This window comes from Rhincodon typus, chromosome 7 (genome assembly GCF_021869965.1).
Source record: "Rhincodon typus isolate 14 chromosome 7, sRhiTyp1.1, whole genome shotgun sequence".
NCBI lineage: Eukaryota > Metazoa > Chordata > Chondrichthyes > Orectolobiformes > Rhincodontidae > Rhincodon > Rhincodon typus.
This window is the reverse complement of record NC_063338.1, coordinates 79,829,311-79,954,508: the sequence shown is the minus strand read 5'-3', so window position 1 is coordinate 79,954,508 and position 125,198 is coordinate 79,829,311. Positions and strand designations below refer to the sequence as shown.

Sequence of the window (125,198 nt, the reverse complement as noted above, 5' to 3'; positions counted from 1 at the left end):
GTAACAAAGTACTGTAGAATAAAAACACCTCGGAAACACAGTTTTAGATAAAAATCAAGTCAAAGAAGGAGGTATTAAGAGGAGGGAAACAAAGCTTGGTCAAATATTGTGTGTGTAGTTGGAAACTCTCTTGAACGAGAAGATATTAAATAGAAAGCAATTCCAAACTATGGGGCCAAACTGACGATGCACAGCTGCCAATGGTGAGGTGATGAGTGAGAAGTATGTAAAACAGGCCAAGCTACAGTACAGAAAGCTTTTTGGCTGGTGGACCTTTCAGACAATATCTTGAAGAAAAAGAAACTTACAATTTTTGCCACTTCTCACAACCTCAATAATATATATGAGTTTCAACGAATAGCAATGAAATCTGTATTAGTGGTGATTATTGAGGTATAACTGTTAACAAAGGCATTGAAAAAAAACCTCTCCTACTCTTTTTCAAAGACTGCACTGGAATTTGTTTGGCCATCTAAAAGAGCAGAAGGTGAAGCCCAAATTCAGCTTGGAGTTCACCCAGAGTCTGAAGGCTATGTTTTCACATCTTTATGATGGGAGGGGGCCATGATTTAAAAATACACACAAAACATTATTCTGGGATTCCTGCTTACAATATTTGCATGTGGTTTTCTCTAACAGCCATGAGAGAAGGATGTGTGTAGGAGTTAGCATTCAGAAATCCTGCCATTCCACTGCTTTAGCCTTTTCAGATGCCCCACTATTGTTTTGGAGTCAGGTTTCTTTTGGTCAGAAATATATTTCATGGTATCTGTCATGAACCTGGGGAAATGCTAGATTCAAGTGGGGAAACCATGTAAAAATAATATGCTCCTGGAGTAATTTCACTGGCAGACTTTGAAATACAAAAGAGAATGTTTTTTTCAGTTCCAATAGTTAGATGCTATATTGTAAGATAATTAAGGTTTTATTGCAGTGGTTGATTAAAGAACTTTTTTTCCTTTAAAGATAAGTTGACTATCACATTTCTTATCATTGTGTTTGTACTGAAATGCATTATAGTACTTTTCCCATTGGGGAAATATGCGCTTATATTTCTAAAACTGAAGATTACACTGTTGGAATCTTTATTATCTGGAGTAATTTCAAACCCAGGAATTTTTTTGAAATGAAAAATTAAACCTTAAGTAGGTTTAATGTAGTGAGTAAAAAAAAACGTGTTCACTTGCCCTTCGATTGTTTGAATTGACACGATCTGATGCAACTATAAATAAAAACATAGCCATATGTTTTAGCAATTTCAATAAGCTCCAATGGCCTATGAGCTGGAATGGTTTATGAGAGCTATCTCCATTCTGAATGGTTGGTTGAGATTCAAAGAATTCAGACACTATTTATTCCAGCAAAAGTGTGCACTGACATTTTGAGTTTGGGCATTTTTGGGCAGTTGTTAAAGAATTATCTATTTTTGATGTTGTTAGTGAAATAGTTGTTTTTGTTTTTGCTTTTTTTGTGGAACATATAGACCAAGCGAGAGAATTCATTTCAAAAATAAATGTTTGTAATGCCCATTTTCATTTATTCAGTTATAGGATGACGCTGTCACTGGTTAGGGTAACATTTATTGCCCATCCCTAATTGCCCAGATGTGAATTAAGAGTCAATCACATTGCTGTGGGTCCTGAGTCACATGTAGGCCAGACCAGGTAAGGATGGAAGTTTCCTTCCCTGAAGGACATTAGTGAACCAGATGCAATTTTCCAAAAATCGACAATGGTTTCATAGGCATCATTAGACTCTTAATTCTAGATATTATTGAATTAAACTTCGATTTTTCATGGCAGAATTTGAATCTAGGTCCCCAGAATAGTACTTGAGTCTCTGGATTAACAGTCCAGCAATAATACCACTAGGCTATCAGTTCTCCATCATTTCAAAGACACCCTAAGGTCATAGTGGATACTTATAGAGTTTCAAAGGAGGATTGCTGGTTAATACTGAGACAGTCTGGAGGAATGTGAGGCTTGGGGTCATGAGTTGGTATAGTGATACGAGGTGCATAGATGTGGCATTGGGTGAGGGGCTAGAGTTTGAGGGGCTTGGTATTCATCATTAAACAGAGGCAGATGTTCTCACAGGTCAAGACAACTAGCCACCTTCATTGTTTCCCAAGGTGATCAGCCCAGCTGTATCCCACGTTTGCCGCCCTGGGGTGGAAACATGATGGGTACGTCAATTTTAAAAGAAACAGATCTAACCGGGCAGGAAGTTTGTTGATTCAAACTTCCCATCTACACAATGAAATTCCGACATTTTCCTTTGTTGCCTGAATCCAAAGCTCAAAGGTTACAAAAATTGATGCAGAAGTGAAAACCTTTGTCGTGTGATTTCACACTTGTATCGATTAAAGAGCTAATGCTTTAACCTCCAGGTGGAAAGATTGTGGCCCATGTTTTGCAACAGGAATGATAGAAAAATTATCATTTTTTGTCACCATTGTTCTGTAAATTTGGCAGCAATTTTTGGCATCAAATCTGCCATTAGTATGAAAATCTAATTCTTGCTGTCATTGACTGTCTGTTCCACAGAGTATGCTACTAACGTTCTTGCAAATGGCATTCTTAGACATCATTTGAATTGATGTGAACTTTCAATTTTTATTCTATTAGCCTCATTGTAAAAACCTTTGAAACGTTTATGCATTGGTGCAACAGAAAATGAGACTTTAACGGTGTAATAAGCTATAATTAATGGTGAACAACCTCTCTGGACCTGGAAAGTTTTTTATATCTGTGAAATATCAAGTTTTTCCATCATGATAAATGCCAATGGTTCTTTGAAATTGTGCATATATATATTAAGGTTTGTTAAACTTATACCTCAACCCCACATATAACCTGCAGCCTTCATTTCTCTCTTGGGTGATTAATTATCGAGAAGTATTCAATGATTTTACTTCTTAAGCTGTGGCCTGTGAGAATCTTCCAATGGAATAGGCTGCTTAACCTCCTTAATTGAATAATTATTGGTCATGTTTTGAAGTAACAGTGGAAGAAGGTGAAATCATTAGATTTTTGTGAGTGACTTCCTTTGAGGCCAAATATGACTGCTGTTAGTTTACCACTGACTGCAAAATGCAGGCCAATAAAATATCAAGGAATCTCAATCTAAAATATTAAGTTCTGAAATTGAATGATCACTATATGAAAGGGCGGTTAATATTTCAGCTTCGTTCATCCAAGCCATCAGTTTATCTAAGCCCCGAAATGCAATATTAAAAAGTTAAAATTGAAAAATGTGGAACTGCAAAGGAGATTAATCAACATCTCAAAAAATAAATGTTTTTGGACATAATAGTTCATCAGAGCTCTCAGGCTACAGATGAGGATCTAATGAATACTCTGTAATGGACAGAGCTAAATTGGACTTAGAAGTAATTATTCTCAAGGGTTGTTGGAATTCTTAATGAAGGCAGTTTGCAGGAAATGATTCATATGACACCATTTTATTTCTTTTACACTTTACTGGTTGTTCCCTTATTAACATTATTAATTATTAGATTTCTTTTTACATAAAATATATTTCCTCTCATTTTATCCATGGTTTTACAATTGTATATATTTGCAATATATATGTAACCTTATCTAGAGAAGACAGTGGCATGGTGCTAATTTCATAGAACTGTTAACCCATATGAAATAACTCCATGAAGGTCAGCATGCTGTCTCAAAGTCACCCTTTATTTACGCATGCGTGGTATGTGAGACTGACTCAGTTAGCACAAAGCTGGATTCTAGAGTGAGCAGAACCCCTGACTCAGTTTATATCTGTCAACCTGGAATCCCTGATTGGACCAGGGTAACAGACCCAGTCAGGGAACTCATATTCTATGAGGCCCACCTGGCTGACTTCATTCCAATCAGTACACAACAGACCAAATTAAATGTCCTAGCGACATGGCTTTAAATCTCACTTGGCAGCTGGCGGAATTTAAGTTCAATTTAAGGAGTTTAAGGCAAAAGGAATAGGTACATTGACGGCAAGCACATGAGGGAGAAAGTAGCAGAAGATTATCCTGATACAATTATGTGAAGAGAGTGGGAAGAGGTTTCTGTGGAACATGATTGAGAAATGACCAGTTGGGCTGAATGACGTATTTCTGAGTTGAGTTTTCTCGCTTTGAGGCTGTGTTTCTTTTTAAAGGAGATCCATGGTACCTAGCCAGCCACGCCCCATTGAAACATTTCTTATGTAATCTTCCACTCTTCATCTAATTAATTGTGCATTATGCCTCTACTGTACCCTTCATTTTTTATTATATGGGAGGAGAGGCACAAGCACTCACCACTGCTGGGACTTTGCGATGTTCATGCCTCTGGCTTTTTGATTAAACCCCAGCTCAATAGCACTTCAGACACTGCAAACTGTGAACCCACACTGTTATCCCCAACGAAATGGCTGAAAGAGACAAGCTAGCTCCCCATTTTGCCGATAGAGACCTGGAGATGCTGGTGGATGGAATGGTGGGAAGGACGGCAATGCCGAATCCTGCTGACAAATGCTACTACACTCAGCTGGCCTGGACCAACAGAGTGGCTCAGTCCCTCCTTTGTCTCATTGCAGAAAAAGAAGGACAATTCCCAGGATAGTTGTCTTCATAACAATGTCTTAACAATCCTGCTGCAGTTCTATAAGACATAGAAACAGGTCCACTACAATTTTGGAGTGGTGGAATGTTTGGCCCTGATATCTTGTAGTCTTTGGTGATAGTCTTTGGCAGGAAACATCTTTGATCTTCCTCTCAAAGGAATATACTTTTGCTGTGCCTGAAATATCTTTTCTTTGATGCCAGTCCATAGTTCAGCTACTATTTTTCCCGCTAACATTTAATTCCAATTTATTCAGCTCAGATCCATTCTTATTGTATTGAAGCTGACTTTCCTTATGAAACAATGATCACTGTCCCCTAAGTTTTCTCTGACTGACACTTGTTTAATTTAGCCCACTTCATTTTCAAGAACCAGTCAAGCAGTGCCTACTTTTTCATCAGACTAGAAGCATATTCATGTATAAAGCTCTCGTGGACATTCTCCAGAAACCCTTGCCCCTCACTGCCCAGTACATTGCCATTATCCTATTCCATATTCAACTGATTAAAGCACCACATTATAACCACCTTATAATTTTTGTATCTTTGTAATTTCCTTGCAAATTTGTTCTTCCTTCTCACTAGCTAGTGGCCTATAATCAACATCAATGAATGCAATTGTACCTTATTTTATTTCTTGTCTCTAACTAAGTAGATTCGATCATTCTTACATTTTTCTCCAGTGCTGGAATGTTCTCCTTGATCGATAGCACCAACCCTCCACTTTTCCCCCTTTCCAATTTTTGCTAAGTGTTGTATTATTGCCTAGATCTTAGAAAGGTGTTGTGCCTTTAAGACAGCTGGATGACTTCATGACATGTGATGCTGTAGTGTATAAGGTCTCCATGTTACTTTCTGCATAGCTAGCAGCTCATCAGTTAATGTTATGGATAGTTGATCAGGTAACAGATAGTCAGTTAGACAGCCAGTCAATTATGTACATAATCCAACAATAATATAAGTAAGCATTGAACTCAGACTATATATACATGAGGTGTCATAAAAGTTACATAGTTAGTTGTAAGCTACCTGTCTCAATAAGAGCTTGAATCTCTGTAGTATATTGTCTGGGCTAACATCTTGAAAACCACATCACATCACAAACACTTTGGTTTCAGGAATATCTAGCATTCATTTCTGCCCTTCATCAATCCAGATATCTATTACTGCCACAGCATTGTACTTCCACATAACAATCTATGGTTATAACTTGCCAATCTTATTTACTTACAATCCGTGTATTCCATAGATGACAGAAACCCTAATCAGACTTTATTACCTTCTCCCATAAGCATACTCCATTAAAGCAAATTTCAGAAAGTAAAACTTATTATTTCTCATTTTGGTGTAATCTGTTTCTCCTGGTATAAGTATCTCTTGGAAAATAAATGTAGAAAGCAGGTTTGGGTTAACTTTAAGAAATTTTCAGTAAGTTCATTTTAGGCAAAACAGCTGCTAGGTTATTGGGTAAGAAGCTGAAAAGCAAATCAATTAACATTCTGAGCTGCAATTGTTGGCTTATCAGATACTATAGGATGAAGAACCAACATAAAATAATGGTTTTCTCATGCCCTACCTCTTGTACATGAGTGCTGAGAACCTAGAATGCAGTCAAATACTCCAGAGCTATTTTGGAGCCATTGCCTAATTCGCATCAAATTTTGGTCAGCATTGAGTCTGTCGCATACTAATGCACAGACTCTCAGCGCCCAGAGGTACTTCAGTGTTGTATATTTCAAAGGCCATAAACTGAGTGCTTGAAAAGCCTTATAGCATGGGCAGTGGTATCCAATGTGCAGCTTTACAAAAGTATCAAAGATTACATTGTCAGATTTAACCTTAGCTTTGGAAATGTGGATTGTAAACCAGCCCTGCCTCTTTGCAGACTTGTGAGATTAGTTTTCTCATTTCTGTTCCGCGTAGGCACAAATCCAAGGCACAAACTGTTTTGCATTGGTTTTATAAGACAGTTTGATTAAGTTGGCAATCTCATCCTGGGAAACAAAAATGGAAATAGCTCTCACTGTTGTATAAGAGAATAATCTTCAGAGTCCATGGGCCAAAAAAGGTGGTTTGCAGTCAACATCTGGCAAGGAATGCTTGACACAGCATTGACTCCCAAACTGGAAAAGCCTTTCTTTCTCCACATCTAACATTAATGAGCACAAATGTACAAGATGATAAATTGAATTTAAAAGCTTGCATTTGGATGACATCTGGATTTGATTGGAATAATAGATTATTCAGTAATTCCAAAAACATAATTATTTTGTAATTGAAATTTAACTGAGGGGTTTTCATTTTGCTAACAACAAGACAATATAAATTAGCATTCAGAAAATGATATAGGCATAGGATGCCAGTCGAAAAAAAACAAACATTTACAGATCAATATACTTACATAACAAATAGCAGCAATGGGGTCCATTGACAGAAGATGACTAGGTGAAATAGGGTCATCAAGATCATAATGGAATCAAAGCCTAAGTACTGTTAACTTTATTTTCAAATGAGATAAATTCCCAAACAGGTTTTTAAATTTTGAAGCACTCACTTTTAATATTGTAAAATGATAGCACTCACCCCAATGAAATAGCTATAAACATAAAAAATGTGCTTTGTTACTGCTGTGAATATTTTCATGACAATATATTTTTATCGAATTTCTAGAACAAGCAGCCAGTAAATAATTGGCCAATTTTTTTTGCGTATGTGTGTGAGCTATGAGTAATAACTCTGAATAGTACATATTGAAAAGGAAATTTTACTTTTCTTTCCAATGCAACTCAACTTTCCAGGTCGTTTTTTTTTACTGGCTATGATTAGGTGTCATCATGACTTCTTTAGCTTCCCGATAGTTATACATGTGTAATTAAAATGTTCTTCATATATGATCACCATACTGAAAGAGCAGGCATACCCTTTTCTTTAAAAAACGAACCAGAAGCTGTGATTATACTACGCATGCAACCATTGTAAGGTGAACATAATTACATAACCTGTATTTTTTAAAAAATGGCCTTGGATGATGAGGGTGTTCGATGATGAGTGTGCCTTAGATTAATATATGTGTTTGACTCTATGCATCCTACTCAAGCAATTTCTAACTCAGACATTTGCTACCCGTACCCAAAACGTAACCCTAAAACAAATGGGGAGACTCAATATAATTAAGACAATGGTCTCTTTTATTTTGTGATGTTGGTTCAGGTCCAGCAGTTTCCTGACCTGTTGATCTGCCAGAACATTTGCAATTAGTGTTCATTGTTCTTGAAAATCTCAAATTAAACTCTTAAATTCCCTGCACTGTTTCCAATTGACACTGCACGCTGAGTATAATGTTTATTTTGACAAGGCACCCAAGCCATTGAAAACAATGTGATGACTTTTTTGCATAAACTGACAACCATGACTCTATGATTCCCCACTGTGCTGTCCTCCATCTCAACCCTGGCTGACCCAGCCCATTTCTTCTCCCCTGGAAGGCTAAAATAAAAGAAAAATTAAATATAAATTTACAAATGCAAATTTGTAGTGAACAGCCGTACAGATACTTCAAAACATTATTTTTTACTTTAATTTTGTCAAGTTTGTGGAAACATAGCCAAAGAGCAAATAGAGAGAGAGAACATTAGCTGTAAAACTCACTTCAAGTAAAACAATTGTTTTTTGCCAGGATGAGAAGGGCCAACTCTTCTGGAAGTTCCGAGTCCATTCCTTGATTAGAACTGGATCTGCTTCTTAGAATGAGTAAATCTGCTTGAACGTTTAATATCCCTTGTCATTATCCTCTAGGAAAGAGAAAAATTGGTTGCTCCAGGATCTGCAGAACTGTGGAAAGGGCTTGATTGTAAGGAAAGGATGATGTTAGCATGGAAAACCTCAATTGTATAAAGTAAGATGATGCCATACACTGCTGAGGAGATAGTCACATATTGGAATTGTGCACTGTGCAATAAGCCAGTGTTCTACATCAAAGAGAAAAGAGCAAAAATCACACTTAGGTCAGCTCCATTCCTTGAAATGTTACATTCACTTGATTCTGTTGCTTATTGAAATTTAATCTCTGTTAGCAATCCACAACACAGCACCCACATCCCCCACTACCACTATTCCAGCATGAAGCTACACTAGTCAGAAGCTGTTTTGCACAACATCATTCTTAAAAGCCATTGACAAGTTTCCATCATGCATGAATTTCCAATTATTGCGGCACCTTCACTGAGAGACATGAGTAATTGGTGCAGGTGGGATTGTAGAACATTGCACTGAGTGATGACAAACATTGAAAATATCTATAATAAATTCAAATCCCATCAATCTTTTAAGATTATCAATCCCACTGTCCAAATACATCTCGATTCAAAATACAGAAACCATCCAAAGTTAAAAGGCTTCATATAAAAGTTCTTTGCAATTGCTCTTCTCCAGAGGTTTGCTTCAAATCATGACCAAGTTCATTATGCCGATTTACGCCTGGTTCATGAAAATGCAACTTTGAAGAATGACATGAAAAACTTAGATTCTTTTCATGAAGAAGTCAATGCTGATTATCAGACGGTAAAATGATGAAAAGATGGGATAGAGAAGACACTGGTTTTAGTTGAGTTTTCTGGAATGAGAGGTGGGTTACAAGGATAACAGCAACAAATTGTAAGTTTATAGTGCACTTAATATTAGATTATCGTTGATATTTCTGACAGCTAACTTTTAAAAGGATTGTGAAAATTCAACTTCTTTTAACAAAGGAAAGTTTTGATATTTTTAAGAAGACATTTGCTGGAAATAATATATCTTAACTAATTTGCTGGAAGGGTGTGTGTATGTATGTGTGTGCATGTGCGTGTGTGCGTGTATGTGTGTGCGCGCGCGTGTGTGTAGATATGCTATCATTTTTCAAACTATGAAATTAAGATTTGCATATTTATCAAATAATCTTGTTTTATAGTAGATAAATACCTTTTGTTGTTTATAAAGAAAGCCCGGTTGGCAAATTTGTATTCTGAAACAGGTAGAATATACTGTAGCTGGCCATATCAACAATTGGTTGAAAAAGATAACTACTGGAGTAGTGGGTCTATAGGCAAACAGATAATACACATCTCCAACCTAAGTGGTAACATAATAAGACATCTTAAGACCCTGAACAGGATTGGTGTAAAGCAAAGCTTGGCACTGAACCACATGATGCAATATTAAGGCAGAGAGCCAAAATTTTGATCAAAGAGATATGGTTAGGGGAATGTCTTAAAGCAAGGCAGGGAGAGAGAGATGGAAAGATGTTGGGAGGGAATTACACAGCATAGGACCCAGTCAGCTAAATGTACGCCTCCGACAGCAGAATGATTAAAATTAGAGATGCATAAGAAGCCAGATTTAGGAGAGATTGGATCGGTCAACTCCATGAAGGGATTTCGAAACTATCTAAGGATTTTAAAACTGGCTTGATTGTAATGAGGTCAGCCAGGTGGACCTCATAGAATATGAGTTCCCTGATTGGAGCTGTAGGCCTGGTTCAATCAGGGAGCCATGGCTGGCAGATATAAACAGGATTGTCAGACATCCTGTTCACTCTGAGAGTTGACTCTGAGAAAACTGTGCCAGTGTCAAGTACTACATACGTTTAAATAAAGGTGACTTGGCGATGGGATATTGACCTCTATGTAGTTATTGCAAAAACCAAGATCCTTTTTAACTGAGAATCATCGTAAATAAAGCAAACTCAAGGGTGATGGGTGAATGGAATTAGGTGTGAATATGGACAAGGTGGCAGAGTTTTGAATTACCTCAAGTTTGTGGAGGGTAGCATTTGGAAGTCCTGTCTGAAGTGCATTGAAGCAGTTAAATCTAGAGGTAACAAAAGTATTTAAATCTTAGCTACAAATAAACTGAGGTGATGTGGACGGGAGGAATCACATTGTGTTATGGAGATGGAATAGAATCTCTACAGTGTGGAAGTAGGCCATTCGGCCCAGTGAGTCTATATTGATCCTCTGAAGAGCATCTCACCCAGACTCAACCGCCTACCCTATCCCTGTAACCCAGCATTTCCCATGGCTAACCCACCAAGCTTGCACATCCCTGGACACTATGGGTAATTTAGCATGGCCAATCCACCTAACCTGCACATCTTTGACTTGGGAGGAAACTGGAGCACCCGATGGAAATCCACACAGACACAGGGGGAGAATGTGCAAACTCCACAATTGCCTGAGGATGGAATAGATCATCTGAGTGATAATAGGGAAGTTGATGGGAGATCATCTAAGTATCAAATATAAATCAAGTTTGTGAGTAGTCTGGTTTAACCACCAACAGGGAGAGGCTGGAGTTGATGGGTGTAAAAACAGAAACTGAGATGGGGACAAGTAACATGTATCTGGAGGAATTTTAGCTCATCCTATATTGAATATCAGATGAGCAACAATCTGATAATTTAACAAAAGTGAAGAATATTAAGTGAGGTAAAGCTGTTGTCATCAGCATGCATGTGAAAACCACTGCTATACTTTCAAAACTCAAAGGGCTGGATTTAGTGCTTCTTTGCAACAAGTACAGAAGTCAGAATCCTTAAGAGCAAGTATCCCCACATTGACCAGTAAAAGAATCCATTTAATCAAGGTTTTTTTTGTCTCCATAGCTCCAGAGGACCATGCAACTGCTCTCTCATTAGAGTTTAACCTGTGCGTCACCACATCTCGGGCAATATGTAGCACCCAGGACTGTGCACAATAGTCCAGGTGAGGTCTATCAAGTTTCTCGTACAATTTCAACATCACCATGTGTTTGAACTGGACCTGATATACAAACCATTGAGAAACAGAACTGGAAGTGATGCCAACCACCCCAGCAAACCGAGACATATAAATAACAAGCGGACAGAACACCAACGTTTCACTGGAGGCGCACTGACAATCTTACCCAGCAATCAAATACACTGGCTCAGCGAGCAAGTCTACAACATCATCCAAGCATTACTTTATACCTTGGTTCAATTAGTACATCTGATGCAGATGGTGATTTACAGGATGGTGCTGAGAACTGGAGTCCCAAAACAATAAATACTGGAGCTTTTCCCATCTGGTGGATACTTTGCATTAACAATGATAATTGAAAGATTTCATGAAAGATTAACCTCATATAAATACAGAAATGTGATGTTTCAATTGGGAATTCTTTTAAAATTAACCTTGTTGGAACCAACCAAGCAGATGTGTGAATGAAGAAGGTGGGTCAGTTCACCTGTGACCTTGAGGTATCCCAACTGGAACTGTAATGAATTTGGGAATATTGCCCCCTTTCAGGTCATAACACCATTGACCAGAAACTGAACTGGACCAGTCATATAAATACTGAGGGTAGAAAAGCTGGTCAGAGGCTAGGAATTTTGTGATGACATCTCACCTCCTGCCTCACCAATATTTACTCACCTTCTACAAAGCACAATTTAGAAGTGTGCTAGAATGCTCTCTACTTGCCTGGATGAATGCAGCTCCAGTCATACTCCAGAAGTTTGATGACATCCAGGCCAAAGCAGCCCACCTGACTGACCTCCATCCAGCACCTTGTACATTCACTTGCCTCACAACCAACACACATTGACAACAGTCTGTACCATCTACAAGAAGCACTGCTGTAACTCCCAAAGCTCCTTTGACAGCACCTTCCAACTTCATGACTTCTCCTACCTGAAAGGACATGGGCAGCATATGAATGGGAACATCATACCACACGCTGTCCTGATTTGGAAGCGTATTGTCATTACTTCACTGTTGCTGGGTCGAAACCCTGGAACTTCCTTCCAACTCTGCACCCTAAAAACTGCAGCAGTTTTATTAGGCAACTCACCACCACATTATCTAGGGCAGTTACGAATGGACAATGAATGCTGGACTCATTTAAAGTTTATGGCCAGAGATACATGTCGGTCAAAAATGTGCAGCTCAAACACCCCAGTATTGGTGCCAGCCTGTGTTCTCCAGTAACTTCTGTCAAAGATTGTTGGTCCAGAGGGAATTCAAATTTATAAAATACGATGGGTGGGTGCTCATTCATTTAAAGAGTTCCCACCTGCATAAAGATCCTGCAAAAGGCAGCAACTTTGGAGGTTGACAGATTTTTTTCCAAAAGCATTTTTATCTTTGTGGCACCATTTGCTCCACTTTTAAAAACCCTGCGAAGTTTAACGGTTAACAAGTTGCTGAAATCTTTGGACGTTCAGGTTGTATCTGAGGTTTGGCCACAGGGGGTGAACACCTTTGCCAACCAATTTGAGCTGATACGCTTGACCTTATTCAGCAAACAAGCACACTACTCTTCTGCCAGGCTGTGAACAGCAACAGTCCTAAAAAAAGTGCAGGAAGGATCAGTCTTCAGGTGATGAGGCAGCATTAGTTCATATTTGAGACACTGCACCGGGAGGCCTAGGTTCAAGTACCACCTGCTCCAGAGCAGTGCAATAACAGCTCAATAACATCTTTGAACAGGTTAATTAGAAAATATCTTAAGCCTTACTGCTGTATTTTCCAGGCACTTTATTCACAATCTTGTCTGATTGTTGTTAGAAAGCTTCTTCTCTGTGTCCCACTGCATATGACAGGTATCACAAATTAAAATGCTCAGGGAAGTGAAAGTAAAATGAAAGGTACATGCTATTTAGATATGGGATGGTAATTCAAACCCCTATTTACATATACATTTTCCTATATCACATTTGCATATTCTGCAAATAGAAACGACCTGATTGACATTACTCCAGAGATTCATTCTGTTATTATATCTGACTGACAATACACTTTAATGGTGATTGTTATCTTGGGCTGTTAAAAATCTTTGAAGCTTGACACATCTCTCAAGCTTTTGTCAGAACCTAATCAGTGATCACTCCTCTCATCCGCGGCTTTGATGCATGTTATACACAAACTGGACATTGGCAAACCTCAAAAGCCTTAATGTGTGAAAATAAAAAAAGCAACAATGTCTTTGATGTCTCTAGCCACTACCAGCAGCATCAGAAATCCTGGCCCAATGTTAGTCTCTCCTTTTGTTTGGGAGCATACAATACGACTGTAGGGTTCAAAATCTGAAGGAGCGTATTGTGAAAATAAACTGGAAAAACATTACGGCTTGTGATCAAACACATACCATATGGTTCCAGTACAGTTACAATACTGACATCTCCCCGACAATGTGGAAAATTGCCCAGATTTGTCCTGTACACAAAAAGCAGGACAATCCAGCCTGGCCAGTTACCACTTCCTCAGTCTAATCTTGGTCTTCAGGAAAGTGATAGCAAGTGCCATCAACAGTGCTATCAAATAGCACCTGCTCAGCGATAACCTGCTGCGTGACACCCAGTTTGGGTTCTGCCAGGGCCATCCACCGCCTGACCTCAAAGATAGACAAAGGAAGATGAATGCCAGAGGTGAGGTGAGGGCGATACTCTGGACATCAAGCCTGCATTCTACCAAGTGTGGCATCAACAAGCCCTAGCAAAACTGGAATCAATGGGAATCAGGAGGCAAACTCTCTGCTGGTTGGAGTCATACCTGATACATAGGATGGTGATTGTGGTTGCTGCAGAGCAGTTATCCCAGCTCCAGGACTCAACCATCTTTAGTCACTTTATCAATGACCTTCCATCCATCATAACGTTAGAAGTGGGGATGTTTGCTGATGAATGCACAATGTTCAACACCTTTTGTGAATCCTCAGATGCTGAAGTTGTCCATTTTCAAATGCAGCAAGATCTGGACAATATCCAGGCTTGGGCTGACAAGTGGCAATAACATTTTTGCCTCTTAAATGCCAGAAAATGGGTTTGGATTAACCCTAACCCATCTCCAATAAGACACAATCTAACAACTGCCCCATGCCATTCAATTGCATTACCTTCACTGAATCCGCCACTAACAACATCCTGGGGATTACCACTAAATAGAACCTCTACTGGACTCACAATATAAATACAGCAGCTACAAACCAAGTCAGAAGCTAGGGATACTACAGCAAGTAACTCAACTCCTGATTCCCCAAAGTCTGTCCATCATCTACAAGGCACGAGTCAGGAGTGTGATGGAATACTCTCCACTTGCCTGGATGAGTGCAGCTCCAACAACACTCAAGAAGCTTGATACCATCCAGGAAAAGCAGCCCACTTGATTAGCACCACATCTACAAACATCCAACTCCTCCACCACCAATACTCAATAGCAGCAGTGTGTATTATCTACAAGATGCACTGCATACATTCACTAAAGATCCGTAGATAACACCTTCTAAATCCACAAGCACTTCTATCTGGAAAGACAATGATAGCAAATACATGGGAATATCACCACCTTCAAGTCCCCCTCCAAGCCACTCGCCATCCTGACTTAGAAATACATCATTGTTCCTTCACTGTCATGGGGTCAAAATCCTAGAATTCCCTCCCTAAGACATTTTGGGTCAACTAGCAACAGGCAATAAGTGCTGGCCATTCAGCAAAGCCCACATCCCACAAGTGACTAAAACACAATGTGGTTTAGGCACACTCACAGTGCTGTTTGGAGGTAAGTTCCAGCTTTTGACCAAGTGACAATGAAGGAATGGCAATGTAGTTTCAAGTCAGGATGTTGTGTGGCTTGGGGTGCTTATGCAGATGGTGGTGTTCCTATGTATCTAATGCTCTTGTGGTAGGTGGTAGAGTTTGTAGGTTGAGAAGATGCTGAGAAAGGTATTGCTAGTATCCATTTAATTCAATAAGCTATACTCTGCTAGCAGATCTATGATATTGAATTTTATCAACTGCCTTTTAAAAATCCATATTCACAACATCAACCATACTATCTTCATCTATAATTTCTGTTACTTCATCAAAGAAGTCAAGTTAGTGAGCCAAATATAATTTGGCTTTAACAAATGTCTGCTTGCTTTCACATATGAAGCTTAGTTTTTTCAACTGTTAAATTTGCTTTGGATTATTACTTCTAAATAAGTTCCCATGGTGTAATTCTCCATCAACATCCTGGGAGTTACTTTTAAGCAAACATTTATCTGGACCAGCTATAGAAAAATTTTGGCTATAAGAGCAGGCCAGCGATTGGGAATTCTGTGGGGAATAACTCATCACCTGACTTCAGAAAAACTTTCACCGTCGACATGACAAAAGTCATGAGTCTGATAGATTACTCCCACTTGTCTGGTTGACTGCAGCTCTGAGAGTGCTCAAGAGCTCAACGCTACCTGGGAGAAAGAAACCCGCGTGAATGACATCCCACCAGCAACTTTAAGCATTCATCCCTTCTACAAAGTATGTGCCATCCATGACATGAGAGTGTACCATCTACAGGATGGAGTATACCAATTCTTAAACCTTTCTTCAGCAATATCTTCCAAAGTTGCGATATCTAACACCAAGCAACAGATATGTGGGTACCCTACTTGCCCCTAAGTTCCCATTCAAGTCACATACCATCCAGACATAGAACCATACCACCATTTCTTCACTACTGTTGGGTCAAAATGCTGGAATTCACTCCATAAATGCACTGTAGGCGTACCTACTCTACATGGAGTGCAGCACTTCAACAAGGAAGCTTGTCACCACCTTCTCAAGCATGTTTAGGCGTTGGCAATAAATGCTTATTGTCAGCCACATCCACGTCCCATGAAGAAATAATTTTAAAAATCTGCACAGACCACTCCATATCTAAAGAGGTTTGGAAGATTAAACTGGAGTATCCACAATTTCCACCTTTATCTCCCTAGCGTTTTAGGGTATCTTCCTTCTCTTCTACTTCTATGCTTTGGCCACTACCGACCTTTTCAGTGCCAGCTCTACTTATTTTTATCTTAACAATATTGCTACCCCCTCCATACTTGTATTGGCATTGTCAGCATCCTTGATTTGTGAAGGCAGATGTAAGTTCCTTGTTCAGTATGTCCGTCGTACACTTTGCTTCCACAAGGAAATCTCCTTTTTTGCAAACAGAACCTATTTTAAGTGACTGTTGTGCAGTGCAAATATGCATAGATTAATGAATACACTTACATGTACACAGAACTTGGCACAATGATTGTCAGTGATACCTAAAACAGTTGGTATATCTTTCGAGCAGTTTAATAAAAACTGAAATCATAGAATCCCTAAGATGTAAGCCATTGGGACCATTCAGCCCATACTAACCCTCTGTAGAGCATCTTACCCAGATTCACCCCATCCCTGTATTTCCCATGGCTAATTCACCTAGCTTGCACATCTGTAGACACTATGGGCTTTTTAATATGATTAATCCACCAAACCTGCACATCTTTGCACTGTGGGAGGAAACTGGAGCACCCAATTGGAAACCCACACAGACACAGGGAGAATATGCAAACTCCACACAGACAGTCGCCTGAGGCTAGAATTGAACCTGGATCCCTGGTACTGGGAGGCAGCAGCACTAACCACAGAGCCACTGTGCTGCCTGAAATGCCAAAAATAATTCTGGAAAATATAGATGACAATATCCTTATGTAATCAATGAAGTCATGGCGAGGTTGTAGATGTCTAATTTACCAGTGAAGGTTTTCAGAAGTCCTGTCAAGCTTGTAGCTTCATCTTCCAGCTAGCAGTTGGCCTGAGCAAAGATGAGGGAGAATACTGAAAGCCGGAGGCTGCGACCAGGGACTATTTGCGATAGTCCCTAAACAAGAAGCTGGGAAGGAATTGAGGGAGACCTACATTGGTAAGGAAGTGAGCAGCAGGAGGGAGGGAAGGTTTACAATGGGGAAGACTTGGAGTGAGGGGCAGGATGGGGAATGTGGAGAGGTTAAGGACTGAACTGTGGAAAGCTCAAGTTTTCCTTGAGGGATCCAGTAGAACACTCCTGATGCACACTAACCACAAGCAGTGTCAAGAGTCCCTATGGGAGACAGCAGCTCCTATCTCCATTTCTCTGCTACGTTTCCTAAGCACTAGGAAACCCATAGAGCATTAGTTAATTAAATGCTGGAATACATTTGCTGGTCTAGACACAGAAACATGTATGGCACGTTCAATTCTACCAATTTCAATTTGTAATATCCTTTTCCACCTACCCTGGGATAGAGATGGTTAATGCTAAGGCCACAGAACAGCAGAGTCGCAGAAAGTGCACATTGAACTGTCCAAGGCTTTTTAGAGAAAATATTGAGCTAAACAACCTTTAGCTGTTCGCCTCCAGACCAGAAGTTCAGAAGCAGTGGCAATTATGTTTCCAGTCATCAATTTAGCCTTCATTCACCCCTGGAGAGAGAATCTGTGCTAGGAATGGAGTCTCTAAAAGTTTGGCTGTGTTGCAACTGACTCTTCCAGGAACTCAAGTTTCCTGAAAAACATCCCAGTACAATGAGATTCCCTGTTCAAACATTCTTTGCAAACTACATTCAGTCAGTGTTCTCCAGGAAAGATTTCATAAATTTATTCTTGCTCTTCCACTGCTGACAGGTTTCTTCCTGCAGTGGGGAGACAAGAACAAGCCACTTCTGCACTTTGCATGTTACTCTTTTATAATAAGCTGTATCTTCTGTTATGTTGCGGATCTGTGGCACTTAGCTGGAGGCAGAGCAGCCAGTGTTCCCATAAACCTGCTTCACTGAGGAATTCACCACCACCTACACATGCATATGGCTGGGGCATTTTGACAAGCGCACAGGCACAAAATATAGTTTTATGGCATTGTGTTCAAGTGTCAATGAGAAGAAAAATAGCTTTGTGTGTAGCTGCATCGTGATATCAAAACATCACTAATAAAACATCCAGCTGGTGCCAAATATTGCCCATCCCAGTTCCAGCAAGACTGAGCACCAAGGAAAATGGATCCTTTAACAACTTTGGCAAGCATATTCCTGGTTGCTGCTGGATGCACAAGACTAGTGCTTCAAATGCCAGCTCATTACTGTTGAACATAAGGGTTTTGTTGGCTTGATGGCTGGTTTGTGCTGTAGAGTGATGCCAGCTGCATGAGCTCCATTCCTGTACTGGCTGATGTCACCAGCAAAGTCACACCAAGATGGTGGCAGAGTAGGACGCTCCAGTCAGAGCTCCTCAGAGCTTCTCTGCTCGTCAGTCCCTTTACTTTTCTCTCCTCTTGTGGTTTTTCCCTCCTACCCCCAGCCCCACCCCCAACACCCCTGGAGTTGCAGAGTGAGCGAGCAGAGTCCCATGACGGCTGGAAGAGAGCATGGGCCGAGTTCCATGTGGAACCAGCACGGGCAGCATGGCTTTGTGCTCTAGGGCCCGCAGGCCCACCCCATGAGACCCAGAACACCGTGAGCAGTGAGCCCTGGAGCAGCACGTGGGCTGCATGCCCAGAGCAGCGTGGGGAAGAAGCCCCATAGCAGTGCGCAGGCAGCGAGTCCTGGGCGGAGACTGGGGTGAGGGGACAATTCTTACCTGACAACTTACTTTGGAACGAAAACAAAGTTGCTGGAAAAGCTCAGCAGGTCTGGCAGCATCTTTGAAGATAAAAACAGAGTTAACGTTTCAGGTCCGGTGACCCTTCCTCAGAACTGAGAACTGGGTTCTGAGGACAGGTCACCGGACCCGAAACGTTAACTCTGCTTTTTCCCTCACAGATGCTGCCAGACCTGCTGAGCTTTCCGAGCAATTTTGTTTTCGTTCCTGATTTACAGCATCCGCAATTCGTTCAGTTTTTGTTTAGAACTTACCTTGGAACACTGTCATGTTAACCCCTTAATATTTTCCTGTTTTTAACTTACTTTCAACTCTGTAATTAAGCAACTACTTCTATTCCTCTGCTGTATCCAAGAACTGTACCTAGATACTTGTATCTAAGATGTCACCATAAGAAGGCAGACAGTGTAAAAGTGACAATAAAAAAGTTATTGTATGAAAAGGATATTGTATATTGTATTGTACCTTGTCAACCTGACCTCTCACTGAGGTGCAGTGGCCCTCAGGTTAATCCCCACCGTTGTCACTCTCTAATGAAGAAAGCAGTCCTATATAGATAACACAGTGTGGAGCTGGAGGAACACAGCATACCAGGCAGCAATAGAGGAGCAGGAAAGTTGATGTTTCCTGAAGAAGAGTCCCGAACTGAAACATCAACTTTCCTGCTCCCCTGATGCTGTGTTCCTCCAGCTCCACGCTGTGTTATCTCTGACTCCAGCATCTGTAGTTCTTACTATCTCTGAAAGCAGTCCTGTGGTCTGATGGGACTATGGTAACTTTAACTTTATTGACCTGCACAGCTGAATGAACAAATGCCAGGTGGGATTTGAGCTCTTGTTGTACTGTTTAGACTTTTGACATCTTGCCAAACTATCATCAAAAGGATGTAACACTCCCTGCTTCCATTCATGATTTTCTTCCCAATTTCAAATACCTTAGACATTACCATGATGATGGAGTAGGTAGTGAAGTAAGAAGGGGATGAAAAGCTCCCCTTCAGACTTTAAACATTGATTGTGGGCTGGGATTTAAATCTGGAGATGCTAAGGGATTGAGATCGGTAGAGTCTCTGCTGACAATGTTCCTGATTGATTCGCTATTATTGGCTGTGTTTGTTGACCATCGATTTCCAGTAAAGGAACAAGAATATCAAGTTAACCCTATGAGCACACAAAGAGGAAAGACAAATGGAACTTAGTTCTAGAAACCACCACTAATTGGTAATAGGATATAATGCGGTGTTAATCTGTGCTCAATACTTCCACTTCATAAAGTATGTCAACATTGCGTTGCCTACTCAGTGAAATGATTATGGAGTGTCGTACTAATCTTGCTGGTGAGTGATGGAGCCCACAGTCATCAGAGGCTGGCATTGGTTAAAGCTATCCTGCACATTTTTAAGGGAAAGTATATTGTGGCTGGAACAGGTGGTGGAAGATAATATGGGGTTCACTTGAAAATGGAAATAAATAATAAAAATGGCTCAGTTTGAGAGGGAATGGCATACAAGATATCCTTACAAAGTGCTAGGGACATGGATTGTTGAAGAGTTGGGGAGGAGAGATATGTTTCATTCACAGGGGGTCCAGGATGTCTTCCTGAGAATATTAGAAGGCAGAAAGAGCAAAAGCTAGGGCAGTCAAGACAGGAATCGAGCCATAACGACCTGGATATAGTGCTGCAGAAAAATTCAATGACCTCCTATGAAGGTCAGCAACTGTATCTTCAAGTCATCCCATCAGCTGTACCACTAGGCTGATATATTGCTCAATGTAATTCAGAGCGCGAGCTAGGGGGCAGCCGGGAAGGTTAGGTTTTGGTATAAAAAACATGTCTCGTGAGTAGGCGGAGCAAAGGCTGAGCAGGAGCTAACGCAGAAAAAGGGGACTGCTGGGTAAGTGAACTGATATATTCGGGCAGTGGCTAAACTCAAAACACTACACGTGTTTTTTTTCTGAAGAAGGATCTAGGCCCGAAACGTCAGCTTTCCTGCTCCTCTGATGCTGCTTGGCCTGCTGTGTTCCTCCAGCTGTACACCTTCTCACACTACACGTGTTGTGTCTCCCACCCATCCTCCTCCTCTAACTGAAAAAAAGACTCTGTGTGGAGGGTCGGTAAGGTGAGCTTCTTTTTTCTTTCTCTTTATCTCTTTTGGCAGTCTAGAGTAGAGGGAATGGAAGCTAGGGTAGTTGCATGCTCCTCCTGTAGGATGTGGGAGGTAAGGGTCACCACTAATGTCCCTTCTGACTTCATCTGCAAGAAGTACACCCACCTCCAGCTCCTCACAGACAGCATTAGGGAACTGGAGCTGGAGCTGGGTGAACTCCGGATCATTCGGGAGGCTGAGGGAGTGATAGATAGGAGTTATAGGGAGGTTGTTACACCCAAGGTACAGGACAAAGGTAGCTGGATGACTGTCATGATGGGGAAAGGGAATAGGTGGACAGCTCAAGGATCCCCTGTGGCCGTTCCCCTCAATAATAAGTATACCGCTTTGGATACTGTTGGGGGACAACCTACCAGGGGAAAGCCATAGCGGCCAGGTCTCTGGCTCTGTGCCTCAGAAGGGAAGGGGGAAGAATAGGAGAGTGATAGTGATAGGAGATTCAATGGTTAGGAGAACAGACAGGAGATTCTGTGGTCGCGAATGAGACTCCCGGATGGTAGGTGCCTCCCGGGTGCGAGAGTCAGGGATGTCTCAGATCAAGTCTACAGAATTCTTAAGGGGGAGGGTGAGCAGCTAGAAGTCGTGATACGACATAACAATGACATAACTAGGAAAAGGGATGAGGACCTGAAAAGTGAATATAGGGAGTTAGGTTGCAAGCTAAAAGGCAGAACGAGCAGAGTAGTAATCTCAGGATCACTACCGGTGCCACGGGCTAGTAAAGCTAGGAATGGAGAGCAAGTGCCGCTGAACACGTGGCTACAGAGCTGGTATGGGACGGAGGGCTTCAGATATGTGGATCATTGGGATACCTTCTGGGGAAGGTGGGACCTGTACAGGAAGGATGGGTTGCACCTGAACTGGACGTACACCAATATCCTGGACAGGAGGTTTGCTACTGCTCTTTGGGAGGGTTTAAACTAGTTTGACAGGGGGATGGGAACAAGAGCCACGGATCAGAGGATGAGGTAGCCGGTGTACAGCCAGATACAGTGCGCAGAGAGTCTGTGAGGAAGGATAGACAGTTGATAGGTCAAAGTTGCAGTCAGTGAGACGGGTTGAAATGTGTCTATTTTAGTGCAAGAAGTGTCAGAAATAAGGTTGACAAACTTAGAGCATGGATCAGTACTTGGAGCTATGATGTTGTGGCCATTACGGAGACTTGGATATCACAGGGGCAGGAATGGTTGTTGCATGTTCCGGGGTTTAGATGTTTCAAAAGAAATAGTGAGGGAGGTAAAAGAGGTGGGGAGTGGCATTGCTAATCAGGGATGGTATCACTGCTGCAGAAAGGGAGGTCATCAAGGAGGGTTTGTCTACTGAGTCAGTGTGGGTGGAAGTCAGTGTGGGTGGAAGTCAGTGTGGGTGGAAGTCAGAAACAGGGAAGGAGCAGTCACTTTATTGGGAGTTTTCTATAGACGCCCCAATAGCAACAGAGACACTGAGGAACAGATTGGGAAGCAAATTTTGGAACGGTGCAGAAGTAATAGCGTTGCTGTCATGGGTGACTTCAACTTCCCTAATATCGACTGGAACCTCCTAAGCGCAAATAGTTTGGATGGAGCAGATTTTGTCAAGTGTGTCCAGGAAGGATTTCTGACTCAATAAGTAGATAGGCTGACGAGAGGGGAGGCCATATTAGATTTGATGCTTGGCAACGAACCAGGCCAGGTGTCAGATCTATCAGTGGGAGAGCATTTCGATGATAGTGATCACAACTCCCTAACCTTTACTATAGTCATGGAGAGGGATAGGAGCAGACAGTATGGAAAGTATTTAATTGGGGGAGTGGGAATTGCAATGCTATTAGGCAGGAACTGCAGAGCATAAATTGGGAACAGATGTTCTCAGGTAAATGTATGACAGAAATGTAGAGATTGGAGCACTTGCTATGAGTACTGGATCGGTTTGTCCCACTGAGGCAAGGAAGGGATGGTAAGGTGAAGGAACGTTGGATGACAAGACATGTGGAACATCGAGTCAAGAAGAAGAAGGAAGCTTACTGAAGGTTGAGGAAGCAAGGATCGGACAGGGCTCCAGAGGGTTACATGGTAGCCAAGAAGGAACTGAAGAATGGACTTAGGAGAGCGAGAAGGGGGTCATGAAAAAGCCTTGGCAGGTAGGATTAAGGTAGGATTTAGGTAGGATTTAGGTAGGATTAAAACCCCAAGGCATTCTATACTTATATGAGGAGCAAGAGGATGGCCAGAGTAAGGATAGGGCTGATGAGGGAATTTGTAACTGGAGTCAGATGAGGTAGGGGAGGTCCTTAATGAATACTTTGCTTCAGTATTCACCAGTGAGTAGGACCTTGTAGTTTGTGAGGACAGTGTGAAACAGGCTGATATGCTCGAACAGGGTGATGTTAGGAAGGAGGATGTGCTAGAAATTTTGAAAAACATGAGAACAGAGAACATAGAACATAGAACATCACAGCGCAGTACAGGCCCTTTGGCCCTCGATGTTGCGCCGACCTGTGAAACCAATCTGAAGCCCATCTAACCTAAACTATTCCATTATCATCCATATGTTTATCCAATGACCATTTAAATGCCCTGAAAGTTGGCGAGTCTACTATTTTTGCAGGCAGGGCATTCCACGCCCTTACTACTCTCTGAGTAAAGAACCTACCTCTGACATCTGTTCTATATCTATCACCCCTCAATTTAAAGCTATGCCCCCTTGTGCCAGCCATCACCATCCGAGGAAAAGGGCTCCCACTGTCCACCCTATCTAATCCTCTGATCATCTTGTATGTCTCTATCAAGTCACCTCTTAACCTTCTTCTCTCTAATGAAAACAGCCTCAAGTCCCTCAGCCTTTCCTCATAAGACCTTCCCTCCATACCAGGCAACATCCTGGTAAATCTCCTCTGCACCCTTTCCAATGCTTCCACATCCTTCCTATAATGCGGTGACCAGAACTGTACGTAATACTCCAAGTGCGGCCGTACCAGAGTTTTGTACAGCTGCAACATGACCTCATGGCTCCGAAACTCAATCCCTCGACCAATAAAACCTAACATACCGTATGTCTTCTTAACAACGCTATCAACCTGGGTGGCAACTTTCAGTGATCTATGCACATGGACACCGAGATCTCTCTGCTCATCCACACTACCAAGAATCTGACCATTAGCCCAGTACTCTGTATTCCTGTTACTCCTTCCAAAGTGAATCACCTCACACTTTTCCGCATTAAACTCCATTTGCCACCTCTCAGCCCAGCTCTGCAGCTTATCTATGTCCCTCTGTAACTGCAACATCCTTCCGCACTATCCACAACTCCACCAACTTTGGTGTCATCCGCAAATTTACTAACCCATCCTTCTATGCTCTCATCCAGGTCATTTATAAAAATGACAAACAGCAGTGGCCCCAAAACAGATCCTTGAGGTACACCACTAGTAACTGAACTCCAGGATGAACATTTCCCATCAACCACCACCCTCTGTCTTCTTACAGCTAACCAATTTCTGATCCAAACCGCTAAATCACCCTCAATCCCATGCCTCCGTATTTTCTGCAATAGCCTACCATGGGGAACCTTATCAAACGCTTTACTGAAATCCATATACACCACGTCAACCGCTTTACCCTCATCCACCTGTTTGGTCATCTTCTCAAAGAACTCAATAAGGTTTGTGAGGCACGACCTACCCTTCACAAAACCGTGTTGACTATCCCTAATCAAATTATTCCTTTCTAGATGATTATAAATCCTATCTCTTATAATCCTTTCCAACACTTTACCCACAACCGAAGTAAGGCTCACTGGTCTATAATTACCAGGGTTGTCTCTACTCCCCTTCTTGAACAAAGGGACAACATTTGCTAGTCTCCAGTCTTCTGGCACTATTCCTGAAGACAATGACGACATAAAGATCAAAGCCAAAGGCTCTGCAATCTCCTCTCTAGCTTCCCAGAGAATCCTCGGATAAATCCCATCCGGCCCAGGGGACTTATCTATTTTCATACCTTCCAGAATTGCTAACACCTCCTCCTTATGAACCTCAATCCTGTCTAGTCTAATAGACTGTATCTCAGTATTCTCCTCGACTACATTGTCTTTTTCCTGTGTGAATACTGACGAAAAATATTCATTTAGCGCCTCTCCTATCTCTTCGGACTCCACGCACAACTTCCCACTACTGTCCTTGACCAGCCCCAACCTTACTCTAGTCATTCTTTTATTCCTGACATACCTATAGAAAGCTTTAGGGTTTTCCTTGATCCTACCTGCTAAAGACTTCTCGTGTCCCCTCTTGGCTCTTCTTAGCTCTCTCTTTAGGTCCTTCCTGGCTAACTTGTAACTCTCAAGTGCCCTAACTGAGCCTTCACGCCTCATCTCTACATAAGCCTGCTTCTTCCTCTTGACAAGAGATTCAACTTCTTTAGTAAACCACGGTTCCCTCGCTCGACCACTTCCTCCCTGCCTGACAGGTACATACTTCTCAAGGACACGCAGTAGCTGTTCCTTGAACAAGCTCCACATTTCAATTGTGCCCAGCCCCTGCAGTTTCCTTCTCCATCCTATGCATCCTAAATCTTGCCTCATCGCCTCATAATTGCCTTTCCCCCAGTTATAACTCTTGCCCTGCGGTATATACCTATCCCTTTCCATCGCTAAAGTAAACATAACTGAATTGTGGTCACTATCACCAAAGTGCTCACCTACCTCCAAATCTTACACCTGGCCTGGTTCATTACCCAGTACCAAATCCAATGTGGCCTCGCCTCTTGTTGGCCTATCTACATACTGTGTCAGGAAACCCTCCTGCACACATTGGACAAAAACTGACCCATCTGAAGTACTCCAAATATAGCGTTTCCAGTCAATATTTGGACAGTTAATGTCCCCCATAACAACTACCCTGTTACTTTCGCTCCTATCCAGAATCATCTTTGCAATCCTTTCCTCTACATCTCTGGAACTTTTCGGAGGCCTATAGAAAACTCCCAACAGGGTGACCTCTCCTTTCCTGGTTCTAACCTCAGCCCATACTACCTCAGTAGACGAGTTGTCATCAAACGTCCTTTCTGCCACAGTAATACTGTCCTTGACTAACAATGCCACACCTCCCCCTCTTTTACCACCTTCCCTGATCTTACTGAAACATCTAAACCCTGGAACCTGCAACAACCATTCCTGTTCCTGCTCTATCCATGTCTCCGAAATGGCCACAACATCGAAGTCCCAGGTACCAACCCATGCTGCAAGTTCACCCACTTTATTCCGGATGCTCCTGGCATTGAAGTAGACACACTTCAAACCACCTTCCTGCCTGCCGGTACACTCCTGCAACCTTGAAACCTTATTTATGACCTCACTACTCTCAACCTCCTGTACACTGGAGCTACAATTCAGGTTCCCATCCCCCTGTTGAATTAGTTTAAACCCTCCCGAAGAGCATTAGCAAATTTCCCCCCCAGGATATTGGTACCCCTCTGGTTCAGGTGTAGACCATCCTGTTTGTAGAGGTCCCACCTACCCCAGAATGAGCCCCAATTATCCAGGTATCTGAATCCCTCCCTCCTGCACCATCCCTGTAGCCACGTGTTCAACTGCTCTCTCTCCCTATTCCTCGCCTCGCTAGCATGTGGCACGGGTAACAAACCAGAGATAACAACTCTGTTTGTTCTAGCTCTAAGCTTCCACCCTCGCTCCTTGAGTTTCTGCCTTACGTCCCCATCCCTTTTCCTACCTATGTCATTGGTGCCTATGTGGACCACGACTTGGGGCTGCTCCCCCTCCCGCTTAAGGATCCCGAAAACACGATCTGAGACATCACGGACCCTGGCACCTGGGAGGCAACACACCAACCGCGAGTCTCTCTCGTTCCCACAGAAACTCCTATCTGTCCCCCTAACTATGGAGTCCCCAATGACTAATGCTCTCCTCCTCTCCCCCCTTCCCTTCTGAGCAACAGGGACAGACTCTGTGCCAGAGACCTGTACCCCATGGCTTACCCCTGGTAAGTACGCCCCCCCCAACAGTATCCAAAACGGTATACTTGTTTTTGAGGGGAATGGCCACAGGGGTTCCCTGCACTGCCTGTTCCCTTTCCGTCCCCTGACTGTAACCCATCTACTTTTTTCCTGTACCTGAGGTGTGACTACCTCCCCGTAACTCCTCTCAATTACTCCCTCAGCCTCCCGAATGATCCGAAGTTCATCCAGCTCCAGCTCTGGTTCCCTAACACAGTTTCTGAGGAGCTGGAGTTGGGTGCACTTCCCGCAGATGAAGTCAGTGGGGACACTAGTTGTGACCCTTACCTCCCACATTCTACAGGAGGAGCATACAACTGCCCTAACATCCACTCCCACTGTTCTGAATTCCCAAACAGGCAAATAAAAAAAAACTAGTAGCCTTACCAAATCAGTGCTCAGAACCTTTTTTTGTTGGTTAGAGGAGGAGGATGGGTGGGAGACACTACCTAGGTAGTGTTTCGGGTAAAGCAACCGCCCAAATATATTACCTCACTCACTCCAAAAATGGAGTCAAGCGAGGTAAGACTTTTATAATTGAAAAGCTTACCTTCCCAGGCTGCCCTCGCGCTTCCTCCCGGACTCCCGCCGCTGAAACAACTGAAAGGCCGCAGTCACGCGAGGTAAGACTTTTATAATCGAAAAGCTTACCTTCCCAGGCTGCCCTCGCGCTTCCTCCCGGACTCCCGCCGCTGAAACAGCTGAAAACAACTGAGGATAGATAAGTCCCCTGGGCCAGATGGGATATAACCAAGGTTACTGCAGGAAGCGAGGGAAGAGATTGCTGCCCCTTTGGCGATGATCTTTGCATCCTCACTGTCCACTGGAGTAGTACCAGATGACTGGAGGGTGGCAAATGTTATTCCCTTGTTCAAGAAAGGGAATAGGGATAATCCTGGGAATTACAGACCAGACAGTCTTACTTCTGTGGTGGGCAAATTATTGGAGAGGATTCTGAGATAGTATTTATGATTATTTGGAAAAGCACAGTTTGATTAGAAATAGTCAGCATGGCTTTGTGAGGGGCACATGATGCCTCACAAGCCTTACTGAATTCTTTGAGGATGTGACAAAACACATTGATGAAGACAGAGCAATGGATGTGGTTTATATGGATTTTAGCAAGGCATTTTGATCAGGTTCCCCATGGTAGGCTCATTCAGAAAGAAAGGGGGCATGTGATTCAGGGAAATTTGGCTGGCTGGATACAGAATTGGCTGCCCAATAGAAGACAGAGGGTGGTAGTAGATGGAAAGTATTAAGCCTGGATCTTGATGACCAGTGGTGTTCTGTAGAGATCTGTTCTGGGACTTCTGCTCTTTGTGATCTTTATAAGTGACTTGGATAAGGAAATGGAAGGGTGGGTTAGTAAGTTTGCCAATGACATGAAGGTTGGTGGAGTTGTGGATAGTGTGGAGGGCTGTTGTAGGTTGCAACAGGACATTGTTGGGATGCAGAGCTCGGCAAAGAAGTGGCAGATGGAATTTAACCCAGAAAAGTGTGAAGTGATTCATTTTGGAAGATTGAATTTGAATGCAGAATACAGGGTTAATGGCAGGATTCTTGGCAGTGTGGAGGAACAGAGGGGTCTTGGGGTCCACGTCCATAGATCCCTCAAAGTTGCCACCCAAGTTGATAGGGCTATTAAGAAGGCATATGGTGTGTTGGCTTTCATTGGTGGGGGGATTGAGTTTAAGAGCCGTGAGCTTATGCTGCAGCTCTATAAAACCCTGGTTAAACACACTTGGAATATTGTGTTCGGTTCTGGTTGCCTCATTATAGGAAGGATGTGGAAGGTTTAGGCAGGGTGCACAGGAGATTTACCAGGATGCTGCCTGAACTGGAGGGCAGGTCTTATGAGGAAAGATTGAGGGAGCTGGGGTTTTTTTCCACTGGAGCAAAGAAGGATGAGAGGTGACTTGATAGAGATGTACAAGATGATGAAAGGCATAGATACATTGGATAGCCAGAGACTTTTTCCCAGGATAGAAATGACTATCATGAGGGGGTGTAATTTTAAGCTGTTTGGAGAAAGGTATGGAGGAGATGTCAGAGGTAGGTTCTGTGTGTGGAATGCACTGCCAGCAGTGGTAGTTGAGTGAGATACATTAGGTACACTTAAGTGACTCTTGGATAGGCACATGAATGATAGTAAAGTGAAGGGTATGCAGTTTAGCATGATCTTAGAGTAGAATAATAGGTTGGCACAACATTTTAGCCAAAGGGCCTGTACTGTGCTGTACTGTTCTACCACTCCCCCCATCACTCCATTATGAACAATTTCTCATTCATCACCCATACCTAACATTCATACTGCCCAACACCCTCACACATTCTCTAATGCTCACTAATGCTGCAAGACTCACATGCATTTTTATAGAATCCCTACAGTGTGGAAATAGGCTATTCAGCCCAACAAGTCCACAATGACTCATCTCTAGCTTACATACCGTCAGTTATTCAAACAAGACTTGACCCAAATATTGCATTTCCCAAACAGATTCCACTGCATACAGTCATACAGCATGGAAACAGACCTTTTGGTCCGACTCATCTGCACTTACCAGACATCCCTATCTGACCTAGTCCCATATGTCAGCATTTGGCCCATATCCCATTTATCCATTCCTGTTTATTTACCCATCCGGATGCTTTTTAAATGTTGTAATTGCACTCGCCTCCACCACTTCCTCTGGTAGCTCATTCTATACATGCACCACCCTCTGTGTGAAAAAGCTACCCCTCAGGTCATTTTTAAATCTTTCCATTCTCACCTTAAAGCTATGCCCTCTAGTCTTGGAGTTCTCCACCATAGGAAAAAAAATCCTTGTCTATTCACCCTATCCATGCCCTTCATACCTGAAACATTAACTCTGATTTCTCCCCGCAGATGCTGCCAGACCTGTTGAGCTTTTCCAGCAATTTCTGTTTCTGTTCCGGATTTACAGCATCTGCAGTTCTTTCAGATTTTATTCAGTGATCATTAGAATCTGGTCAGAGCAAGTACCTGATTCAACGTGATCAACTCCTGTACTGAGACCAGACAAGCACCTTGATTGATTGTGACCCTAGCCTCTGATTGACTGTAGTCCCCTTCAATCCCATTGAGGACTGGTCCCTTTGACTTTTAAATGTGCCCATTTGATTGAAGTACATGCAGTGTGTTTCCTGCTGGCATTTGTTGATGGTATGACATTGCCATAGAGCAACATGTCCATCTCCGTGATTGCCCTGGGCTCTGAACAGTGAAAAGCTGCCTAGCTCTCTCTCTGTGCTAGGATGTAGTGGAAGCCAAAGAGGCTGGCAACCTTGAAGTGAGCCTGAGTTGAATGAGTGCTAAAAACGAAGCTAACAGCCATAAAGATCATATAAAGATGCACAAGATGCACGTATGTTACTGCATGCGATGTGACCCGGAATCAGCGTGCAATTCATAAATATCCCTGCGCTCCCTTGTGAAACCCAGAAAGGCTGAAATCAAGGGAGAGTTGGTCAGAAAGTAACCATGATGTTACAGTGAGGTTGGTGGTTTGGCAATACCCAAATGATGAAGGGTGGAATTCCATGCACCACGTCCGGAAGTGGTGTCAATGGTGGATTTGGATCAACATCCAGAGATGCGAGCAGCAAATTGTGCTGCCAAGTAACTGCTTGGCAGTTCATGACAGGAATTAGCATGATCTAGTTTCTTGGTGAGGTGGGGAGATTGGGAGCTGCATGGAAATGAGGCAAAATGAGCTAACAATGAGATGCAAATATATGGAAATTGGGTAGTCACTACTTATTAGTATGATGTAGGAATCATCATTTAAACTTTTAGGGGACGATCGGAGAGTATTTTCTTGACATCAGGAATTTTATATTTTTATTCCCGCCATATTTCCCTGACGCTTCCGCTATTGCCCATGCCACTCACGACAGTGAATGGAAAATTCTATTCACTCTTTTATTTGTTAGCACAAATCCCCCAGATGTGGTCCCCAATTTGTTGCAGTTCCATAAAGAAGAGGGCAGCACAGTGATTCAGTGGCTCAGTGATTAGCATTGCTGCCTCACAGCGCCAGGGACCCAGGTTCAATTCTACCCTCAGGTGATTGTCTGCGTGGAGTTTGCACATTCTCTCTGTGTCTGTATGGGTTTCCTCCCATCATCCAGAGATGTGCAGGCTAGGTGGATTAGCCATGCTAAATTGCCCATAGTGTTCAGGGATGTGTAGATTAGGTGGGTTATAGGGGGATGGGTCTGGGTGGGGTGCTCTGAGGGTCAGTGTGGACTTGTTGGGCTGAAGGGCCTGTTCCCACACTGTAGGGATTCTATGAATAAAAAGATACCCCAGGTGAAGAGGAATGAATGGTTTCACCTTCTTTATTAACCCAGTCTATTGGTTGGTCACAACAATGTGTATGAAAAGGGTCTTCTTCCTTGAGGATACCTCTCTGCCAGTCCAAATGAACTTTTTTTTTAAGAGAGCCAATTTAACCAGGCTTTCTCCAATTAGATGCGACACACTTCACACACATAGCAATGACAAATCAGTCACGGTAGGATAAAAGATACATGGGTGTGAAATTCTCATGGAGAGTGTAAGGCAGAACATTACTTTGGATGAGAACAGCAGCATTGACTTTAGGCACTAAGGCAGTTGATTTTAACGTTCTAAGCTTTGTGGGTTAACTGAAATTTTTCTGTCCTGTTTTCCTCCCAGTGATGACTGCCTTCCAGCACTCAGACCGAGAAAGTATTATTTATTTCTACTTGTACTGCAGGGATGACTCATAGCTAGCCTCAGGCTGTGACCTTCATAGCACCCTCATCTATACTAGCATATCAGTCCCTGAAATGAACAAACCAGGGACTGAAATTGATTTTTAGCCTTTTTTTTTCCATTTTTTTCTGGAATGGTGAAAGATAAACATGTAATTTGACTCATACACACTTTCTGGAATATAACTCACATGGAGACGACTTTCTGCTGAGAGGAGACATTTAGGTTTTCTGGCACCTCTGTACATTGAAGTTTGTCTTTGAAGATTTATTTTTATTATTCTCACATGGAATGTGGGTGTCACTGAAAAGACCGGCTTGTGTTCCTCATCCATTATTTGCTCTTGTGGTGATTGCCTCTCTCCATGACAGAAGGCAAGTAGGAAGCAACAACATTTTTGTGGGTTTGGAGATACATGTAGGTGAGGCAACAATGACAGATTGCTTTCCCTACAGACCATTAGTAAAATGGACGTGTTTTTAATAATAACTTTTCGATGCTTACTTGGTCACCATCAGACTAACTGCTCTTTTCGCACACCAACTCCAAATTTTCTTTGACTGAATTCATATTTTGCCATCTATCATGGTGGGATTTAAACCCTTCTCTCCCAAGCCTGTAGCTCTATAATGGGAGGTGATGGCTGGTGGTATTATCACTGGGCAGTTCATCCACAGACCCAGCTAATGTCCTGGGGACCCAAGTTTGAAGATGGTGAAATTAGAATTCAATTTTTTTTAAAATCTGCAACTAAGAGTCTAATGATGACCATGAATACAATGTTAATTGCCAGGAAAAACCCACCTGATTCACTAATGTCCTTTAGGGAAGGAAACTGCCTGGTCTGGCCTACACATGATGCCAGATCCACAACAATGTGGTTGACTCTTAACTGCCCTCTAGCTAATTAGGGATGGCCAATAAATGCTGCCTGGCCAGCTGATGCCTTCATCCTGTGAATAAATAAAGAAAAACTGGTCTAGTAACAACACCACTGTGCCATCATCACCCTCACCTACAAGGTGCAATACTTCAAGGGTTCATACAGGGAGTTTTTTGACAGTCAGTAATTCCATCCTCAGAAGTTACATTCTCAGTCAGCCTTGACTTGCAATCTTTGATCGTCCAAAAGTTCCATATGTCCATAAGCACTTCAGAACTCAGATCCAACATTACGATAATTTCCATCTGTATTTATTTTCTTTAGTCATCCATGGGAAGTGAGCATTTTCTGGCCTTGAAATGACTTGCTCGTGGGGTATTTCAGAGGGCAATAAATCGTCAAACACATTACTGTGCATCTAGAGTCAGATGTAGGTAAGCAAATAGAGTACTTCCTTCATAGTTAACCCTGCTTTAGTAATATCAAGTACAACTCTCTGGTGTAGAACCTAAGACATTTGTCTTCATGTTTCTCCAGTCTTGTCTCAATTTCTCTTAAAGATGTTAGAGTCACGTTATCAGTTACACAATCACCATTTGTATATCCTATTATTGTACACTTTGTAGATTATTGCAGAGATCCTCCAGAATGGTTCAGACTGTGGAAGTATTGTTCCACACCGCAATATCTTCTCATTTCATCTGTTAATATGGAGTTCATTGTATATAAACTGGATAGACAGGTGGTGTGCTTGCTGTGCTGACCCACATTATCAATGCATACTCCTTGTTGTCCAGTAGACATTCTTTGGTTTGACACAATGGTTCTGATGCAGATGACACAGAACACTTCTGTGGAATGAAGGCATCATGGGTGCTTCCAGGACATTGGATTTGGCTGGCATGACTCTTTTTACATTACAATGCGATCTTCCATATATCTCCAGCTTCTTCCGGGAAGAGACCCAACACATAAATGTTAATAATTATGCTCACTTCCACCATCACTGACAGTGTAGTGTTCAGTTTGCTCTGATGTTGCAGTTTAATCTATAGCAGATGGCGGATTTCAGTGAGGAAATCCACACTGAACCATAAATGTCTCACACATTTCATCGTTCAAATTCAGGTGAGAGATTCGTCCCTGAACTCTCTGAGCAAGAGTATGCAGGCTGGTTGGATTGGCCATGGGAAATGAAGGCTTATAGGAATAGGGTTGGGCGTTGGTCTGGGTGGGATAAACTTCAGAGGGTTAGTGTGGACTCGATGGGCTAAAGGGCTGTAGGAATTCTATTCAATAGCCTCAGGCTAACAGCCCTTTCGCCCTTTCCTCCTTCTCCTCTTCCTCCCAATTTGTGAAGTTTGCCCTGCTCTGTGACACCTCTGCACATTCTTCCAGTCATGCTGTATTCCAAGTAGACTGTTTACTATTACTATCTGTGAGCAACTGAGTCTGTGCAGAATTCTTAAAGTCAGGCCCAAGTCTTTTGACTTCTTGCAGACTTTTAGTAACATCTAAGAACTCTAGTGAGCATCAAACACCTGCAGAGATGAAGCAAGAGCCAAAAGAAATCCGCCAGTAACTTCTAAATAGTTAATGAAAAAACTCATCAGGGCTGGCAGCATCTGTGGAGAGAAAGCAGAATTAACATTTCAGGTCCAATGACCCTCCAGTGACCCAAAATGTTAACTGTGCTTTCTCTCTACAGATGCTGCCAGACCTGCTGATTTTTTTCGGTTTTTGTTTCTGATTTCCAGCATCCATAGTTCTTTGTTATTTTTTTAAGTAGTCAATGATTCCTTTAAATAGCACAGTAGGACAGTCCTTTCTGCTGCTGAGCTCACTCTTGTGAGGTTAAGAGAGGACATTGCTGGATTGCTCGGTTTCAAAAAGGCATCAATTCATTACTCTCTAGCTGACTTCATGCTCTACCTGTGCTGCTCACTGCATACCGATAACAACTACACAATTGGTATCCAATATGACCCACACCAGAAGTGTGTGCATGCACCACAGACACCAGTTTAACCTTCTAAAGCCACTTGTGGCATCAAAAAATAATTTTACTTTCCCAAATTTGCACTAAAGATGCTTGCAAATCTGATTTCAGTAAGATGCAAAGCAGATGTCCTCTCCCTATTTAAAGATAATCCAGGAGGAATTTTAAAAACTAACACACATATTTGAGCACTTGGGGCTTGGCAATAAGCCTGAAAAGCATATTCTTTTGATTGTCTTTCACTTCACACAAAGCTGCTGGAAAGGATTTCTTTTTTTAAACTTTTCTCTACTCCCAGCACCTGTGCCAATTCTGACAGTAAAACTGACAGACCACTGGCTCCTGGGGGCCCATGCCGCTGCATAATTATTATGTTTTGTACATTCTCTGAAACAGAAATATAAACAGCTACAAAGGAACAGGGAACTGCCCTCAGCCCCTGACCTAGATCACTGGGTGTGTGTCTCAGTGGTCAGTCAACTCAAACTAACACGAATAGTTCTATTCCAAAATAGTTTGGTGACAGCATAAAAGCATTTATAGTAAACAACAACTATTTAATCCAAATCACTCATGGTTTGGAGAAATGTAGCAGAATTGCATTGTACTGAAAATGAGCAACAATTAAGGATATTTAAACGTTCATAGAAAATTGAGTTATTGTGAAAACATATAAACAGTGTTTTAAATAGTAAACTAGTCACATTTCCCCACCTGTTTTTTTCAAAATATTGGCCTCTCTGCGACAAGAAAGGTCACCATGAATATATAGGCATTGTCATGCATTTTTTTCCCTTTTAGCATTATAAAGAGTACTAAAATGTGCAGTAGAGAAAATGTAATTACTTAACTGAAATGCCATAAGAATGGGAAAAAAAAACTTGCCTAGTATTCATTAATGACTATTATAAGTCATTTTTGATGCTCATGGTGAACTACTTTAATGTGGAAATTTCTTTACATCAATGCTGAATTCATAGATTGAACATGCTGAACAGAAGCAATTATGCCATTCCAGAGTAATCATCTCAGCCATTTCACTGCTGCATTATTCGCAGCACATGGCAACAAGAGTTGAATTTAGTTTTGAAGTGGGTTAGTGTTAGGGAAGTGCCAACAATCTTTTCTGACAGTTTTGAATTTTATCCTGGCTCCATGGAAATACATTCCAATTGGTGAATTAAAAAATAACTTTGTTAGAAATTACACTTGCCGACCATTAATCTTTGTTTAAAGGATCGTCCTGCACAATTCAATCATTCCATATTGATGTACACTTTACTTTTCTCCAGTCAAATTTCTTTTCTTTCCTTTGGGAAGCTAGTGCATAGATGGATTCTGGGTCCCAATCCAACACCTCATTGTTATGGCTTATGGATGCAACTTTTTCATTGTAATTTTTTAAAGTTGTCCCAGAGGTGAACTCAATGCCAAATTAGTGGCATCAATTGGTGATGGGATGGTGATACCAAAGGTGGTGGCAGATGGCAGCCATGATGGGAACTGCTTGATCAATAGAGTTGGCAGTTCCTCTGAGGGACAGCAGCACTAACACGGAGGAAGGTAATCATGCAGGAAAAATAGATGTACAAACTTTGGTCCAGCTCAAGGTAAACCATGAAACATTAGTTTTCAAGAATTTTTGTTTAAATTACAGATGTCCCTGCAGTGAATCCAACAGCTGGGCACAAAAGTTCCCTTGAAAATCCTGTCCTCACCCTCCCCTGCCGATAATAAATTCCTAAAGGAGCTTATTGATACAAAAGCAATATACTCCAATCATTGGAGATCTAAAATGAAAACAGAAAGTCCTGGAGAAACTCAGCAGGTTTCCAGCATCTTTGGAGAAAGAAACAGATTTTATTTTAATTTACTAATTAGATGGGCCACCATTTATTGCCTGTCCCTAGTTGCCTTTGGGAAGTTGATGGTGAGCTGCCTTCTTTGACCATTGCAGTCCACTTGCTGTAGGTTGGCCCACAATGCCATCTGGAAGGCAGCTCCATGATTTTGACCCGGCGACACTGAAGGAATGGTAATATATTTTCAAGTCAGGGTGGTGAGTGGGGCTTGGAAGTGAACTTGCAGATTGTGCTGTTCCCAACAATCTGCTGCCTTTGTTCTTCAAGATGTCAGTCATCATGGATTTGGAGGATGCTGTCTAAGGAGCCTTGGCGAGTTTTTGTAAGGCATCATGTAGATGCTGCTGCTACTGAACATCAATGATGGTTGGAGTGATTGCGGTGCCAATGAAGTGGGCTGTTTTGCCCTGGATGATGTCAGGTTTCTTAGGTGTTGGAGCTGCATCTATCCAGGTAAGTCAGGATTACTTCATCCACTCCTGACCTGTGGCTTGTAGATGGTGGACAGGCTTCGGGAAATCAGTTTGCTGTAGGATTCCTAGCTTTTGACATGCTCTTGTCACCACAATACTTAGATGGTTTAACCAGGTCAGTCTCTGGTCAATGGTTAATGTTTTGAGCCCAAGCATTTCTGGGAAGAGGCGTATTGGACTCAAAATATTAGCTCTTTTTCTGTCTCCACAGATGCTGCTAGCCTGCTGTATTTTTCCTACAATTTAAATTTATTAATCCTAAGGGAGCTTGAATGAGTTGTCAATTGGAGGTGTGCTGGTATCTGTTGTTCCCAACCCTGCCAGCATTTTGAAAATTCAGGACTATTCCAGAAGTAATCCAATGAGAATCATTAATGACCTCCAAGACAGTGATTTTCATCGATTTTCACCCCGTCGACATTTGAAAATCAGACCCTGAGTGATTGCTTCTTACATGTCTCTGGCACTTCAGCAGAAGGTAAGAAATATTCTCAAAATGAAAGAAAGTGATGGTAGCCCAGACAGGTGGAAGAGAGGGTTGAAGCTTCCTGGTTGGGTTTAAGGAAGTGGAGCAAACCTTTGAGAACACAGAAGCCACGGTGGGAGCCAAAGAGGATGGAAACTGTTAATAATTCATTCAGCTCTACGTTCCATTGGACACTGGTAAAAATGAAATTGAAGTCTGGTGGTAAAGCTGAGTAAAATCAGCATGTGCCAGCTAACTACATGCTAACTTTGGCTTTGTTGAGAGAAAACATGTAGATAAATGTGGGGAAGAAGAATAGAGATGTGGGGCACACATGAGAGGCTTTTAAAGTCATGAGAGAAGCATGTTTTGGAGTTGGTGGTGTGACTTTGGGACTGAATCCAAGAAAAGCTAACGTCATGGAGATGGATTGCAGAAAAAGTCATATTAAAAACATACCACAGTAAGAGGCAGGAATAGAGCAGTTGGTCAATCAAGACAGCTCTGTAAAATGATCATTGAATCATCAGGGCAAATACTTGATTCCCTCTTCACCTTCCCCTACCACTTTCTCACCAACTTACCTACCAACCATATAATGCTCTAGCAGAGGAAAAAGCAAAGGGCTAATGAGGGAAATAATACTCTGAAAAACCAATGCCTTCAGACCATCAAATCCATTCCAAGAAATCATTTGGGCCATGTGCTTTCCAAAAAGACTGTACTTCTGTACAAAGGGATCTTAGCTTAAGAACAGGTCTAACACATAGAGTCATGGAGGTCTACAGCATTCGGCACAATACGCCTGTACCACCTTATTTTCACAAATTAAACTAGTCCAATTTGTCTGCATTTGGTCCATATCGCTCCATAACTATCCCATCTGTGTTTCTTAAATGACAAAATTGTATTCTCTTCCACCACTACATTTGACAGCCCATTCCGGACACTCACCACCCTCTGTGTGAATAAATTGTCCTTCTGGACTCTTTTGTATCTGTCCTTTCTTGAAAATATACAGGGAGCTACTTTATATGGAATATGTGGAATAATTAATGCTGTTGAAGGTAGTAGAAAGATCATGATGTCTATAGTGAAACCAATAGCTACTGGTATAGTCATAAAAGATGCCATTTGTTGATTTCACCAAGGCTGTCATACTGCTATAAGCAAGGCAAAAGCTAATTTGGAAGCTCTCATGAAATTATGAGGCATTGGCAAATTCCAGGATTTTAGAAACAAAGGGAATTGGAAAATGAAGATACTTGGGTGCCTGTTTTAATGAAAGTGATGATAACACTGGTTTTGAACAGGACGAGGGCATTACCAGAGATGGGTACAAGTCAATGGCATAGCACAAGACAGCACTGAGGTGGATCATTTATCTTATGATTCTCCAGGAGAACCTTCTTTTATATTGTTTATTATTTTGAAGCAAACCTGTTTAAATGTGATTGTACTGAACATAGGGAAAGAATTACATGTTGACCCCTCATTGGAGTTCCCTTCAATATGATTTCCCAAAACGGGAATTTTATCATCCTAAGCCTGCACATTTCAATGCTGATATTTGTACATGATAAGTAATTAAAAAGGCGAATTGGCCCAGTGCCCATCTTAAACCAGGGACTGATTTATAGCAATTCTGCGCATATAAATATTCTTGGAAAAAATTAATATGTTGCCATTAATAATTCTCTAACATATACAGAATGTGCTGCAGTAAAGGTGCTCTCTAGTGCCAAAGTTCCTGTGCAGTAGAATTCACGTGGCAGTCCAGTAAATAAAGTTCTAGCACATTTTGAACCTACCTTCTCAGTCTTTAAGGAAAAAAACAATCTTCTTAAAGACATGTTGCTCTCTTTTGGAGAGTTTTTGTTTGTCTTTTGGTACTAAAGTTGCTGCAAAGGCATTCTAAACAAAATCCAGATACAATAGAGTCATAGAGATGTACAGCATGGAAACCGACCCTCCGGTCCAATTTGTTCAAGCTAACCAGATATTCTAAATTAATCTAGTGCCATTTGCCAGCATTTGGCTCATATCCCTGTAAACCCTTCCTATTCATATACCTATCCAGATGCCTTTTAAATATTGTAATTATACCAGCCTCCACCATCTCTTCTGGCAGCTCATTTCATACATACACTATCCTCTGCAGAATTCATTTTTGGTTCTTTCATTTTCTTTTCTGTTTAGTTGATTTTTTTTAACTATTTGTGATCAGTAGGGTGGGATCCTTTGTGGAAGATGAGGAGGAATTCCAAAAGACCTTTCCATGCTATCTGAGTCACACTGATATCCAAGCAGGTGAAACAAAAGACATGCCATAGGAATTTGGGAAAGGTTTGAGGAGATTGTTGTGTAACAGAGCAACATTCTCAGAAATGTGCTGCCTGATCTGCAACCTTTATCTAAGGCCAGGATGGGACTTTCTGTGCCTGAGCATTTCCTGTTAAGTTGCCTCCATTAATCAGCATTGCTCAATCAGTTGCTGGCCTTGCTAAAGTGAATTATCTTACCAATAAACGATTCAGGAGGAGATTGGGTTCCCAGCAATATAGGGTCTTATTAATGCAATTCTTATAGATTCATTTTAGCTATGGTATAACCCTTGTAAAACAAAGGGTGAAATGCAACATCAGCATCACATCACATCACAAGACGCTGCCAAGTACTGTTAGTAATACCACATTGCATTTTTACAAAACCAACTGGTGACGATTTCCACCTTTAACATTCCACATCTTAAACAGCTGTCAGTCACTATCTGCCTCCATGTTATATGATATATCAGTCCCAAGATTTGTTGGTCAACCTGAAGAAATATAACATATATTAAATTTATCTCCCAGTGAACGCTATCTGTATATAGTTTCATCTTCAAATAAAGTATCAGCATTATTGTTTTGCCAATCATTTTGTGATTGGTCCATCATGTCAAATAGTGGCACCAATACTTCATGGACTATTGAAATAGATAAGTACATTCTGGGCAGCCGGAATAAGTCTCTTGACCTATGCTCATGATGTCAGTCAAAAATCCCATGACTAACAGTTGAACAATATGAAATTAAGCATGTATCTCTACAAGGATACGATGATTTAAAGTGAAGTCTTCTGGAATGAGATTGCCTAGCTTTGGCATGTCTGTGGATGTCTTATCAGACAGTTCTGCAAAGGTATCCAAGGTGACGTGCTGCTGCACAGTTTTCCTTTAGGCTTTATTTGACAAGTCAAAGTTAAATATCAGGGAGAATCTCCAGAGGCTGATGACAATAAGGGCAAGACTGGAAAGCTGCCTGTTGCATTGTAGCTGTAGCAAGGAGGACAAAGGGCGATACTTAAAAGACAACAACTTAAATTAAATGTTGACTATTTCCGAATCTCCATTCCCACTGAACTTGCTCACATGCTACACCATTTAACAAAATGAAAATAAGTACTGGATATGAGAGAGATAGTAGGAACTGCAGATGCTGGAGAATCTGAGATAACAAGGTGTAGAGCTGGATGAACACAGCAGGCCAAACAGCATCAGAGGAGCAGGAAGGCTGACGTTTTGGGCCTAGACCCTTCTTCAGAAAGTACAGGATATAGTACTAGATATATCCAGTACTGGATATGTTTACTTTGGCAAACTGACTGCTTCTTGTCAAAGACCTACTCAGATCCTTGACTTTCTCAGTGCTGTTGCCCCAGAAACACCATGTCTGCAGCCTTCTAAGGAGGAGGAAACATAATACTCCATTTCTCTGCACATATACATTGCAAGGGGGAGTTGCCTCTGTCTAATGGGAGCAAATGTCTCTCTATCCCCAATCCATCCCTGTTATATCACATACCTTAAACAGTATCCATGGAATAAAAATATTTAATTCAGTGAATCTCATGAAATATCTTAAATTTTACAATATTTGTCATGTAGGCAATCTGCTGCAGATGTCAATGCAACAGAAACACAAGCTTATGAATCAAGTATTTCTATCACAGAAGTAATGTTATCATAGTATTACATATCAGATTGGTGCAGGACTAGAATGAGCCTGCTCAATTCATTATGTTTGTTCAAGCTGTTTGAAAGGATCATCAAATTATTTCCATTTACTGCCATCGTCCTTACTCATTTGTTCTGCAAGTTTCTCACTTCAAAAATATAAACAGTTCTATTTTGAAAATTACTATTGAATCTACTTGTGTCATCACTTCTAGATATAACATCTCTCTGCATAAAGAAAGTTCCACTTATGTTGACTTCCATTATTTTGCCAACTACATTAAATCTGTACTGTTCTGTAGAGTAGGAACTGTAAAAACAGTGTTGGTGTACTGTTAGAGTAGGAACTGTGTAAACCATATCTTTATATTTTTCTCTGTTTTTGATTGTGGACTAAAATGGGAAAAGAACTGTTTTCATAACAAGGGATTGTTGAAAGATTGTTGCACTCTTTAAAAGCAAGTAACTTGACATCCATTGTAAGCTTTGTTTACACTGCTGCTTGTTCAAACAAGAGTGCAAGACTAGTTCCAGATGAACTGGAGTCAGGGACATGTGAGTAAATATAAATTTGGCCAGCACCAAGTAGCTGATTAGTCTGTGGACTAGTGACCAGTTAATTGATGACAAAGGTTTCCTGGCTGCCAACAATGAAGTGATTTTCCCCCATATCTGCACATCTTGGAGGTGTGGAAGTTTGGACAGAAGCAATTAGATCTCTGGAAACAAAAGAGCTGTGTTTCTGCTCTGCAGTAAAAAAATCATCTCAAGTCTGAGGATTTTTTAAAAATTCATTCATGGGATAAAGGCACCATTGGCTAGGTCAGCATTTATTGCTCATCCCTAATTGCTCAGAGGGCGGTTAGGAGTCAACCACATTGCTGTGGGTCTGGCATCACATGTAGGCCAGACCAGGTAAGGATGGCAGTTTCCTTCCCTAAAGGATATTTGTGAACTAGATGGGTTTTATTTAGCCATTGACAATGGTTTCATGGTGATCATTAGACACTTAATTCCAGATTATTTATTGAATTAAAATTCTATTATCTGCCATGGCAGAATTTGAATCCAGGACTCCAGAACATTAGGTGAGTTTCAGTATTAATAGTCTAGCGATAATATTACTAGGGCATTGCCTCCCCCCGATAACCAGCTTATTTCTCTTCATTAATTTCTGTAAGCTGTGACTGGAGGCTTATAATTCAGAGATCTTTACTATTGTGAATCAGTCACTCTGCGCCTCCTGCAAATAAGTGAAAGTATCTGGAAAAGGAAGATTGAGAAGAAGTATTTTAATCAGCTCAAGGATCATCTCAACAACACCTGTAGACAGGGGCTACTGCACTGCCTTCCCAGTCTCTCCTTGAGTCCATGACACTCTCTTTTTATGTCAGTTGGTATGTGTGTGTAAAGAGGGAATTCATAATGGGGTTAGAGTTTTAATTAGCAGTGCTTTAGGCTGATCATAAATTGTTTATCTGTAACTGGAGTCTATCTATTTGTAATTGGTGTTAAGTACAGAAACCTAGCCTAAGCTTTCTGTCAACCTCAGTCTGAAATTTGTGTAAGTCAGGGAATTTTGCATACTTTAAAAAAAATCTTTAACTTTTGTGAAGACTCCAGGAATAGCAGGGCTCGATTTCCAATGCAATACCCAGCAAAGCATAACAGAACATGGGAAGTAGGAGCAAGAGTAACCTTACCTAGCCACTGAGCCTGCTCCACCATTCAACTAGATAATGGTGGATTTTTTACCTGAATGCGATGTTCCCACATTATCTCCATATCCTTTGATATCTTTAATATCTAAAATATGGTTGGTTAGTTTATTGGTTTCCACCAGATGTTTTCTTCTTTATCTCCAAGTTTATTTTCTCCTATAATTGCATCAGATATTACTCAGTTAATAGCACTCTTGCTTCTGAAGCAGAAGATTATCGAGATCAAGCCCCATTGCAGGGCTTAACGCACCAATAAGACTGATACTGAAATACATCCTCAGGGAGTGCTGCACTATCAGGAGTGACACCTTTCAGATGGATCATTAAATCAAGATCCAGTTGGTCACCTCAGAAAGATGTGAAAGATCTTGTATGATCACACCATGGACTTCAGGGGACATGACATGCCAATGTGAATAATGATCCTGCAAACATGGTATCACACTGTTGCTGACCAGACAAGAATACTGTAAGCCAGTAATCCTTGGAATATAACACATTTGTGATTTGATACATTGTCCTACTGAAAATATGAGTTGCAGCAATTACCCTACACATTATTGCCTATATTAGATGGCAACCAAGTGCTGATTCTAATCTTAAAAAGTAGAGGTACAGCTTCTTCCTAAGGTTTACATCCATGCATGTGAATATACAACTTAGGAATGTGAATAAGCTATTTGGCACCTTATGCCTGTTTTGCCATTCAATAAGAGCTGATCTGATTGGTCTACGTTCCCACATACCGCTGATAGCATTTCACCCCTTGCATATCAAGAATCAACATAACTTTTCATTGAAAATATTCAAAGTCTGCACTTCCAACATTTGTTTTAATAAGAATTCCAAAAGCTCATGATGCTCTGTGAGAAAAAAAAATCCTCATCTTTGTTTTAAATGGGTGATGCCTTATTTTTAAACAGTGCTCTCTAGTTCTTGATTGTTCCGCAAGAAGAAAGATCTTGTGTCAGCCCACAGCTCTAGTAACTTGTTCAGTACCACATCACTACTGATTGTAATTTTCTTGAGTTCTTCTCTTCCTTTCATTTTACGACTTATAGCTCTTCCTGACGCGTTACTTCCATCCTCTTTAGTCAAAACCCATGCAAAATTCTTCATAATTTCATCTGCTATGAACTAATTTTCCATTCTTAATTCACCTGACTCACTTTCTCGAGGACTACACTCTTCACTAATTCTTCTTTCTCGAATATCTGTAGAAACCAATATTCACTCTGATGAGAAGTCACTGTCCTCAATGCAGCCCTTGCTTTCTCTCCACAGATACTGCCAGGCCTCCTGTGTTTCTCCAGCAATTTTTGTTTTTGTCTCATTCCCTCTAACTTTTTTCCTCTGCCTCCTCCATGACAGTGGCTTCCCTAAACAGAAGCATGTGTTGCCATGTCGATTCACATGCTTGGACTTTCCCAATGGCAGTGTGACTGCATAGCTTCAACCATTTTGGTAGAAACTCCTCCTATCTGTTTTTATATTTCTACCCACCTTTCTCTTCTACCCTAACCTTTTTCTCCCTATTAATCTGATGTATTCATTCCCTTGTGTTTTTTTAAATATTCTGTCCCATTTTCTGACTTACAACCCACCTTTTTGTGATTATACGGTTTTCCTGTGTGTTGATACTATCTTTAACATTTTTTGTTTAACTATAGATAGTGGGTCCTCTCTTTGGAATTTTTCTTTCTTATTACAATCTATTTATTCCATGCATCTGGATTATCTCTTTAAATGTCTGCATTTCCATTGCCCTATCCCCTAACATCTTCTGCCAGCTCTGTTTACGCACGCTCATATTGCCCTTTTCTAAGTTCAAAATTCTGGCCTTGAAATCTTTAAAATGCCAAATATTATCAAAGAGTGAGGAGATGTTGCAACATTGCGATAAACATGATCTAGTCCCTTGCAAGATCCAGATTTTTAAGGCTAAGATGCTAATAGGCATCCTAAGGTGCCTGTTCATTTTGTCACTTTAGAAGGATTTGAATCAATTAACTGCTGGCTTTGCATTTGCTCTCAACTAATTGAGCTACTTAGCCTGTGCTTGTGAAGTAACTGTTACAATAGTATGTTACATAATTAGTTTTGATCTTTACAAGCATTGAAATATTGTGACCATGAATTTTCCGTAATTATTCTATAATGGAGGTGTGGTTCAGCTCACAGAAGTAGTACACTTGTGTTTAGTAGGTGGCGTTCAAGCCCCATTCAACAATATGAACCTTTAAGAACATGAACCCTTAATCCTTACCTAGGATGGGATAAAGTCACAGAACCACGGGGTGGTATAACGTTGCAGCACACTATTTAGTTCATTGAATGTCTACTCATTCCTTTGAATGGGACAATTAGTCCCATTTCTTCACTCTTCCCTCTTATAACTGCAATATTTTCCTCATTAACATATTCAACTAATCTCTTTTCAAGATTACTATTGAATCTGTATCCAGCATTCCGATATGGAGTGCATTCCAAATCCCAAGCATGTATCACACAAAAAGATTTTTCCTCTTGTCACCTCCAGTTTTTCAACTCAATAATGTCAGTCAATGCCTCCTGATTTTTAGCCATTGGAACAGTTTGCCATTATATAAAACCTTCCTGGTTAGACAGAGAACAACCTCAATATCTCCAGTTATGCACATATCTAACATCCCTCATCCCTAGAAACTTTATACCAAATCTTTCCATACTGTCTCCAAATATGCACATGTTTCCTAAAGCATGGTGCCCAAAATTGAGTACAATTTTTCTGGCCAGGATCATTCATCTGTTTTATGCAGGCTAAGCATTTCCTCCTTTCATTTATATTCTATGCCTCTATTCATAACACCCAAATACTTTATCAATTGCATTATCATGCCAGCAACTTCCATAAATTTTTGCCCAAACACTCTTAGGTCACTTTGCCCATTTTGTACCATGTCATTATTCTCCCTTCATTCGTTATGTCCTTACCCATTCCGTCAATCTGTCCGTGTCCACTTGAAGTCTATCAATGCATTCCTCACTGTCCTTTGTATAAAAAATTAAGTCGGTTCCTGTCGGTCAGTGCAGGTGAATGTTCAAAATTGTTTGGAGAGGAGCAGTGAGTTCTCCTATTGCTCTTGTTAGTTTCCTTCATCTCTTGCTCTGCAGAAAATCAGCAGTGCATTTGCCTTTATAGCCAAGAATGCTTTTGAAAATAATTCATATTCAGAGCAGTGCTTTGGGATGGCTGAAAGGTGTAATATCAATATCAATGCTTTGATTCTATATCTATCTACAGCGGGCTCTTGAAAGATAGATGTGCACATAAAGGATGCCCTAACTAGCTGAGAAACTAAAGGTTTAAAGTGTGGAATCTTTGATAAATGAAAAAACTTTATACTTAACATAATTCATGTTGAGTGCTTCTGATGATGTAAGACACAAGAGGGAAGCATGAATGTCTCATGACAAAAGTTGAATTTACAGATTGAACTACTGATACAAACTCAATGACAGATATTTGTTATTCTTTGTGAAATAAAACCTAATTTCAATAATAACATAAAATATTTAGATTTCTTACTGTTAAGAGTGAGATTGTATGTCAAAGGCAGTAACAGTGAAAGGATAGCTCAGGTGATAATTACATCAGACTTACAGTAAAATACTTTCATCGATAAGAGTATTTTACCATAATGAAACATCACAGAGCACTTAACACAATAAATTACTTATAAAATAGTAACTATTATTATGCAGGGCAAAGAAAACAAATCACTCATCTAGAGATACCAGCATCTCTGACAGACCAGTTGCACTTAGAATAGAATATCCTTTAGAATAGAATGTCTTTTATTGTCATGTACTCCATTGTAGAAGTACAATGAAAAGCTTTTATAATGTCAGCCTCTTACGGCCCCATCTTAGGATACAAGTACCTAGGTACAAATCTTGGATACAGAAGAAGAATAAAAATAGTTGCATTACTTTACAGACATTAAAAGTAAGTTAGAAATAAGACATTGTTAAAGGATTGACATTACAGTTAGATTAAAAAAAATCAAAATAAACATTACATTGTAGCAGCTCAGTGCAGGGTCTCTGTGGTTTGATCACCAGTGTCAGACCCCAGTCCAACAGCTGTCTGCACTCTTCTCCAAGACTCCAGTCTGCTCCATGCCAGCACTCAGCTGCTCCAAGGTAAGTTCCAGGACTGCCTCACCTGGCACCGGTGTCCACCCAGGAGTCGCTGTCTGCATGCTGCTCTGGGACTCATTCCCCTTGCACTGCTCTGGCATTCGTTGCCTGCACGCTACTCCAGGACTCGCGTGAGCTACCTTCTTATTGATGCAGCCTGAATGAAGATGATATCCCAATAGTGCTGTTAGATGAGAAAGAATTTGCCCCAGTGCCAATGAAAGAACAGTGGTATATGTCCAAGTTGTGTGATTTTGAAAGAAATCTTGAGGTTGTACATTTGGAAAGTTCTGTGAAAGAAGCTTTCGTGTGAAATTATTCTTCACCAGAAGTACCCCACATTCAGCTGTGAGATAGTGCTGGCCATTCTGTTGTTCACTTTAAAATACTGGCTGTAGGAGAATGTGTGGAACAACTCACTGCCCAGTATTATTGTTTACACATCCTCGGTATAAAATATAATTTTCTATAGGTAAGCCCTACAAATAAAACTGAACTTATGCATGAAGTAACTGGTTTGACACGTTACCAAACAATTGATGAGCTCTTTAATGCATTGGAATTGGTCAAAAATTCCACCATGTAGTCCTGGGCTCAGACTTTTTGCCCTCAGCTCAACCTGCTCCATATGTACAATTTCCACCTATCTGGGGTAGAGATTACAGATTGTGAGGTGCTGGATTGAATACAGCTCTGCTGCAGCTGATGACAATGGTCAATAGATTCATGGAGGAGGATCTGAGCTGCTGAACGTGTTCTGAATTTATCATTTCCAGTGGTGATGCTATTCACCATACTCGAGGATACTCCCAGTGTGAAGGCTGGATCTTGCCTTCATGATGACTGTGCAAAGCTGGTCACTCTTACCTCAAATGTATCAGACAGATGGATTTGCAACAGGTTTATGAGAACAAGATCTGATAGGATTTCCCTCTTCTTGGTTGCCTGACCCCTGCTGCCTGCCTGGTCTGACAGGAATATCCTTAAGACTCAGCCAGCTGATGACTAGTGGCGCTACCAAGCACTCTTGGCAATACACATAAAGGAGTATATTCTGTCATTGCCATCCTCAGTGCTTCCTCACTGAATGCGGTAGCTGCTTCATTCAGCTGGCTATATAGTCAGAATGGTATTCATGGCACGGATTCAACTCTCATACCTGCTGCACTAGTTCCTGAAGACCTGCCTCTTTACCTTGCTCCATACTAGTGATGTATTCCCCTCAAGCTAACAACAACCAATTGAGTCGCCCAGATGGAGAGACATACAAAGAATAGAATAGAATAGAATCATAGAATACCTATGGTCTTTTCTTATCTCACAAAAAGTTTATGTTCCAGTGAGTCAAACATTGCAGCTGCCAGCATAATCTCATTTCTACTGTCCTAAACACTAGATGATATTTGATGAACAGCAATCATTTTGAAATCAAGGGTTGCCAATATTCATCGTTTTATTGCCTAGAAAAAAGAAGCAAGTGGTTTCCAGAGAAAAGAATTGAACTGCTGCAGCTGGTGTGAATTCAATCATTATTAGTGAAGGAAGGAAGCAATCAACAATGAATTTGGGTTGCAACGATTATAAAACCATCAGAGGTCCCTCATTCATTTCCCCTCGACCATGTTTGAGACTGAATAAACACGGTTAATGGCACTTCATTTTTTAAATCACTCTAACAAGAAACTCTTGACATTCCCTGAATGACAAATTACTAGGCGGAGAATGCAAAAACTCAGCACAGCCCTCATTCGTCCCCTTTGAAATGTTTGCTTGTAAGCAATTAGCAAATATATTACCTCTTTAGAAGCTCGGCTAATTCTCCATGCAACTGCTGCAATAAGACAATTCAACCATAAATCTTTGTAACTTGATTCATACGTAAAGTAAAACACCGCAACTTCTTTCAATCCTGTAGTATATCTTCGTTGCAAGCAAAAGGCAAAAAACAATAAAGAATATATTAATTGCTAATCAAGTTGAACTGGCAAATGTACAGTGTGTTTTCATGAAGTATTCGCAAACTTAAGGAGTCCATCGTACTACAGTGTCAGACCTATAATTATCTAGATGTAAATATGTTTAAAAATAAAGTACACCCAGAGAGACTCCACTACTCATTTTCATTGATTTTTCTTCCTTTCTTTCCACTAACTTGTGGAATATTATGCCAATGCTGTTGCCATAGGAATGAAAGTCTGTCCTGCTCATACCAGAAGAGTCACAGCATATTTTTATGTAAGAGTCAGCTGTTTTGACGAGCATTGAAATACTTTTAGGAAAGAGTATCTATGACCACATTCTGTAACTTTGTGTAATTCTGCACCCTTATTCTAGAAGAACCGCAAAGAAAAACCTGGGGACTACAGACCAGTAGACGTAACCTCTGTGGTAGATAAGTTACTTGGGAAGATTTTGAGGGATAAGATATACATGCATTTGGAAAGACAAGGTTTGATTAGGAGTAGTCAGCATGGCTTTGTGTGGGAGATCATGCAAAAAACAAATTTAGTCTGAATAAAATTCTAACAAATTTGTTAGAGTTCTTTAATGAAGTAACCAGGAATGTTGATGAGGGCAGGGCGGTAGACGTAGTCTATATGGATTTCCGTAAGGCCTTTGATAAGGTTCCACATGGTAGGCTGCTCTGCAAGGTTAGATTGCATGGAATCCAGGGAGAGCTGGCAAATTGGATACACAATTGGCTTGATGGTAGGAAGCAGAGGATAATAGTGGAAAGATGCTTGTCGGACTAGAGGCCTACGACTAGTGGTGTGCCTCAGGAGTCAGTGCTGGACCCATTGCTGCCTGTTATCTATATTAATTAGTTGGATGAGAATGTACAAGGCAGGATTAGTAAGTTTGCAGATGACATTAAAATAGGTGGTATCATGGACTGTAAGGAAGATTATCAGAAATTGCAGCAGGATCTTGATCAGCTGGGGATGTGGGCCGAGAAGTGGCAATTGGAGTTTAATATAGGTAAGTGTGGGGTGTCGCATTTTGCAAAGTCAAGTCAAGGTAGGAGTTTCATGGTGAATGGTAGGGCCTTAAGGAGTGTAGTTGATAGAGGGACCTTGGACTTCAGGTGCACGATTCTCTGAAAGTGGAGTCACAGTTAGACAGGGCAGTGAAGAAGGCTTTTGGTACACTGGCCTTCATCAGTCAAGGCATTGAGTATAGAAGTTGGAAAGGCACGTTGCAGTTATACAGGATGTTGGTGAGGCCGCACTTGGAGTATTGTGTTTGGTTTTAGTCACCTTGCTATAGGTAGGGTGCTATTAAACTGGAAAGAGTGCAGAAGAAATTTATACTGATGTTGCCAGGACTCAAGGGACTGAGTTATAGGGAGAGTTTGGACAAGCTAGGACATTTTTCTTTAGAGGATTGGAGACTGAGGGGAATCATATAGAACCGTATAAGATCATGAGAGGCATAGATAGGGTGAATGCATTCAGTCTTTTTCCCAGGGTTGGGGAATCGAGGACTAGAGGGCATCAGTTTAAGGTAAGAGGGGAAAGAATAAATGGGAACCTGAGGGGCAACTTTTTTACACAGAGTGTGGTATGTGTATGGAATAAGCTGCCAGTAGAAGTGGTTGAGGCGGGTACGTTAACAACATTTAAAAGGCATTTGGACAAATACATGGATAGGAAAGATTAGAAGAATATGGACCAAGTACAGAGAAATGGGGTTAGCGTGGTTGGGCATTTTGGTCAGCATGGACCAGTTTGGGCTGAGGGGCCTGTCTCCGTGCTGTAGGACGCTATGACTTTATGACTATATGAATTCAATGAATAGCCTCCATGGTTTATCATTGCACTGCAGGGACTTGGGGCTGAGGTAAGCAGCCAACCTTTTTATGCCTTTGCATGTAAACAGTACTTCATCAAATTGGCAACCAATTCATCTGCAAGCACCTTATGCTTAGGATATGTTCAGCATAAATTAAAAGTTGGCACCATGAAAGGCACCATTATTGTTGCTCTCTATAATTGACGAATCATCAGAAGTGCTTTTCACAAAACTAACCTAGTACATTGTGGGGTGAAATTAGTACTTTCTGGTTCAAAAGGATGAAGATGTTAATGGTCATAAACATAGTTTGCAATACCTTTATTCTTATATTTGATGGACAAATCTGCCTCCAAAGACAGTGCAGAGTGTGAATAAATGTGACTGGTGCTGGTTGATCATTTAATTCCCGTGATTCCACTGCTTAGTTATACTACCCAGCTGTGAGCTTCACAGAGGACAGTGTTCATGATTAAATATTTCCAAAACACTCGCATTACAACAATTCGGATAACGGGATACTTTGGATATTCAAAATGGTTCTTTACTGCATTCATAAAACCATATGTTGGTACACGTTAATCAGTATATTGGTGTCTGATCTGATCCAGTATAAGTAACATTATATTTTAATGAACCCAATCACAGTTTGAACATGAGGTTAAACATTATGGCAAGTACCAATGTGGTCACAGAGATTTGAAGCTAATAGTAGGTTTTGTTACTTTCAATACATAACCTAACACAGACAGTTACGCCAATTGCAGTGAAAAATTGTGGACATTTCAGATGTGTGAACTTTATAACAGAGAAAGTCTTAGATTGTTGACTGACATCTTTTTGCTTTCTATTTCAGCAGATTCTGTATGCTAGGGTAAAATCTCTAGTATCATATACAGGGCGCTATTTTTCTTGTGTGATTTTAGCCAGGAAAGATTGGCAGTCTGTTCTATTTCGATGGGTTTATCCAAACCTCATACGATATCTGCATGTGCACATTATCGGGCAAAGAATTTTTAATAGCTACTGCTACTTGTATCTATAGTGTGCCCGTAATGTAGTAAGATATCCCAAGATGATTTGCAGGAATCTGATTAAATAAAATCAACACCGAGCCACATAAGGGGATATTAGTGCAGATGGCTAAAAGCATGAGGAAACAGATAGGTTGTAAGGAGCATCTTAAAGGGGGAAAACGAGGGAGAGATATTTAAGGAGAGAATTTTAGAACAAGTAATCTTGGTAAATAGAGATACAGCTGCCAACTGGTGATGGTCAAGAGACCAGCATTGGAGGGTTGCAAATATCCTGGAGGATTATAGGGTTGGAAGATATTACAAACACAAGGATGGAGAAAACTATGGATGATTCCTGAAAAACAGGAATCAGCATTTAAAATTGAGACATTGCTACATTTTGATCTGTTTATTTATGTTTAATTAAAGTGCAATAGCTGCATGCTAAAGTATATTAAAAATTGTTAGAACTATTGGTATGTTATAAGATAGTTATGTTTTGGAGTGTCTCTTTAAATTTAAGGTAAAATTGAATGACCTAGAAAATGGGATGGTGGAAAATTGTGTTAGACTTTGACTGCCAACAGGAACTGATGGTTACTATTGGAACTGGTCAAGGCTTATTAAAACACAAATGCCATGGTATACACCTGAAACCAAAGAGAAAGGAAGGTTATTTTGCTTCATGCAGTCTTGGAGACTCTAAGGTAGTCTAATTTTAAACAAAACCATGGGCAATGAATGACAGACTGTCAATGAGAGAGTGACTATTGTCACCATGTGTGCAGGGGGCTATAGGCTGCCCTCCTTTTAACCCTGTCTCAGTTGCAACAGATTTTTTTTTTGCATCCAACTATCGCACTTCAATTAAAACATGATTAATGAGTGCAGAATGAAGGAGCAAAATTATAAGATTTTACAAGCAAATTTAAGCCTGTCTATGTCCTTTTTAAAAGTCTTAGTGCATTACAGTCTTTAGTATTAAAAATCAAAGGTGGAAATTGAATATTGATAATCTGTGTTTACCATGATCATAACAGTTAATAGCTGCTGTGAGCAATAGAAGGAGAAAGACTGTTTCTCTGTAAACTACCGGGCAGAATGTAAGTGGGAGGATGTCCACTGGTTGGAAAGCTAGAACCAATGGAAACTAAAGGACACTGGAAGATTTTCCTAGGGCAAAGTTGGGGCAAGGAATCTCCGGACTGAAACCAACTGGAAGTTGGTTTGGGAACTTTTCGAATGCCAAGGGAAACAGTTATACACATATACTCAGTGTTATGTGTCAGCAAAATGAAAAGAAGTATGTATGTTGGAAGTTGAGCTTATCATTCAACCATTCCCTATAATTACTGCAAAGTTGTGAAAAGTGTGCTGGAATGTGCATGTGTGGTGTGGAGTTAACAGAAATGTTAAGGCACAATAAGGGATAACATTTCTGTAATTTATTTTTTTATGAAGTAATCCCTGCTGGAAAATTTTGACGTAATTCTGCGCTCAGCAGTATTCATTTGCACTCATTGCGATGACCTGCACTCTGAAGTGCTCATTTAGTTGCCTCTTGAAATCCGATAGCAATAAATTGAAATCATTGACATGAAATGAAATTACACAATGCTTGAACGACATCAGTTGTGAATATTAATTGTCTGCAAAGTTGTTTGAAATGTTGAACCGACATGGAATTGGCATGAAGGAAACTGAAAAAGAATCCATCATATCAAAGCATTCAGCAGAAGCCTACTATGACTTTGAAAACAATCTCAGAGCTTGTGAGCTTATTGTAGAAAATAATTAAGCCAGAGATCACAAAGTTTTAGAGTTTTTTTTTAATAAGTCCCAGTTTCAGGGGAGGGCAGGGCAATTCTCCCCTCTATAAGCCATGCTGTTATATATGTGATTTCATCCTCCATCTTCCCCACTGTTGTTCCCCAAATGTTGTTGTTTCCTCAATTCCAGTTACCTCTTGCAGTTTTTCCACTCCCATAGATTTTCCTCCCCCCGACAGAACCCACCACTTTCCCAGTTTCAGCTCCTGTCATCCCGTACTTCTTCCTCCAGTTTCTCCACTGTTGTATTATGCCTTATAGTCAGTGTACCTTTAAAATACATGATCATGATATCATCACTGCATGTGCTGTGAGGATATATAGATATTATACTCACTCTCTCTTACCTCAGATCACTCTGTTGTACAATAGATCATAGTCACCAAACATTTATGTGATTGCAGTGTGTAATGTTTGTATACCATAGTTAGTTGTTAGAACTGTTTGTTGGATACTTCAATGCCATAATTTCAATGCCTCATTTTCTTATATTATAGGAAATAATATTAGAATTGCTGCAACAGATAAAACACCGTGTTTGAGACAAACTCACAACATGATAGTAGCAGGGCCATTCTAGAAAAGACTCCAATATCCTGGTGGTAGATATTTGGGAAATTAATTGAAGGCCAACTGGATAATACATTTGGACAACAAAGAATTCTTATACAGCCTTGGTTTCAATGAGTACAAACAAGATGTACAGATCTGTGCATTAATCACCTAGTTACCAGGACCAATTTCTTTTGATTAGAATGCAAGTTTTTTTTTCAAATTTCTAAGATTGCATTGATTAGTTTTTAAAATATAAAAAGTTGTCGTCCACTTTTGAGCTGGGACACAAAATCAATGCAATGCACTACAGAGAGTTAGTATACTCTGTTCCTGACAGTTGATATATGAGTAGCAAATACTCAGAGTAACAAATGCGTGTTTTCTTTTAAAACAACCAACAAATCAGCCATATCTCAATTTAAATTAACAAATTACACAAGGGCGGGAAGGTAAGGGAAAGAGGGATTCTAGGAAAGGATAAGCCAATCATAGTTAACCAAGAAAGATAAAGATAGCATCAATTTGAAAGAAAAAAAGCATGCAATGTGGAAAAAGCCAGTGGATTGGGACAGTTTTAAAAACCAAAAAGAGATAGTCAAAATAAAAAGAGGGATAAGTTAAAGTTTGAAGATAAACTTGCAAGTGATATCAAAACAGATAGCAAGAGCTTCTTTAAATATCTGAAAAAGTAGAGAGAGGCTAAAGTTAAGCTAGAGAGTAAAAGTTATCAACGTAGGTATGAATGTGGACTTGAGGTTACAATCAGATCAGCCATGAACTTGATGAGTGGTGGAGCAGGTTCAAGGGGCTGAGTGGCCTACCTCTGCTTTTGTTTATACGAATGTAAAGCATTTTGTGTATTCAGAAGTTATGACAGGCTCTATAGGAATGCAAGACTCTCTCTGTTTGTTAGGTGATGATATTGAGAGTTCAACCAGGTGAAGTGGCTGTGAAACAAGGTAAGAAAGAAAAGTGGGACTGTGATCAGGTTAACTCTACCCACAGATATTGTCCATTCAGAGTACACAAACAACGGCATCAACTGTAGCAGTGATGTTTCAGTTTTAGTTAATGCTAGTGACTAGCAATGCGTGCTGGTTTAAGAGATATCGATGTTACAATGATCAATAAATGATTGCTGTTTTCTGGTACGGTTTGGGTAATAGTATGTTATTTATTTGGATACCAAATCATGTGATTAACTTTTTCAAAATATTTGTTCATGGGATATGGGTGTCACCTTTGACTGATAATAACGATAAATTATTAAGCCACACTGTTTGAAACACATGTACAAAACACAGCGAGAGCTGCAGTTTCAAGTCCTGTCAAAATGTATTGATGGAGAACACTGCAACATAAGGACGATGAATCCTAATCAGGTTGACTGCTGCTCTAGCCAGCCAAGACAAGTAGATAATCACTGCATTTATATTATTCTGGGACATTGTACAATAATACTGGTTAAAGCAATGTGGTCTGATGTGATTGTTATAGAAACAAAGCAGCCCACTTTGTTTCATGTCTCATGGCCACATACCCTGATATGAATAAAAGACATCCTCAAGTTGCAGTTAGAAGGGAAAAAAAATGTTGCTCGGTTTAAAGAAAGGGAAAAACATAAGGCTGGAACAGAACAGCGGATGTCCTTCCTGTCATAACTCTATCCAGCTCTGACAGCCTCCTCAAAGAGGAAATCCTTATGGTTGCAGAAGTCAATAGGGAGTTGACTCCCTCAAGTGAGGTTGGAGAAATCAGGAAAACTTATAAAGTCCAGATGTTAGCTGTTTCCAATGCAATGTCAAATTAACAACATCATATCACTGGAGGAAGCAAATAGGGGACTTTCACTGCAATGGAATTTGTAAGCAATTCCCCGACTTAAATGTGGCTGAGCAGGTTATAAGCATCACTGATTATAATGAGTGGTATAAGAAGATTCACTTGACAGTTTACTACTGAGAGGGTATCTGAGAAAATTCAACTTGACATACATTGGTTTCAAGAAAGTGTCTTACAATTAGGATATTTCTGTAAAAATTAATATGTACCATCAAATTCAATTAACATTATTTTATTTCCCACTCCTTATTCTCCAGAAGACGTAACTCTACCAGAGTTACACATACTCCAGCAGCAATTCAGTCCCAGTTTCAAGTATTCCTTCTGCTTAAGTTTAGGCAGCAAGTATTCCCCGGCTTTTCAGCTGTGAACCGAGAGACAGAAGCATCATAATTGATGTTTAAACAAATTACCCCATACTGAATGCACACAAAGAAAAGTCCCTCAAGAAACAATGAGTTAAGTGAAACCTGAGAGACTTCCACTTCTGGTGGATGGACAAATGTTGGTCAGGGATTCGGGAGAATCCTGTTGCTTTTCATATACCACCATGGAGTCTTTTAGATTTACCTGAGAAAGCACAAAGGCTCTTTACTTTAATGTCTTATATGAAAGACTGATCCTTCAGCAGCACAATATTCCCTCAATACATTATTACTATCAGCTTAGAGGATAAGTTCAACACTGAACACTAGGGCTTGAATCCTTAACCTTCTGATTTAATCCGTGAAAATGTTACCAAATTAAAATGTCACATCTTTGAAGATGAATCAGACTGCTGTGTAGATTGTAAGGATGTAAGGGAAGGATAGCAACTGTCCCAGGAGGGTTCAGTTCTGTTTAGAAAATTCATTCTATATTGTCCCTCACCTTAGCAGCTGTGACCTTAAGAAATTAGCATGACAATGGCTAGACCCTACTTTGAATGATCCACGCTGATTTAGATATTCATCCATGTTTGTGTGCAAAGACTAATACTCGTGGATTGGACATCAATTAAGAGCAACCTAATATCCATTGGTCTTGAAGGCATGTCAGCACCGTATTTTAGAGTAGAAGTGTGTTGAGGCACAGAATGCACCCTAGTCAGCCATTTAAACTATCTCCAGCTCTCTAAACTGACTGTGCCATTGCACAAAGATAGGTCAGCTTGAGATTGTGAGACTGACAACATGCAATCCGTCCTCACTATAATCCAATTCCGCACAAATCATATTCATCATCTTTCTAGTGATCACTTGGAAAAGGTCAATGTATTTTGTTAATAAGTCAATGGGAATTAAGAGGCCACATGTATACTTTGTCACTTGTCGTGCTTGCACTTATCTATTATCTTTTGAATAGGAAGTTCCTGGCAGTCAAACATGTTGAAAGTTCAGTTTCCTCTACAGGATGGATACTGAAATATCATTAATAAACAGCATAGTGTGTGAACCAAGAAATATCAGTTAGAATATTTATTTCAAGTTCATTTTTTCAAAAATAACGGAATACTTCAAAGGGTGTGGGCAGTACTGGCTAGGCTAGCATTTATTACACATCCCTAATTGCCTTGAGAAGGTGGTGGTGGTGAGATGACTTCCCAGATGTTGACTCAGTACCAATGTAGGGGTGGTGATATATTTCCAACTCAGGAAGGTATGTGACTTGGAGGGAAACTTGAAACTGCTCTCCTCATCTTTCTAGGTGGTAGAGTTCCTGGGTTTGGAAGCATTGTGGAAGAAGGTGCAGAACCATATCCAGAAAGCAAAATAAAGATAGGAAAGAAATATTTCATCAATACATTAAATTTCAAACAAAATCAAATTGAAAATAATAACTTATTAGCACTTCTTTAAAAATTTCCAACACCAGTTAAGAAATAGGATTCCACACTTTTAAAAGATACTCTTCAGTGCAATTAAAGCTTACTATACCACTGAAAAGCACTTGTATCTAATGCACAAGACCTTTTCTTTCTTGTAAGTTTATTCTGTAGCTTTGAGGTAAGTACAGAAACTTTGCACTGTCCAACAGGTAAATGGTGACTTTAATAGTGAGGTAGTGTTTCCAGGAAACCAACAGAGGAATGTTGCATCTCAGATGTTCTTATGTTCTTAGATGGCAATTTCTGGATTTCTGTGTTTTAGTCCATATGCTGGAATCTACTGATGGAGGTGATGGTTTAGCGGTTTTATTGCTTTATTATTAATCCAGAGATCCATGAATTTTGCTGGGAACCTCGGTTTGAATCCCATCATAGCATGTGGTGGAATTTGAATTTTTAAAATAATCTGGAATTAAGAGTCTAATGTTGACGATGAAACCATTGCTGATTTGTTATAAAATACTCATCTGGTTCACTATTTTCCTTACTAGGTCTGGCCTATATGTGACTCCAGATCCACAACAATCTGGTTGGCTCTTAATTCTGGACAAATAGGGATGGGAAATAAACATTGGCTTACTCAGTGATGCCCTTATCTGCGAACAATTTAAAAAAATAGCTGCACAATTTGCACGTAAGTAACAGTGAATGTTCAGAACATTTACTTTCACAGTGAAATCTAGCACATTAGGTATGGTTAGTGTCATCTCCAAATCCTTGAACACAGAATTTAGCCTTGGTACTGCAGTATACCGAGGAGTGCTACAATGTCTGAAGAACAATCTTTTAGATGAGGCTTTAAATGAGGCCCCATCTGTATTCTCAGGTTAACAAAAAGTGTCTCATGACATGACTTGTGGAAGATCAGGGTATGTTGATCAATATTTATTCCAAACCAATACCTGCAAATTGATGACCTGACCTTTAAGACAAATGTTGTTTGTGGGATATTGCTACATGCAATTTGGTTGTCACGTTTCACTCAATAGCAACTATATTTTAATAATGTTCTTCATTGGTTGTAAAGAACTTTGAAATGGCCTGAGGGTGAGAAAGGCACAATATAAATCTTGGTACTTAAACTCTATGAATCAATGACAATAAAGGAAGGGGTATTGAATATTCATGGATAACTTCTCAGACATGAAAAATGTTGTTGATTACTTTACACGAGTAACTTCATTTTCTTTGCAAATTGAACACGGGAAGATATATTTGTAATGCCCATGTTAGTAAGTGTTTTGTATTTCTGCATTTCCATGTTTTATTAGATGAGAGATTGCAAACTGCAATCAGATCAAGCAGAGGGACTTGCTGAATTTAAATGTTGGATGCATGAGGGAAGTTAAATTACTGGCATATTTCCAAAGCTGTCAAGATCAGTGAACTTGTAGGAGTGAGATTTATGATCAAAATGACTGAGGAAGATCACAAAGCCTTTTAAACATATGGAACTATATTTATTTTTCAAAAGTGAAATATGCCAAAATAGGTCACATAGTTAAACCTCATTCAACGTGAGCAAAACTTGGCAGGTCTGTATATTCCATTCCAAATGAAGTGCCACCTGCACTGAAATAGCATAGAGGAATTTGCTGCAAAGTATGTTGAATAATGGTACAAAAATATCTTTGACTAATTTCAAGGCACTTGGCTGGGAATTCAGACCAAGTTTTTAACTGAAATGAAAGCAGGAGATGGGCTATGAATTTTGACTATTGGTTCTTGTGGATTCAGTGCATCATTTGAGACACTCGCAAATCTATTCGCTCCTTCCATTTTAATTTGATAATTGCAGACTTTGCAGTATTTTCAGCTGCTCCAAATTGTTTATTCATGCCCTTTTTTTTTGAAGAGTGAAGCAATAATGTAGAAAAACTGTTGCTCTACTTATTATGTTGTAAATTGTCAAAACAATTTGTTCACACACTAACACATTAGAGAACATGTTTCTGGTCGCACTGTCTCACTGAGGTCATTCTGGTTTGAAACGATCAGTAACACTTAAAAAATCGGCAAATTCTTATATAAACCATTAAGCCACTGTCGCTTAGAGTCAAATCATTGAATAATTTTCAGCACAGAACGAGGTTATTCAACACAAGAGGGCCATGTGGTCTCCCTGCAGAGCTATCTAGTCAATTCCATTCCACTGCCCACTACTCCCCCATCCAACCCTAGAGAAGTAAGTTTATTTAAACCTACCTATTGTGGTAGCCTGATGATTATGTGCTTGGGGCAGTTGGCTATACATCTTGGTGGTGGGGTGTTCCAAGAGAGTGAGGAGGCAGTGTTAACTTGCAGGGTTAGTGGTATGAGAGGTTGAAGCAGTAAAAGAGAATGATGGAAGAAATTGCAAGCAATAGTGACTGCATGAGCCTTGGTGGGAGGTGAGTGTAGCACCAGAGATACAGTGATGTCAGGGGGCAAAGAAAAGAGTGTAGGATTTACACTGGTGTGTCGGAGAAGATTATTAACCTTCTTGTTGTACAGCTGGCTGTTCTTCCAGACTATGGATATCTCACTCAGAGCCGGCTGCCATCTTCTCCTTCTCTGACATCGTCAGGCTTTTTGTCCATTACTGAGCAGGGCAGCTTCAGACTGCACAGCAGCTTTTTAAATATGGACGAGGCTCCAGGGATGATGGCCTTTCAGTGCAAACCTGGTGTGTGGCAAATTGGTGCAGAAATGAAACAAGGTAAGATCGGCCTAGAATCAGATAAGACGGATACTATAGAGGCGGGTTAGGCAAGATACAGTGACAAATCTCAAGAGAATTATCCTCAAAAAAACTCGATGCAACTGATACTTGGCCATAAAATGCTGTAAGATTCAGAGCAAAGCATTGAATTTACAGCATTTCTTTCAAAAATTCAGGAAGCTCCAAAATTCTCTATATAAAGCTCAAGAAGTACTTTTAAAATGGTGTCATGTATGAAACACAGCAGCCAATTCACACGCAGCAAGTGCCCATCAACAGCTTTGATCAAACTGCGTGTTTCTTAGATATTGGTTGAAGGATCAATGTTGGCTGGGGCTTCCATGGAACTCAACTCCTTTTTCCTTATTTGCAGTATTGCCATGTGTTCACCTGAAAGCACAAATAGAGACATCATTTTCACATCCCTTCTGAAAGATCCAATTTCTCACAATGCAGCACACCCATAGTATGGTACCAAACTGTGGCTTATCTAAATTCTGATATACATTTCTACAGTGTAGAAAGTAAAAGTTAAAAACCAACAATTATCAGAACTTTGAATTGGTATACATGGAGTTAGTGCGCATGATCACTAATTTTTGTTCCCAACGAACATCTAAATATGCAGCCACAGTCAAACTCAGATCTGCTAAATTACAAGTTTTGTTGTGTGCTGTACAGCTTTGGAACAGTGTCTCTTTAACATCATGTAGATGAAAACAGTTATGTTTTTCAAACAACCTTATGTAGAAAATACTATTGACATGTGTCAAGCTGCTGAATTTTTTGACAGTCTATTTACAGAAAGAATGCAATGTTTTAAATGCTCCAGCTTTCTTTATTTTTTTAATTTCAAAAATATACTTTATTCATAAAAAAAAATCTTTATGTAGATTGTCACAAATGCAGTTTGGTTCTGCATAGTAACATACCAAGGAAACAAAACATTGGAGTTTGACTCTATCCAATAAACCAAAGATATCTCTTACACATACAAGACCATATTTGCATGCATTTGAGGCATGAGGAGGGTCTGATAACTGAACAGACCTCCTTTAATTAAGGCAGAAAGATCTCAGACAGTGATTCTTCCAGTTGGTGGAGGTCACATATTTTGGACATGCTGCTGAAGAAACCTTAGTGAGCTGCCTCATGGTACACACTGTAGCAATAGTACACTGATGGCAGAGGCGAATTGATTTTTAGCTCTCAGTGCTTTATTCACACCAAGGAAATTTCAATAAAACCCTGCAGAGCATTTTCTGCCTAGTTAAATCATAACTAAGGCTAAGCGTTATGTCTGTATGAAACATTTTGTACTATTCATAACTGTTTCACATTATTCTGCATGCATTAATGTAACTAGGTTATGAGTGAGCCAACTTCCATTAATAATTAACAAATGAGTTATGAACGTATTAGACACATTATACACTCCAAGACAATGATCACTAAATGAATGAATCCCAATTTTCCAGCTTAAATGATAACTTTTGAGTGTAGCTAAATGAACTTTTCCATTACATGAAACAATGCAAGTTAATTAGCCTCATTAAGTTGATGTAGGAAGAGAACATTGGAAAATAATGCAAAGTTCAGAAAAGAAGCTATATCTGTCTGGCAGTTTAGTGAGTCCTAGAACGGTACATTCTGTACAGTAGCCTCACACAATGTCACAGCCCTATGAGATAACACCACTCCTTCAATGGTCTCTCAGTGCATCCACATTGGTAATCTCTCCACCATTGGTTACCTTCAGTAACCTCAGACTCAGGCTCTGGAATACCTGCCCTTCACCTCATTGCCTCGCTACCTCACTTTCCTGCTTTCAGACATTTCTCAAGATCTACCTCATTGACAAACCATTTAGTCATTTGACCTATTACCTCCTTCTTGTGGCTCAGTATCACAGTTTATTTTATAAAGCATCTGTGAAGTGCTGTGGGACAACTCATTACAGTAAAGATGCTAGCTAAGTAAATGTTTTTTTTCCCTTTATTCATTCACTAGATAAGGGCATCTCTGACCAGGCAGCATTTATTGCCCATCCCTAATTGCCCAGAGGGCAGTTCAGGGTCAGCCACATTGCTGTAGGTCTGGAGTCACAAGTAGGCCAGACAAGGTAAGGATGGCAGTTTCCTTCCCGAAAGGACATTAGTGAACCAGATGGGTTTTTCCAACAATCGACAATTGGTTCATGGTCATCATTAGATTCTTAATTCTGGATATTTTATTGAATTCAAATGCCACCATCCGCCATGGACGGGATTCGAACCTGAGTCCCCAGAATGATATCTGGGTGTCTGGATTAATAGTCCAGCGATAATACCAAGAGGCCATTGCCTCCCCCTGCTTAACATGGGAGTATAGCAACGTTATCGAGGTAGTTGTTGTGTGGCCAGCAAGCTGGGGTGAAAATGGAAACATCCCCCAACAATCCTGTCAGGAGGAGGTTAGCAAGAGCTGGAAAGTGAGAGAGGTGCCTAATTAAAGGCGACAACCAACCTTCCAGACTGTCAGCCCGATCAAGGGACCAGCAAAGCTGGAGCCTCAGCCAGGAAGAGGCAGCTGAGGCATCAAGGAGAACACGGCACTGTTCCATTTTGAGGCACTCTCAAAAAGGTGAGTATTAAATAAGACCGCAGGAGACTATTCTCAGCAACCAGATTGCTGACATTCTTGACAGCATCGATGTGAACTTGAAAGGCCATGAAATCATTGCAAAGGAACCACAAGGAACATTACGCAGGAAATTTAATCACATTAACCCAGAAATCAGCCTTGTTGCCACTGAGATAAAGAAGCTTTGAGCTGACAAATGTTACAGTAACAGTAAAGAGCTGGCCATAGTGTGGACAATTTGGAGTCATGTATAGAACGTGGTGTGTTAGGTTTCTGCTACAACATAAGATCAGTCCATGCTCTTTTCCCCATTAATGTGATTGTTCAGGAAACAGGATCTCTAGTAGAAACCCTCAACTCCTCTGACAGAAGTATATTCATAGAGTATATTCCATATGAAGCTAAATGTTTCACGTATAGTCTCCCAGTCTCAGGAAGATGAGTTTGCTCTTGAGGGAAACAACATTGAGTTGGTGTTGAACTCTGCTGCTCTTCTTCAACAAGCGGCAACCAGGAAAAAGAAGAACATTCATACGTTCCTGAGTGGTATCTGTGCGAGTGAAAAAGACCACTGCTATTCCACAGTTCGGCAAATAATATTCAGCTCTTTCTGATGCCCAACTCTTTCAGATAGCTGCTGAGTTTCTCAAGCATTTTCTGTTTATTGATTCAGATTTAGCATCTGGAGTTCATTTTTGTTTCTTTAAGACAGTAACCAGTGAGTAAATATTATGGACTGAATAGAAATTGAGAATATTTTAGGTTGAGAGAGGTTTGTAATCAGTGAGTAAATCAAGACAGGGAAGTGGAGTTGAGGACTATCAGAGCAGTAATGATCTATTGAATGATGGACCAGACTCAATTGGCCAAATGAGCGACTTCGGCTCCTGTGTTTTATAGTTTTAAAGTGGGCCAAGCAAGTAGGGCCAGCTCAAGAGAACAATGGTTAATCGTGTTGTGGTTGGTTGGCTCGCCGAGCTGGTTCGTTGTTCCGCAGACATTTCATTACCCTGCTGGGTAACATCATCAGTGCAGCCTCCGATGAAGCACTGTTGTGTTTTCTCACCTGTTATTTAAACTCTGGTGTCCATTGAGCTGGATTACCTCACTTCCGGTTTTCCTTCACAATGGAGTATTAAAAGGGTGGGGGGTGTGATGGAAATCCGGAAGTGAGGCAATCCTGCTCAACAGACTTCAGAGTTTAAAAACCAGGCGGGAAAACACAACAGAGCTTCATCGGAGACTGAACTGATGATGTTATCCCGCAGGGTAATGAAACGTCTGCGGAACAATGAACCAGCTCGGTGAGCCAACCAACCACAACCTGAGCTACAAATCTACTCTAAAACCTTAATGGTTAAACAACATTCCCATCCCAACTCCTGGTTCTGACATGCCCATTGCCACCTGCTTCTAACCCTCATCCTATCGGAGCTACAATTTAGTGGAATTCCGCTGCCACTTTAAAATGCTGGAGAAAGACTCCTTAATTGACAAATCATTCAAATTGATTATTCACCCTTAATTGAGTGGAACCTAATCTGTTGTCATTACACTGCTAGGAGCCACTCCAGTGTAGCATCCTGGCCCTCTACCAATGTCCACCCACTCACCAACCCTACCTCCCACAAACCCCATTTCCATTCCTACACATGGGGGGGCTGGAAAAATTCCTCCAATTGTACTTATCAACCAACTAAACTTCTGCCCAATAATGCACTGTGATCAGACTTTCAACTCCCAATTGATGGGTAATCAGGTTCCATCTCCCCGGCAGAAGTTTTAACAAAAAAAAGACTGTTTAGGAGCCAAGTCAGCGCATACGTTTTCACAGAAAAGGCAGTAGAAATCTGGAACTGTGCCTCGAAATGGATGTTTGCAGATAGCGATTTTTTTTTAAGACTGAGATTTATAGATGCTTGTTCAGCAAAGGTATCAGAGATATGGAACAGCTGTGGGAACATGTCCTTGAGGTGTGGGTCAGCCATGATCTAAGCGAGAGGCCTAACTCCTTTTCTTGATGCCACTATAACATTTGAATTTAAAAATTAATTTTGCTACTGGCATTTTTTTGCCTGTCTTTGTTGACTGCTTTACATCGGTTTGAAATGTAAGTTTACCTGAGGTGACAAATATTTTTTCTTCTTTTTCATTGTTCCATGAAACATTTGTGTTCACTTACAAGAAAAGCCACAACAGCATGAAAGATCAAAATAGATGTGCAGAGTGGCAGAACACTGGATCTAAGATCACTTCAGGACAAAGACAGTTCACCTTCTCCTACAGGCAGCTACAGTCAGGATATTGCCAATTCTCATTCCATCCGATTATTTTTCAGTCAGGCAAATCCAACACAGAAAGCCCACAGAGAAACCCGGTCGACGTTTGCATGAATTAAATATAATATTTTTAAAAACACACAAACAGCAGCACCCCTGTCTGACTCCGAGTTCAAAGGCAATGCGTAGTTTGGAACTGAGCCAGATCACTAAGCGCGGCTCCAGATTCGATTCCTCACTTGTCCTGTGTTATCTTAGATATGTATAAATGCTATTCACTGATGTCCTGCCCTCTCCTGCTGTAAATTGTGGGTGGAAATGGGATTGCAACAGTTAAATGATCTGTCAACACTCAGTTCAGGAGCACACAGGAAAAATGTGGATTTAGAGTGCAGTTCCTGTCTGTGTGCCAATACCTGCACATTCACAGTCACTAGTTTCTGGAGAGAGAGAGAGAGAGAGAGAAAAGGAGAGAGTAGAAATGTGTGTGAGGCGGTTGTATTGGGAGTGGAAATGAACATTCACCCAAGATGCAATTCTCATTCCTGTTCTCTTCAAATAAAAAAAGTAAGAAATTACTATTTTTCTGCATGTTTCACACAAAAAAAAACCAATCCATGGGGCAACATGCTCTTAATATCATGACTAAAACTGGGGCGTATCAAAAATATTTCAAACAAAATCAGAATAAAATGCTTTTCTTTATTAACCAAAAACATTAGCATGACACTCCGTTTAGCTGCCAATAATGCCATAAAAGGCCTGCACATATAAGTAATTAAATAAATTTTGGCAATTTGTGAAGTTCCCTTTGCCCCAGTAGTGGTTATGATGACTGAAGCATCAAGATCAGGAATAAATCAAAGAACAGCGGATGCTGGAAATCTGAAACAAAAACAGAAATATCTGGAGAAACTCAGGAGGTCTGCCAGCATCTATGAAGAGAAAGAAGGGTTAACATTTTGAGTCCAGTGGCACTTCTTCTGCTCTTCTGAAGAAGGGTCATTTGACTTGAAACATTAACTCTGCTTTTTTTAATGTTTAAGATCAGGAATGCCATGCACAAAGTCCTTCTGTCTTCCTACCAACTCAAATCTAGAATCCCTACAATGTGGAAACTGGCCCTTCGGCCCAACAAGTCCACACCGAACCTCAGAGCATCCCACCCAGACCCATCCCCCTATAACCCACCTAATCTACACCTCTCTGAACACTACGGGCAATTTAGCATGGCCAATCCACCTAACCTGCACATCTTTGGACTGTGGGAGGAAACCGGAGCACCCAGAGGAAATCCATGCAGACACGGGGAGAACGTGCAAACTCCACACAGACAGTCGCCCGAGGCCGGAATCGCACCCGGGTCCCCGATGCTGTGAGGCAGCAGTGCTAACCACTGTGCCACCGTGCCAAATGATGAGATGTTGTATGATGCAAGCTCTTTCTTCTCCTAAAGGTACCACATCATTTTGTTTAAACATTCATGGGATGTGGGCTCACTGGCTGTGCTAGCATTTGGTGTCCATCCCTAATTGTCCTTGAGAAGGTGTCTCATAGCGTTCTGCAGTGCGGAAAAAGGCCCTTCAGCCCATTGTATCTGCAACGGACAAAAACAACCTCTGAAATAGTCGAACCCCACAGCTTTGTAAGCCTTGGTGGCGCAATTGCGCATCTAAGTACTTCTTAAATTTTATGAGGTTATGCCTCGACGACCCTTACAGGCAGTGAGCTCCAGATTCTCATTATCCTCTGGCTTGTGATGAGTCAGGAAGCTCAGTTCTCATTCTGATAAGTTTTCAATCAGGCAGATCCACCATCAAACTAGCTTCAACTACACACACAGCACACAGAGGCACACCAGTGCATTAAACAAAATACTAGAAGCACACATACAGCCACAGCTCCCTGCCTGACTCAGTACTGCAGTCCATGTGGTGTAGATACACCCACAGTACTGTTGGAAACTCAGTTCCAGGATTTTGGCCCAGTGACAGTGAAAGAATCCGCTGTCCTTCTCCTTCTCACAGGTTTGCAAATTACTGTAGAAGGTGCCTTGGTAGGTTTCTGTAATGTATCGCGATCATGCACTTCTCTCTCACCTTCTACCTCAGCATCCATATGCAACAGCCTTGCTAAGACTATGGACCTGCCAATGGGTATGCTCTGGATAAGGAAGCACAGGGAGTTACTAACAAATTTCCTGCACCAAGCCCTTGACACCCTGACTATGTCCTTGACTTGCTGATAGGTAACACTGTACCTATTGCAGTTATTTACCTTCTCTTTGTAACTTCACAAAGAGACTTTGGGTCCTTTAAATTATTTACTTACTGCAATCTAGCTGCTAGTGCTATAAAAAGGGGTGCGTCTTCTTTGAAAATTTTCATGTGGCTTCTTTGAGAATTGCCACACTGTATCTTTTGGCATGGATTACACATCAGATAATGGGCCCAGAAAATCATAGGGCATTAAGCAGGTAGAATTTTGGCTGATCTCGGGCAGGAAAGGAGAGATTTGGGCGAACGTATCAGTGTACCAGCAAAAATTACACTTGAGGAAGTTCCAGCAGTTTGAGTCTAAAGTGTGATTATTGTCAACCCTGGGAACCAGAAAATATGACAAACATTTTGGGACATCATGAAAGACACTTACATAAATGCAAGTTTTTTTTGTGAACTACACATTCATTTTGTGAATACTCCATTTATCATGGTGGGACTCAAATTTGCAATAATATGGCACAGATATAAGTTATATAAATGATGTTTCTAAAATTAAAACCAAACTTATCTGGATTGGCCATATGCCCAAAATGCCTTAATGTTAAACCTGTGAGCTTCATCAAATTCAGTCCAAGCTTCTCTTTGTTAAAAAAAATTGATCTGAGCAACTGTGGGATGCCAGATTCTTTCTAGTCCACTTTCCAAATGTTTGCTGCTCCATTGTGAGTACTTGGAGGGAATGCATTATAATTTTCTGGTGAACAACTCCATTACTTGAGGTATGAAGAACCCCACTGAACAGGAAGTGACAGAAAATATTTTGACTTTGGATGGAAAATGTATTATCAACAGTAAGTGATAATAATGTAACTGTTTTTGTTCAAACACCCTCAAAGAGAAATACGTTAATTCATTAACTTCCAAAGAAAAGATGTAAAAATTGTCAACACAGCTCTTGAGGAACCACACGAGAATCTTAGGTAAAATAAATGCCCATAAGACACGAAAAATCAGTCTGGTCAAGCAGAGCATGAAATTAACTAATATTTCAAGATATTGAGCGGCTTTAAACTTTAGAAATCGTTACAGAATGCATTAAATGAGATCAGTGTTGTGACCTGGAGTTCCCACTTGACCTGAGCTAAACATGAAAGATGAATCATTAATCATTCTCATACTAAGCATTTGATGCAATCTGGTACAGGTTAGCAGGCAGCCAGGAGTGTGTTACATGGCAGGTCAGATGACAAAGCAAAAAGTGATGTTGAGATTTAGGAACATCACACAAAACTATGTTGCAGAGAGAATAACACATTTCAGCTCCTAAAAAAAGCTAAAAGATGAACTAGCCACTAGCATCTGTCATTTTATGTACACTTGATAAACAAATTACTGACTTTGCTGTTGTAATAGTACACAGACCAGAGTTGACTTCATTGTTATTTTGTTCTTCGGATGTAGGTATCACTGCCAGGACCTCAGTTATTGCCCTGAAAAGGTGGCGCAGGCTGTGTTCTTGAAGCGATTTGCTCTATAACAGAATAGCTTGTTAAGCTGTTTCACAACACAAAGACATAAACATATAATGGAAGACCACTTGCCAGAAAAACCACAAAAATGATAAAATAGAGTCTGAAGAAAGGGAGAGAAACACCACATTCATGAAGTGGAGAAGTTGATCCAGAGTACAGTGATGTTGTATTAACTAGCACTTAGTGTGATGATATGAATCATGCATCTAATACTTGGCAATGTTTCACATTGGGAATCTCTGTGTTTTTGGGTTTATTGTGATAGCATCTATGTATCATTCATAAACTGGTAAGATTCAGTTTTAACTAACGTAATTGTTTTAGTGGTGTGACATTTTTTATAACCGACACATGTTGTTCAATTTTTAGTGAAGGAACATTGCCCTCTCCTTTAATTGATTTTAATTCTGGGCAAATCGATTAAATGCATTAACTTAGGCAATGGGTGATGACATAGCATGAATTATCATGTCGGTTCCAACACATTTTGAATATTTTCAATGAGGTGTGTGCTTAAATGTCCCGTGATGAATGAAATTTTAAGGTAAAGTAAGGCAGGAGGAAGGATCTGAGTCAGAACACTGAGGTCGCTCAATACTCAGAGGTCTGGAAAGGGTGACAAGAGTGATGAATTGAGGGCTACAAAACAGTGATTGGAAGGGGAGGCATCAGAGAATTATTATAAGTTACCTTCTTTGCTGCAAGTTATCCCTCGGGTTGCTTTCCCCAAATCAAAGCAAACCAATCTTGGAACCACTTGCTAGTAAATGCATAAAGCTTAATACCTGCTTTAGACATAGGTTAAGGATGCTTTTTATTGGTAATTACCCAGCCTGGTGGACTTCTGATTGGAAGTATCCATATTCTTCTCAAGTATCATTTTGAAGCACTACATTTCTCAGTAGCACCAAGAAACTCAATTTCTAGGCCATGAATAGCGATTTAGCTATTAAAGTAAAACCTAACCACTTCTGATACAAGCAAGAATCTATAAACCCAAAATTATGCTAACTCAACTCCAATTAAATGTTCCACATTCTATCTCCTCAAGTCGACAATTGGTAGTTTTGTTTGGGCATGGTAAAATCTTTAATAATTTAATAAATTGTATTAAATTCAGTCTATCGTAAAAATTTACTAAAAATGGGGTAAACATGGTTTTGCTAATTCAGATACGCCATTTATTTCAGAAAAAATACTATTTTGCTGAGTTTTTCTGCCTTAAGGTAACATAATAAAGAACTTACATGACCTACTTATAATGTACCTGCTCAGTGGATCCTCAATCCACACTTAATAACAAAGGATTGTGCAGGAGGTCCTACCTTCTATGTAGGGGTCTAGATATCTCTCTCTTTAGTCCCAACTAGAGTTCATAGTGATTCTTTGTGCAAGATTACGGTAGCTAGAAATACAAGAGAATAACATTTAGATCATTGCTTTCCTTCCCCAGCATTTCCCTTTCTCATACCAAGAAATACCAGAGCCACTCTTTCTTGTTCATGAAAATCAGCACAAACACCAAGTTATTCACGACTGACTATTCTAAGGAACATTCAGCCAGTAGCAGAGTATTATTCAGTGTTTATTAGTATGCATTCATGAAAGCTATTTTTAACTTAGTTAATCAAATTATTAACCACAGCCAGAAAACTTTGACTACCTTGCCTGGGCTATCGGTGCCTATGCCTGAAAGTGAAGTGTACTCACTTTAAATTTGTAATTAGGGCTTTCAATTATGTGAAGCATGACATGCATGAAGCTCAGATAATGGGCCTGTGGCACTGTCTGTCCCAGGGGATTCAATGCAAACCATTTTAAACAAATGTCTTCCCCCAGCATCCTTAGTAAAATACAAACTAAACATAAGACATAACCTTTGTTTGTGTGTTCAGATTTTTGTGCAGGTTGTCTCTTGGTAAACAGTCTATATAATTGCACTAGGAATTTTAATAGAATTTTTACTTGGCAGTTTAATAGCTAGTTCATTATATGGAGGTGTCGGTGTTGGACTGGGGGGACAAGGTCAGAAACCACACGACACCAGGTTATAGTCCAGCAGGTTTACTTGAAAACACAAGATTTTGGAGCCTCACTCCTTCTTCAGTTGTCAGTGAGAGAGGTAGTCTCAGACACAGAATTTATAAGTAAAAGATCAAAAGGTGACAGGCACGCACACACACACACACACAGGCACACTCTCCCTCGCGCACACACAGACACACACACACACACTCTCTCTCTCTTCCTCACACACACACGCAGACACATTCTCTCCCATACACACACACACTCTTTCTCTCCCTCTCTCCATGACCCCTCACACACACATACTCTCTCTCCACCCCCATACATACACACACAAACATGTAGGTAAATTTGTATTTGCAGACACATTCTATTTTGTTCAAAAAGCATGCAACTTATAGATAGTCTGTCAACGTGGCTTTTTATAAATTCCTTCTTTAGAAATAAAACCAGTCTGACTCCAAACTAAAACACAAACAGATTCTAAACGGGGCCTCACATCTAACTGCATTGTCTGACCTAAAATGTCACCTCTTCTTTACAGTGATAAAACCTTTAGTTCTCTCAGGACAGTGACTTGAAAGGAATTCGGGGATTTATCTTTACATATTAATCAATCAAAACCTTCTAACTGATTAAAGATTTAACAGCATCTTAGACTTGTTTAATAAATCCTCATCAGTGGTGTGACTCTTTGATCTTTTTCTTATGTGGCAGATGGAGTTCATGTCTTACCAACTTGATAGAATTCTTTGAGGAAGTGACAAAGTTGATAGATGAGGGAAGGGCTGTAGATGTCATATACATGGACTTCAGTAAGGTGTTTGATAAGGTTCCCCATGGTAGGTTGATGGAGAAAGTGAAGTCGCATGGGGTCCAGGGTGTACTAACTAGATGGATAGAGAACTGGCTGGGAAGCAGGAGACAGAGAGTTGTAGTGGAAGGGAGTTTCTCAAAATGGAGAACTGTGACCAATGGTGTTCCACAGGGATCCGTGTTGGGACAACTGTTGTTTGTGATATACATAAATGATCTGGAGGAAGGTATAGATGGTCTGATTAGCAAGTTTGCAGATAACACTAAGATTGGTGGAGTAGCAGATAGTGAAGGGGACTGTCGGAGAATACAGCAGAATATAGATAGATTGGTGAGTTGGGTGGAGAAATGGCAGATGGAGTTCAATCCAGGCAAATGCGAGGTGATGCATTTTTGAAGATCCAATTCAAGAGCGAACTATACGGTAAATGGAAAAGCCCTGGGGAAAATTGATGCACAGAGAGATCTGGGTGTTCATGTCGATTGTACCCTGAAAGTGGCAACGCAGGTTGATAGAGTGGTCAAGAATGCATACGGCATGCTTTCATTCATCGGATGGGGTATTGAGTACAAGAGTTGGCAGGTCATGTTACAGTTGTATAGGACTTTGGTTCGACCACATTTGGAATACAACGTACAGTTCTGGTGGCCACATTACCAAAAGGAATGGGCTTTGGAAAGGGTGCAGAGGAGGTTCACCAGGATGTTGCCTGGTATGGAGGGCACTAGCTATGAAGAGAGGTTGAGTAGATTAGGATTATTTACATTAGAAAGACGGAGGTTGAGGGGGGACCTGATTGAGGTCTACAAAATCATGAGAGGTACAGACAGAGTGGATAGCAAGAAGCTTTTTCCCAGCGTGGGGGACTCAATTACTCGGGGTCATGATTTCAAGGTGAGAGAGGAAGAGTTTAAGGGAGATATGCATGGAAAGTTCTTTATGCAGAGGATGGTGGGTGCCTGGAATGCATTGCCAGCGGAGGTGGTAGAGGCGGGCACGATAGCGTCATTTAAGATGTATCTAGACAGATACATGAATGGGCAAGGAGCAGAGGGATACAGATCCTTGGAAAATAGGTGACAGGTTTAGATAGAGGATCTGGATCGGTGCAAGCTTGGAAGGCCGAAGGGCCTATTCCTGTGCTGTAATTTTCTTTGTTCTTGTTCTTTGTATAATTTCTGTGTCTGATACTACCTCTCTCACTAACACCTGAGGAAGGAGTGAGACTCCAAAAGCTTGTGTTTTCAAATAAACCTGTTAGACTATGACCCCGTGTTGTGTGATTTCCGACCTTGTTCATTATAGATTATCGGAAAAGCTGGCCATACTAATTATTTCTTTAATAAAATCAGAAATTGCTGGAGAAACTCAGCAGGTCTGGCAGCGTCTGTGGAGAGAGAGATAGAGTTAATGTTTTGAGTTAGATATGGCACTTTTGAACTGAAACTCCAGGATCTGTCCAAAAATGCTGCCAAACCCATTGAGTTTCTCCAGAACTTTGCTTTGACAATCTTGCAAAAAAACTGTCCCATCTCCAACCTTCCCCTTTTCTCTCAAAAGTTCTCAAATGCATTGTCACCTTCCAAATCTGTGTCCACCTTTACCTGGAAGTTCATGCTTGAATCCCCTAGTCAGGTTTCTGCCCCTGCCACGATACTAAAACTGTTCTTCTCAAAGTTATATGTAACTGTGAAGACAGCAAACTTTCCCTTAACCTTCTCAATGTAACTGGCATAGTTGACTGCACCATCCTTCTCCAATGTTTCTCTACTGTCAATCAGCTGGGAGAATCTATTATTAGCTTCAAAACCAGAAATTGTTGTAAAAACTCAGTACGTCTGACAGTATCTGTGCAGGGAAAACAGAGTTAATATATTGAGTCCAATGATCCTTCTTCAGAATTTCTTCTATTCCTACATTGTTCCATTCTTATCTTTCTAACCATAGTCAGAGAATAACTTACAATAGTTTCACTTCCTGGCACATCACCCTTACCTCTGAACTCCCCTGAAGATCCATCCCAGGTCCCCTCTTATTTCTCATTTGCATTCTGCTTGGGGAACATTGTTCATAAGCATTGTTAGTTTTCAGATGTACACTGACAACACACAGATCTACCTCATCACTAACTCTATCTCTACTCCTCCAATGTTGTTAAGTCATCAGGTTGCTTAACTGACATCCAGAACTTGAGGAGCAGAAATGTTCTTCAACTAGAAATTGGGGAAACTGGTGCCATTGTTTCTTTTTCTTGCTCCAAAGTCTGCTCTCTATCTGCTGGCTCCTTCTTCCCCCAGGAACAGTCTGAGATAAAACCTGTCAGTTCGTAACATCAATGTCATCCCTTATCCTGAAATGAGCATCTAATCAGATATCAGTAACCTCAACTAAAACATCTATTTCCTTCACTGTAATGTTACTTGTCCTCATTCTTCCATTTATTATCTCTAAGCTTGCCTATTCCAATGTAGTCCTAGATTGTGTCCCACACTCTACACTTGTAATCTTGAGGTCATCCAAAACTTTGTTGCCTATGCCTTAAATATCACTCCTGTGTTCGCTCATCCACATTGACTTCTGTTCAAGCAGTATCTTGGCAGTAAAATTCCCATCTTTGCTCACAAGATCTCTTGGCCCTCTCCATCTCTGTAATCTCCTTGAGCCCTATAATCGTCTAAGATATCTCTGCACTCATCTGATTCTGGCCTCTTGAGCGTCACTGGTTTTAATTGCTCCACTGTTGGTAATCATGTCTTCAGTTGCCAGGGTCCTTATTTCTAGAATATCCTCCCTTAGCCTCTCTGCCATGCTATCTCCTTTTCGTCCTTTAAGATAATCCTTAAAGCTTCCTTGTTTTTCGAGGTTTTTGGTCATCTGACCTCATGGCTTGAATGAGTCAGAGAAATTCCATGGTGAGGTTAGAACAGTGGCGGGAACCAGATTTCATCATTTCTGGCTCCATTCTTGGTGTTTCTGATGTTCAATGGTGCAGTTTAAGGGTTCAGACTGGGTTGGGTCTTGAGCCAGGTATGTTCTAGTCCTCTGCAATTTTCAGGAAGAAGGGCAGCATTTAAAGGAGTTGTGCTCCATGACACGTCACCATAGTTTGAACGAGGAAACATTTTGAAAGGTAAATTCAAAGGTTTTTCCCACGAAGCCTATGCCAAGCTATGTGGCACGGTGGCTCAGTAGTTAGCACTGCTGCTTCATAGTGCCAGGGACCCAGGGTTGATTTCAACTGTCTATGTGGAGTTTGCACACATACCCCTTATCGGTGTGGATTTCCACCAGGTGCTCCGCTTTCCCCCCCATAGTCCAAAGTTGTGCAGGCTAAGTGGATTGGCCAAACTAAATTGCCCATAGTGTCCAGGGATGTGCAGGGTAGGTGGGAAATGAAGGGATACAGAGATAGAGTAGGGGAGTGGGTCTGGGTGAGATTCTCTTCAGAGGGGCCTTGTGGACACAATGGGCTGAATGGCCTGCTTCCACACTGGAGAGATTCTATTCTACTCACAAATCCATAGTCTTTCACACCCACCATGGCAAGTTATGTCACTTCACTCATCTACCATGCATCCCAGACCTCCACACCAAATTGTGGCAATTTCATTCCACTCTGGATAAAACCAATCAACCCAACAGTGACAATAAGATGTGTTAAAGACAACTTTTTAGAAAAGTAATTCTTTCTTAAAAATTGCTTTAGCTACATTCCAATCTGACCATAACATGGACCATAAGATGGAGGAATAGAAGAAGGCCATTCAGCCCATTTGAATCTGCTGTGCCATTCAATGAGATCATAGCTGATCTGATAATCCTCAACTCCACTTCCCTGCCTTATCCCCATAACTCTTGATTCCCTCACTCATTGAAAATCTATCTCAACCTTGAATATACTCAACAACCCAACCTCTACAACCATATGTAGATAATAATGCCACAGATTGACTACACTCTTAAGTGAAAAAAGTCCTTGTCATCCCTTGCCTTCTGGATCTAGACTTTCCCACAAGTGAAGCAACCTCTCCGTATCTACCCTGTCAATCTCCTTAATAATTTTGTGCATTTCCAAAATGTTGCCTCTCATTCATAAACTGTAATCAGTGTTAGCCTCTCCTTTCAAGAAAATCCTTCCATACATGGAATGAACCTTGTGAACCTTTTCTGGACTGCCTCCAATGCCAATATATCTTTCCTTAGATAAGGGGCCCAAAAGTATTCACTGTATTCCAGCTGTGGTCTCAGTAGCGCCTTGTATAGTTCTAACAAGACCTTCCTATTTATAGAATCAATTCCCTTTGAAATAAATGCCAATGGTTAATTTGTCAACTCAATATCCACTGAAGTTGAGCACTAGCTTTTTCAGATTCATGAACAAGGCTACCCAAAGCCTTCAGTGCTGAAGCTTTCTGTGGTCTTTCCCTATGTAAATAATATTCAGCTCCTCTATTCTTCCTGTCAAAGAGCGTAACTTCACATTTTCTCACATTATGTTCCGTCTGCCAAGTTTTTTTATGTACTCATTGAATTTGTCTATATCTCTTGCAACATTTTTGTTATTCTCAGTTCTTGTCTTCCCAACTACTTTGTGTCATTTTCAAACTGGTTGAAAATACATTCATTTCTGTATCCAGTTAATTTATATACACTGTAAATAATTGTGACCCCCAGCGCTGATCCCTGCGTCAGTCTAGTAGTTACAGGTTGCCATCCTGAAAATGCTATCTTTCTCCCAACTTTTTATCTTCTATTATTTAGCCAGTCCTCTATCAGGTGAGGTGAGATTGACAGCCCTTGATATCAAGGCTGCATTTGACCGAGTGTGGCATCAAGGAGCCCTAGCAAAACTGGAATCAATGGGTATCAGGAGGCAAACTCTCCGGTGGTTGGAGTCATACCTGACACATAGGAAGATGGTTGTGGTTGTGGGCGTTCAATCATTTCAGCCCCAGGACATCTTTGCGGGAGTTCCTCAGGGTAGTGTCCACGGCCCAACCATCTTCAGCTGATTCATCAATGACCATCCCTCTATCATAAGGTCAGAAGTGAGGATGTTTGCTGATGATTGCTCAATGTTCAGCACCATTCGTAACTCCTCAGATACTGAAGCAATTCATGTTCAAATGCAACAAGATCTGGACAATATCCAGGCTTGGGCTGACAAGTGGCAAGTGAGATTCGCGCCACACAAATGCCAGGCTATGACCATCACCAATAAGAGACAATCTAACCACCGTCCCTTGACATTCAATGGTGTTACCATCATCGAATCCCCCACTATCAACATCCTGGGGGTTACCATTGACCAGAAACTCAACTGGACTCACCACATAAACACAGTGGCTACAAGAGCAGGCCAGAAGCTAGGAATACTGCAGAAAGTAACTCACCTCCTGACTCCTCAAAGCCTGTCCACCATCTACAAGGCACAAGTCAGGAGTGTGATGGAATACTCCCCACTTGCCTGGATGAGTGCAGCTCCAACAACACTCAAGAAACTTGACACTATCCAGGACAAAGCAGCCCGCTTGACTGGCATCACATCCAGAAGCATCTGCTCTCTACGCCACCGACGCTCAGTAGCAGCAGTGTGTACTATCTACAAGATGCACTGCAGAAATTCACCAAAGATCCTCAGACAGCATCTTCCAAACCCATGACCACTTCCATATAGAAGGACAAGGGCAGCAGACATATGGGAACACTACCACCTCCAAGTTCTCCTCCAAGCCATTCAACATCCTGACTTGGAAATCTATCGCCGTTCCTTTGCTGTCGCTGGGTCAAAATCCTGGAAGTCTCTCCCGAATGGCATTGTGGGTCAACCTACAGCAGGTGGACTGCAGCAGTTCAAGAAGACAGCTCACCATTGCCTTCTCAAATGCAACTAGGGATGAGCAAGAAATGCTGGCCAGCCAGCAACGCCCACATCCCACAAATGAACAGAAAAAAAATAGAGCACATGTGCTCTTATCTTATTAAGTCACCTCATGTGGAGTATCTTAGTAAAAGCCTTTTGGCAATTCAAACATATTACATTTACTGGCTCCCCTTTATGTATTCTGTTTGTTACACCCTGAAAGAACTGTAAAAAATTTGTTAGGCATGATTTCTGCTTTATGAAGCCACACTATCATGGCTTGATTTTATTATGTGTTTATAAATGCTGTGTTACTGCATCCTTTATACTAGGCTCTGTCATTTTCCCAATGACACCTTAAACTAACAGGCCTATAGCCATTTGTTTTTTTCAATGGGAATATCAATTTTCCAGACGATTTAATGTGTCCATAGCAGAAACTGTGAACACTTGAAACAGCTTCCTCTGGTGTAACTAAATATTGTGAAGTTGACAGAGTAGATCAGAGATCCACAACATTATTTTCCCTGGAACACAGCTTTTTTTAATACTCTAATGGATGTCTATGCTTTTAAACTGGTATCACTCTCAATACTGGCTCTTGAATTTTGATATTTCATTATGTGGCTCACTGCTGTATTTTATCTTATATTACTCCTGTTTGGACCTTTCATTATTTTAAAGGTTCTGTATAAGTTTTGTTGTTGTATCATGCTTTTCTTTTTCTGATGCTGAGTGAGGGATACATAGGAAAGATGGTGTTAATCTTGGGAGGTGCAGAAAATATTTATGAGAATGTTGCCAGGGCTGGAAGTTTTGAGCTATAGGAAGAAGATGAATAGGCTGGGGCTTTTTTCAGTGGAGTGTCGGAGGCTGAGGGGTGACCTTGTAGAGGTCTATAAAATCATGAGGGGTATGGATAGGCTGAATAGTCATGGTCTTTTTCCTAGGATAGGAGAGCCCAAAACTAATAGGCATAGGTTTAAGGTGAGAAGGGAAAGATTTAAAAGGGACCTAAGGGGTGACTTCTTCATGCAGAGGGTGGTCCGCGTATGGACTGGGCTGCCAGAGGAAGTGGTGGAGGCTGGTACAATTACAACATTTAAAAGGCATCTGGATGGGTACATGATTAGGACGGTTTAGAGGGATATGGGCCAAATGGCGGCAAATGGGATTAGATTAATTTAGGATATCTGGTCGGCATGGACGAGTTGGACCAAAGGACCTGTTTCCACACTATACAACTCTATGAAGGCAGTAGGAGTATACCTAAGATGGAAATCAGGAAGGCAGAAAAGGGACATGAGACAACTTTGCCAAATAGGCTAAGGAGAATTAAAAGAGATTCTGCAAATGCATTAAGGAAAAAAGGATAACTAGAGAGAGAATAGGGCCCCTTAAAGATCAGCAAGGCCACTTATGAGAGGAACTGCAGGAGATGGGGGAGATACTAAATGAGTATTTTGCATCAGTGTTTACTGTAAAGAAGGATATTGAGATAGAGAACGTGGGAAAATAAATAGCGACATTTTGAAAAATGTCCATATTACAGAGGAGGAGATCTTAAAACACATAAAGATGGATAAATCCCCGGGACCTGATCAGGTGTACCCTAGAGCTCTGTGGGAAGCTAGGGAAGTAATGGCTGGGCCCCTTGCTAAGATATTTGCATCATCGATAGCTACAGGCGAGGTGCAGGAAGACTGCAGGTTGGCTAATCTGGTGCCACTATTTAAGAAAGGTGGTAAGGAAAAGCCTGAGAACTATAGACCAGTGAACCTGACATCGGTGGTGAGCAAGTTGTTGGAGGGAATCCTGAGGGACAGGACTTACATGTATTTGGAAAGGCAAGGACTGATTAAGGATAGTCAATATGGCTTTGTGCGTGGGAAATCATGTCTCATGAACTTGATCGAGTTTTTTGAAGAATTAACAAAGAGGATTGATAAGGGCAGAGCAGTGTATGTGATCTATATGGGCTTTAGTAAGGCGTTCGACAAGGTTCCTCATGGTAGACTGGTTAGCAAGGTTATATCACATTGAATACAGGGAGAACTAGCTATTTGTATACAAAACTGGCTTGAAAGTAGAAGACAGAGGGTGGTGGTGGAGGATTGCTTTTCAGACTGGAGGCCTGTGACCAGCGGTGTACCACAAGATTCGGTGCTAGAGTAAGTGGGCAAAGGTCTGGCAGATGGAATACAATGTAAATAAATGTGAAGTCATACATCTTAGTAGGAGTAATAGTAAAAAGGATTATTACTTGAATGGTTAAAAAGTTGCAGCATGCTGCTATGCAGAGGGACCTGGGTGTCCTTGTGCATGAATCACAGAAGGTAGGTCTGCAGGTACAACAACTAATTAGGAAGGCAAATGGAATTTTGTCCTTCATTGCTAAAGGGATTGAAATAAAAAGCAGAGAGGTTATGTTGCAGCTGTACAAGGTGCTGGTGAGGTCACACCTAGAGTACTGTGTGCAGTTTTGGTCTCCTTACTGGAGAAAGGATGTACTGGCACTGGAGGGGGTGCAAAGGAGGTTCACTAGGTTGATTCCGGAGTTGAGGGGGTTGGCTTATGAGGAGAGACTGAGTAGGTTGGGATTATATTCATTGGAATTCAGAAGATTGATGGGGGATCTTATAGAAACATATAAAATTATGAAGGGAATAGATAAGATAGAAGTAGAGAGAATGTTTCCACTGGCAGGTGAAGCTAGCACAAGAGGGCATAGCCTCAAGATTAGAGGGAGCAGATTTAGGACTGAACTGAGAAGGAATTTCTTCACCCAGACGGTTGTTAATCTATGGAATTCCTCGCCCAGTGAAGTAGTTGACGCTACTTCAGTAAATGTTTTTAAAAAAAAGGTAGATTTTTTTTGAACAATAAAGGAATTAAGGGATACGGTGAGAACGCAGGTAAGCGGATCTGAGTCCACGAAAGGATCAGCCATGATCTTATTGAATGGTGAAGCAGGCTTGAAGGGCCAGACGGCCTACTCCTGCTCCTAGTTCTTATGTTCTTATGTTCTCTGCCTGTCGTCATTTATATAAATGATTTGGATGTGAACATTGGGGGTATGGTTTATAAGTTTGCAGATGACATCAAAATTGAGGGTGTAGTGAACAGCAAAGAAGGTTACCTCAAAGTACAACGGGATCTTGATCAGATGGGCCAAAGGCCAAGGAGTGGCAGATGGAGTTTTATTTAGATAAATGTGAGGTGCTACATTTTGGAAAGGCAAATCAGGACAGGACATATACTCTTCATGTTAAGGTCCTGGGGAGTGTTGCTGAACAAAAAGACCTTGGAGTGCAGGTTCATAATTCCTTAAAACTGGAGTTGCAGTAGATAGGATAGTGAAGAAGGCATTTGGTATGCTTGCCTTTGTTGGTCAGTGCATTGAGTATGGAAGTTGAGAGGTTATGATGCAGATGTACAGTTCATTGGTTAAGCCACTATTGGAATATTACATTCAATCCTGGTCTCCCTGCTTTAGGAAGGATGTTGTGAAACTTGAAAGGGTTCAGAAAAGATATACAAGGACGTTGCCAGGGTTAGAGGGTTTGAGCTGTAGGGAGAGACTGAATGGATTGGGGCTATTTTCCCTGGAGCGTTGGAGGCTGAAGGGTGATCTTACAAAAGTCTATAAAATCATGAGAGGCATGGATAGGGTAAATAGACAAGGTCTTTCCCCTGGGTTTGGGGAGTCCAAAACTAGGGGTATAGGTTCAAGGTGAGGGGGCAAGATTTAAAAGGGAACATTTTCACAGAGATCATGGCGCATGTATGGAATGAGCTGCCAGAAGAAGTGATGGAGGCTGGTACAATTACAATATTCAAAAGACATCTGGATGGGTATATGATTAGGAAGGATTTAGAGGGATATGGATCAAATGCTGGCAAATGGTACGAGATTAATTTAGGATATTTGGTCGGCATGGACGAGTTGGACTGTTTCTGTGCTGTATATCTCTATGACTCTATGACTCTAATACTCTATTGGCAGGACCCGAGAATAATTCCCTTGCTCTCCTTCAAAGTAATGCAATGGGATCATTTTCATCTACCTTCATTCAATATCTCACCTGGAAGACAGTGCCCCATTGACAATGCAACACTTCCTTACTATTATACAATGCCAGTCAGCTTTGAATCCTTTAACAGTGGCTATCTTAAAAATGTCATTAGCTGTGAAGAGTTTTGGAACATCATTCATGAAATGTGCCATCTAAATGCAAGTTCATCCCCTTTTGTAAATTTTCACGGAGATTTAATAGGGCTAATAGTTTGAACTGTAACTCATGTGGCCTAAGCTGCTTACCTTTGTGTGAGTACTGTAGAGCCTCAAGGGCTTCATATAATGCTTGAATCATTGTTCCCAAAGTAACAATTATAAGTTACAAATACTAAGGGACCGTATATTTCTGTTCCAGGATTTCTTCACTATAGAGGTAACCGAGCTGCAAATAGCCCTTTCTAAACCTTCAGCTCCACACATCTAAAAAGGACAAATGAGTCAGTTGGACTGAAAGTGCCTTTGAGTTGCCTGGGCTACATGGGACAAATTGTCAGCAATTATGAACTCCATGTGGCCCACAGACTGCAGCATCGATGGACCTGCTTGTTCTGATTTATTAAAGAGTTCACATGAGTGCCTTGCTTTGCGTAGCATTTTAAAGGTCAAAAGCCTACATCAGAATCCTTCAAAAGGGTCAAATTCTACAGTTTTCATGACGTTTATCACCTTTTTTTAATGTTTCTTTTTAATTTTGAAAGACCCATATTTAAACCGAGTGCTGATTACAACATTTGGAAATTATTTTTATTGAAGTGAAAGGTTAAGGGCCATAGTGCAGAGCACCACAGTGTGTGAAAAAAAAGAGTAGGAGAGAATGAGACAAGTCAGGAGGTAGTAGTTAGATAACTGGCTTACTAATCATTAAAATATGAATGAGCAGAATTAACGTACACAGCTAAAAGAAAACAAATAGTTTAGGTTAGATGGGCTTCAGATTGGTTTCACAGGTCGGCGCAACATCGAGGGCCGAAGGGCCTGTACTGCGCTGTAATGTTCTATGTTCTATGTTCTATAAATCTCTGCTGTCATTTCGACTTTGCCAACTGCCGTCAGATCATCTCCTTCATACTAGGATTGAGTAACAACCACTGCCGAGAATCCTCTATCATCAACAACAGGAAACAGAAAGATTAAAAGATTGACAAAATCAAATGGAAAGTTACAAAAAGGATCCCGAATGAACCCCAACTCTTTCTGCTCGTTATTTAAGTGAGATCATAAGAATGATGTTTTTCAAAATGGAACAAACATCCACTATATTGTTGAATAGCTGTACGTATGCTGGCCACTGTGGTGCAAGTTAGTGAATACAACACAAGACGGGGATCAAACTTGGGTTATTCCTCATGTAATAAAACAAGAAAGGGTACTTGTCACCTGATATAGCATGAGCGGCATGGACCCCACTTTATGAAGTTTGTGAAAAATTCATATTAGAATAAAAAGCTGCTGAAGGTAGATCAACATTAAAACTCGGATTTGTAGGTTTATTTGAGGCAAGGATATTAAGGGGTATGGTCTTTATGCCTAAATGAATTTAAACTACAGGACAGCCATAGCCTAATTGAATAACAGAATAAGTTTAACAAAGTTAGTGGTTTACTTTTGCTCCTACAGGTTACTAAAGCAGTGTCGTACTGACAAATAATCCTATACAAGTTAGGCTTTGAGAGCTGCATTGTTTAACTTTATCAATTATTTTAACATATTCTAAATTCTAATAAAGATCTGATACATTTGGAAGAGGTGAATCAACTATCAAAAGGAACTGATCAGCAGCATAGCATTTTGATACATCCTGAGAACATTAAAGGTGCTTAATAAATGCAAATTTTTTTTTCTCTTATCCGATCTTCTAATGTATGTCTCTTATTTAAATGGAGAAAGATTGCAGAATTACATAACAATGGGGTTTGGGAGCCCTTGTCCATGAATCATATAAAGCTAGCATTTGAGCTCAGCAGGTAATATGGAAGGCAAATGGAATATTGGTCTTTATTTTACAGGGAATGGAGTGTAAAAGTAAGGAGGTTTTGCTGAAACTATACAAGGCAATTGTCGGACCACAGCTGGAAAAATGTGAACAGTTTTTAAGCACCGTATGTGAGGAAAGTTATATTGGCATTGGAGGCAGTCCAGAGAATGTTCACTAGACTGGTACCAGGTATGGAGGGACTGGCTTTAAGGAGACATTGAGTAGGTTTGGTCTATATTCAATGGAGTTTAGAAGAATGAGAGGTGACCTTATTGAACTGTATCATAATCCTGGGGAACTTGACAGGGTAGATGTGGAGAGGTTGTTCCTCCTTTAGGTACAGTTCAGGACCAGAAGGCATAGTCTCAGAGTAAGGGATCGCACATTTAAGACAGTGATGAGGATGAATTTCTTCTCTCAGAGGATAGTGAATTTCTGGAATTCTTTCCTGCAACGGATTGTCAAGGCTGGGTCATTAAGTAATTCATAGAACATAGAACATAGAACATTACAGCGCAGTACAGGCCCTTTGGCCCTCGATGTTGTGCCGACCTGTGAAACCAATCTGAAGCCCATCTAACCTACACTATTCCATTATCATCCATATGTTTATCCAATGACCATTTAAATGCCCTTAAAGTTGGCGAGGCTACTACTGTTGCAGGCAGGGCATTCCATGCCCTTACTACTCTCTGAGTAAAGAACCTACCTCTGACATCTGTCCTATATGTATCACCCCTCAATTTAAAGCTATGTCCCCTCGTGCTAGCCATCACCATCCGAGGAAAAAGGCTCCTGAGATAGACATATTTTTAATCTGTAAGGTAATCAAGGGTTATGGTGAATAGGCAGTAAAGTGGGGTTGAGGATTATCAGATCAGCCATGATCTTATTGAAATGCAGAACAAATTCGATGGACTGAATGGCATACTGCTGTTCCTATAACTTATGGTTTTTACGTATGCTAAGATGCTTATAATTTTAAAAGCTCCACGCTTTAATGTATTAACTGTATCACAATGTAATTGGTTATAATACATTAACCAAGACCCTTGCGAGATATTTATCATGTCTCTAATGCCCAAATTCTGGAAATCACAGCATCAAATTCACGTTAAACTGAAACAGCTTGTCATTGAAAGCCCATTCTTATTTTCAGGTTGATAAGTTGGGCGGGACCTGAGCTCTCACCAAAACACGAGCAAGAGAAAATCAGAATTAAAGAGTGCACTTTATGACCCTGACAACATTTTCATGTCTGCTCACTTTGTAGCAATGAGCTCTTGCAGCTGTCCTCTAACTGTGCAGTTAAAATCAGAAGGCAGCAATTTTGTCATATTTTAAAGGCATCCTTAGCTGCAGACATGGAAAGTTACAATGATAAACAGGGCTAAATGATTCCATAACTAATGGATTAGATCTAAGCTCCTGCCACTTCTCTCTGTGAATAGTGGTGGACAACAAGAAAACTCACTGCAGGAGGACGTTCCACAAACATGTCCATCCTCAATGATGGGTAAGGCTGGTGTATCAGTGCGAAAGTTAAGGCTGAAGCGTTTGCAACAATCTGCAGCCAGAGGAGCTGAGCTGAAAACCTATCTTGGTTTCCTGCTGAGCTTCCCAGAAACATGGATGCCAGTTTTCAGCCAATTCAATACACTCCACATGAGAAGGAAATAGTTGAAGACTTTGGTCACTGCAAAGACTAAAGGCCCTAACAATGTTCCAGCCATAGTACTGATGTTTTGTGCTCCTGAGCTTGCCATTCCTCTAGCCATTCAGTTCCAGTACAGCTGCGACACTGACATCTACCTGACAATATGAAAAATTTCCCAGGTATGTCCCGTACACAAAAATCAGGACAACTTCAATGAACCAATCGTGGCCCCTCAGCCTATGCTCAATCCTCAGTAAAGTGACGGAAAGTGGCACTGATCGTGTTGTCAAAGGACTAGTCCTCAACAATAAACTGCTTCCTGATCCAGACCAATGTAACTCCTGACCGAAGGGGAGGGGATGACCTAGTGGTATTATCTCTAGACTATTAATCCAGATACTTAGCTAATGTTCTGGGGACCTGGGTTTAAATGACGCCACAGCAGTTGGTGGAATTCAACTAAAAATGTCTGAAATTGAGAATCTACTGATGATCATGAAACCATTGTTGATTGTTAAAAATCCCAACTGGTTCACTAATGCCCTTTGGGGAAGGATATCTTCCATCCTAAACTGGTCTGGCTTACATGTGGTTTCAGATCCTCAGCAATGTGGTTTGCTGTCAACTGCCCTCTGAGTGGACTAGTATGCCATTCAGTTGTATCAATTGCTACGAAGTCACAAAGAAATGAAACTGGAAGGATCACCTGGCATCGACCTAGGCATTTGAAAAGACAATAGCAGAATCATCTCTGCTGACCCTGCAATGTCCTCCTTACTAACATCTGGGGCTGGTGCCAAAAGTGAGACAGCTGTCTCACAGATTATTCATGCAGCAGCCTGACATAGTCATATTCACAGAATCATACCTTACAGACAATGTCCCGGACACCCTCGTCACCATCCCTGGATACGTCCCACCTGCAGGACAGACTCATCAGAGGTCGTAGTGCAAGGGTATACAGCCGAGAGGGATTTGCCTCGGAGGCCTCAAAACTGACTCTGGACCTCATAGCTTCGGGTTAACCATGGGCAAGGAAACCTTCTGTTGGTTATCATATACCATCTTCCCTCAGCTGATGAATCCATGCTCCTCGATGTTGAACAACACTTCGAGGAAGCACTGAGGATGGCAAGGGTGCAAAATGTACTCTGAGTGGGGAACTTGAATGTAGCATTCCTGATCAAGCTGGTTGGGTCCTAAAGGACATAACTGCTGGACTAGGTCTGCGGAAGGTGGTGAGAGAACCAACAAGAGGGAAAAACATACTGAACTCATACTTACCAATCTGCTGATTTTAGATGTATCTGTGAATGACAGGATCAGTAAGAGTGACTACCACACAATCCTTGTGGAGATGAAGTCCCATCTTCACAATGAAAATATCCTCCATCATCTTGAGTGGCACTATCACCATGCTAAATGGCACAGACTTTGAACAGATCTAGCACGTCAAAACTTGGCATCCATGAGGTGCTATGGGCCACCAACAGCAACAGAATTGTACTCCAACACAATCTGTAACCTCATGACCCAGCATATGCCCCACTCAACCATTAGCATCAGGCCAGAGGATCAACCCTGGTTCAATGCAGAGTACATCAGGATATACCAAGGGCAGCACCAGGCATACCACAAAATGATGTGTCAACCTGGCGAAGCCACCAAACAGGACTACTTGCATGTCAAACAGCATAAGCAGCAAGTGATAGACAAAGTGATAGATTCCACAACAAACAGATCAAATCTATGTTCTGCAGTCCTGTCACATCCAATCACTGGAGAAACAGACTCAACAAATACACCCAAACTCCAGCACATCAGTGCAAAAGATAAAGCTGAAGAATTCATAGCAATATTCCGCCAGAAGTACCGAGTGGATGATTCATCTCTGTCTCCTCCAGTGGTCCCCAGCATCACAGATGCCAGTCTTCAGCCAATTCGATTCACTCCACATGAAATCAAAAAATGGTTGGAGGCACTGGATACTGCAAAAACCCTGACAACATTCCAGCAATTGTACTGAACACTTGTGCTCCAGAACTTGCTGCTACCTTAGCCAAGCTGTTCCAGTACAGTTACAACACAGGCATCTACCCAACAATGTAGCAAATTGTTCTGGTATGTCCTGTACATAAAAAGCAGGATAAATCCAACCTGGCCAGTTACCACCCCATCAGTCTCCTCTCAATCATCAGTAAAGTGATGGAAGGTGTCAGCAGTAGCACTATCAAGCAGCACCTGCTCAGCAATAACCTGCTCAGTGACACCCAGTTTGGGCTCCGCCAGGGCCACTCAGCTCCTGACCTCATTACAGCCTTGGTTCAAACATGGGGCTAAATTCCAGAGGTGAAGTGAGAGTAACAGCCCTTGACACGAGGTTGCATTCGATTGAGTGTGTCATTACAGGGCCCTAGCAAAACTGGGGTCAATGGAATTTGGGGGGCAAACTCTCCACTGGTTGGAGCCATACCTGGCGCATAGGAAGATGATTGTAGGTGTTGGACGTCTGTTATCTCAGCTACAGGGCATCTCTGCAAGAGTTCCTCAAGCAGTGCCCTAGGCCCAACCATCTTCAGCTGCTTCATCAATGACGTTCCCTTCATCATTAAGCCAGAAGCAGAGATGTTTGCACAATTTTAGCACCATTCACAGCTCCTCAGAAGCTGTTCTGCTGTAAAGACGGCAGACGGCTTTAGCAATCTCTCCCAATATTGGATATCCTGATGAAGCACTGAGTTGCTTTGACAGAGGGCACTCACAGGGAACCTATAAGCAAACCCATACAAAAGTCACATGATCAGTCTGCTGTTGTCACAGATCCCATTGAGGGCAGAAGGACGTCCTTTGGTAGACACCAATGCCTAAGTAAGAGACTCAATAAATCTCCAAGCAGGATGACTGTCTCCACTTCACACCTTCCCACCTAAATAAATGCTACACCACCTCCAAGCTCATTGATGGTGGGACATTATGTTCCGCCTCGTAACTTTGTTTTATGTAGTAGCAAAATTAGATTGTGACAATTAGACATAGGAGCAACAGAAGGTACATGTTGAGAAGCTGTGAGAGCTGAAGTGGATTTATCAGCCTACCCACTGCTCTGAAGTTGCAAATGAGATAAGCCAATGCCAATTCATATCTCATACATAGGGTTGTGTGACCTTGATGTAAAAGAACTGCTTGGAAAGGTGTTGCTATACTTGAAAGAATGCAGAAAGGATTTACGTGCATGTGGCCAGGGTTAGAGGATTTGAGCTATGGGGAGAGGCTGAAGATGCCGGGGCTATTTTCCCTGAAGCATCAGAGGTTGTGTGGGGTGACCTTGTAGAAGTTTATAAAATCATTAGGGGCATGGATAGAGTGAATAGCCAAGGTCTTTCCTCCAGGGTAGGGGAGACCAAAACTAGAGAGCATAAGGTTAAGGTGAAAACGGAAAAATGTAATAGGGACCTAAGGGGCAACTTTTTCACACAGAAGTGCATGTATAGAATGAGCTGACAGAGGAGGTGGTGGAGGCTGGTACAATTACAACATTTAAAAGGCTTCTGGATGGGTTTTTAATGGGAAGGGTTGGAGGGATATGGACCAAATGCTGGCAAATGGAACTAGATTACTTTAGGATTTCTGGTTAGCATGGAGAAGTTGGACTGCAGGGTCTGTTCTATACAGTACATCTGTATCACTCTGTAACTTATGAAATTCAATTAATTTTAAACGTTTAAATCAGGTTTTGAATGTGTTGAAAGATTTCTGTGAAACATTCTAACTTTCAGGAACTTCATTGACTCTGTGTAATTTATGTAAGCTTTTTGGTGGTCCGTCATCAAGTGTTACATTGCTATCATATTTTGGATAGCTTTATTCAAAAATATAAAGTTAGTTCTCAGCCTTTATCCTGAAATGATATTTGAGGATGGGTCTCAATGGGCTGAATGGCCCCCTTCTCTGCCATGACAATTCTGTGAATAGATATTAAAAGGCTACAACACAATCCCTTGTTTAATACTTTCATCAAAATTGAAGCAGGGGTTCACTTCTTAATCTAATTCTTGGGATGCAAGTGTCACTGATAAATCACATTTTATTGCCCATTATAGTTGCCCTTGGAAAGGTTAAGGGTGAGCCCAAGGCTTGGAGCAGCGGGGGTACATCAGGGCCCAATAACTTGGGCTTGTGTCTCTAGAGGGCCTGCTGTAATTGGTTTTGGGGATTGGAGTTGCTGCTCTCATGTCAGGGGTGGCGGTAGGACAATAGGACTTAAGGTCAGGAAGTGCACCTGCTGTCCTTGGGTCAGGCAGCAAGGCCAGGAGAAACACAAGGGCCCATGATTTCCATCCCTCGGACCCTAGGTTAGCCACGTCTATGAATCACTGCAGTCTGTTGTGTCATGGGATCTGCCAAGCCTGTGCAATGGGATGCATAGGTTTGAAAACACGTTGCCAATAGATTCAAGAACAGCTTCTTCCCTTATGTTATCAGACTAATGCACGGATCCCTCATGCTACAGAGTTGATCTTTCTCTGCACCTTCTCTGTAGCTGTAAGACAATATTTTTCACTCAGTTCTATTACCCTGATGTATTTATGTAAGGTATGATTTGTCTGGTTAGCGCGCAAAACAATACTTTTCAGTATATCTCAGTACATGAGACAATAGTAAATCAAATCAGTATTGCATTGCTGTGGCAATCTAGATTTTTTTGCTGAAAATTCTAATCCAACAAGCTCCTGTCTCAAAGACATTTTGTCTAACCACTGAACCATGGGTAAAACCCAATCAATTAGCAATCAACAGGAAAGTTTCTGCAATAAAGTCTTGCAGAAGCTGGAAACCTGCAACAAAGTAGGAAAAACCTGAAAGACATTGTAGATCTGGCAGCATCTGTAGAGAAAGAGAAAGAGTTAATGTTTCAGGTAGATGTGGACAGTTGCTGGTGGTATTCCTGGGTATTTCCAGCATTTTCTGTTTTTATGCAATGTTTTAGTTTTGAAATATTGACAAATGGAAGATCCAAATGTATTTAACACAGAAGACAGGCAAATGATTTTGCAGCCTCCATCAGTCCAAGTAGGTTCATCCAGGTTTTATTTAAAAGAAACACGCATCAGCAATTAGATTTATTCCCAAACCACACTTAATAATTAGTCTCATGTCTGCACAGAAGCGATTGAGACATGTGGTGTTTGTGTTTAATTAGCTCTCACAAAATAACTAAAGAATCAGTAAAATACGTGGTCATCAGGCAAATTCTGATTTTGTTCCATGGTTATTTGCACTTGCTAAGTGCATACATAAATACATGAAGGCTTGTATCCTGTCACCAAGTCACCCTTTATTTGCACATGGAGAGCCCTTGACACTGACCCAGTTCCCTCAGAGCGAGCTGTCAGAGAGAACAGAACCTCTGATACTCCTGGTTATATCTGTCAGCCAGGGGTCCCTGATTGGGCCAGGTTAACAGCCCCAGTCAAGGAACTCATACTCAATGAGATCCACTTGGCTGACCTTGTTCCAATCACTATATTCCTCCCCCTCTAAGTCCTGGGATGTAGGCCCATTCCTTTTTCTGTGGTTTCTCCGGGGACATCTTTGCACCAAGTCTAGTTCTTCCAACTCTGCCTGGGATACTGGCAGCATGTGCTAGACTATAGCCCACCTCTTATGCATCGTGCATCTGGGAAGAAATTCCTCTTCTTCAGGCGGTAACGTCATACTCCTGTCCTTTTTGCGAGGTTGCAGCTTTCATGTGGTACCTGTGCGGAGTCTTCTCCCTATTAGCAACTCTGCTAGAGCTATCCCTGTAGTCCTATAATCAGGACAGTTTGTACTGAGTGAAGTCATCGGCTTCCTCAAGCCTGCCTTCAAATTTTGGACCGTTGGACGATGGATGGTATGCAGCTGTCTGAACATGCCGAGTTCCATTCGGCTTTAGGAAGTACTTGAATTCCCTACTGGAAAATGATGGCCTGTTGTCTGTGACCAACACTTCCAGGAGTCCACGTATTGCAAAAGATGCTCGCACCTTTTCAATTGTTGTCCGTATGTTTGATGAAGGAACTCTATGCACATCCAACCATTTTGAATGGGCGTCCACAATGATTAAGAACATAGAGATAATGAAAGGATCTGCACAGTTGAAGCGTAACCGAGCGCAGGATTTACCCAACCATTCCCATGAATGTGGGGGAGCTGCTCGTGGTAATTTTTGTCCTTGTTGACATTCCGGGAACTACCCCATCAAAGCGGCTATGTCTGCATCTAGTCCTGCCCACCAGTCATAACTTCTCACTAACATCTTCATTTTGGAAACTCCTGGATGACCCTGGTGGAGTTCAGCCAGTATCTGGCAGTGATGTTTCCTCGGGACAATCACTGTTGTTCCCCACAATAATATGCCATTCTCTATGGTGATCTGGTCTCGTCGGGTCCAGAAAGGTTTCAATTCTGGTTGTGATGGCCCTTTACCACCTCCCATCGCCACCCACTGTTTTGGTTTTGCCAGGACGAGATCTTTTTGCATCTACAGTCTGATATTATTAGCGTTGACTGGAAAGGTGTCCAGAAAGTTTAAAACCAGAATAGACTCTTCTAGTGGCCACATCACTGGTGGTGTATCTGCTAGTGGGAAGTGGCTCAAGGCATTCGCATTTGCCACTTGGCCTCTCGAAAGGTGTTCCAACTTGTAATTGTACATCAGAATAAGAGCCCACTGCTGAATTTGACCTGAAGCTATGGACTTGTTCTCTTTGAGTAGTCCTAGCAGGGGTTTGGGTCTGTTACTGTTACAAATTTACATCTAAAAATGTATTGGTGGAACTTTCTCACATTAAAGATGGCCGTCAAACCTTCCTTCTCTATTTTCATCTGGCATCGGCATACAGTCTGGAAAGCATACATTATCAGGCTTTCTTCTCTGCTGGGCCACCAGTGACCCAACACTACCCCAACACTGTATGGGGAGGCATTGTATGTCAGCACCACATCTTGCTTTTGGGATCGTAGTGGTCAACATTTTAGATGACGAAAGCTGCTTCTTCCCTAATGGCTGCATCTTGTTTACAAGACCATTTCCAAGGTTCAATCATTTTTAATAGCAAATGTAGGGTGCCAGGATGGATGCCAGGTTATGTATAAATTTTCTGCAATAATTCACCAACCCAAGGAAAAACCGCTAAGTTCTGGTACACACTGGGAATTGGGGCACCTTTGATTGCCCTCACTTTATCTTCCAATAGGTGTAACCTGGTCTTGTTGACTCTGCAGCCCAAGTAGATCACTTGGGGTATCTGAAATATACATTGTTCCCTCCTGAGGCATACACTTGCCTTAGAGAAACATTTATGCTCTTTATTGCTCTTCCCGGCTATTAGCATGTCTTCTGGATAAATGTCGACATGGGTAGACCTTGTAAGATGTTCCCCATCATCCACTGGAAAATGGTACAGCCTGATGATACCTGAAAAGGTAGTCTCTTGCATTTGTACAAACACTTACGGATATTAATTGTGGTATACTCCAGAGAGTCCTCATCTAATCACAATTGTATGTACGCGTGGCTCATGTCCAGCTTTGTAAAGGGCAGCCCTCCTACAAGTTTTGCAGATAAATCCTCAGTGCGAGGGATTGGGTATTCATCCAGCTGATTTTAAATCCCCCAAAAGCAAACCAATCCATCAGGCTTCACAGTCGATATGACCATATTCCACGAACTGGACTAGTTTGATGATTCATTCACTTTCCACCCTCCTGATTTCTGCCTCTACTTTTGCACATAAGGCAAATGGCACTGGGTTGGGCCTTGCAGAATCGTGGAATTACTTCTTGGTCACAATGCAAGGTGGCTTTAGCTCTTTTGATAGTCATTAGACCTTCCTGAAAGACTTCTGGGTATTCAATTAGGACTTCACTCAAGCAACTATTTTTTAATCAAAAGATGGTGAGCCAATCAAGTTAAATTTTTCGTAACCAATTTCACCCATCAAGCTCGGGCCCAAGCCTTTTACTAGAATCTTTCCGCCAGGACTCCCTGATTGGACAGCCGAAATCAGGGAACTCATTTCTGTGACATCCACCTGCTGACTTCATTCCAATCACTACAGATACCAGACATTTTCTGCATTTTCTGAGTATATGGACTGCTTATTACCATGCATGCCAAGCAGAAATCATTCAGGTAGACAGTTAATATGCAGCAGCTGACATACTCAGCCTATAGCTTGCTTTATGTTTTATTCGTTCGTGGGATGTGGCTATCGCTGGCTCGACCAGCATTTATTGCCCATTGCAAATTGTCTAGAGGGCAATTAAGAATCAACCACATTGCTGTGTGTCTGGAGCCACATGTAGGTCAGACCAGGTAAGGATGGCAAATTTCCTTCCCTAAAGGACATTATTGATCCAGTTGGGTTTTTCCTGACAATCGGGAATGGCTTCATGGTCATCATTAAACTCTTAATTCTAGGTTATTATTGAATTCAAATTCCACCATCTGTCATGGCATGATTTGAACCCAGGTCCCCAGAACATTACCTGGGTCTCTGGATTAATAATCTAGCGATAATACCACTAGGCCATCGTCTATTCAAGCTGGAGCCAAGGGATCACAGCGTTTACCTGTCTTACCAAGTTGGGCCGTGGTGGTGGTGCTGGTAGTCAGGGAGGTGAGGAGGGCAGCTTTGGCAAGGATGACATGACCCATATTTGAGCAGACACATTGTTGGGGTCCAATTGCAATATTTACTCACAGTAAATATTTTGCTGAAATCTAGAAGACTATGTAGGCTTCATGTTATTTCTGCTTGCATGGTCAGAAATGTTTCTTCACAGGCCATTTTGCTATGATTTAGCAACCACAAGCCTCAACCACAAGGGTTGCTGTAGAACAGCCTAGCAAACAACTTTCCTCCTACACCTTCATTTGGTGTATTTACTTCAGCATTATATCGAACTTGAAGCATAAGCTCTATTTCTGTCTCCACAAATCCTGCCAGAACTGCTGAGTTTCTCCATCAATTTCTATTTCAAATCTTATGGTGCCAGGTGAGTAATGGGTTAAAATGGCATATAGATTAAGGCATACATTGACAATTAGTTGAGACGTTAGGGTGAAGGTTGGGTTGGAAGGTGCCAGGTGGTTAGGATAACAGGTGACTAGGGTTAAGGAGAGTGGGTGGCACGTGGGTGATATTATACCATGGCAAGTGGGTGAAAGGAGAAGGTGGCAGGTAGGAGAGGGTGGCAGGTGGGTGGGTGAGTATTTAGGGCAGATTGAAGGGTCAGGTGGGAGTAGGGAGTAGGCATTGGTGCCGGGGCCTGGGGGAGTATTTGAAGGGTCAGTGGTGAACTGGGAACTTAAAATAATGATTACCAAGATGTTAGAGCAGGTGTAAACATATAACATTGTTTTCCCAAAAAACTATTAAGATTTAGTTCATAATAGCAATAATTAGAGCTACATTTAGTCAGGCACAATTATTACAGACATATCTGGTCCCTGTAAAGCGAGAGTAGAACTCAGTAATTGCAATCACAGGCTTTGTGTGACAGCAGTGGAATGGGTGTAACAGGAACATGAATTCCTGCAGAACCATGATTTAAAACAAAATGGAGGAGATTATAGAAATAAGGAGGGGCAAGGTCAGGGATGAATTTGAAAATAAAGATGAAAATTTTAATGTTATGGCTTTGTCACAACCAATGTGTCAGCGAGCAGACATGTGATGGATAAATTGAATTTGCCACAAGAAAAAAATCTACAGTACCAGAATATCAGTGCTCGCCCCAGTGAATATGGTGTATAAATTTTGTTTCCCTGCACCAAAAATAAAGAAGCATCATCATTAAATTGTCCATTTTGACTTGCAGAATCCTGCAGTGGATTCCAATCTGATTAGGGATAACAATCATTCTGCTCTTCATTTCCACTTAGTGTGTTTTATATAGTTGCATTGGGAACAGGAGTAAATAAAAGCAAAGCCCCTACACCCTCCCTTCCTCCTCCTGGCACCCTCGCTCCACAATTATCTTACAAACATACCTTTAATCATTAACTGACAAAGTGGCCATTTGAAATTTACATACATGCAGACATACAGATTAGAAGCAGAAGTAGACTTTTCAGTCCCTCAAGCATGCTCTGCTATTCAATGAGAACATGGCTGATCTCTTTGTGTTTCAAATTCCACACTCCCATCTACCCAAATAACGCTTGATTCCCCTGCCTGACAAGAATCTACCTCGCTCTAACAATAATTAATGACCCCACTTCCACTGCCTTCTGAGGCACTACCTTCAGATCACAGAAAAACATTTCTCATCTCTGTCCTGAAAAAGGTGACCCCTAATTTTAAAATAAGAGTCCTCTAATTCTGGACTGACCCAAGGGAGGAAAAAAACCTCTCCATATCCACCTTGTTAAAAATCTCTATCTCTAGAGAACACCTCTATCAATTAATTTTCACCACTCCAAGGGCGAAAACAATGTCTCCAGTTTTGTTTTCGCCCACATAACTGAAGTTCTCTCGTTTCCACTGCTGTTTAGAATCGATGTTTGTCATCAGTCATTCTCCTGTCATTATGATGGTATGTAAATACAGATTGTTGATGACATACACAGAAGAACTACACATTCGCCTTTGGCAAACAAACTCCTCAGCCAATTTATTACAGGATATCCTCAGATTTTGCCATCAGAATGGTAACTAACTGTCTTGTCACACAGTTTTTCTCACAGCTCTGCAAATATTGTTTTAAGCTACTGAATTTGGCAGCTACTGCTAATTACAGAGGCATGATTTCCACCATAATTCTCTCCATGCTGGGCATGAAGTTTCTTGGATTTGTCTCTTCTGTTTCCAAATATGAGAAACTGGGTTGGATATTGTTATATTGAAAAATACAAAAGACATTTATTAAAACTGAATAATACATATGCACAAACATTGCATTCCTCAGACACATTAGTGGCTGGGTTAAAATCAAGTTGTTAAGTTACAGCCAGGAAAATACATCAGGTGATCTGTGGTAGGATAAAGTGGGAACCTTCAGATCACTTGCTATAATATTTTGATATCATGAGCATGTCGTTTAAAGGCACAATAACACACTGATTGAGAGGCACACACAACATCCCCACTTTTTCAAAAGGTAAAAGCATAATCCACATAGATTTATATGATTGGACAATGGCTGTTTTTGATAATTTAGTTATTGCAAAACAGGTAAAACAGAGTTCACGAAACTAATTTCAAACTTCAATGTAATGTTTTGGAGATTTGAATACTATCTTGATTTGGTGATCATCTATCAGTCTGGGGAGGCATGTGTTGTTCTATGCTGTGCTTATTTTGCTTCTAGTTGTTATCATTCAATACCACAGCATAATCATTAATGTTGGAGAGTTCTTCCTCACTCTTCTCTTGGATGAATAGTACGCCATACATTGACATGAGCTGGCTTCTGTTCCTTTACAATGTAACACTATGACAAGTAATTACTTCATCTTGTCTGGGCTGGTTGCATATTTTTAAAATCTTTGCTTGGATCCTTGTACTTGTATTTATATTTCTGACTTTCGCTCTCTGTTGAGTGTACAGTTATTTTAGCTCTCTGCCTATTCACTCGTCATTTATCTCTTTCCTTCTCCTCTGTTTTCGAAGGATTTGGTCCTGTGCCTCAGAATGGATTCATGGTGGTTGTTGGGCAAGGTTCTTCTCACCTGCCTCTGAGCATGGGTAATGGTCACATTGTTGGACTTGATCCTGTGTCAATTTTAACCTTTATGGTGTATTGTTCTGCCTTTCAGCTAATGATGCTAATAGTTGTAAAGCCCCTGACTGTCTTGACTGTCAACATGATGTGAATAGTTAACAATGTAGAAAGAGTGGTCATCTTCTGAAATTCGTCTTTTGTTTGGTCAACTCTGAACCTCATTGGTGTGTCTATATTGTGTTCCTTCTTACCAGTTTCCTTTCTGTCAAAGTTGTGCTGTTGTAATGTCTTGTTAGCCACTTATGTTTTATCCTGAGGCCTGGTGTAGTCTTATGAATCAAATTTCCTGCGCATGCATGCTGAATGTACATTAGTGCCACACGAGTTCCAGATATAAAGAAAATCAGGACAATGTTTGGGTCAATGTGAAAACCTACATCTGTGACAGTTTTTTGTCAGTTTTGTGGATTTTGTTGGCCAACAGCAACACTTAAAACGTATAATTGTTGTTGGTCTGCCATTATGGCTTCATACTTGTATCCATTTTCAAGTAATGCATCAATGGTTTGGGCATCCTTCTAAAAGGTCCTTCCTAAAGGTTTTAATTTGGTGTGTAGATGCTAACTGACTCTCTCTGAGAATTACTCTTCAAAAAATTTGTACTCTTGCTCTTTACGGCTGGATCTTCCAACAAATTGGTCAATAAGCTTGAGGGATTCTGTCCTAATGAGATGAGTTGGGGTCCATTAGTTCTGAATTCTACATTGACATAGTCTTTAAGGGCCTTCCATATATTTTTGGACCTTTCTGATCATCTACAAAAAGACTGAAAGTGTTAATTTTGGAAAGCCCACTCTTACCAATAGAAAGCAAAGTTTTTAAAGTTATTTTCTTGGGATCATCTATTGGTTTATCTGTGAATTGAACTGGAAACTTTGTTTAAACAGCTGTAATTCAGCAAAGCTGCCATTGGAAGCTCCATCTATCTTTTTCACTGCCTCGGAAAGCAACCAACATAATCAAAGAACCCTCCCACCCAAGTTATACTCTCTTCCACCCTCTTCCGTCAGGCAGAGGATATAAAAGTTTGACTACATGCACAAACAGATTCAAGAACAGCTTCTTCCCTGCTGTTATCAGACTTTTGAATGCTAATGTTGATCTTTCTCTGTACCTTCTTTGCGGCAGTAACACTGTATTCTGCACTCTGTCCTGCTACCTGATGCACTTTGCATGGTACAATCTGCCTGTACAGCACAAAACAACACTTTTCACTGTATCTCAGTACATGTGACAACAATAATTCAAACTCAAACTCATTTCATCAGGATTCTGTTATCCTACTTCTGCCTTAAAATTTTTGGACATCACTGACTTAAGTCGACAACAAAGTTGCTGGAAAAGCTCAGCAGGTCTGGCAGCATCTGTGAAGAAGTTTTGGGTCCGGTGATCTGACGAAGGTCACCGGACCCAAAACGTTAACTCTGAATTTTTTTCTTCACAAATGCTGCCAGACCTGCTGAGCTTTTCCAGCAACTTTGTTTTTGTTCCTGATTTACAGCATCTGTAGTTCTTTTGGTTTTTATTTACTGACTTAAGACATTTCTCCCTGAATTTGTTTCAGGATAAAATGAAAACTGATTCTTATTGACTGCGCACTATTGCCACTACAGGAGAATGTTACTTTTTGCTATTCATTCACAGGATATGGGTATCACTGGCTAAGCCAGCATTTATTTACCATTCCTACTTGGGCTCGATAGTGAAGAATCAACCAATATTGCTGTGGGTCTAGAGTCACTTGTAGGCCAGACCAGATAAGAGCAGCAGTTTCCTTACATAACAACATTAATGAACCAGATGGGTTTTCCCTGACAATCAACAGAGGTTTGTGGTCATCATTATTATCACAGAATCATAGAATCCCTACAGTGTGGAAACAGGCCCTTCGGCCCAATAAGTCCACACCAACCCATCCCTCTATAATCCACCTAAACTCCACATCCCTGAACACTACGGGCAATTTAGCATGGCCAATCCACCTCGCCTGCACATCTTTGGACTGTGGGAGGAAACCGGAGCACCCAGAGGAAACCCACGCAGACATGGGGAGAATGTGCAAACTCCATACAGACAGTCGCCCAAGAATGGAATCGACACCAGGTCCCTGGCGCTGTGAGGCAGCAGTGCTAACCACTGAGCCACCGTGCCGCCCAGATTTTTTATCCAGATTTTTATAGAACTCAAATTTCAACATCTGCTATGGTGGGATTCAAACTGAGATCCCAGATCATTACCTGGGTCTCTGGATTAATAGTCCAGCGATAATACCACTAGGCCATTGCCTCTTCCCTTAAATGTTTGCTGTCAGTAACAAAGTGTTCTTGCCAATTGATCCACAAGGATGTTACAAAACATACTTAATTAGGAAGAAGATGATACTGTAGTAACTCAGCAGCTGACTGCTTTGTAAATTGCTTCTGTTAAATCCATTTTTATTTTCTGACCGCACTTCTAAATATAGTTTGATGTTACAGCCTTCTGTAATTGTCTTTCCTTCATAGCCCTTTGTAGTTTTCATTCCAAAAGAAACCTAATTAGTACGTAGAGAATTTGTATTTTGCGTTGACATCCACATGGAATGTAAAACAAAGCTAATGGATTTCTCAGCTGTATGTACATAACAACAGAACCACACAGCTGAACTGGAAATGCTTACCTTATAAACATTGCACAAATCAAATTACACAGGACTTTTACGGTAAAAGCTATTCAGATTATCACACAGAGGAGGGTGTGTTCAGGAAAGTCACCCACACGTATACAATTCAATCAGGCCTTGTGTTTCTTTTTTTACATTTTTCAAGCTACAATTGATTTGAAAACAAAGTACATGTATTCATTTTCTGTTTGTTTAGTTATCAGATTGGACAACACAGCAACAGATATAAATTGGGTAGTGAAAGAATCAGCTACACAGCCTCACACAATAAAGGCCCAAGAACAATATTCCTCATTGATAATAATAACGATAAGCTGATGTTATCATGAATGTGACTGAAAAGCACCTATCACAGCCCAATTACTATTCATCTAGTGCTGTATTTGCTTTTAGGCATTTCTATCATAAGACAACAGCAAACTTTATGATCAAATATTCGAGTGACTTTTCCACCCATGTCCATTCTCACCTTGACATTCAAATAACGGCTGGGCACAGGATTATCTGGAAAAGTATTATATGCAATTCAACTAAAGAACTCATGGTAAATGGTTTAGATTTGGCAGTTGTAAATATGGCAAAACTGTCGGCTTTTTCAATCAGTACTGTGACAGCAACATTTGGCATGGAAATCTAGAATTTGCTGTTACTAATTCCCTGTTTTGGTGGTTATTGATGGAATTATTATCTGTTACCTTTTATTTCTCATGGATTCTGTATATTGCTAGCCAAATATGATGATAATTTCATCAGGGTAGCTTTTCAATTCCAGAATTAACTGTTAAATGAATTTAAATTCTATCAAGTCCTGTGGTGATGGGGCTTGAATCCATGTTCCTACAGAATTATCCTCGTCCTCTGGGTTTCTATTTCAGTGAAGGAGGAGCTTTCAAACATCCAAGGGATGATATGGGTAGAAGTTATCTTTCGCGATGACATCAGTGGAGATACAGCTGTACCGCTCTGTCACTCTATCTAATGAGTGAGGACACTACACTTGCTATAGTCAGTCTTAGTCAGTGGTTATTGGGTTTAACAGGACTTTGGATTTGGCTGCAGAGCAGGGTACAGTCATAGTGTGTTTGAGGTTTACAGCATGGAAACAGGCCACTCGGCCCAACTTGTCCATGCCGCCCAGTTTTCACAATTAAACTTCTGAGCCGGGGCTCGTTCACTCCAACCGCTTTTGCTTTTTCCTTTTCTCGCTGTTTAAAATTTTTCTTAGTTTTTTTTAAACTTTTTTTCTGGTTACCTTCTAGAGTGAGCTTGGTCACGGAAGCAGCAGCATTGACAGCAGCGGCTGGGGGCCCGGAGTAAAACGTTGGCGATCAGCTACGAGGTGGCTGGTGAGCCCAGGCAGGACACTGCGGGTGGCAGCATCGCAGCTTCTTTAAGGTCCGGAGCTGGGTGTCTGGAGCAGTGCCAGAGTGGGACTCTAGCAGTTCTGTGGCAAGGTGGCTGGTGAGCCAGCCGGGACACTGGTGGTTGGCCGTGATTCGGCAGCATGGAAGAGATCGAGCCCAGTGTCAGGGGACAACGTGCCCAGCATGGAGGAGAGACCAAGCCCTCCTGGGGAGTGTGAGCCCTTGTGGTCAATGCCCAACATGGAGCATCTGCAGGTCCATGGCTAAAGAAGGACTGTAATGTTGAACTTTTAACTTTATTTCTTTATTTTTCTACTTTGCACCTGAGATTTTGTACCTAGGTTCCTTTCTACCTACGATAGGGCAGGGAATGGCGACTTTCCACACTCTTCACTATATTCCTGTATCCCTGTACTGAGTACAAGTGACAATAAAACCTAATTAAAACAATCAAATCCATGGTTTTGTTGATTGGCGTAGCAAGTTAGAGAGGCCCTTTGGCCTACTCCTGATGCTAATTCAGGTGTTCATTCCTCAGGAAAGTATCAATTAGCCATTTCTGCAATATATTAAAAGGACAATGTTCAGCCACATTCAATGTTCAACACTACCTCATCACTTGTCATGAATTTAACTACAGGACTCAAATTTGATGCAAGCTGCTCATTTCAGTCTGGTGCCAGTTGTTGTATATTGGTCTGAAAGGGTCAATACTGAGCAATGCCAAAATATCATTTAATATAATTTTCATATAAGTTTAATATAATTTGATAGTATAAGGTAGGGGTGGAGGTTAGATAGACTTTAGGATTAGGGTAAAAGTTTGGCACAACATTGTGGGCCGAAGGGCCTGTACTGTGCTGTACTGTTCTACGTCTTATGTTCTATGTTTATCAGCTACTATGGTAATATCATATTGGTGTGTGGGAAGAACAGTTTAGAATGTCAAAGGAGTGAGATCTAATACCTGGTCCTCCTCAAAGTCTGCAATTGTAAGGAAAATCTCCATATCAATGCAACAATTAAAGTGTTGAACTTAGAGTAGAATTAAGCAGTATGAAAATCAGAAATTTTGCCAAGAGCCACATTGTAGATAGCTTTGCAGATAGCAGATGGGAAGATGTGGATGGCTTTGTACTTGTTGGTTATTTACTAAACAAGAATTTTTGAAAGAAATTATTACGATTGAGAGAGGAAATCTGTATTGTATTAGATTTAACAAAAAACAATAATTGCTCTTTTCTAGGCTTGCAGTCAACTATCTTCTTAAACATTTAGCTTCTTGGATCAGTAGAGACAGACCAGAAAGCCATGTTTTCACACTATGCAAAATTGAAATATGCCAGAATCTCCTCTTAATCTGCTCTTGAAAAAAAATTGAGAGAAGGACACATCTATCTACTGTAGTCATAGTGGGAATATGAATATAATTGTCTTGACATATTTGTTTGAACATCCATTTGATTTCTAGAAGGATTGGAAGACTGTGTTAAAATTTAAAGTACAATTTTCATATTGCAGATATCTTCAAGTGAACCTATAGCTAAGACTTCATGTTAAGTGGAAACATTGAATATATATTTCCATGTTGATTAATTGCTTTATTAAATGAATTGACTACCTTGAGTTATCCAATATTCTATGATTTAGTACTTATTTCTATAATGTAATCCAGATTGATTGTTATAATAAATATTCTTAAGCAATTACTAAAAGATGGCGATCTCTGACCACGTTTCTCAAGAACCTTCAAGCAGATAACAATGGATACATTCTATCCTAAAATAATTTGCTAGTCTGAAAATTCCTCAGTGGGAAGGTATTTCGTTATAGGATTACATCAAGTCTCTACTAGTTGGGGTTTTAGCTTGACAATAGGTTCAACTGGATAGGTTAATCTTGTCAGAGGGTGAAGATGGTAGAACCATTTAAATATCAATGTAACTGGTTGCTAGCATGCACTTAACTATATCTTGTTAATTACAGATGTTGCTTCCAGTTAAACCAGGGAGTAGTTTTCCCACACCACATAAGACTAATCCCAGGCCCTCTAACTTCATAGACTTAAAGATGGTGGTAGCAGTAACCTTCGTCATAAGCAGCATCTCATTCAGTATAGTGAGCTGGCTTGTTTCTATAACCTGATGGGCAGTGGGGTGGGTTTGCTTTCACTGCTCAGACTACATGCTGAGCAGCCGTGTGAGATCTTTAGACTCAGCTTGAAGTCACGTGTTCATTCAGCACAGTCAGCAGCAGGGAAAAGCTGAAGATTTAAGAAATCTACAGAGAAAATCCTTGTGGCAATCTTCAAAAAGGAAGAACACTCCAGGGAATGATAAATAACATGGCAAGAGACGTGCAGGAGAATTAGAAAATCCCTGGAGAAGGAGAATTCATAACTCCAAAGCATGCATAGGCTGCATTGGAAGATGATAGTCTGTGAGAGATTTCCTGAATTGGAGTTTAACAGGGAGTGAACAGACGATGGAGTCTTCATGAGTAATGCATGAAATCACTATTGGGTCAAAATATTCTTTGAAAAAATGCAGTAATCCAGGTTGGAAATGCAGAACAAGTGTTGCTGCCATAGTGAGTGGGCACCACAAGGCACAGCTGAGAAATTGAATTAAGGGACCAAGAAGGAAATGTTATTCTGAGATTGCAGACCCAGGCACCTCACAAAGTCAGTCATTAAAACAGTAATGTTGGGCAGAATAAAAGCTGAAGAAGACTTGGTCAAATGAGAAAGAACATTTCGGAGACTTTATCATGCCAAAAAAAGCAGGAGTCTTCCATTTCAGTTGCAAAATATTGTAAAACGCTCAAGTACAACAAGCATGCAGCGCAAAATTATTACTGCAAAAGAAAAGTCTTTGAAGCAAACAGTATATTTAATCTGGGTAGGCAATGGCCTAGTGGATTATCACTAGACTATTAATCCAGAAACCCAGGTAATGTTCTGGAGAAGCAGCATCATAGGAGCAGGAAGACTGACCGTTCATCAGAAGGGTCTAGGCCCGAAACGTCAGCCTTCCTGCTTCTATGATGCTGCTTGGCCTGCTGTGTTCATCCAGCTCTACACCTTGTTATCTCAGATTCTCCAGCATCTGCAGTTCCTACTATCTCTAATGTTCTGGAGACCTAGGTTTGTATCCTGCCATGGCAGATGGCGTAATTTAAATTCAGTAATAATCTGGAGTTAAGAGTCTAATGATGACCATGAAACCATTGTCGATTGTCAAGAAAAACCCATTTGAATCACCAATGACCTTTAGAGAAGGAAATGCTTTCCTTATCCGGTCTGTACTACACGTGACGCCAGACCGAAAACAATGCATTGGCTCTTAACTGCTCTCTAGACAATTAGGGATGCGCAATAAATGCTGCCTAGCCAGTGATGCGCTCATCCTGTGGATGAATAAAGGTAGGATGACATGGCATCAGGAATAATTTGACATGAATTTCAGAGATTGTATAAATAGAATATGGAATTAAACATCTTGGAGAAAACAATTTCTGAAGTACAGAGTCACTTGCAAATTAGAAGCTGAAAAAATGATACATTTTTACACTTAATTGAAAGTGTAGCTGATTATGTTATAATATGCCAAGAGGTAATAGGGGGAAAGAAAACTTTTGAAGAAGTATTGAAAGCCTTTGGCAATTACTTCAACTTTAGATCTAATAAAATTCTTAATAGAAAAAAAGATTTGTGTCAAAGGGTTCAGAATCCAGAGAAATCCATGAATGGTTTCATTCATGATCTCTACAGATTAGTGGAGAAATGTGACTCTAGGAGCTTCAAATCAGAATTCATCAGAAAATTTGTGGCAGGCATTGCCGCTGAATCTTTGTCTGTTTTATTCCAGGCCTAGAAGACCTGACTAGAGAAAATAATTCAGACAGTGGGTGAAACAGAAATCCATAAGCAATGTGGATATATCATTAGAAAAGAAGAACAGCCTTGAGACAGGAGGTTGGCAGAGCCCATTTATCTTTTATGGAATAAAACCACATGAGGAACCAATGCCATGATTAATACAGACACTGGGCTCTAAATATCAGCATGAGGAATAAAGAAATATCACATGGACGGACAGTGTCTAGCTAAAAAAAAGTACTTTGTCTATCACACAGTAGGACACAGTTTCAGAAAAGCAATAAATCAAATAGGTATCCACATGAAGGGGTTAATGAGCTACAGCAGAAGGAAACCTAAAATGTTCCTAGTGAATATATGTGACCAGACCTTACAAGTTAGCAAGCTGATATTTATGTCAATAGTCCTGTTATGAATTTCAAGCTGGACACTGGGACAATTGTTACTACATTATCAAATTGTGAGCAAATCTTCTGTCTACACCCAATAGCAGCACAACTATATGGTTCCAGAGGCATTGGTATGATTCAAGCAATTTACTAACATAGAGATTTCAAACCGCAGGAAGTCTATACATACATTCAAGAATTCTCACTTTTGAGTAGGAAGACATGTGTTGACCTTAATTTTCTACAAATGGGGAAAGAGTCAAATAATTTAAAATCAAAGAACATCCAGTCAAACGACTGCCAGTCCAGGAGCAGCCAGTTAAGGATCAACCAGGCAAAGGATAGTAGGTAAAAGATTTCAAAGGGCTCTGGATAGTTCATGCTAGAAAATAAACAGAATGAACTGATGATAGTTATGTTAGCATAGAAATGTATTTCACACTATCAAAGAGATGAGAAGCTGTTACTACACTGGAATGACACAGATGTTTTTCACTGCGATAGGGTAAGGTTAGGGTTATGGTTAACCCAACACTGAAGAGTACTCATGCCAGAAAGGCCAGCAAGATGTGCAAGAGAAAACAAGCAATAAGACAGCTAATGAACACCATACCCCACATGAACCAATTGACAAATCTATAACCAATATAACTCAGATTGGCACACAGTATATTGGGCAAAATGCAATGACAGATTCAACCTGATGACAGATGCTAAGGTGACTCTGAAGAGGCAGGTTAAGCAGAAAGTTTGACTTCCTTATTCTTCCAGGAAGAATCCTCAGTAACTGTGACAGGGGGCATGCCAAGCTAAAAGCAGTTCTAATATCACAGAACTGAGGAAATAACAATGTAAGCGTCATAGAGATCGACCCCACCAGTCAAAATCAACTATCTTAATCCCATTTCCAGCACTTGGCCCACAGCTTTCTATGCCTTGATAATTGCATCTAAGTACTTCTTAAATAATGTGAAGGTTTTTGCCTCTACCACCCTTATAGGCCGTGAGTTCCAGATTCCCACCACCCTCACATTTCTTCTAAACCTTTACCTTAAAACTGTCCTCTCTGGTCATTGATGCCTTCACCAAGGGGAAAAGATTGTTCCTGTCTGTCTTATCTATGCCTCTCATAATTTTATATGTCTCAATCATGCTCCCCTTCAACACCAGTCTATCCAACATCTGTTCATAACTAAAACTTTCCTGCCCAGGCAACATTTCAGTAAATCTCCTCTGCACCTTCTGCAGTGGAAATCCTCCTTTTTTTTTCTTCTAATGTAGAATAAACTTATGCGCTATTGTTCAACAACATCTGTAGCTTTGTGTGAAGGTGTTTCTGTAACTAACCACTGCATTAACTAACTGCCAAAAATAAGCATATGACCTATCAAGTTAGATTCACTCTGGGAACTGAATTGTCCACTTGTACCATCAGCTGGAAGAATAACAATTGAACCTTCCACCTTAAATTCTCTGACTTCCAGAATCTCTACCTTTTAAAAACCTTTCAAAACATATTTTTTTTAACATTTCCGGACTCTCTGTGGCTCCATCTGTTCATTCCTTCATTCTTATTATACCTCCTTTTTGTTTTCTCTCCCCCTACAGATTGCCTTGGGACAATTTTGATATTCAGGGCATTGAGTCAGTGCAAATTGTTATCATTCATCAGCGTGAATAAATTACACTTCTCCACTTTGTTTCTCCCACATGCTGTGGTTTGGCCTTGAATTAATAATTTCCTATTTTCTTTCTGCAGTTTTTGCGACAATCTCAATCCCCCCATCCACCCCAAGGGAAATGCTGGCTTATTAAAATATCTTTAGGAATAAAAGAGGGATTTCAATTTGCATAATCAGTAGGAAATCTGTCTTTACAATCTTACATTTTCCCATACCTTTAAGATCTTAAGAGAATGTCATTTCCAGTTTGAAACCTGTGGATAGAACATGGTAATCACTGGGACACAGGTGGAACCATCTCAAACAACAGCTCAATAATGAATACCCTAGGCTAATGAGCACCTACAGCCTATAACTCTGATAGACATGTCACTACGAACAACTGTGCTTCACAGATAAGCTGAATTCAAATGTATTCTCCTTCCTTCATTTGCTGTGCATTCTCCTAATTAGCAGCAGTAGTTCAATTGGCAAAGGTTTAGTGGCAACAAAATGAGCTACAAACCAATTTAAATAACATGATTTATAATGTCAGATAATAATGTAAATTTGGATGGCATGAGGGAATCTTAGAGGCAATGCCATTGTCTAAATTGTGGTCAGAATGGATGAACAGATGGAATTTGAAGATACAACAAAAAGAGAAATCTCAAAGAATGTTAGAATACTAAAATTAAAGTAGACGTCAAACTCCATCTCCATTACCAGGGCATCCTTTGCATGGATATCTATCACTTCATCAACAACAATCTCAATATTTGGTATCTCCAAAGGTGACAAGAACATAAAAAACAAATAGAGACCAAGTCACCTTAAGAACATTGGCCTCATATCATTGCACCATTGTAATAGACATCAAAAACAGAAATTGCTGGAAAAGCTCAGCAGGTTTGGTAGTAACTGTGAAGAGAAATCAGAGTTAACGTTTCAGGTCTGGTGACCCTTCTTCAGAACAGTTCTGAGGAAGGGTCACTGGACCCAAGACATTAACTCTGATTTCTCTTAAGAGATCCTGCCAGACCTGCTGAGATTTTCCAGCAATTTCTGCTTTTGTTTCTGATTTAGAACATCCACAGTTCTTTCAGTTTTTATTTTAATAGGCAGGTTCTAGCTAGCCAGCAGGATTCTCAGACTGGGCAAGGGCTCACAAGCGTTGTGGTTAATCTGGGAATCCGCTCATTCAAGTATTGAGGCTTTAGGTTCAAAACATACTTTGAGACTAATTCTGTGGGGACAGAGTCCACCATGGAAGTGTATGGAAGTTAAATTCAATTAGTAATCATGGAGTATAAAGCTAGTTTCATCATTGGCTACACTGATGTTTAGTGTCATTTTGGGAAGAAAATTGCCATCCTTATGTGGTCTTGCCTACAAATGACGCCAGATTCATAGCAATACGATTGACTCTTAAATTCTCTCTGAAATGGCCTAGTGAGACATTCAGTTCAAGAGTAATTATTTAAAAAATTTATACCCAAGATGTGAGCATCCCTGGCGAGGCCAACATTTATTGCCCAGATGCCAGTTAAATCAATCACATTGCCAGGCTGCCGTTTCCTTCCTTGAAGTATATTAGTAAACCAGGTGGGTTTTTCCTATAATAATCAACAATGGCCTCACAGTCATCATTTGACTCCAAATTCCAGATTTTTATTAAATTCAAATTCCACCCTCTGCCACGGCGGGATTCAAACCAAGGTCCCCCCAGAACATTGCCTGGGCTTCAGGAATAACAGTCTAGTGACAATACTATTGGGCTATCACTTCCCCATTAATTAGGAATTAGCGTACAATTGCTGGCCTTCCCTGATAGCCACACTTCATGGAATAATTCTTTGAAGAAGTACAGTGAGCTGGCTGAATTTTAAGCTCATCAACCCAGTGTAAATGGAGCCAATTATGGTGGGCATGACTCATTGTTGATGTGGCAGTAACAATGCCTCCCTGGGGCCCATAGGGCAACCAGATCTGTAGGATCAAGTAACATGAAATTTACAACATTTGACATCGATAACAGCACAATTAAAAATAGTAAAACATCCCAAAGCGCTTCACAGGAATTTTATCTAACAACATATTACACTAAGCTGTATAAGGAGATAATATAGATATCATGGAAATCATAGAATCCCTACAGTGTGGATGCACTATAGAAGATGGTAAACATGGAAGTAGATTTAAAGGAAGAGAGAGAAGTGGACATGTTTAAAGTAGGAATTTTAGATCTTCTATAGCTGGAGGAGAGCACAGACTTAGGAAAGGTGTTTTAGATAACAGCAATAATTTGCAATTATGTGAAAATTGACTTGTCCTCTAGAGATTGGAGCCTCTTGCAGAAAAGGAGCCTCCTGTGGGTCAGATACTGGCCAGATTGACAACACTGTGGTAACCTGGAACTGGCCTGTGAAATCAGATTTTGTCCTTTGTCAAGGTGCCCAATACAAATTGGCGACAGTGTTGTATAGTGGTAATGTCACTGGTAATTCAGTAAATTTAAATGAGTGTTCTAGGGGCATGGGTTCAAATGAGACATGGTGAAATTTGAATTCAATAAAAATACTGCAATTTTCTTTTAAATAAGCAAGTCCAATGGTAACTATTAATGACTGTAATTTGTCATAAAAAATCTATCAGGATAACGAGTGTCCTTTGGAGAAGGAGATCGGCAAAGTCTGGTCTACATTTCACTTCGTAGTAATGTGGTTGACTCTTAATTGGCCACTCGGAACACAAGGATGGGAAATAAATGTTGGCGTAATGAGCAACAACCAGGTCCCATGAATAATATTTAAAGCACTCTTCAACATTTCACAATTAAGTTTCTAAAAGACATGAGCCCAGATGTTTTAGACATTCACTGGCAGGTTTCTTTTGTACATAGAGGTTTTGTTCTGAGACAGTCTCCAGCTGGCAAAGTATTCACTATAAAAGATGTTCAAGTTCAGCATTGCTTCAAGTTCGAGAGAGACACATTGACAAGAAAAATAAGAGAACTGTCTAGGGATAGGAATAAAGTTTCCAGGAGTTATATTGAGCTTCAAACATTGACTCTGTTTCTCTCTCAACAGATGCTGCCAGACCTGCCAAGTTTCTTCAGCATTTTTATTCTTATTGAAGAAAGATTACTAGCTCATCATCAATATGCTTCTCAATGCTTCTGGAGTGGTCAGTTAGGGTTTGTATGTCACATTAGACTCTTTGCATTGCTGGTGGCCTTGTAGTCTCTAAATGCTAATATTTTGCAAGCCAATTAGATTTCAGAATTTAAAAAGGATCAATTTCAAATCAGAAAATATTTAAAAACCTTTTTTTGCCATTTTCGGAAGAAAATGGTTGACTTCATATGATTGTTTTTTAGCCTATTCAGGTTGAAGCAAGAGTAATTGTTCCTTTGATCTCATGCCTTAAACCTCAAATTTCTTCTCCTTATTCCTCAGTCCATGTGCCTTCCATTCTGGAATTTCCTTCCTAATACCATCCATCCAGTTATATGTTTCACCCTCTTCAAGGGCTCCTCAGTGTTGCATCTTCACCTATCACCTATCATCTTCCCTAACCTTTTTGTGAATTCCTGCTTTGTGTGCAACTTACATCTCCTTTTTGTGAAGCACCTTGAGATGTATGCCTACATTAAAGGTGTTATATCAGAAAAAAGCTGTTGTTGTTGGTGCTGGTGGTTTCTAGAGACTTTGCAATACATCATTCAAGACATCATTCTTCATTTCTGAGCTCAAATAGTAAATGCCACAAAATTATTTGGCCACAAAAGGCATCACAAGTCATGCGTTCTTCACCAGATATGTACAGGAAGGCACTTCCAAGAGGAGTCACGGAACAATAATCAAAAAACTCTTCTCCCAGCTGGTTAGGGAATGCTGAAGCAAATTTTAAGATCTGATTTATGTGCTAAATATGACAATATGAAGCAAGGATCAATCTTTTCTGTTTGGGCTCATCACTGCACCATTCAAAGAAAATCAACCCTTGAACACAGATGTTTGGTTCAGTTTGGAAAATGAAACCTGACATGTTTACTTTGACTTTAGAAAAAAAAACAAATATTTGCACTGTGCCTACATCTTTTATTTGTTTGAAAATTAGGCCACATCACCATGTACATCAATATAAATTTATGGAAATATCAGTATGAATTAGCAGTGCACATCTTATTGTGAAACTTCCATATCTTTCAACTCAGCATGCACGACCAGGGTCAAATGTATTATTTGAGTGTTTAAGGGTAGTATGAGGCCATTGGTTTATGTGACCAACTCTTTTTTATTGCCCAACAGTGTCTTTGCAACATTTTGCAATGGTTCTTTTGCCTCTTTCCCAATAGGAACTTATTCAATCCCATTTTGAAACCTGGTTTTAAAGCTATCACTGGTAGTTTGCTCTACCATTTAATCAAATATTTCTGTAAATGAAAAAAAAAGTTGTCTAAACTGTATCAGAGATAGTAGGAACTGCAGATGCTGGAGAATCCGAGACAACAAGGTGCAGGGCTGGATGAACACAGCAGGCCAAGCAGCATCATAGGAGCAGAGAGGCTGACTTTTCGGGCCTAGACCCTTCATCAGAAAAGGGGGAGGGGAAGGGGGTTTTGAAATAAATAGGGAGAGAGTGGGAGGCGGATAGAAGAGGGATAGAGGAGAGGATAGGTGGAGAGGAAACAAACAGGTCGAAGAGGCGGGGATGGGGCCAGGAAAGTTGAGTGTAGGTAGGGAGTTAGGAAGGGGATAGGTCAGTCCAGGGAGGACGGACAGGTCAAGGGGGCGGGATGAGGTTGGTCGGTAGGAGATGGAGGTGCGGCTTGAGGTGGGAGGAGGGGATAGGTGGGAGGAAGAACAGGTTAGGGAGGCAGTTTCCTTTCCTAAAAGACAATTACTGAACCAGATGGGTTTTTCCAACAATGGTTTCATGACTATCATTAGACTATTAATTCCAGGCTTTTTTTAAAAAATTCAAATTCCATCATCTGCTGTGATGGGATTCAAACCTAGGTCCTCAGAACATTTTCTGGGTCTTTGGATTAATAGTCAAGCGATAATACTGTTAGGCCATTGCCTCCCCTTATGCAATGCATTTGAATTTTCAGAAGGTTATAAGACAATAAGACCATAAGATATAGGAGCAAACGTATGCCATGTGGCCCATCAATTTTGCTCCAGTATTCGATCATGGCTGATATGCTTCTCAACCCCATTATCCTGCCTTCTTCCAGTAACACTTGATCCCCTTACAAGTCAAGAACTTATCTATCTCTGTCTTAGTGAATTCAATAACTTGGCTTCCACACCCTTCTGTGGCAATGAGTTCCACAGATTCATCACCCTCTGGCTAGAGAGTTCATCTCAGTTCTAAAGGTCGTCCCTTCAGTCCGAGGCTGTTCCCTTGGGTCCTAGTCTCTCCGACTAATAGAAACGTCTTCTCCATGTCCACTCTATTTGGGCTTCTCAGTGTTTAAAAATAAACCCAACGAACTTCAGATACTGGAAATCACAAACAAAATCAAAAATTGCTGGAAAATTTTAGCAGGTCTGGCAGGATCTGTGGGGAGAAAGCAGAGTTAATGCTTCCACTCTGATAAGGTTCATTGGACCCGAAATGTTAACTGATGCTGCCAGATCTGTTGAGTTTTTCTGATTTTGCCTCTCAGTATTCTATAAGTTTCAATAAGATACCCCTCATCCTTCTAAACTCCATTGAATATAACCTTTTGATAAGGTCACCTCCAGGAGCTTGATACTTAAAACTAGAGCAGTTCAGAGAAGGAGAATGAATAAACTGGTATGGGTTGAGAATTGGGTAATAGGCAGAATGTGACTAAGTGTGGTTATTAAGTTTTGCAGAAAAAGAGGAAAATATTTCTTGAAAGCTGAGAGTTTGGTAAAATTAATGGAATCTGGATCCAGGTGTCACTGGAAACTAGTACTCAGGTAAAGCGACCAACTCGGAAGGCAAAGACTATGTTGGCTTTAATTTCAAGACAATTTGAGTAGAAAGAAAATGTGTCTTGTTACAGTTGCATAGAGTGTTTGGTGAGACCCCGCCTAGAGTATTGTGTACAGTTTTGGTCTCCTTATGTAAGGAAACATATAGGTATCATGAAAGAAGTTCAAAGGAAGTTCACCAGATTAATCCCTGGAATGGTGGGATTGTTTTATGAGGGGAGATTGTGAAAACTGGAGAGTGCTTTGGGGAATGAGAGGTAATCTTACTGAAACTTACAACATTTTCAAAGTATTTCAGTTTGGATGTAGATAGGATATTTCCCCTGGCTAACAACCAGGGAGCATTACCTCAGGGCAAGGGGGAAGCCATTTAAGAGTGAGAGGAGCAGGAGTTTCTTCACTCAGACGTTGATGCATCTTTGGTATTCTCATTCCCAGAGGGCTGTGGATCTTCAGTCATTGAGCATGTTCAGGATAGTTTTCTGGGAGCTAAAGACATGAAGGGATATGGGGATAATGCCACAAAGTGGCATGGAGGTGGAAAATCAGGTATGTTCTAATTGAGTGGCAGGGCAAGCTCAATGGGCTGAAGGCCTACTCCTGTTCCTATTAGAGAAAAATTGTGTCTTTTATCACTTCCAACAAAAAACATAAATGAATTCTTTATGATTCAGCCAAATAAAGCAGAGGGCTTCCTACTGATTGGGTAAGTGTAGAGAGAGTTTTACTACCATTAGATAGCACAACGTTCGCCATCAAGCTGATATTAAAATGGTGTGAAAGCAACACCAACTGGAGTGGCTAGCAGCTTTAATGTCAGATGATGATTTTTATCCTGCGCAAAATACTTACTTAACACCAACACTCTGTTCTCAATTCACACTGAATGTTGATCTGTTCTGTCTTTCTTCTGCTGTATAAGTGCCAAAGTGGTCAAATATTCTACCAGTGGAATGTTATTTGGAAGAATGTCAGTGTTAAAATAGCTTGACTTGTATCGCAAGAAAAAAATCAAACTAGAAACATTCCAGTAAACAAAAGCAAAATACTGAGAACTAAAGCAAAGAATTGCTGATTAAACCTGAAAGAGCTGCAGTTGCTGTAAATCAGAAACTAAAACAGGAATTGCTGGAGAAACTCAGCAAATCTGGCAACATCTGTGGGGAGAAGGCAGAGTTAACGTTTTAAGTCTAGAGACCATTATTCAAAATACTGTGAATGCTGAAATAAAACAGAAATTATAGGAAAAATGATCAAATCAGGCAGGGCGTGTGGAGACAGGAACAGAGTTAACATTCCAATTCTGAAGAGAGTTCATCAACCTTAAATTCTAACTTTGTTTCTATCTCCGCACTGCTGTGATTGTTTCCAGCAGTTTCTAAATTTTGATGAAGGTGCATTATTTTGTTGCTGGGAACTATGTGAGTGGAACCCAGAGTGGCATATTCCCACTATCGGCCAATTACAAGGCTCATCCTTTAGGGCCACCAAGAAGGTAAGGATGATGGTCCATCATTGAGTGTGGCTGGTCCAATCAGAGGACTGGCAGCTCAACAGTTTCAGCAGTGACACAGCTAGAGTGGCCTGGCACTGCCGAAGATAGCTGAGTTGGATTAGTGGAAATCATGGCCTAGCAGCTAGGTCTGATGGTTAAAAACCAGGGAATGAGTTGTCGTGGAGTACTGGTCATGTTGTTGTTGGTGAGCAGGGCCTTGTTGCTGGAGGGCTCCTCCATGAGGCCTTGGAGCATCCCTTCCCATGAGCCACTGAGAGTCAGTACATTTCACTGGAAAGACTACCCATGCTTCAGCAAGTTAAAAAAAAGGTTCAATCAAATAAATGGAGCTGTAGGACAAAACTCCTACAATTCAGTTCATTACTCGTGAACAAAATGATGGCTGAGAAAGCTTCACTCTTCCTTAATGTAATCGTCAATAGCTGTCCAATTTGGGGAGATAAATCATTCATTTGAGTGAAACATGACTGGTGAGAATAAACAGCTCAGTTGTCATCAGCGTCAAAGTTAATGTTGCTTTCAAATTTGCAATAGATCTGGAGTTTAAGATCTCCTAACGCCTGTTAAATTGTCTCCCAATGGGTCTGCAATGTTTGGATCTCACCCTTGGAGAGTTTGCTTTGCAGCTTCCACCATCTCCTGTGGGTCATCCTGGGATTATCTAATAAAAACTTCTCTGCTTTAGTAAGGCACCTGCATCACAGAGGCAGGACGTGGCCCTTAATCGGCCCCTTAAGTGGCTCACCTGATACCCTGAGATTATGCCCTCAGGTCTCAGATGTAGACTATGCAAAACAACATTATATCGCGCTACAAGTGACAACAATAAATCAAATCAAATCAAGGGGAAACAACCTCTCAATACCTACACTGTCGATTCCCACAAGAGCCTTTGTTGTTTCAAAAAGGTCACTCTCATTCACCTAAATTCAAAATAAGCCCAACCTACTCACATCTCCTCAGAAGAAGATCCCCCCATACCCAAGATCAACCTAATGAACCTTTCTGAGCTGCCTCCAGTGCCAGTATGTCTTTCCTTAAATAAGGAGTGTTTTGTACAGCTTTAGAACTTAAAGAACATGGCACAGTGGCTCAGTAGTTAGCACTTCTGCCTCACAACACCAGGGACCTGGGTTCAATTCCACCCTTGGGCGACTGTCTGTGTGGAGTTTACACGTTCTCCCCATGTCTGTGCAGGTTTCTTCTGGGTACTCTGATTTCCTCCCACAGTCCAAAGATGTGTAGGTTAGGTGGATTGGCCATGCTAAATTGCCCACAGTGTTCAGGGATGTGTAGCTTTGGGGGATGGGTCTGGGTGGGATGCTCCAAGGGTTGGTGTGGACTTTTTGGGCTGAAGGGCCTGTTTCTACACTGTAGGGATTCTATTAAAATAATTTCATTGGTTTCCTTCCTAGACTTAGGACGTTGCAAAGCCTTTGAAATACCTCTGAGGTACAGTCACTGTTATAGTATGAAACACGGCAGCCTATTTGTATACAACAGCATCCCACAAGCAGTAATGAGATAACTTGAACTCAATAATCTGCCTCAGTGACGCCGTTTGCAGGATAAATATTGTCCAGAATGCTGCCGAGAACTCTACTGGCATCATATCCTAGTGATATAGTGGGAATTTTTAGAAACCCAAGAAACAGACAGTGTAAATAACCTACTTTTCATCATGACCTCTGCTGCTATTCAGCTTAAATATACACCTAAAAGCAAAGATCATCTTGTTACCTTAATTGGCAAAATATTCTGGTATGTTTAAGTTTGGAAAGTTTTTTTTTGGAAAAATCCTTGAAATTCCTGTTATAAGGTAAGAAATGTATTGTATAAGGGTGTAAGGGTTAATGCTGAGTAGTACATCAGGCACCATCCAGTAGGGGATGATGCCACATAAACTGAGGAAGAGGAACAGCTTTGAATCTTAAAGCAGAAAGACCTAGCATTGAAGTTTTCCTCATAGTATCTGTAACAATATCTGTTGCATCAGTGTAACTTGTTCCTAGTTACCTCTGTGCAGTGAAACATATCTTGTTGAAGACAAGAACGCCTTCTTGTTATACTACATCCATTATCACACTAGGCCCTGTAGACCCACCAGGATTGAGGATGGTAGCAGCAAACCTGCCAGATGGATCTTACACCAAAAGAAGCTGTGGTGAGGATTCATCTTAAAACAAAATGTAGACCACTTAGGATAATATTCTATGAATCAATTAATAATTTCAAAATTTTCTTGAGTCAAACAAATGATTTCCTGGACCTTTTTACTGATGGTATGATTATATCAAAAATGATTAGTGCTCTGCTAGAAGCTTTCAAGAAATGCTTGTTTCTCAGGCTTTGACATGCCTTGCTGCGCTCCACGTTCTGAATGACAGAACCAATCGATATTACCAACTTAGGTTCATTTTATCAGAATTGAGTTCCCTACATCACAGGTAAGTGGGAAACAAGAACACTGGTTTAAAAAAAAAGACTGGAGAATTAAAGGTTTACAAAGACACGTCATGGATTATCTTGGAAGTTCTGTTTGAGGCATTGTTGGACATCATGTGTGTAAAGATACTTTTCTAATTTCTATGAGATTAAGCTCTGACAGATTTAACCTCATCTGTGTTCAACAGAACATTTCAGTCAAAGGTTAGAGTTGGCATTCTGTTCCTTTGCAATCATGAATTCACTTAGAAACAGATGCTTCTGCAACATGCTGGGCACACATTGTGACAGAGCCGTCTGTCTGATTTCCCCTTGTTTTGCTACTAGAGTCTCGCCATTGCAAGTTCAAGGCAAAAAACATTTTGGCTGTTTTTGAACCCACCTTAAAAAGTTGAGATATCCAGTCTATGCTAATGATGCAAATTACTGCTCCTTCCATTGTGCTGATAGCTACCCTGAAAGGTCTGCAATGTTTGGATTAAAAGGTAATTACATATAAATGTCTGTCCATGTAGTCATGTGACCTTTACTATGAGACACACATACTATAGGCAGACATCTCAAATTCACTTCAATAAAGCCCTGGTGTTAACAAACTGCAGTATCGTACAGTCAAAACATGGTGTCAGAAGAGGGGCTGAGATGAACAGTTGAAGAGCTGTAAGAAAGCTTAGCTACTGACAGCAGGACAGAGGTAGATGTAGAGCTGTGAGCTAACAGTTGAAAATAAAATATGGATCAATGAAACAAGCCACAGTCAGAACACAAGTTAAAAGAAAATGGTTGTTGCTAGTTTTTGTTCAAATGGCTGAGGATATGAGACAGAACCAGGAATTTTTCCATGCACAATTGTAGAATTATGCAATGATTTGTTGAGCAAACTAGAACAAGTATAAGTTGCTGCATATTTTAACACTGCTGGGAAGACACTGCTTTAAAATAATTCCACCCCAACTCTCTTGAAACAGCAGAGGAAAGCATACAGCAATGATTTTAAAAGGTTAATTTACAAATTTTATATTTTCAATTTTAAAACCTTCACAATATTCCAATGGCATTACAGGGTCAGATAGAATTCCAGCACCTCAAAGCTAAATCACTAACACAAGAGTTACCATCATAGTCTCAGATGGAGTTTTAGCAGTTTGAGCCAGTGAAAGTAAAGGAGCAGGAATACATTTCCAAGTAAGGATGATGAGTGGCTTGGAGGAGAACTTGCCGGTAATAGTGATCCCATGTTACTGCTGCCCTTGTCTTTCTAGGTGGAAGCGATTGTGGGCTTCTCACTAAGCCTGAATTCTTAAGCATGTACCCTTAACTCTAAACTGGGTTTCAAATTTCCTATCAGTTTGCTTCTGAAATTGGAGCATTTCTTTATCATTCTTCATTCCATGTTTTGCTGAAAGGCCCACTTTCTCAATGCTTGGTATCTTGCAGCCTCCTTTCCTCTCCCCAAAACCTTCCAACTGATCCAAATGTTTTCCTTTATTTTATTCAGTGGATCTTAAGGAACATAAATCTCCACAAGAATGCAATCATTGATGAAGATATTTTTAAGCCAACCTGTTCAGACCCATATCTGGTGGCAGGTGAGATTTCAGCTTAGATCTTCTACCCAAGATCATTGGGTGAACAAGAAATGTATCCTATCTAAACATCCCAACTGTCAATTAATAACGATGTTCAAAAGGCTAATAGTCAGTTTCACCCATAAGTTAAAGGCTACAGATTATCTGATAAAGTCTGATTAATTTTGATATGAACCTTATCAAATATTTGAGAAACTGAGAAGAGAAAGAAAAACTCCATTTGTCTTCTAAGACAAATCATTGGATTATATGACAGTCAGGATGAAAAATTCAATGGGTTTTCTCAATTTTGTTATTACATACGTTGGAAAACCTGATGTTACTTTGGTCGCATCTACTAATTTGTACACTAACAATTTGTACACACTAACAATGTGGCCTCATACACCTTGATTGCAGCTGTTATATTTTTGTGTTAAGCTGTGCTTCTCTGAACCTGACAATTAGTTTCTATCCGTATGCTAATAGTTAAGTTGACAATTATGGGGGATGTTTTCTATATGCCACACTAGTCTCTATCAAAGGGAAGAGAGGAAGGGAGAACGTATGTCTGAACTGCCTCTGTAGCTAATATTTAAAACCACATTAAATAAAAACCAAAAGAACTGCAGAAGCTGTAAATCAGCATCTGAGGCAGGGTCACCGGACCCGAAACGTTAACTCTGATTTTTTCTTCACAGATGCTGCCAGACCTGCTGAGCTTTTCCGGCAACTTTGTTTTTGTTCCTTTAAAACCATAGTGTCCAGTGCATAAGCCATATGAGACTAATTGCATTTCTGAGTCATTGTGTCATTATTATTGCCATTGACATTTGACATTTGATCTCAATGCTCATATTGTCATAATATATCTATGTATGCTTTCCCAACAAGCATGCAATAAGATTAAAGTGATAAGGATAAAAGCTAATGTGTGGATATTTCGTGACTGCAATGGAAACTTTTCATTCTTGGTGTTTTTAAAAGATTGTTTTCAACATATATGGTTTGTCTTTTAGAAACTGATTCATCAATGCAACACTTAACATTGAATCTTAATTTTTTTGAGACTAACTCGAAATTGCATTGTGATATTTTGGGCTTCTATTGCCAAGAGGCTTAATGGAATTTCTCGCCCGTTCTTCCCAAGTCTGTTACAATAATTAACTAGCCCACCCCATGACATCTCATGCATCCAATTTCCACCCCCATCTGATCATGAGCCATTCCAGCAACAACTTGACAGTCAGTGGATATCCACCTGTGATGGACACCCCATGCATCTGCACCATATTTTAAAACGTGTTGCACATCTGGACAAGCATTGGTTTTCCTCAGTGGCCCCGCTTGTAGTGAGACAGAGTCGGAACATGACATGGAAAAGTGAATGGGAGCCTGGAGATCCTGGGAAACAGGTGGTGCAGAGGAGAACTGTCCTCTTCCCAGAGGGCTGACAGAAGAGTCTTTGTCACCAGAAGCTGCCAGTCTAGACCAAGATTGCCACCAGGGTCAATGCCATCTCAACAGTGACAGAGAATGGCCATCAACGTTGAAAGAGCATCAGTGACCTTCTCTGCATTCCTAAGTTAAGTGCTGCAATCTTCTCTCTGCCACCTCGCAATCACTCTACCTCTGTCACTGCACCCACCTCCCACCATGACTCATACTCTGCTACTCTCACTATTACCTCCTTCACTTGCCCTCCCGCAATGTCCTCCATGACGTCCCATGTCACAAACTCTGTACTCTATCTGTGCTACGTCCTCACTCATCTGGTATACCTCACCACCTTTCCTCCCACATAAAAAAGGGAGAGTGGCCAGACTCTCACTCGAGAGCAGCTACTGGTAAATTTGAGAGTCACTAATTCTCAACGTGAGGTTGAGAAGGCCTGGCCTTTATTGTGACCTTAGCAAGCACAGGAATTGAACCCATATTGTGGGCATCACTCTGCATTGCAAACCAGCCATCCAGCCAACTGAGCTAGCCAACTTCAAGGATGTCATTGCCCAATGCCCATCATGGGGACTTTTCAGTACATGCCACAAGCTGACCTCTCTCGGTACCTGTTCTGGTTTCCTTGTCAAATTTTCCTGACATATAATTTGTTTGAGTTTGATAAGCTGGGAGTCTGAATATTAATGAGTGAGTTTCGGTGTTAGCAAGAAATTTAACAAGCGTCAATCCCATCAATTGGGATTTTGCCACTGCCTGGTGAGAATCTCGCCACACTACTTATGAGAAGCATAAATGGTGGATCAAGATGATAGAGTCATGCAGCACAGACACAGACCCTTCAGTTCAACCAGTCCATGCTGACTATAATCCCAAACTAAACCAGTCGCACCTGCCTGCGCTTGACCCATATCTCTCCACACACTTCTTATTCATGTATTTATCCAAATGTCTTTTAAGCATTGTAATTGTACCCACATCCACCACTTCCCCTGGAAGTTCAGCCCACAAAAAAAACACTCGCTATGTAAAATAAATTGTCCCTCGTTCTCTTTAAATCCTTCTCCTCTCACCTTAAAAATATGCCCCCTAGACTTGAAATCCCCCTCTCTAGGGAAAGTACATCTGCCTTATACCTTATCTGTACCCCTCATAATTTTAAAAACATCTTTAAGGTCACCCCCTCAACCTCCTACGCTCCAGTGAAAACAGTCCCAGCCTATCCAGCCTCTCCTTACATCTCAAACCCTCCATTCCTGGCAACGTCTTAGTTAATCTCTTCTGATCCCTCTCCATTTATTTATTTACCTATTCCATTTACCTTGACATCATCATAAGCCTCAAAAGACATTTCCTCTGATTCTGCAACACATCTTGCCATAACCCACATCATTAAGGCCCCTATTAGATTCTGCTCAATGAAAGCATTAGGAATCAGTATTTGCCATGTCAGTCATCCTTATCAGATTGCTGAGAGCACTACAAACTTTGCCTTGCCATTTTTCATCCCCAAAGTTGCTCTATGGATTTGTGATCCTGGTCATTGAGACACATGTCAAGGCCCCTCTTCGATATGAAGCTATAAAACCTCCAATAGATTGCTTACGCTCAGGAAATACTTTGGAAGGAAATTGTACAATACAGCTGTTCCATAGACACGTGCAGAACTGTTTTATTATCTCAGTCATAGTTCTAGTTATAGGCATTTGACCTATATTAGCTTATACATCCAGTTAAATCCTGCATTTTTATACCGATTTAACAACAGAAATCTACTGAGGTTGAAGGCAACCTCCAGCTGGAGTGTTCAAATCTGAACACAAGGGATCAGAGCAGCACACTAATGGCTAAGTCTCCAGCTGATGTGAGCTCCCTATTAGATAGTTATTGTCATCCCTTTAAAATCACCCAGTCATAATTTGATTAAGGGTTGAAACCCATTTTTTGACTCCAGTAATCGATCATATTACACTTAATAATATATTTAACGATTTTATACCCGTGAGATACTTTGAAGATTTTTCACTGTGCTGTCAATTTCTCTTCATTGTATACAACAGTCTAAGTTGGCAGCGGAGAGGGAATTCTGCACAATTAGAGGTGCTGCCTTATAGATGAGGTACTAAACTAAGACTCTGTCTGCCTTTTCAGTGGATGTGAAAAATTCCATTTATCAATTTCATCCGTAGATAAAAATAGATTATCTGGTCATTGTCACATTGCTGGTGTGTGGAAATTTGCTGTGGGCATATTAGCTACATTTTCAAATTTACAATAGTTTTAAAGGACTTCATTGACTGTAAGGTGGTTGGGAATGTCCAGTGGCTAAGAAAGGTGCTTTATGAATGAATATGAAGTATTTCTTTATTTTATTAATTATGTAGATGTCATTCGCAGCAAGACCCCTGCGTAAATATAATTTTCACTAGTGCCAACTTGCCAAGTGCTGGCAGCTAAATAAAAACCCCACTAAAGAGACTGCCTATTTCCCAGACTACTTAAAGGAGAATTAAGTGCAGCAAGTAAATGTCTCATATTGCTAGTTTTGGTATCATTAATTAAAAGAAGAGTTAAATAGTTAAATATCTGTACCATAGGTATCTGTGTACCGCTATCCACTATGTTAATGTATAATTTTACTATTAGGTTTGTGTTATAAGCACTTATATCATTGTTAATAAATAGCTGCAATGGTGAAATGTAACCAGTCGAGTCTTATCAACAGCATGGTCCTATGATTCTATACAGGGAACATTTTTAGCTTAGCACTAATTTATCAATAAGAGCCAAGATACCAACATCTTACTTGTTTGGTGAACACTATCACAAACATTATAGAGTGATGGGAGCAGCTTGATCATTTTCATGCAACTTATTGTTCAGAGACTGGGAAATACTTCTTCATCTTAACACACATTAGCTTTCAGCAACTCCTAGTTTACAAACTCTATCTTGCAGACGGCTTGACTCATACTGTTTGCACTTAATCAGTTCTAAACTTGATAGCACTTAAATGGAGGCTTTGTTCTTTACCATTGATCAGCAATGAAAGTCTCCATGACCAAGTCAAACAGAAGATATTAAAGGAGACATTAATATTGATATTTTGAAGGCATGTTTGGTCTTGCTGTTTGGTATTACACTGTACAGCAGGGGTTTCATAATTTGTAATCTGATTATTACCAATGCATTCCCTCATGACTAATCCCTTTAAGTGGGATCCAGTCTATCCCAGTACTAAAATGGCTACCAGCATTGCTGGGAAGTCAAGAAGAATTTTCTGTGAAAAAAAAATTCAGGCTCTCATCTGCAAGAATTATAATTTCCTGGCACTGATCCTGGGAGTGATGAACTCTCATTATTACAGGCTTTTGATCAAAGGTTGGCTGGGGGTAAATTGTGACACTTTGTTTCTGCTATGATCACTGCAAATAAGATTATAACAACATTACTTTACTCTGGAAGCATTATTTTTATTAGATCTATGGTATTTCCCCCCTCAGAAAATGCAAATTTGTAAATTATGCCAAGAGACTGAGAACCCCAGAAATAAATAGATCAATCAGGAAGAAGCGTTAGGTTACTATCATATTTTGACAGTCAGAAACATCTTGTTTGATAGCTTCAGTCCCTATTACATGTTGAAGTAATTACTCTCATATTTTTAATTTATCAAAATCATTTCTCCAGCAAAGAACATCTGTCCACTTAATATTTCCACATTTCACAACAGATTGTTAATTCCAAATAACTCTCTTGAGTTGAAAATGGTGCTTTTCTGTAATTCTTGTACCATTGCACAAAAGCATGACTTTTGGCCAAAGCATTTAAGTGATTTCATTGCACTTCTTCCAAAATTAGTCAGATTGTAACTCTCTTCACTGCAGCCCATGAGGGTTTGGGGCGGTGCTCTCATTCTATGATATTTTAGACCTTGTCACAAATTTCACAAAGTCAGTGAGAGGGACTTTCTTGAGGCAGCAGGGATTTTATGAGCCACCTGAATAGCCAATGAGACATCTGTGCCGTCTCTTACAGGCAAGGCCCTCCAAACCACATGGCAGTCAGACCACTGGGGAGAGGCCACTGGCAGAAATCAGATCCCTGGGGGTGAAAGATCCACCTCAAGTGCACAGCCAGTCAATCAGAAGTCGGTAACTATAGGTGTGAGGCTGGAAAAGCACAGCAGGTCAGACAGCATCCAAGGAGCAGGGAAGTCAACATTTCAGGCTGAAACCCTTCAAAACCCTGACAAAGGGTTTCGTCCCAAAACATTAACTTAACTGCTTGTTGGATGCTGTCTGAC

The 125,198-nt window shown here is 40.7% G+C and overlaps 1 pseudogene; it reads left to right on the top strand.

Annotated features, from left to right (window-relative positions):
* The first annotated feature begins 37,054 nt into the window (after positions 1-37,054).
* On the top strand, positions 37,055-102,033 carry LOC109919855 (annotated as a pseudogene).
* The last annotated feature ends 23,165 nt before the right edge of the window (positions 102,034-125,198 follow it).